Below are 144,179 nucleotides of genomic sequence, written 5' to 3' on the forward strand. Positions count from 1 at the left end.
TCTACAATAATATTTGTAATAATGTTAGAGTATTACAAATGAATCAACATACATGAGTTATTGAAACACTAGGTCAAATACTCTTTAGTATATCCATAATAGGAGGTTAAAAGCTTACTTAAAATATATAAAAATTGTTTATCTGTCTCAAAATAATTATGTCATTTACTTTATTTTCTTCTATTAATTAAAGCAAAAACTTTGGCTTCAATAAAGTTGAGTGAGAAGAGCTCTCAGGGTTCTGGATAATAATGTTCTATGTGAAGCCAAAGTATAGACAACATGCACATATATTTAAAAATCTTTTTCAAAACAAGAGTTTCATATTGAACAATCTGTAGCTGCTCCCAAGCTTAGCTGTATCCTAAATGTGCTACTGAACTTGGGCGTCCTGCTGGGAGCACAGCAAGTGCCCTCTTTGAGAATAAGGAGGCTGAGAATCTCACACCAACAGCAGTCAGTGCTTTGAAATTAAATGGTGTTTGGAAATTGATCTGGTAGGTAATAATCTTCTATATCTAACTTGTGATTTATTCTAATTTTAAGTTTTTAACGCATACTCTCTGGAACATAGATGACTTCGGAAGTTGTGTAATTCTAGACCTGACGACCAAGACTTTCTGGATTCTCGATCAGGAAAGATATATTTTGCATGTTAGCCACACAAAGTCCTGTGGCAGGCTTGTATTTCAGAGTTTATTAATGGTTGTAGATAAATAATTAATATATTCTCCAATTACATCAATAAACTCAGAGAAGAGATGTATGCTTTGATTATAATCTTAGACAAATCTGGACTGTCACAAAAATTATTAACAAGCAGAGATTTTTCAAAAGAAATAACCTACAAAAAACCAAAAAATGATTTTGACTCTTAAAAATAGATAAGCCCTTTGCTTCTTTTCCACAAATCTGTTATATTTACTTCCTAAAATCCATCTATAGTTGGCCTCGGGTTTTCAAAATAACGTGCGGGGTTTTTTTTGTTATTGTTTGTCTGTTTTCTAATTTCGACTCCTTACTTGTTCCTTTTGCGAGAAGTGGCTTTACATTGTGTCATTCTATCAAGCCATGGCATCCAAAATGTGAACGTGGTCTCTCACACAGGAATGTGTGGCTCTTGAACAGGGAAGACCTCCTTAGCATTTCCCATTGAAATGGAGTTCTGTCAATGACTCCTGTTCAGATTCTCAAGGAGAGAGACCTCAGCATTAGTATGTTCTGTCTTGATAGGAAGTGATGGTGAAGGAAAGAAACAAGTAACTCAAATTTTACACGTCCAACATATGTTCAAAGGAAAGACAGAAATGTATTATAGTTTCAGACTATATCCCACTCCTACTGCTCAGAAATGCAGCCAGGCTTGAATAAGTGAAATCTCTCTATAAAAATCACTGCCAAGATCTGGATATTTAGCACCAAGTGGCAGGTTTTTTAACAATTTCTTGACTAGCTTCAGGGTCAGCCATGATATGCCTTTAAGGTAGATCTTTAAAATTAAGAATAGATATTTAACATGCTCTCTTTTTATTCCTGGATGGTTCTAATCCTTTTTAATATATCCCCGAAATATTAGGGCCCATCATCAAGTTGAATAATGAGCAACCCTATGGCACCAGGAGGAGTATAAGTTTTCTCCCCAAATGACCAAATGCAACAATGTACTTAAGAAGTTAATCAATTAAGACAGGCTGAAAGTGAATTTATTTTCACTTAGACAAAACAAAAGCAAATATTTTTTCAACACTGTCAATGGAATAAAATTTTCATTATTCAGATGGATTATTTGATAACACAAAGCCAGATGTTTGGGATTTTGTTTCTTCAGCCACAAATGTGTACACATTTTGCTTAAATTCTTATATTTAAAATGAGAGTTAGTGAAATACAAGTTGACATTTTGAGGCAGAAATTACTATTACAATTATTATTATGGTGCTATTTGTACAAAAATATTTTTCAAGAAATCATTAGAATAATGACCATCTGTTTCAGTTATCTATTGCCATGTAACAAACCATATCAGTCAGTGGGTCAAAACAACAACCCTGTCTTCATTTATGAGTTGCATGTGGGACTGGCTCAGCTGAATGGAGTAGAGCTTCTACTTTTATCCAGTGTCGCTCACATGGACACAGTCACCTAAAGGCTCTCTGCCAGAGCTGCATGTTCTAAGACAGTCTCACCTGTGAATCTGATGGTAAACCTGGGCTTTTAGGTACAATGTGTAAAATCTCTTTCACATAAATCTTGTAGCAGGATAGCCCAAGTTTCATACCAATGTCAGAAGTGTTCTAAGAGTATGAGAACACTTTAAAGCGTTTGGAAGCTGAGGCTCAGAAGTCATGTACAGTCACTTCCTTCTAATTTAATGGGTCAAGTTTGTTTACAAGGCTGCTCCAGATCCAAAGGTGAGGAAATGGATTTACTTATTTAAGGGAACAATGGAAAAGAATTTGTGCCATGTTATATTTTCCCAACTTCTCTTTCTTTGAATTCATAAAATGTTTACATTTTTTTTGAGATTTTAAACATCATGAAAAATGGGACAAAAAAATGTTATTTGTTTTTGTGCAGCCTTTTAGGGTTTTGCAATCCTTCAAAAGTAAATGAAGATGATGCTTGAAGAGTGTATTTATTGAGAGGAGAATATTTAGGAGGAGGTCAAAACTTAGTACCTGACTTTTAATTAATTAGATGTAAATTAGTCATTATTAAATAGCTTTAATTTAAAAAAAATTAATTTTTCAAAAGAATCACCACGGAATACTGAATTTTCACGTTTTAATATGATATGAGGGTAATTCTCTATTTTTAATGTAAATACACATGAAGAACCTTGAAAAAAATGGTATAATCTTCTTTTTGGTGTCTGATGGAGTTGAAATTGGGAATATATTTTGAGAGACACTGATTTAAGAAATATGCCCATCAAAAACACAATTGTTAGAATTATATGTAATAAAAATGATTTAAAATGAACCTCTTTTGACTGGCACATGGTGTGCTGTTTAAAGGAGTTCTCAGCAAAATCTATTATGACAATTATAAAAAAATAAGTCAGACAAATTTAAATGTGATTCATAATTTTTGTAACATACTGAGATAAAAGACAAAGTTCTGACTTTAAGAATGTGAGATTCAGAGAAATGACTACAAGAAATGTCTTGTTTACAGAATATACTATTAACATTTAAACATCCCTAATTGCTTTTTGTAGGTAAATGCTAAATACATATTTGTAATATTCAGTTACAAATAATAAGAAACTGAAATTAGGTCAAGTTGTGAAAACTTAGTTTCCTATCACCTGGGTAACCTAAAACCAGGGTTTTATTTATGTTTTTATTTAATTTGCTGATAATAAACTGCTGTTAATGGGAGTAAGGGTGATGAAACAATTAGTTTGGAAGATATAAGTTACCTGATATGAAAAACTCCCCAGGTGTAAGCAGATGTTATATCCTTAAATCCTCCCAATGAGTATAGGAATCAAAGTAGTCCTAGTTCAAGTCATGTTTGTGATATGCCATCTGGGCTGTGACAAGCAAGTTCCAGAAGTACAAGTTAAGGAATGAAAAATAAAATACAAGATTTAGATTGGAAATCCTATAACCCTGGTGGTTTTCAGGTCCTTTGGCCCTCATGGACATTATTCTATACCATGTTAATTATCCCATTGTTGCTGTCAATGCTTAAATAGCAAACAGTGGTATTTCCTCCTACTTTTTAATTGTATGACAATTAATAATCACCCAAAATATCTTCACTGCCATTCTTATCGTTTTGGGGAATTAAAATGAAAAATTATCATTAATTAAAAGTTGTAAATAATTATCTTTTTTAGTCTGCTGTATTCATACCTTGTATATGTAAGTTGATTTTCAAATCAGCTTAAATTTCTATGAAACGGAAACTCTGGATCTCTGTAACCAAAACTGATAGTGTGTGCTGTTATGAGCACCAGTGTATTTAAAACCATCCTTCAATAGGTCATCATCTTCAGATCTTGTATTTGAGTGTTAGCCATTGAGCAAGGCAGTCAAGTCCTTGGGAGAGTTGGGGTTAAAAAACACACATAGCCGTTTACATGAACCTTAAACAAACTTGCAGCAGCATTTTTCTTTCAGTCGACTGACATTTTTCTTTATGTTTCGTCAGTTATATCTGAGTGATCAGACAGCCGCTACACGTGGTACACCCACCAGGATTATTATCTAGACCAAAGGCCCAAAGCTCATTGTAGCAGGCATGTAATTCTTTACAATGTATGCCACGTTAACTGTGTTGGGTTATCTATTCAACAGCTGACTGAGCTGGGCTCTCAAGCTCTTCTCAACAACCATGTAAGAAGCGATGACAATTGTACTACTTCATAACAGCTGCATGGAACTCTGACACACACTTCACAGCAACCAGTCATCTATATAAACCAATTTCAGGAGCAAAATTGCATGGTGCCTCCACTCTGTTATAAACACAATGATATCCACTCAAAGCTGATAAATGCACATTTCTCTGGAGCTTAAAAGAATAAATTCCTTGCAACTGAGATTTCTCTCCCACAAATTAAGCCTTTTTTGTCTTAGCCATTAATTTACAACTTTACAAAAAAAAGGCAATTCAGATTTTGAATTACTGTAAAGAAACTTCAGTATTAACATTTTGGTTCTCCAATTTTTTTTTTTTTTCCTTTTCTTTCCTTTCTTTTTTTTTTTTTCTTGAGTACGTGGGCAAGATTTGCTAACTGATGATCTAAAGCAGAAATCTAAAGGAAGAAGTAATTAAGTTTTAAAAAACCAATGCCATAGCAATTTGCCAATTGATTACAGTATCTTTTCATAGGATTATACACAATCTAATCCTTGTTGAATAAAATATCTTCAAGTAACCTGGAAACTATTGTTGCAACTTAAATATTCATCACTTCATGTTTAGTGAGTAATGAAGTTTCGGAAGATCCATTGATAATTCCACTAGAGTCAAGTTAAATAAAGAGATTGCTAATATTTTAAAATACATTAGCAATGCAGATTTTTAAATGGAGTTTGAAAAGAAATGGATAAAAATTATGCATGCTTCCAGAAAAAAGACAGAAACCACATTTTTTAATGTTGATAACAGTGGCATGATAATTTCAGATATCAGAAAGTATGTATACATGTATATTTTCTTTTTCTTTATGCTGACAATTTTATAGGAAGTGAGAGGAATAGAATATTTGAGCTAAGTGCATAGCAAAGATACTTAATAGGAACCATATTAATGAATTATAATTTATGAAAATGCTGAAACTTCATTACTGTATGAATTCAGTCTGTGACTAGTGGAGTTTACTGTCCAAAGAATTGGAAGGACAATGTTATTGTACTATGTGAACTATATGATCTTATGGCTCAATACTCATTATTTGTCATTGTCAATAAGTTAATATACACTTCCAGCTGACATGTAATTTCTGGTGTTACTTAATGATTCTCTTCAGTTCTGACAATGTTATAGAATAATAAATGTTAATTTTAGGAATAGGATTCCATATGTGATTTCATTGGATCTGACTATCATGATTATCCTCAATAAGTAGATATTAAGGTATTTGGAGGCCAAATGACTTTCCTAGCATGATACAAATAATTAAGTGAAAGAACAAGGAAAAAGAACCTAGTGAATTACCATTAATTCATGGTTCTATCCACTGTACCAAGCTATTATTAAGGGATGCTTAATGATGATACACTGAAAAGAAATGCATGAACTTACCCAGTATTCAAGTAGGAAAATTAGGGCACTCCTTTTGTCTCTCAAGCAGCCAGTGTGTTGTTGTTGTTGTTTTTCCCATGTGGCAAACATCTTTTCCTCTAAGAACTAATCAAATAAATAAATGAAAGGAATAAAATATTTTTTCATGAAATCCAAAGACCGGCAGATTTTTGGATTTCCCAAGAAATTGAACCCAAAATTTGTAAGATCAAGAATGGCAACTACCCAACCTGTCTTCTTTCTTTCTCTGGAAAAGGGTATTTCTGCAACAGCATATATATTGTCCACTAGTTTAATGTTTGGACTATCTAGGTTGGTGGGAAAGAATATAAGTGGGGAAGTTGATAGTATAGCTAGATGACTTGAAACTCAAACGATTGAAAATTTTACACAGGTGAATAAGCAGTTATCTAGATTTTTATCGTCTCCAAAAGGAACAATTAGGAAAATGGGATGTGTATTTTATTTCAGATGGCTACCTGGTTCCACAATTTTTTTCACCTTCATGGGTTAATCAGGCAAAAAGAATATCAACTACAGAGGTAGGTTGCTGAGAAAGTGCAGTAATTAAAAAAGAGTTGGATATTCAGTAAGGTTAAGGAAGCTAAGGAATTTTTCCTGAGAAGATTGAGAATGAAGGGAATTTTCCTATAGATAGTCTATGAATAGAAGTATCAGGAAAAGAAATGCATAGAAATATCAGAAAAAATATTGCTATTTACAAAGGTGAACATCTTGATCACATGACATAGATCTAAGGAGGGGCAGATTTATTGTCCTTGAGATTATGGGCCTGTATAGACCTAATCCCAGCAACTGTTAAAGACTTGATGTAGTAAGTGGAATGTTCAACTTTCCAACAGGACAGTGTTGAAATGATGCCCTGATTGTTTTTGAACAGAGCATTTCATCATTGTCTCCACCATGATTTTGTAGACTAGGAAAATGTAGAATAATTTGATTGAAGTGGACTTTTGAAGATTGTTATTGGTGTGTCTCTCATGCTGATTAATGATATGGATTCCTTAATTATCCCTAACACCCATATTGTTTTATAACAGCTGTTTTCAACTGTCTATTTTTTTTTAAGTATTATGTTTACAAATTGTGCTATTCAGCTTTCGATTACAGTAACAGATGTTGGAGATAAATCAATTTATAGAGAAAAGACATATTTTGGCTTCCTGTTTTAGAGGTTTCAATCCGTGACCAATGAGCCTATTGTTTTGTACCTGTGGTGGTACTTCACAGTGGGATTACATAACAGAGCAATTCATTTATGTAATGACTGAGAAGTAAGAGAGAGAGAGAGAGAGAGAGTGGAAGAGATCAGGTCCCACAATCCTCTTTGAGAACATGCCCCCAATGACCAGAAGACCTTCCACTAGGCCTCACCCCTAAAAATGTTCACCATGTACTAACACTGCTTCTCTGGGGAGGTCAAGCCTTTAATACATGTGTCTTTGGGATGTTTTAAACCTAGACTACTACAAAAATATATTGTGATATCAATGCAAAATTGAAAAGATACAAACGAATTTATAGTGAAAATAAAATCCATCTTCTTATAATTTGTCTGTGCAATAGATGTTGTGGTATTCTGAACATTCACCTCTCTCCTGCTCCCCTTGAGTGATTGAAACATTCGCCCCAGAGCTACCGGGAGTAGGCAGCGGGAGCCAGAAAGTTGCTTCTCTGTTGGACTTACTGTCAGATAAAGAGAGCCACCTTGCTCAAAGTCTCACTTTCTCCTGAAGGCAGTCTGCATCTGATGACTAGCTGAGACCAGGGCTATAAATTCCCCCTAAATCAAGTTGGGGCAATCAGAATGACCATTTCTTCTTGTTATATCATGTGAAATCCCTGTTTTTTTCTGTGCTCCACCCTATTCTATTTCCCTCGTTGTCCTGCATATTTTAACCAAAAGAGCAAGCACTTCTTGTTCACTATCTCAGTGTCTATCTCCAGGACAGCTCAATCAAAGACAGTAACTCACCTTTCTTTCAGAAACAACCATTAGCAGCCATTTTGGGGAATATGAAAGAAAGAGAAAAATGGGATTCATTAAAGGAATCTTTCTTCAGCTACTACAATATTACTTTTACTTCAGAGGAGAAGTTTAATGTAAAATGTGCAGCTATCACCTTAAGATGAAATTGCACTAACAGAATTACTTGGTTAAAGGATACATGCCCATTTGAAATTTTAAGTATAGCACTCTTTAAAGAGATTATAATCTCCCATAGGCAACATTTTCAGATTGACCAAGCTACACATTAAAAATGGTTCTTCTTGTAATTGTTTTCTTTTTTAAGTAATTTTAAACAATTTTTATGTAAGCATTCATTATCTGTTGTTGTTAACTGAGTGAAAACTAGCTTTTGTTTTGATTGTCTTTTTCTAATTGTTTTTCTGAGACTTCTTTTTAGATATAGGAAATTTAAATTCTTGTGTATAATTTGAATTACAATATTTTTCTCTGTCTTTTTATGTATCTTCCCATGGAGAATATTTCAGTTGTATATTATGTATTTATAGTTATCAATATTTTCTTGTATATCTTCTGAGATTAGTTTCATAAATATATTTTACAACTGTGAGATTATTATTAATTTTTATATATATTTTTTATAATCCTTTTATATATTTTGGCTAATTTAATAAGATATGGTACTGTTTGAGGTATATCTTGAGAAAGTGAATCTATTTCCTAATGTTTTGTTTAGGATTTTTATATAAATTTTCATATATAAATATATTTGGTGTGCTCTTTTGTTTGTTACATTCATTTTTCAATTTTATCAGTGTAATGTCCTTATGATAATATGAATTTTTCCCTATATCTGCTTCATATGATTTTGTCTTTTAAAGATCATTATAATTTTCCTGTGAAAATAACTTGATTTGCAACTCATTTGAGAATAGCTCCTTGATTGCATTCTCCATTTCTGATATTAATATTTATTTACATTTTTCTTTTTCTTCTGAGTTCACATTCATACAATGTGTATATATTAATTTCTTTCATTTTCCTTGAATATATTTTATTTCACAGATGTGTCTTTTTCCAGTTTAATTAGTACAGTTAAGTATTTAGATTTCATTGGTTCTTACTAAAAGGAAAAGCAATTAGTTTATTCCATGAATTATTTTCCATATTATATTATCATTATTTATTTTCTTCTTTATCCATTTTTCCTGTAGGAGTGTAAAGTTTATTTTGATCTCATTCTCCTAGTTTCTTTACTTGAGCTTTACATTTTATTCTTACTTGTATATTAATATAAATATTTGAGGTGTAATTTTTCTTCGAACATTGTTTGAATTGACCACAGAATTCTGATGCATAAGTTTATGTGGTCATTTTTTCTAGATATTTCTGAATCATTATTTGTATTTTGTTATTGACTCAGAGATGTTTGGGAGATGGTTGTTTTCATTTAGTGTCGGGTGTTAGGATTGAATATTGTCACTGCTTTTGACAATTTTACTAAGCATTGTTTGAGTGTTTACTGTTTTGTGTTCTTCTTAAGAAAAGATATGTCATAAGTATCATAAGATTTTAAGACATATGAAACTTAAGATTTCTCATTTGTAGATTCAGTTGTTTTTAATATTTTCTAAAAAATGTTTATAGCATTTTTCATTTCTCTCATCTTTATTCATCTTTATTAATATTATATGAATTAGTGGTTTTTCTCCTGAATGAATATATGTACATATATACACAAATATGCACATACATACTTGGATATGTATGTATATTCATTATATATTGAAGTATATATGTATGTATTTACAAAAGTAGAATATATATGTATATAAATATGTATATACATAATTTTCTCTAATCTTTTAATTTTGGAATTAATTTACATTTTATTTCAAAACACTTTTAAAAATTTTTTTATTTGTTCTAATTAGTTGTACATGACAGTAGAATTCATTTTGATAAATAATACATAAGTGGAACATAATTTCTCATTTTTCTAATTGCACATATTGTAAGATCACATTGATCATGCAGATCATGCAGTTATATATGTACATGAGGTAATAATGTGTTTCACTCTACTATCCTTCCTACCCCCATACTCCTTCCCCTCCCTTCACTCCCCTCTACCTAATATAAAGTAACTCTATTCTTCCCTGTCCCGCCCCCATTATTGTGAGTTAGCATCTGCAGAGAAAACATTTGGCCTTTGTTTTTTTGAAGTTTGGTTTATTTTGCTTAGTCTCCAATTTCATCCATTTACCAACAAAAGCCATAATTTCATTCTTCTTTCTTTAAAGCCGACTAATATTTCGAAACTCTTAACATCTCTCTACTATATCATTAATGTTTCTTATAAATGTTTTTGATTTTGTTTTTCAGAAATGAAAATCTCCTTTGAACTGCGTTCACTAGATCTTCATTATATTCCTTTATATTAATTGCATACTCTTTCTCTTTCTCTGTTTTCTTAATTACTATCAGCCCTAAAATTAAAGTTAACTTTCTCATTATTTCTGTACAGATGCTATGCTCATTTTTTTATTAATCCAGGCTTCAATGAATTCTTTCTGGACAGCCTGTTTGCTAAGTTCATATAGAGAAGACTGCAAAGATACATTGCAGGATAGCAGGGATTTTGCAGAGGGAACAAAGCATCTTTTACCTTTCACAGTCTATATAGTGGAGTTGTAACCTTCTTCCCAGTGCAGGGTTTGTTTTTTCTTATCCTACTTCACTCTCATAATGCTTCTAGAATATCATTCCCTATGATATTCAGCCCTGATACCCTGCTTCTTCTTCATGCCAAGATATGTGCTGACTGCCAATGGCAACATAAACCCTTATTCCAATATCTCAAATTGCAGTTTGTTTGATTTGTCCTTCAGTGTGAACCACCCTTTTTGGATAACTCTGCTCAGTCACTTTGCTATTTAATCACAGACTTCTGACAGTATCCTCCCCTATCTCAGACTTCCCTTCTGTACAGCAGTATTTCTTCATAAATTGTAGTTCTGGGTTCTGGTGATCGAGCTTTGCTAAAGAATATATGCATCTGTGTCTTGCTTTTGTGGTTATTTCTAAGAAAATGTGATTTATTTTTGTTCTATTTTAGAAGAAATGTTTTTTTATTTTGAAATATATTGTTGGAGTTCACTTTGTTCACATATTTAACTTTATTAGAATTTATTTCCAAGATGTTTACGTCCTGTAAGTAAAGGTTGAAAATCTCTCCTGGATGACAGGGCTGGCCTGGAATCAAAATGACTGAGATAATATACCAACTGGGCAGTTGTTACCAAGATAAAAGAAAGGTTTATTTTAGCCCTAGCATTTTCACATTGAAATATATTATACTTAGACACCTCCCCATAGACCTTCAAGGACATTGTTCTTATTTAAGTAATTTATAAGAAGCCACCACTATACGTTACTAGAAATTGAAACTTAAAGAACATATCACAAAGAATAGAGGTTTTGCAATTATGTGTACCAAATATATCAAAATATAAGCATTTGAAAATACTCTTTAACTTTTTAATCCTATTTTGAAGTGAATATTTGTGTGCTTAAGGGAAAAGAAACTTAAATTACTTCAAAATAGAGAAAGAAAGAAAATTTGCAAAAGATTTCTTTACCCCTGATAAAAAATTTCCAGTGTTATTTGTTCTGTTTATTTACAGGTGAAAATAGCCAAACTCCCCATGCATACGTTTGTTCTGTCTTAATTATTGAATCTGTACATAGCTTTTGGAATTGAGACATACATTCCATGTAATTTAGAGGTAGGGCTTTCTTCTTCTTTCATAATAAACTATGTCTTTCATTAATTGACATGAAGCACATTTATTAACCTATTTCCTCAAATACTTGGAGATACTTTTTAAGTTCTCTGAAAACTCTAAATTGATATGTCTCCATGATTATGAATAAATCCAATTATTTCCACTAAGGAAGAATACTCCAATTTGGATTAGAACCATATGGCTTGGATATTAGAGTTTTGGCCCATATATAACTCATAATCCATTCCTCTTCTACCAATGTGTACTAATTTACATTTCAAAACAGGGTGATATTTTAAAATCCTAAGATATTGCAAAAATAGGACACAACTCAACTAAACTCTATCTAAATTGAAAAAAGATGGATAATTTAAAATGAGAAACACTATAAAATGCAGGTGCAACCAAAGTAATATATTTTTTTTTCTTAGAGCAATTTATTCTTTCACACCAAAATGATTAGCATGAATCAAAATGCTAGAAATCATAATTCTGATGTGCTATAGTATTCCCATGCTAGACAATGTTTTAGCTGTTTGTGCCATTAATGGGACTTTTGCCTTAATACACATTTTATTGAAGGCATTGTCTTCTATTATTGGAAAATAAGGGAAATTGACAAGTTATTTTTTATAGAAACAGAAAACTCTTCCTAGAAAGTAAAGTTTTGAAGAATGTTTTCTCAGAACTATAACATTTATCATTAATGTCTCAACACAGTCCCTGATACTTGGACTCTGCAGCTCACATTATGCCCAAGTGTCAGCCAGAATAAACACTGACTTTGTTATAGGGCAGGCTGAAATAAAGAAACATATGTGTTCCAGTGACACAGTACAAGGAGACAGACAAAAGCCTTCACAATGAATTCCTTCTTCTTTTTTTTTTTTTTATTTAGATTGCTCCCTGAACCTACTTTTATCCCTTCTAGTTAATTTAAATCCTTCTGCTTGCCAGCCTGTACCTGCCAAATAAAACATCCCAATGAAATGTGTAGTGTACAAAGCAGAAAGGTTTGGTCTGATCCTGGCAGACTTTTGTTCTGTGCCATCTCTCTAACCATACTACCTAATTAAAGTCTAAAAAACCTTTACTAAGACAAGATAGGTCAGGTACATGAAAGGAGAAAGAAGAGAGAGTCAGTCAATTATCATAACCAAATTGGCTTTCAGTGGCACAGGACCTCATCAACCTGTTTCTCTGCCACTGTCATGTCCTCCAAGGCCTTTGGCATCTGGTACCATCAGATCAACTGCTGGTTTACTAAAGCCTGAACACATTCCTTTCCAAGGTCTTGAAATTCAGTTGTACAATGAATTTCCTGTGCCTTCCCGAATCTGTCCACTGTAACAGATTTAGTAAAGGAACAGAAACTCTTAGAGAAGGAAAGCAAGGGGAAACGAAATAAAGTGCCTCTAATAAATGATTATGTTATGCTGTAAGACACCATGTGTGTAAATAATAATAGTAATAGGTTACCTTATACATTATCAAACATAGTCCATGAATTACCTGAAACACAATCTAAATATACTTTTCTCACCTCATATTGAGTCTATTTTTCTATAAGTGCTTGAGATATTGCTTTTTACTATTGCAGTAAATAAAGACTGAAAGATGATTTCTTCTTACATGATATAGAATTAAATATGCTAAAATACTGACAAATAGAATATTTTATGACTGATCTGGTCAATGGCAAAAATATTTCTTTAGGAAGGTGATTATAGTAACAGTTTGCAGGACAGTTAATTTATTCTATACTTTTGTTTTTTATTGTAATGATTTCTCTAAATGCTATCCTCACATTTAATGGTATGATAATGGGAAGTATCTACTATGTTACTACTTGGTAAAGCATTTGCCAATAAGGCCAAAACCTTTAGGAATATTTAAAATGTTCCTTTAGGCAGAGGCAAAGGAAGAGACATAATTTGAACAAGTGTTCCATCTCTAACCCTGTTGATAATGCAGAATCTCTACTATATGTTTTCTTGTTTTAATAACATTACTAGGTAAAATATATTTACTGTTATCCAGGGCAATGGAAAAACTCATCTGCTAATAATAAATGAATAAAATCCATGTTTTATTCTGAATAAAACTTCATCACAGATATATAAAAAACATAATGGATTTCACTGATAGCTAACACACTGCCCATCAAAACTAACAGGATAGTATACAAGGTTGTTTGACTTGAAATAAAGACACCGAATTTTTATAAACAGGTATTTGGATTTTCACTGGTAAGGAGTCTGAGAAGATAGTAACAATGAAAAAGGTAGAAACTTCAAAAGGAATAACATTATCATGAACAATATTTTTTTCCTAAAGAGAGCCAAGCCTTCCCATGTAATCTGAGGATTAAATTTAGAAAGATTTTACTGGGTCCTGGGGAGAGGTGAGTTTAAAGAGAAATGGTGCACAATTGCAGTGGCTCCACTGCCATTTCTTACCTAAGTGACAGCAGTCACCCTCTAAAATCTGAAACAAACTGATGGCCTTGAATCTTCCCCTCCTCAAATTTGTCCTACATAAATGAGTATCTCTTAGATTACTTTTTGCCATTAAGACATCTGAAAGTATTTTCCATTTTTTCTCTCAATGTAGCAGGAAATTTCATGACTGCACAACTTTATCGACACTCCTTCTCCTGCTTGAACTCCATCATTTTTTAGACCAACAGACAATAGCTATCTTTTTTTCAAAGACTCAATTCAAATATTATCACTTATAATGACCATGTTCCCCAATCAGAATAATTTAACATTATTCATTTTGATATCAATTATGAGACTTCAGCTCACTTTCTCACATTTTAATTATGTGTTTTCTCTTTCTTCTTCCTTATGAGGTGGAATAAGGCAGTGGCTTTAGTCAATTTTATGGAGGTATGAATTCCAGCATTCCTACTCTTCAGTTTTGTGGCTATAGATAAGTGAATTAACCTTTCAGATCTTCAGTTTCTTCATAGTTAAAATAGGGATAGCAATATTGACCCAATATATTTCAATGGACATTAGATTAAATCAAATATGGGTATTCCTCTACAGATTATGTGGAATATTATATAGTTTATATTACAACCATTCCAAAGTCAGTCTATGATTTAGTTACCCATATGTCTTGAATGCCTAGACCAATATCTTCCATATATGCTTCACTCATTCAATTTCTTCAAAGCCTCAATATCTCTCAGAGAATATAAGAATTATTACCCATGATCATGAGTTACACCTTAACTCAGAAAAGAAGAAACATAATGATGATAACCACTAGATAGATTTTATGTAGGAAAAGACAAAGCCTAAACTACATATACCCACATCTTTAAATACCTCACTCTCCTACCATGTTATCCAACCAAATGAAGCAATCCATAGAAATAATACTAAACTGTAGTTTACATCATACTTGACTCTGATATTTTACAGTTTTGTGATGTGCTGCAATTCCCAAATCCTCTCAAAAGTTCTGTTATTTTCATCTATAAAATAGACCCTACCACATAAGTCTTGACTTAGGATATTGTTAATGAGATCAAATAAAATGATAGTTATTGTGATGGTTAATCAGGGTGGTCAACTTGGTTGGATTAAGAGAAGCCTAAGATTAAGAGACTCCATATCCATGAGGATGTTTACAGAAAATATGTGCAGGTGAGATGGTAAACTGATGGGGAGGCCCACCCTGAATGTGAGTGGCATAGTCCAAAAGGCTGGGGGTCTAAGTAGAACAACAGGTAGAAGGAGGAAGTCAATGCAGATCCAATCCAAATTCTTGAGTGGATGCTTCAGTTGCTGCTGTGATGACTTGAGGACATCAGACTTCAGCTCTTTCACTCTTTCAAAGCAAACTTCGACCAGTGATTCTGTAGGAGGATTCCGGACTTCCCTCCCAGACCGGGGTTACATCATTGGTACTTCTAAGGTTCCAGCTTCTTGGATTGAGCAGCCACTGGTTCCTCCAGTTCTCTAGCCTACAGAGGGTCATTGAGAGACTAGCCAGCTGTCAATCTAATGAAGACCCTTTGTATAATCATTCATTTATATATATATACACACACACACACACACACACACACACACACACATACACATAAACATAAAATTGGTTCTGATCCTCTGAGAACCCTGACTAACAATTACAAATGAACTTTTAGGTCACACTCTCCCAGTCTTATATGAAGTTTGCACTACTTATTAGCAAGTAACAGAAAATTTATCTATAACTATAAATCCAGATAACAGTATTTACCTTGCAAAGAAATCAAGAGTAGTAAAATGAGTACATATGAACTTTACGTTACATAGTATTTCTTCAAACATGCTAGTATGTATTATAAGGCTTTATATTATTTTAAAGAATATGCTAGGAATACCCAAATAAATACAATGACATTGACATTTTAAATGTTCCTATTGATGTGTTTTTTTTTTTTTTTGAATGTGGATTTGGTTCTTAAGATACTAAACCTATTTGGCCATGTTAACTATGAAACCTTACTTTTATAATTACTTCTGCACATAACAATTGACATACATCCCCTAAATTCATCATCAGTGACTCAACCAAAACCCTTCACTTTGTCCTTTTAAAAGAGACAATGTTTAGGATATCTTCATTTTAGCACCTAGAAATTTAGCACCTTGTCCAAAAAACTTGGCTCCTGTTGGGAACTAAACATAAGAGGGAGTCCCTGCATGCAAAGACTTAGCACCATAATGGAAGTTAGCATTTCATATTTTAATTTGATCAGGTGAGCTGTATCCCGCCAAGAGTACTTTATAACTACTTAATATTTCCCAGTCATTTGAATGCAAATAGGCTTGTCGAGAGAATTTGGATAACTTTTTTTTATTTTTATTTTTTTAAGCAAGCACGTTTGGCAGGCAGGTTTTCCCAAGATCACCTAGCTTTAATTTTAAATTTCAAAAGCCTCACATTTAATCCCTTGAGCTGGCCTGTACCTTGCACCATCTGTTCCTATGGTTTTGTTATAACAGCGAGCACCTGCAGAGTTTTGCAACATTTCAAGCTGATTGTGGACAAAAATCAAAATAATTATAATTTTCATAAAGTAGAGACTTCCATTCAGACCTTCAATCCCAACTAACGCGGATTTTGGAAAATGAATCTTGCTCATAATGTGTTTCATAAGGATAAGGGCAATTTATTTTTATTTTGTTTCTGTGGAAGATCAATCCTTTAAAACATGTAGAATCAACATGGAATTCTCATGCTCCAGCCATATCCAGCAAACTCTTGGATAATCCTAATCAATTCTTAGTTCTAAGATCTAAGATCTTGCTTTTTTGATCAAACAAGCCCATTAGATAATAGCAAAATGAAGTTAGTCTTATTTTTAGTGGTTCCCTTATTTTTATTTTACGTATGTGTTAATAGCAATGATATAGCCCAAGTATTTTGTCTCCAAATATTTTCCATTGTCAATAGATATAAAATATGTGTGTAATACCCATTAAAGACAGAACAGGGAAAGATTAAAATGAGTACCTATCTTCTTCCTACTATTTGGATAGAGAAATAATTCTTTTAAACATAGAATTCTGTATTAGCAAGCCTGAAATTTTGACAAATCAATGTCTTCTCATACTTAAATACCTCATCAGTAGTCTGCTCATCTACAGGTAACTAGAGAATTATTTATATGAGATGAAGAAAGTTCTTTTAAAATGGATAACCGAGTACTGACATTCCACTGAGTTGTCAATGAGGCCTCACTTTTAATTTTCTATTTTAGAAAGTATTATCCTTCTATTCACATTGCACTTCTAAGGTTTTTCAAAGCCCTAATTTCAGTTTAGTTGGAGTTCATTGACAAAGAGCTAAGTTTGATAAATTTGAGCTAGTTTTTCTAGATACTCAAAAGAAATGATTATGCATATAATACTATTTCTTTAATACATGACTAGATAGGCTGTAGAGTATTGTAAGAGAATGAGGAGTTGTATCTCTGTAACACTGAAATCCATTCAGTACCAGTATGGGACACCACTAAAAGAGTACAGTATATGTCACATAAGAGAGTACAGTAGGTGGCTACAGTTAAAAAACACCTTTGTCATTATAGGAATAATATAACCATCAAATGTGAATTGCCACACTGCCAGGAGCTTTAGCAATGACTCTGGGGCTCAGTCAAGAAAGTTGGATAACATTGTTATCTTGTAGATTGTACTTTGGTGACAACTTCTATGCTTGATAGAATAGAGTCAACTATTAAGAGAAAATTGACATGCTCATAGGGGCATTAGAAGAGAAGATACTGCTCAGCAGATTAGTCAAGATAAGTAGTAGTAGACTAGTAGCAGAATGTACACGAGACAAACATTAACGACATATGTAAATATTTGAAGACAGGTATTTTATTTATTTTTTTCATTTATTTTTATTGGTGCATTATGATTATACATAAAAATGGGATTCATTATGTTATATATATTTGTACATGCAGAACACATCATTTGATCAGGATCTATCCCCAGTATCTTGTCTTTCCCTTCCCTATCCATAATAAATGATAATCTTGCTATAGTCTACTAAGTTCTCTTCTACTATTATTATTTAATTAGTGTATTATAATTTATGAGTATATATATGTGTATATATATATGATTCATTTTGGTCTTCCTTTTATTTTTGTGAGATCCTTCCCTCTTTTTGTATTCCTTTTTTTTCTCTGAAAGTATTTTATCAGTGGGTCAAAGTTAATTACTTACAAAATCGAAATACTAATTTTAATACCTCTTCATTTGATCTCAATGCTTTTAAGTTTGAGGAAATTTGCATTATAGTAACACAAGAAATTTTAAATTTTAATTAGAAGTTTTATTTGGAAAATTTTCATAGACCAGCTTAGTTCAATTACTCTGCGTATGACCTAATAATCTGAGGAGTATCTTTGTTTCATTGTTCTGTTGGACATTGAAATTTGTATTTCTTACCTTCTTCATATTAAAAGAAAAATTATAGTTAAATATATTAGAATTCCATGGCCATTAGAGGACAAAAATAAATAAATATCATTTGTTTGAACAATTACATTTTTAGATATAACCTAATGAATATGTCATACACAAATGTCATTTCCAAAATATGTGTCATTGAATAGCAAACTAGAATAAGAACATAGTTCCTCTACCTCAGATGACCAGAGTATTAACAAAATCAGAAATGCTAGAAAACTGGATGTCAGAGGACTTGGGTTCCTATTCCAACTTTTCACTTAGTAATTGAGAGACCTTGAGAGACAAAGATTAAAAGAATCACTTAAACTCTTTGGGTGTCATCTTTTGAGACTGTACTCTAAGCTTCATGAGGACAGGGCTTTTATTTTGTTTACTATGCCCCTAGAAAACTCTATAATAAATAAAAATGTGGACAGATAATCTCTTCAATCTTGTCTGGTTCCAGTATCCACAAAATAATATATAATGGCATGCAATAACATGCTACACAGCACAGGACATGCTGTGTCTAAGAGTGTCAGGAATGACAGAATAATACTTGTATTCTTCTGCTTTAGAAAATAAATTATTAAGTGCATTGAGTCCATTTGTGCAAGGCATTGATAATTTGTCCTCAGTCTGATTCTGTTCTGAAATCATTAACTATATAGTTTTGCTTTCATTAGAACCCTAGTGTAATTGTATCTGTTGTGAAATGGACACCAGAGCATTACCTAAACTGTCTTTGTTTTAGTCATCATGCATCAAATTATTCTTTGATATTGTGGTTGGATCCAGATCTCCAACTGGGGAGTGATATGATTACTGGACTGTCTGGAATTGATTATGGATCCTCTTGGAAGTGACATATTTTCATGGGTCAAGATGGTGACAGTCACCTCTGTTGATATTTTTCCTCATTTAGTCCCAGGATATCCTATACTATGGAATCTCAGACTATTATTTAGGGACAGATAAACACAGTGCATTAATAAGCACAAACATACAAAAGGATATTTCAAACCACCAAGAAAAATGTCAATTTATAATTTCACTGAATATTTAATATTATAAATTCAGAATATTTTTGATTAACAAAATACTTATTTTCATTTTTTGTCATCAGTCATAAAATATACTCCCTAAAATTTAAATCAGGGAATCCTAACTTTGTGTATCATCCTACCTATAACTAAGCCCTCAAATCCCTACTCCACCAACACCCCAAATATTTTTCTGAAGCTGTTCTCATCCTTTTTGTCCAATAAGAATTCTTATCTTTTTAAAAAGACAGCAGTAAAGATAAAAATTTAGTTGTATTTTAAAGACACTGCTTTCTTATTATTCCCTATCTCCCACCCACCACTTTTTTCCAGTTCTATGGGCTTTGTACATGCTGGGTTAGCATTCTACCACTTTGCTATATGTCTCCAGCCCACCCACATCCATTTGGAAAATTTTTCATTTCTTCAATTACGTCTTACTCCTTAGATCTCGGTCTTTCACTTTCTTGAGACTTTTCTTTGAAGAGTCTATTATTCTGCCAACTGCTATCCTCATTCTCTCAAATTTATGCTGGCCATTGATCATATTGATCAATATTCCATACATTTACCATAATTTTCCCAATTTAAATTTATTCATACTGGGGAATTCTCTGGTTCTTTTCTTTGGATTGTTTCTATATATGTCTGGCTGTTTGTTATATGTTTGTGTGTTTTCTATTCCTTCCATGTTTGACTATACTGCAATCAAGTGTTTTCCTCATGTGGTATAAAGTATTGGTTTTATCTCCCTCCTGCTGATTAGCATACTCCTGATGTGCTTTCAACAATCCAGATTCAAGCAGTCATATTTGAAATGTGAAGCCTTGATGGATTTAGGATATGATATTCATGCACAGAGGAAGTAAATTTTTGCATGGATACACAGTCATTCCTGAGTTTTTTCTGAAAAAATACACCTGTACTTGCAGTCTCACTAAAACTTTGAGATTACTAACAAGACTAGTGGTACCACCATGTGAACCCATCAGGTTAGCAAGTCAAGTCCAGTGTACATTTAAGCATGGAGGAGCTGGGGTACCATTGTCCTACATTCTTTCGATCACCTGCTAATCTCTGAACACCGTGAGGCTAGGCATTGTTTACTGTTAACTTTTATATCCCAACCTCTCTACTGTGTGTTCTGAAATACAGAGAGCATACGATGAAAGTATTATATTATTACTTATCTATTTATTTATTTATTTTAAAGAACATATGTTTTAAAGTTAGGCAAAACCTAAGAAAATGGCATACTAAACGACAGCTATTTATGTAGAAAGCCAAGGAAATTTTATAGGAAGATCTAGAGATGATTTAATCACATTCTAAAGAGTTATCATGAAATGTAATTTATTGGTCATGATGAAATCATGCTTCCATTATTAGGTAAATCTTCCATTTATACATTTCTTCTGCCCTAAATAAAAATGAAAAGTTATTTTAACTTTCTACAGAGCTCAAATCATATATATATACACATATTTATTATTATATATTTGATTTCTTAGCTTTCTTTTGAGTTCCCCTGTGTCTTTAGTCACCTATTTAATTGCCACAAACATGAAACGATTACTTACTTAAGGTTTTGTAAAATAAAAATCGTATTAGAATCTTAATTTTAAATGTGTTGTCCTACTCCTTTCGGCTAGATTTTTTGTAATAATGGATTCTGAAATATATTTTAAATGTTAATTTTCATTTTGAAACCCTAAAACAGTAAAAGAAATAAAAGCTGTTTTTCAATGTTTTCTATTTATTTTATTTCATTATGTTTTTACATTTCACATATTCTATGAGTTATATTTAGGTAAAGCTTAAGAAAGAAACAATAAATAAAGGAAAATTGCATGAGTTATCTATAAAATTCTTTTAAAATAATCATTTTTAAATAAAATGGCCTATAAAAGTAAGGATATAAGACCAATATAAAGATGGTTCTTTTTTCCCTTTACTTCGCATCCTTGTTATTTTATTTTCTTTAATCTGATTTTTAAAAGTCTTTCATTAAAGATGATAACAATAATCAATTGAGGTTTAATTTTATGTATGTATCAGAATATAAAGTTAACAGTTTATATTAACCATATTAAATGGTTGAATTTTTAGGTTCTCTACTAAATTCTGAATGCTGTTAAAATATTAGCTCTAGAGAAAGAACACTTATTTCAGAATCCTACCTGTGTCACAATGACTAAAAATGTCCTGTAGATTCTCTGGTCCTCTCCTTCTTTATCTGTAAAATGAGTTAATAATCTATAGCTGTGCTATAAGGTAAAAAAGTCAAATGCACAAAAGCTTAGAACCTAAGACATCCTAAGGTTTCAGTAAATGTAATTATTTTCTAATACTCATAGTTACTTAAATTCCCTCTTCTTTGAAACATGTAACTATCCTTGATCATTTTTCTTTTGCTTCACTTTATGCATAAAGACACAGTGAGTTAACATAAAAATAGAAATAACATTAGTAGAGATAAAGTGTCCAAATCTTACGTTTAAAAATTTTGATGCTTACTGCTTATAAAAAAAAGAAAAAAAGAAAGTAAAGACACATCACATTTCTTGAACACTCAACATTTTGCCAAGCATTGTGATAGTTACCTTCTTTTTTGATCATTCTTATCACCCCCAACCTACACTGGAGTCAAAGCAACTGAAGCAACCAGAAATTAAGAACTATTCAAGTGGATGAAAGAACTTCAAATGTTTGTGCAACTCCACAGCAAGGAACTTTTTGGTAAAACATACATCAAAGGATGTTGCTCTCGATTATACTTAGAGTAACATGCAAACATCTTACCTTCTAAACACTACTTTGGCCAGAGTCTTGCCTACTTCCCTGACCTCATCTTGTCTTAGCCCTATCCTTACCACTCCATTCATTTTGAAATACCCTGTTTGTTTCTGCCATAGCAGAAACTTAGGAACTGCTGATAGAAAATCATCTGGCCCCAGATCTTGCCAGGACTGGTGACTACTCATCTTTGTTCTCAGCTTCATGTCATTAACACAGGAAGAATTTTCCTGACCACCCAGTATAAATAAGGCCCTCAAGATATGTTTTACCCTATTTTTTTCCTAGCGTATCACCTTGCTTTATTCTCTTCAAAGCACTTATTGCCATCTGAGGTTGCCTTGTTTTTTGTTGTCTGCTTTCCAGAATAGAATGCATGTTCACATAAATACAAGCCAGACCTGTGCATTTCCTAGTGACCAACATATATTCATTGAATGAATGAGCAAAGCTCTGAACCTTTGTAACTTCATAGCATTTCTAATCACATTACAATTCTTACCTGTCGGTTTGACCTCTTTTATTTATGATAGTATAAAAACTTTAATCATACACTTTAATTTGGATTAACTTTATGTTCTTTTGTTCTTTATGTTCTCTTAAAATTGTTATTTTAAGTAACTCAACTCAGTAATGAAATCAACAAATAATAAATATCCAACTCAGGATTCTATAACTTAAAACATAGTCTAATTTTCATAAAGATACAATTCTACTAAGCATACTATTTATCTGTAAAAATGTTATGTTCTATCATAGACTGAATATGTAGAGGATAACTAAATTTGAAGAAAATAAGTATTCTTAATCTTGGGTTTGAAGTATTTAGATTTTTTAAGGAAACTTGCATGATTAAAATATTTTGCATTATTATTGACCACAGTGTTAAAATTAATTTCTTTGATCGGTATGGTAAATTTTTATAATTGATCTAACAACAATTAGTGTGTAACACAGTAGAATTTGCATTATAAAAGATATAATTATTCATTTTAGTGACTAGTACTGGTGAAAACTGCTAAATAGCCATGTTAAATGTATATTATAAAATAGAAGACTTTCAAAGATCCATACCCGAATTTAATGAATTAAATAATAAACTCTAGTTCCAAATCAATTTAGAATCTAACAGATGTTATATTATTTCTCATATGCTTTTAATGCTTCTTTGTAAAGATACTGGACTAACAATCCATGCATTCTATATCTGGGAGTGAGTTATAAATTTAATTATTATAAAGACCTTAAATAAATATGATACTTATTTTGAAACAAACATAGAATTTATGTAAAGTTCCATCTGTCTCAATGAAGTGTGACTGCTTTTTTATATTGAAATTCTTATGATGACTTAATACCAAAGTATGTTTTCAAGTTAAAGTGTGCCCACAAGTGCTTCTGCTTTATCAGAATTTCTTTTTAGGATTTATTGAGAGACATTCAGAGTACCATTAAAAAAAAAAAAAATGAAAGAAAAGAAATAAAACTGGTGCTTTGTTGTTGTTGGGCTATAAACACTCCACTTTGGTTGGTTATAATGCTACCAAAATCCACTGTACTTAATTTATCTAACCTTCTGATAGTGAATGAACAAAGGTAAAAATAACAGGCTAGTTATAAACTAGTACTATGGTGATGACATTGTGAATTATTTAAAAAGGGCATATTCAATGTGACCATAGAGCCATCAATCATAATAGACATTGATGAGAAAAAGAGGTTTCAGTCACTTCCTATCTGCAAGGAGAACAATTCTATCTCACAGGTAGCTATGAAGTGCTGGGTGACCTGATGTCACTTGCATTGTTGCTCTACCCTTTGAACGGAGAGAGTAGATTCTCTCAATATTAGAATCGAATGAGTAAATAAATTCGCAGTTCACTGCCACTCTCCTTCCGAGTGCGCACTTCAATTTGTCTAACAATAGAGAGGACAGAAAAGCAGAAATCTCTTAAAGCGCGGATGAATTTTTTATGGAATGTTCAAATCCAGCTGTAAAGGATGGGGTTTTAAATGGTAGCAGACTCTCTTTTAGAGGCAGCCCCAAGAGACAAAATCTTTTGGAAATGTTTTGTTTTGAATCTATTCCCTTACATGTACACATTCGTAGCTTTTCTTCTTCTGAAGCCCTGCTTTTACTAAATTGTTACTCTGTCAAGTTCACATTGATCTTTGAGATGGTAAACAAAAACACTTTATCTTTAATATACAGAATACAGAAAAATTTCCATTTTCAGTGCATAGGATGCATAGATGCATACATGTGATCTGCTGTATTTGCTTCATGTAGTAGTAAAAGTAGGATTACAGCAGAGAAAATGAGGTGGATATTTAAGGAATTAAAAAAAAACAAATTCAACTTCTTAGATTCGTCTAGATAATCAGAATAATTTCATTTACTAAGAATCTCTTAACTGAGGGAGCTTCTTATTTGAAAGTTATTCTTGTGAGCATTAATTTATATTATCTAAAATTGAGAATATCACTTTTCCATCACCATGTAAGTCTACAAAATCCACTAGCATTTACAAAGCTACAAAATGTGAACATGTTTCCTATAGGGTAAGAACTACTACTTCATTCTAGTCCATCCACATGTATGAACTATGTCTGAGATTGGTATGTGTTTTTTCTTTACAAAGATTTTTTTTTTTTTTTTTTAATTAGGGGATGCAGACAAATAGGCTTTCCTTCTCTACCTCTATCCTTCCTTTATCATGAATTATTATCCCACCTTCTTAGAGTAGAAATATAAATGTGTTTGCCTGACATACACCACCTATGGCATAGCTTCTCAAAGCATGTACACTACTCATTTTTATTCACATTCACTCTGTAATGTATTCTAGAAGTATATTCATCTCCACATAACCTCCAAAACCACTTTAAAAATGTGTACCACCACTTAATTGTTAATAACAGGTAAATCAAAGGTAAAAGATAACTAATTAATTTTCTAGCTCAGTTTTATTTTACTGTTACTGTTTTGAGAAAATATAACAAAACCCCATTAGTGTTAAGGTAAGCCCATGAAACAACATAATATAATACATGAAAGACATTTAATAGTGTAGAGGAATGTTAAATTACTAATTAACTCCAAGTTACTGTATAAGAAAGCATAGTAATTTACAGGATTATTGCAATATGCAGCTTGGATTGCCACGAGGGTCAGCTAGGGAGCATTTCTTTCTATTTTCCCCCCTTAGTGTGGTGGTTACTGTAAAAATCTTCTCACATTAAAACGCACTGTCCTACCCACAGTTCATTGCTGCTAATTAGCAGCAGTTGAGATTTTGCTAGCAGTCATTTTTTTCTGTGTTAAACTGCCAAATGTTACCAACTGCTCAAGATTCTCCATGCACAAAGTGTCCAGCTGCCCGCCTTGCACCACTATGCTGTCTTTCAGCTGTTTCCCATCAACTTTAACACCTGTGCAAAGAAAATACTAATCAAATTATCTATACTGGCTTTTGTTATCAGAGGGAGGGGTAACAAAAGTGTTCTTGATACTTTGGCCCATGCTCATCATCCACTGGAAAATCACATTGCTTACTCACACACACACACACACACACACACACACACACACACACTCATGTGCACATGCACACACACACCACACACATATCTCTTTTCATCTAAGCATCCAGTTGAGACCAGTAGCTCTCTAAAACTTAAATCACTCCAATATCTGCCATGTCAAAGTCAAATGTTTTCACATTCTATTTAAACTTTCATTTAAGCAATAAGGCTTGGGAAACTCATCTTTTAGTTTTACCTAAATATATAAGAAGAATGCCATAACTTTGATTAATAATTGATTAAATAAACCATTCCTACATCAAAGACAGGAAGAAGAGCTGTTCACTGAAAGGCTAGACTATCAAATAGGACTTTGTTGTCTTCAACGTTGCTTTAGAACTGCAGCATTACAGAGTAAGGAGAACATTAATTTTTGAGGTCTTAAATAATCATGTAAAATAAAATTGACTCCTTTTCTCCTTAATTAAACACTAGTAGTGTTAAAACACTATAAATTTAGAAATAATCACATAGACTAATCATTTCCTGTCTGTTTCATTGGCTTTATGACTAATTTATATTTAACCTTCTTGGGAACCTATGATCGGAATGTACTTTTTTAAAAAATTCAAAGCAACTGTCATTGCTATCTAATACCTGGGCAAAAGGGAATTGGGACTTTAAAATGTTTAAAAATTGAGAGATGATATATAATGGGTCCTAATATTTTTAAGATTTAGTAACAAAATAGCCACTGTTTTCTTATAAATATGGGATATTTATCAATACACAACTCTTTTGTTCTGATTTTATATTTCTTATATTTGACATATTAAAATATTAAGTCTATCCATCCATTTTTCTATATTAGTATTATAATAAATTTAATCTCACAAACAGACTTAAAAGAGAACAGATTTGACCTGTATATATATTTTTATGGTTATTTTGTAGATCTTATTTGAAATAGTATATTATTATAGAATTTATTCTTATTCATTTGTAATTGAAAAAAGCCAAAGGATTGTAAAATTTACCTATGACATGAGTATAAAATTCATTGTGCTGACAGGAATGAATCTCTCAGACTGTGATCAAAACTGTAGCCTTAGGGTAACACAGAACGAGTGTCAACTACATTTTGCTGTTAAGTTTCACAAAATCTCCCTCTAGGAATTTCAATCACAATATTCTGAATCTCTATTTATGTAATAGTTACAAAAATAATAGGGAGGGCACATTAAAAAGTACAGGAGCTTGAATTTCAGAACTACACTTATGTTATTTAAAAACAAAATATTCTTGAATTTTAATTTTTTTTTATAAAAACAGGACAATAAAATTATTCAGTGTTTAAGAGTAGTATCCAACTATCTGAGAATTGTATAAAATTCCTGCTAATATAGCATAACTCTTCAGGAACTTTAAAACATTTATTCAATCAATTTTTTTTTTTAAATGCACAGGTAGTACAGTACCACTGTGACTACTGATCAGTTACTTTCTCGTTCTCATCTCTCCTTTACCGTAGGTACATCTACACTTGAAGAGAAACGTTTGGTAGAGGGACTTGAAAAGTTTGGTTTTAAATCGCATATGATTTACAGGTACTGTTAATCAATTATACAAAAAGAAGTTATTTGAATCCAGTAAATGATTTTACTGGTCCAAGTGTCTGATTCTTTCTTAAGCCCTTCTGACTATGAAGACTTGCTAAACCTCAGTAACTCAGTCTGTAAATTGGGGATAACGATAGCTGTTTTCGTTCTGTGTGCTGTAATTCCAACTATGAAACCGGAAAGTTTTGTGTTTCCGACAGCCTGTAGACCTAGACAAAGGAGCAGCCAGAGCCATGAGATAGAGCTGGCAAGGCTTGCACTGATTCCTTCTCTATTAAATGTTACACAAGAAAGGGTTCAGAGCATGAACTCTTTCAGGTTGTGGGATAATTGACTAACAATGATGAAATTGTAGTCTTCTAAAACACATTTACATTTTTATGTGTTCTTAGACTAATTGATCCATTGGATGGTTGAAAAATTATTCTACGAATGTAGGTTGAGTTGGGAGGTGGGTTAGTTGTTTGGTATTGATATTCTTAGGAATCAATTAAATTTTGCTGTAGAATCCTGCTAATCACATTCTCCCTTCTCACATGTATGCTTTGAAAATCTGACTTTGTTAAACACTCGTGTTAGTCAGAAGTCATTTCCTCTGAGGCACTATTAAAATGTGACTTATTTTATAGGATTTGAAGGCGAATAGAAAATAATTAAAAATGGCTGCTAAAACAAGTAAATGTGTGTGGCATGAAGGGCCTCAAGGCAGCAGATAATCTCTGGTTGGATTATGAGCAATGAGATGTGAATATGTGGTCTCTCGGGCAAAAACGCCACTGAATAAGCTTTGAATGTAGTTCCAGACTCTTGCTTCTTCAAACAATCAACTTTATGTAATCCTGAATAGTATGTGTTATAGGATATTTTTATTCAGTACCATTCATCAAGGAGTTACAAAAGATCAGAAAAAGAGAAATAATCTCAATTCAATATAAAAAGTAAATAACGAAGCCAGGGAGCCTTAAAAAGGTGCTCCACACTGATGCTGCTGCTGATGGTAGTGGCCACCATGTGTGAAGCTCTTATTAGGACCTAATTACTTATTCAGCATACAAATGGTATGGATTTTCTGCTCTGTGCCAGGTATCAGTCTAGGAGCTAAGAGAAAAAGCAACTCACCCATGAGGCAACATTTCTCCCTTCTTAAGCTTATATTCCAGTGGTAGGAGAGAGACACCAAGTAAAAAATAAAGAGCCAAGATAAATACTTCGACAAAGGTAAATATTTTCATTTCCATTTCATGGATGAGGAAATAGAGGCAGAAATGTTAAACCATTTTCTCTGCTCCAGCAGTGGATATATGACAGAGCTGGGATCCAACTATAGCTAACTGATTCTTTCTACTCTTATGCTGTCTTTCCAAAAGGATGCATCACAGGAAAAAAGGAGAAAGATGTGACTTTATGTTGAAATTAAACCATGGTTTCATGGAAAGGAAAGTCTCTGGTTCTGTTCTTAACTGAGGCAAAGTATTTAGATAGAATTCATATTGGGTATAACCAAAAGTATAGGTGCAGATATGCACTCAATTGTGTTTGGAAAATAGGAGATTAATTTGGCTATAATGGAAAATACAAATATATAAGAAGAAGAAATTAAGGTCCTTATTAGAAGTAAATTGGAGTGATAAATGAAAGAATGTTAACGAAGTATAGTATAATAGCCAGTATAGTATGGTATATTATGGTATGGCATGGTATAGAACAGTGGTATAGTTTAGCGTAGTATAGAACAGCTTAGTATAGTATAGTACAGTATATTATAGCTTAGTGTTGTATACCATAGTTTAGTAGTTTATTATATTATAGGATAGCAGTATAGTTTAACATAATACAGTACAGAATAGTATAATATTGTATAGTATAGAATAGTGTAATATGGTAGAGTTAGTGTAGTACAGTACAGTTTAGTAAAGTACAGTTTAGTACAGCACGCTATACTTTAGTACAGTACAATTTAGTATAACACAGTATAGCATAGCATAGTACAGTATACTTTAGTAAAGTACTGTACAATATACTTTAGTATAGTTTAGGGTGATGCATTTAGTACAGTACAGTATAATTTAGCTTAGTATAATATATCTTAGTATAGTTTATTATAATATAGTATAATCCATAGAAACACTGAATTATTTTAAGTTAAAGAGAAGCCTGAGAGTTGTGTTAGAAGAATATTAATCTGTTCACTGTGGATACACAAGAGAATGGAGGAATAAGAAACTGGATGTTGGGGTGCCTAGATAAAGCCATTACAATAGTATGAAACTAAGGCAATTGCCATGGAACAAACCAATGCAGAAAAATCTCAGCATGGTTCTAAATTAGGTTTAAATGAAAAGATGGATTATGTATCAGTATATCAGTGCAGGAGAGGGAGAGAGAGAAAGAGAGAGAGGGGGATGGAAATGGCAGGTGGCAAACTCAGGTTGCATTCTTGATGCAGAATTTCTTTTCTGAAAAATCTTTGTTTTACTTGTGAGTTCTTCTCACTGATTGGATAAAGCGATCCACAGTACAGAGGGTAATCTCCTTTACTTAATGTCAACTGATTGTAGACAGTAATCACAACTACAAAATACCAACACCTAGATTAGTATTTGATTAAAGTTGGATCTTATATCCTAGACAACTTGACACATAAAACTATTGCAGATGGATTTTGCAAACTGTTTTTATGACAGTTTTTGGTTTTTCAAAGAGTAATTCATTTAAAACCTCTCTCGGGTGCATTTTATGTTGCAGATACTAGTATAGATATGAACTAATAGATATGAAAAAGGCTGGGATAAAATCCTTTTCTTCTAGGAACTTATTACAATCTTAGAAGAAAGATATACAAATAAATTAACATGCTGTAGTTTGACAAATGTTAGCTTTATGCACAAGCAATCCAAGATGGGATTGTAGAAGGGTAGAAATTTCTCATGAGCACTTGTTTTAGGAATTCTTCCTGGAGAAAGTGATATCTGAACTAAATCTTTAGTGATTCTGATTTGCTGAGTAATACTCATTGAAATATGTTGTAGTAGATACAGTGTCAGGGGCTGAGATTACAAAGAAAATGTTTTAACTTTCAAAGACAATGTACTGTAGGGAGATGAGTGAGACAGATACAAAACAATTAAACAAATTATTACAATCTCTGATAGTGATTAGAACTATGTTAAGTCTATGAATTTCATGTAATACAGTCTCCTTTTTGCTGCTGTAACTTTTGAGCTGAGACACAAAAGACAAGAACTGAAGAACAGGCAGGTAAAAGGAAAGGCAGCAGCAAGCTTTGAAGACAGCAAAAGCTAAAGCATGCAACAGCCACAGTCAGAATGGGATGAAAAAACTGAAATGTGATTTTGAAAAACACTTGGTCTAATCTAATTGCCCCTTTTTATTTACACTAAATTTAAATGTAAAACAACACCTACATTTAATTTTAAATTCATTTCCCTGGTCTTAAATAGCAACTGTGCTTTTATCATTTTTCTACCATCTTCTTTCCTCTGAGTGTTGTATTTATGTGTGAATTTTCTGTAACTGAATTCCAAATTCTTAAGTTACAGAAAGACTTTTCCATTGGTGCAGTTTAAGAACTCATTCAAAGCTAAATACTCAATAAATGAAGAATGGATATGGTTGGTTGATCCTGAATATATGTAAAGTTTCTAATCCCAGGAACCTATGAATGTTGCCTGATCTGCTAATGACTTTGCAGTATTAATTAAAGATTTTGAGATAAAGAAACTAACCTGGATTATCTGGGTGGGTCCTAAACACTAACACAAATATCTTTAAAAAAGAGAAAGAGAAGGAATAGAAGAGGAGGAGGCAATGTGACTTTGAAGGTAGAGATTTAAGGAGGTGGTCACAAATCAAGAAGTACTGGTAGACACCAGAAAGCTGTAGGAGTCAGGAAGGATCTCTCCTGGAGATTGTGAAGGGAACCTGGCCCTGAATTTGGTCCAATGAAACTGATTTCTGACTTCTAGCCTGTAGAAGTTGTAATTTGTTACAGTAAACACAGGAAACTAACAATGGATTTCCAGTGAATTAGAGAATGGCAGAAATGTTATTTCAGCAACCTCTACTGATGGGAGTCTTCCTCTGAGGCAGAATATAAAATGTTGCAGCATGCTCTCAGAAGTTTGAACTGACTCTGGGAATATATGAAACAGGAAAAAATTATTAGCATATTTGATTTGAACTTACTAGGCATTCTACTCCAAAAATATTTACAATAAACTAAATATGTCTCATATTTTTAGTTAGAAATTTTTAAACAATCTAACAAATAAAATCATAAGAAATTATTCATCATTTTTGATGTAAAAGAAATGTGTTGTACACAGACATTAAAACTTAAAACTTGTTATGCATTTTTATCATGAAATGTCTGGTATGAATGATCATTAAAAAAGCATATAGGAAGTTTAGTTCTTGGAGGTTCATAGTATTACATAAGTAGTTTGTACAATATGTGCAGTTGCTGAATGAAATTCAATATTATTAAACCCATTACCCTGTTCTGAAATGTCACTGAAAATGAGTCCACATATCATAAAGAGATATTATGGTATATGACCTCATGTTTTGGCTTTATAATTTTAGTTTTACTGTCCATACCTCATCCAAATCAGGATACCATTAGAACTACAATGCTTAACTAAATTTACCATTGAGTAAGTATGGTAAGCACAAATTTATCTTAAAGACCTGCAAATTGTTTTCATTGAAGAAAGTAGTTACTTTGAAGCTGGGCATGGTGATGTCCACCTGTATTCCCAGTGACTTGAGAGGCTGTGGCAGGTGGATTGCAAATTCAAAGCCAGCCTCATCAACTTATTGAAGCCTGAAGCAACTTAGGGAGACCTTGTCTCAAAATTAAAAAAAAAAAAATTAAATTTTTAAAAAGATGGTAGTTACTTTGTTAGCATGTTGACAAATGCCCAGGAATTCTAAGATTTTATATTCAAGCAGGTATGTGTATGTAGTAATTGTAGAATTGTTACACTTTCATATTTGGATCTTTCACTGTGTCTACTTTAAGACACATTCATGATAAAATAAAACCTTACTTTAGTTTAATATAACCAATATACAAGAGAGATAAATTATAAATCAAGGACTTTGAAATAATCAAAAGACCTTACTAATCATCTGGTATCACATGTTCTCTTTGTAGAAGACTGGAGTAGATGTAAATGATTTGGTGAAAGCATATTGCAATTAGACAAGCCAGGAATAGAACCCAGGTCTCCTGACCTTTACTCCAGACATGAAACAAGCTCCAAACTGATCATTTTCATGGTAAGACATTTTGGCACCAGTTAGTTCTTAAATAGCTAAAAGCAAAATAGCAAAACAATAACCATGAGGAGAGCCAAATGAAGATGGGGTCATTGAGATTATAGATTAAAACATTCTCTGAACATATACACTTACAAAATCAATTTTAAAATACGCAATTCAGTACCCCTACCCCAAATCAGTAATAGCATTACTATATGAAACAGCAATTTCACTATTTACATATTTACAGAGGAAATCAAATCACGTATCAGAGATCTCTCCAATAAGAGATCTCTGTAGCAGTATTCGTAATAGCTAAAGTTTGAAAGTAACCAATGGGTTCATCAGTGATAGAATGGATAAATAAAATGTGGAATTTACACACAAAACCTTTAAAAAATAAGGAACTTTAAAAAATAAGGAACTCTTGTCATTTACAACAATATGAGTGAATCTGGATGGCAATATGCTAAGTGAAATAAATCAGGCACCAAAAGACAAGTAGTACATGACCTCACTTCTTGTAGAATTGATGAAGTTAAAGAAACAAAGAGTTACAATGGTGGTTACCACTGGTACCACAGACTGAGGGATACGATGATTAAGAGAGATGATGGTCAAAGAACACAGAATTTCAGTTAGGAGGAACAATTTCAAGAGGTGACTATAATTAACGAGGATATATTTTACACTTGAAAATTCCTGAGGCAATCAACTTTAAATGTTACCAAAAAAAGTTTGTGACATAATAAATATGTTGAAGAACTTGATTTAGACATTCCACGAATTCCACAATGTATATATATCAATATATAATTTTGTACATCATAAATACATGAAACTTTTACTTGTCAGTTAAAATATATATTCAGATTTAATTGGAAAATGTATTTTATCTTCAAAGCAGATTCATAATTCAAAATATTAAATTTTAACATATAAAAATATCCATTTGGATTTTCTAATGCAAAATCTATCCATTGAGGAATAGGAATAAAATTTATGTTAATGTTTATTCATATAAATATTAAAATATTTTAGTATACCATTAAATAATCTTATTTACCTTAACTATTCTTTAACCATCTATAATACATTGTATGTATACATATGGAAAGGGAAAGACCTAGCTTTGAAGGACCTTTACTTTGGAAAATCATGACTCAACTCTATCTACTCAGCTATAGAATGGACTTTTGAGAACATTCAATTAAGTTACTTGTGACTATGGTAGGAATCATATAATCTGCTGAGAGTTTTGATGTACATGTGTGCTTGTGCTTGTTTCTCTGTATTTGTGATGATAATTTTCTATTTGCTCGGCTATCACAATCTAATGTCACAAAGAGAAAGAAAACTTTCTATTAAAAAGCAAGAATGAAAAAAAATTTTAAAAAGAGAAATAAGATGTGTCATTCAATGAAAGTAGATTTAAAGTGAGGTATGATTATATTTATTTAAAACTACAATATGTCTAAGAGTTCATGTGTACAATAAATACTTCAATAAATTATTGGGGATAGATAGCTGTGTACTCTTACCAATAAGAAATGGTTGACCTTTAGAATGACTCAGTTTTCAAAAATGTATCTGTATCCTTCATTTATATAATCTGTGTTTTTTGTTCTGCACAAAACAATAATATAGTTAGGAGCAAATGAAAGAATTAATACAGCTAAGAGCAAAATTACAAATCTAAAAGAGATCAGTCAAGGGACCCAGGTTTTACTTCTTGTGTGACCTTGAACAAATCACTTAATCCTCTTGGGCTTCTGCCCTATCACTTCCAACATGAAGGGGGTCTAAGGTCCCTCCAGCTTTAACACTTGGTGACACCATGATTCCAATTCTTAGCTTCTCTCTCACAATATTTGACACTTTGTTGACATGGTGTCACAACACTTCACACATTTTCTAAAAGCCACACAGAGCATTATTGGGTCATTAATACAGAGTTTTCAGAGACACTTTAAAGTATCTTTCCCTGGATATATGTTATGGCAAAAGTTTATGCTATAGGGTTCTTCAAAGAGATAGACAGATAGATAGATAGACAGACAGATATTGGTGATATAAATATATATCTAAAAGAAAGTTCACTGTGTGTGGTTCGTAAGAGAACAGGAGTTGTAATACAGGTATGAATAACAAAAATATCTTCATGTAGAGCTTTTGCTAATTCAACTACAATAGATAAAACATTGAGCCCATTTGTGCTAAAAGATAAAAATTAATAAAATTTCTTTATTGAGTGAATGAATAAGTATGTACCATGTGTGTATACATGCACACGTAAATAGAAAAGTTCTGCAAGGATAACAAAAATATGTGTAAATTATGTTTTACTCTGTATTTCTGTATCATTTTACTCTTTCACAATGAGCTTATAATTCATTTAAAAACTAAAAAGAGGAAAAAATTAGTGTTTTAGCCTTATATAAAGTTATGCATATTTCTTTGTAGCTGTATTTCTTCTTCCTTTTCATGGTTTATGTGTGTGTGTGTGTGTGAGTGTGTGCATATGTGTGTGTCCATTGCATCTAATGTTTATTGAGCATGGATTGCATCCTATGCCTCAGCATAAGCACTTTAGTTATTGTATGCCACGTGGCACTCATGACAACCCAGAAGGGATTCTTTTCACTATGAGACACTGATGGAGCTGTGATGTGATGGCATATTTATAGCTTACTCTTTCTTCCTTCCTTTCTTTCTTTTTTTCTTCCTTTCTTTCTCTTTCTCTTTCTTTCTTTCTTTCCTTCCTTCCTTCCTTTTTCCTTCTTTTCTTTCTTTCTTTCTTTCTTTCTTTCTTTTTTTCTTTCTTTCTTTCCTTCCTTCCTTCCTTCCTTCCTTCCTTCCTTCCTTCCTTTCTCCTTCCGTCCTTCCTTCCTTTTTCCTTCTTTTCTTTCTTTTTTTCTTTCTTTCTTTCTTTCCTTCCTTCCTTCCTTTTTCCTTCCTCCTTCCTTCCTTCCTTCCTTCCTCTTTCCTTCTTTTCTTTCTTTCCTTTCTTTCTTTTTTCCTTTCTTTCTTTCTTCCTCCCTCCTTCCTTCCTTCCTTCCTTCCTTCCTTTCTTTCTTTCTTTCTTTCTTTCAACAGGAAAGAGCAACCCTTGCCTTTGGCCATTATTACAGTCGGAAGTTTCCCCACAACAGGCAAGTATGAAGTTCTCCTCTGGGCCATTGACACCCTTTTTCTTCTCCTTCTCTTAGGCAGAATCTGCATTTTCCTTTGACCTCCCCAGTCTTAATCTATCTGTTGTACATCCTTCTTGTAAGACATACGCTTCATTCATTCTAACATATTTGACAATATTTCAGATTGTGTGTGCTACTGTCAATCACAATACTTTCCAAATTGGTGCTTAAGAGTAGTTTTGTCATTCCTTCTACAGTATTTAGTTTAAAACTCAAACTCATCATTAGAATAATAATTTTTAAAGTAGAACAACTATTATACTGATGTGAAAGAGAATCAGAGTTGCTTTTTATTTCTCAATCAAGTAACACAAGTTGTCCATAAAACATTTCTTTCATAAAAATTTTAATAGAAATAGAATCCCCGTATGGGCTGTTTAGCTTGTATCCTGGATCTGAACAGAGCTGAACTTCAACCTTCAGAGTAAAAACCAGTCTGCCATTTTTTTTTAAATACCTTGAGAAAGAGGTTGCCCTATTTTCACAGATGGATTACTTTATAGCACTTTCATAAGGAAAGGAAGATGTATTATTTAACAGCTCTCCAAATCATAGCAAATGGCCTTAAGTTTATTAATTGATTTTATCCATTTTACTTTGAAAAAGTAAATAAAGTAAAGTAGAATAAATGAGCCATATAGCTCCAGCCTGCTGAGTATTTTAAGCCAAAGTGGAAATTAATGAGGTGATTAAGGAAAAAATGGTGAAAGGAGAAAAAAAAAGAGGCCTTAAAAACTTAATCTGAGTGAACACAATTGTAAACAGTTTATATTCTATTGAATGAAAGCAAGTATTTTGCTCCCATGCACACTTCTCCCTCTGAGGACTGCCACCTTGTAGGGGCTCTTTCAGTGACAGTTGTGGTCCCTGAGTGGACCTTCCCCTGACACCTTTCTCAGCAGGCCTCTGCCCACCAGTGGGCCTGCAGGACTCACTCCTGCTGAGGTGCCTCATACACACTGTCCTCCCTGATCCCACTGCTGCCATGCCGAGCTGGCATGAAGAAAAATAAGGCAGAAGAGCAGAGACATATCTCCTGTGAAGTACTAGGTCACAAATGAAGTGGCAGTGACATCATTGTCAATCAATACAATTTTCCTTTCTTTGTAGCACAGTTAGCTCAGACAATCTTTCATACCGTAGTACAAGGCAATTAGCCACAGAAATTCAAATCTAGGCAATTTGTAAATAATCCCCCAAACAAGCAGAAGACTAACGTAGTTACCTTTCCCTTCATATTTAAAAGAAATTTTCATATTCAAAAGCTCCCATACAAGAGGTAGTTCACACTGAAGAATCACTGCAGCCGCAATTAACAAAAAAGTATTATTAGTAGTAAAGTTGTTAATTTCAACTTAAAGTGTGAACATTAAAATTAAATAACAGTAAACAAACTTTTTCCAAAGGTAGTGCCAACTGTGTGTTTTATTAGGAATCATCCTTGCCTTCTTTCAAGTCGCAAGTCTCTCCACAAAATAACACATTTCCTGGCTAATGTGGACCTGATGTAGCTGTTCTAGTCAGAAGGTCAAACATACTGAACTTGCTGCCAGAGCCAACTTCAGAGAAAATGTATGAAAAACAGAAAGTAAAGCTGTACAGTGAGCTATAAATACATGAAAATTTGTAGTTCATTATGCCTCTGTTTTGTCCTTCCTGCCAAAGTCAAAATGCACAAGTAACTTCATTTTAAAAGAAATTTACTGTACATTAGGAAGCAAACTGCCTGGTGGTCCAAAACATTGGCAGTTCTCAGCAGGACAAATAGGTACTGATTGCAGATTTGAACTATGTTCATCTTATGCAGTTTTACATATGAACATTGGATTTTGAATGTAGGGTGCACACACACACGTGTGTGTGTGGTGTGTGTGTGTGTGTGCACGTGCGCACGAGTCTACGTTTAGAATAATCTCAGGTCACTATCCTCAGAAGCTATCTCATTATTCAAACAAATGAGAGCAAAATTGGTTTTCTGGTCTTATAAACAGCTTAAAAATACTTGTTCAGAAGGAACTAGCATAACTATAACTATGATAATGGTCCTAAACACAGATGCTTCATGTGGGCCTTGGAACTATCAGATGAAGTTCATTTCTAAAAAGTTCTAGCCTAAAACATTTTTATTTTTAGCATGATGCCTTACATTACTTCAAATGCGAAATGTTATTTCTTTGAGTATACATTGATCAATGAATTTATTTTTAGTTCAATTTTATTTAATGTATTTATTTAATACAAAATAAACCTCTTTTACTATGAAATTAAAAATGGTTAATCACACAGTATTTTTGAAGCAATATAATACACATATAGTATATAGTTCATTTTCTCAATGTGTGTTCTGGAGACCATCAATAGTGCCTGAGCCTAGGACCTTATAAAAATGCAGAATTTTAAACCTCTTCTAGAACTATCAAATAAGAATATGCATTACATGATTCTGCTGCAATAACTGTACACACTAAAATTTGAGAGATATGGATATAAAACAACAGCTTGATTATCAAGAATATAATATACCCACTGTGTCCTTCTCTGGAAAACAAAACTGTGCTTAAGGTCTAGCTAGTTACAATGAAGCAAATTCATTTCTGAACACAAAGGTTTAAGGTTCATGTTATTCAAAGTTATTTTGCAGAGCATTGATCAAAAATTTTTTGAATGACAGCTCACTATTTCACAAGATTTGACCCCTACAGAAAATATAATTTTATGTATTTTCAAGAAAGTTTTCATAATTATGTAAATTAAATTTAGACATAAATAATCAGTACCTGATAAGTCCCATTGATTAGAATATTTGCAAATTTCCTCTCCAGTAATATTTTATCACTGATTTAGCTCACTGTTTTTTTCTGTTTCCCTTCCTGTTTCTTTATTAATGCAACATAGCACTACTAAAAAATAAAACTTTAAAATAAGGCATTTCACTTCATTTCTTAAAAGAACCATGGCCCATGGATATGAAGGACTATCTGTAGCCAACAGAAGTTTCCTCTCTAATTCATTTTGAAATCCATTGCCACAGCCATGCATAGTCCTGCCTAGGAGGCTGCCTTGCACAAAAAAAGATCATTAATCTCCAGGCCTCCAAATCTGGCTCTTTTGAAGAGCTATAAACACACTTACTGTGTTACCCTTTCCAGAGATATTTTGAAAGAACTAAGATCTACAGTGTTCTACTTAGATCAAACAGAGTCAAATCTGAACTGAACCTAGATGTGGAGTTTGCTCTTCTGTCACTCATTAACAGTTAACATCCCACTTGAAACTTCAAACTCTTTCAAAACCCAACTTTTAAAAACATAAAACTATCAGTTTTGTGAATATACTGTATATTATATTAATCTATCAAAGCTACTTCATCTTTTATGAGATATATTTCATGGGCCACTTTGAAAATTGAAATCTGATATTTTTTTCAGATAAATGTATATATACTCTTATTCTGAAAATTGTACATGTTATTCCAAAGCTTTCATTGGCCTAAAAATATCTGTTCCAAAGAATAAGGTGGAAGGACTCTAGCTACATGTGGCTCACCAAATTCTATGCAAAGTTATAAAGATCTGGTATGAACTGACAGATATTTAACTGACATAGCCGACACACTTTGGTCCTCCCACTGAATGTGAATGTAAACAGCTTGCACAGTGCTTTCCCACCAGGGGAGGAGGAGACCTTCCTATAATCCTCACTGTGTATCTAGGACTTTGCCTCAGCAACATGAGATCTCTCAAATGGTCCTCCAAAGAAGGGGAAAACAAGGACTCAGAGAGATGGGGTATCTGTCCTAAATCCCCCTGCCGCACCAAACCAATCTTTGCCAACCCTTGGGCCAGGAGGTTGAGGATGGCAGAGTTTACTATAATGTAAACTTTGGATTTGGGGTGAAAGTGATGTTTCAATGTAGGTCCACAAACTGTAATAAATGTATCAGTTTGGTATAGTATGATATGTTGAAATAGGGAAGCCTATGAATACCTGAGGGCAAGGATAATATCAGAACTCTCTGTAATTTCAGCTCAGTTTTACTGTGAATTTATATTCTCTGAAGTAATAGTCTGTTTTAAAAAGAAATAACCATCCCACTCCACAGTACTTACAACTCCAATTGTTGTTCAGGTGACAAAGTGCCATTGCCACCTGATCTTCCAATGTTGCTCTTCAATTGCACTCTTTCCTATGTTGTCACCAATTAATTAAGGTAATAGAAAACTACCACATTTTATGGATTACCATTGTCCCATTTGACTCTGAAAAATAACATAAAGTTTTACCAAAATATACCACTTATCAATTATATCAACAGTTTTGTTTCAGGGTGTGATTTTGAGGGTCTCTCTCCTGGGGCTAGCTCAGAACTAAGACATCAGTCAAAATGTCAGTAGAGTACATTCAAAGGGGGTTAACAGATTATTTTTAGTATTGGGAATATTTACAAAATTATGGCCAGAGTTAGGATAACCAACGAGAGACAATGAAGCATCCCACAGACCACAGAAACAATGTGCTGCTTCATGGAACTTAAATTTCTAAGATCAGAACATTAAATATTCTTTGTCCCAAAGGCTCAAGTGGTAGAAATCATTTGCTTGATTCTGACCATCATCTCTGACATGTATCACTCTTTTAACAATATAGTTTCCCAGCAGCTCACTTTTCACATCCAGTGGGAAAGTGGGAATCCATTGTTAGCCATGGGAAAGAGAGAGTAATGATAAGAAAAGTACCATGTTTTCTTTCTACAAAAGCTTCAGTCAATATCGTCTCACATCTCAGTACCTAGGACTCCAGGGGGTCAATGAGTTCAAGTAAATCACCTGTGGGAAATCTTGATGATTCATTATGTACATATCTATGACTTTCTACCATAGAAACTGCTGTGTAACAAATTTCCACAAACTTGGTGACTTACTACAGCACAGTTTGATTTAGTTAATTCTCTTAGCAGTTTTACAGGTTAGAAGTCTGAAATCTATTTTCCTTGACCAAAACCTCAGTGACTATGAATCAGTGCTCCCTCTCAATTCACTTGGAGATTCTGTTGACTTTTCAGCCTCTAGAATTGCAGTCCTTACGTTGTCCCTTGGTCCTGATCTCCATATTCAAAGGTAGTTGTGTACCATTTTGCTTTATCACATTCTTTTCTGTTCATCTTAAAATCTGCTTGTTTTCCTCTTATGGCCACACTTTTGATATATTTGAGGCCCATGGTAATGATTCAGAATAATCTTCCTATATAAAATTCTTTATTTTATCTTATTTGCAAAGTTCCTTTTTCTATACAAGCTAACTTTCACAGCGTAGGGCCAACATATCTATCAGGGCCCTTAATCGGTTTACCACACTTATGTTCAGAGTCTTGCAGAGACCAAAAAAAAAAAAAAAAAAAAAAAATTGAAATAAAAATTACATAGTAATGTTGTTTCTAAAATTTAGAAACAATTTGAATTTTTTAAAACTATTAATTATAATTTTCAAAGATAGAAAGCTTAGTCATCAAGAGGAATAAAATTATGGCATTTGCTGATAAATGGATGAAGTTGGAAAACATCATACTAAGTGAAATAGGGCAAGCCCAAAAAAACCAAAGGCCAAATGTTTTCTCTGATAAGTGCATGACCATATATAATGATGCAGGCTGGCAGGGGAAAGAGAAGAATGAAGGAACTTTGGATGGTGTAGAGGAAAAAAGGGTGGGAGGGGTGGGAATGGAAAATAGTAGAATGAAACAGACAGTATTACCCTATATATATGAATGATTACATGAATGGCATGAATATACATTGTGTACAACCATAGAAATGAAAAGTTGTACCCCATTTGTGTACAATGATTCAAAATGTGTCTGTAAAATTAAAAAATATTTTAATAAAAAAATTATTTGTATAATCCTGTTGTGGTATAGAGAACTACAGAGGTAGCATGGGAGGAGAGAAATGTTAGAAACATTAGATCCAATACCCTCAATAAAAATAAATGAGTATATATTGAATACACTACTTATCCAGTGTGTTATTGATCTAAATTCCAGTGTCTTTGGTTTCATCAACTATAAAATATCAGGAATATCTGTCTCCTGTCAGATTGTCATGAACAAAACAAAATTATTACATTTCTTCAGAGAAAGGAATGGAAAATTCAGGTTATTGTGTCAATAATCTAAGGAAAATCAAGTGATAAATAAAAACATTTGAATTAGTAAACTTTTCAAGAGAACATATATTTTGTTCTCTTGAACATATATAATAGAGTTAATTCTCCACTTCATTTAATTAATGAAGAACTGGCCTAAAACCAAAATATTTCCAATTAAATGTTCCAACTAATGGAAACCTGGAGTTATAATGCTCATTCTTTTAAAAAAATCATATCCATGATACTATTATCAGACATGAATTAATGATAATGCACAAATTTAATCTCATCAAAATCAAATCAGTATTCACACTTTTAAAATGTTTAAATTTTGATTTTGAATGAAAATTTGATTATAAAATTTGAAGTACATTTCATTCAGCACAATTTGCTGATATGTTCTTCAGTTTCTTATGTAGATCTTTCACTTGCAGATCTGTCTCATTCTTTCTCCCTTTGTTGTAATTTTCCATGTTTGGATATTGTGTATTATAAGCCACAGACGAGTTTTACCTGTCCTGTCCTTCTTTAAATCATATGTAGAGGCTAATTTAGTTTTAGGTTTGGGGTTTTGGTTAGGAATACTTTACTGATGGTTTCAATATCAGCATGTCTACCTTTTGTGAGGTAATCAAACATTAATAATCATAACAAAGACCCATTAATTCATTAGACATAGGAAACACTCATATTTTGTATCTAACATTTTTCATTGGATATCTGAAATACGTTCATAAAGACAAACTGCCAGTCAGCAATTAGAATTTATATTAATGTAAAAACAGCATATATGATTGTAGGAGAAATACTTGTTTCATTTTCTTTATCAGTGCTCCTTAAATATTCCCAAAGTTAAGCAAATGTATTTTAATATAACTGACTCATGAATTTTAGCATATTTGATATAATCTATTGCACTTAAATCATCATCAATACTCAAATCCTCTCACTTTTTATCTATGGAAATTCATTTAGGTTGAATTTTGAATTATATAAATATGAACCTGGACTTTATAAAAAAATAAAGTCCTTGCTTTATGTTATAACAAGCATTTCCAGGCTTGTTATGCACATTAACTGCTCCCAACCTGGAACCTAAAATCAATCTTAAGGACTTCAGACAGACTTTTCACTACCCTATGTGCATGTATGATTACATGAATGGCATGAATCTACATCGTGTACAACCATAAAAACGAAATGATGTACCCCATTTGTGTACAATGAATCAAAATGCAGTCTGTAAAAAATAAAAAAAAAAAAAAAAAAGATTCAAGAACACTAATCAATCCACCCCGCCAAAAAAAAAAAAAAAAAAAAGAAAAAGAAAAGAAAGACAAGGACTTCAGTTCCTTTAATGAGGAGTGGATTATAGATTTGCATTCTTGGTGCTGGAAATGTTTACTGGTACTAGGTTCATCTTTTTTCCTAGCCTCTGAATGGAGAGAAACTTTGTGCATGTGTGTGTGTGTGTGTGTGTGTGTGTGCATACACACGTTTGTGTGCTTCTGAAGGAAGAGAAAGTGTGTGAATATAAGTCTGTGTGTGTGTTTCTTAAGACATATTAGATGGTTTGATTGACTAATGCTTTTAAATTTAAAGACAGGTTTTTAACTTAATGTCATTTTTTATATATTTTCCACTAATCATAGTGAAAGTTCTCATTCTCGATAATATAATTATATTTTATTTATTCAACAATACACACAAAACCATCTTAAAATAACTTTCTCATTGCAATTAATGACATGTTTATAGAACCACTTTAATAATTTATGTAGGTATTTTTGTTGTGGGTATATACAACATTAAGAATATAAAGGCAAATTATTTTATTTTATAACTTATAAAATTTTTATATTGATCCACCTTGTTAGTTATGAAGATCTATCATCTGTTTATAGAGAAGTCAGGCCTTAATTAGAATAAGCAGAATAGATAATAAATAATATTAATAGATTAATAGACTGCCCCATCCATTCTATTTCCTTTCTCCTACTTTAAATCTAACCATTTTAAAGTTTCATGTTTTATATGTCCACTTTAATATAAAAATATAATATTTAATATATAATATTATAATATATGCTATGTAGTATGTGCATATTTTATTTACACATACCATGATGTATATTTCTTCCAAATGCTTTTTCATATACTATCATACGTGGAGATCATATTCCATTTTTTTTACCATCTATATATGTTCCCTTACTTATTTGACCAATTCCATATATGGACATAATATTTTATCTTGTGCTGTAAAAATTAGTGAAATATTTTCATATTTCTATGAATTTCTATGTCACTAAAAGTACAGAAATTAAACATATGCGTTTTCTGATGAGATAAAATATAAAGGATAACAATTAAACCTGAATCTAATCCAAGTTAGTCTTATAAGTTTACAGTAAATACAGAGGACTCAGTTAAGTCCAAAATGTAGGAAGTTCTTCAGAATAAATATCCATGGTTTAAAATACAAGTCAAGGAAACAAGCAAAGAATAACAACTATATATTTTTAAAGATTAAAGAAACTTAGTTGACTTGAGTATAACATAAAACTCAATTTATTTACTTATTCAAAAACTGAAAAAAAATGACATTTGAGCATAGGTCAGATTATAAGATGATATCAGGGAAGAATATTTTAAAATTTATTTCATGCAAAAAAGCTTTAACTGCTAGGTACATACTCAAATATTTAGGGTGAAATGACATTTTTGGGAGGGGGTAAATTGCTTTAAAAAGAACATCTGAATATTGGCACATTTAAAAAGTATTATGTTGATAACTCATCCTTGAGTATTTGTGGATGAAATATTTAGGGTGTAATTTAATGTATTCCAACAAAATCCTTGAGTATGTAAGGATGAAATATTTGGGGTGTTATTTAAAGTATTCCAACAAAAAAAAAATGTAAAAATTCACCAAAGAAAATTTGCAAAATATTTATAATGGTTAGAGCTGGGATGTGAAAATACATTATAATAGTCCCTCTTCAATGAAGTTCTAAAGCATGGTGATTTGGGGCTAACATATTCATAATCTCATAGCTCTCATGAGTCCTTGACTCACTAAATACTTGACACCATGTTAGATTTGTTGCAATTTTCATTACTAATGTCAAAGAAGTCCTTGAAAATGTTCCTTCAGTTCCTTTGTTGGTGGTAGTTTTATCATTGGTGGAGAGGTTTAATAAAACTGTATTTGACTTTTTGAAAATTTGGAGACTAGTTCAAATTCCACATGCCCTGGTGAATAAATTGTGATTTGTTCATAGATCCCCCAAGCAGCTACCAACTCTTTCAGAGAGAAGGGGAAAGAGATGAGACCTTTTACAAGGTTGCACCACTATGTCATGTGCAGCAAATGGACTCCCCAAGTACTCACCTGTTTGTTTACATTTCTTTCTGAAATGTTTGCTTCCTCCTTGCTATTGTTCTTTTTTTTCCAGGTAATACTTAGCTACCCAAAGAGTTTGTAACAGTATACAGAATTACTTTTAAGGTACCCATCAGGTCATCTTAATTCATATTTCCTGTCTGGTAAATCCCATAATAAAGACTAGCTGACATATCAACTAACTAGTAAAAGGAATCAGTTTTCTAAATAACTACTAATGGATTTGCCAATTCTTAATGCCCCACCAAAATATATGTATTTTTTGCTTTTGTCTTAACAGTAATATGATGATAATGTTTTTTAGTTTTTCACATAGAGCTACATTATTTTCTGGATTACATAATATACAGATGCTGCCAAGATAAATTCCACGTGGTATCAGTTCAGCACAAATATTGTTAAACAAACCTTTGAAAAGCTGAGCATCTTGCTTTCACCAAATGTGTCAATAAATTGAAATATCAATTTCAACAGACATACATTTTGTATTTTCACAAATAATCGTGGGGTGTTCAGAATTCACACAGTTCTTACTGAAATTTAAGTAATAGTAGTTTATCATAAGTTCAAGTGAAAATTGGAAGAGAGTTTTTTTTATTTAAAAACAGTACTGGCCTTATATTATTGTCATTATTTATTTTTTAAAATAACACAGCCTTTCTTAAATTGGTATACATTTCTATTTCATCCTTTTTTCTTTGAGAGAGAGTAGAGATTTGTTACACATCAAAATATAATGCAAAATTATAACATAGTTTTTGTCTCTAGTGACCACAGTTCAAACTGAACTCCAATATAAATAATATAATCTACACACACCTCTTAGACATCAGTGTGCCTGTGTGATACTATCAAAACTCGTCTCAGCTTCTTGAAACACTGTTTATATGTGTAGTCAGTCATATGTTTATTAGTGACAATGACCATTTGCTAAAAGTAGACAATAGAATATCAGAATATGCTCAAATTTGTCCATATGTATGTTCAGGCCCCATTTATTAATTACAATGACCACTTTCTGAAAGCAGAAAGTGTTATATTTTCCTAGCATTAAGTATGCTAGGACTTCAGGTTTTCCTTATTTATTTTTCTATTTTTAAACAAATCTAAAAAAAATTATACACTTGTATAAAAGAGGTCAACCACATTTGGTAGGATCACTTGAGATAACTCTGTTCGAATATAAATGATTTGAAGACAGCAATAATTCAGATTCTTTTATAACTATGCACCTTGAAATACATAATTGTCCTTACTTCACACTTTGTTTGACATTGTAAACACTATTTCTGTTATAAATCGGTGTCTCAGCTGCACGTTGCAACTTTGAGTAGACCATTGAGCCGTCCTCTTAAATATTATGACATGGAGAAAATCACGTTGTGCTTTAACCTATCAACAAAGGAGCAAAGCAATTACAGAGCTAAACAGAGTCCAGGAAGACCCAATAAAGAAAAATCCAAGAAAATTTGGTGAAAATTCTTAAGGGGCCTTCCAATGTTTAATTTAGGCCTGAGGCATGATTAATATTCTGATTCTAATTCAAAAGACTGAACCACAAAGGTACATCTTTTGGGTATTTTTAATAAGCATAGTACAACACTCTGTGAATTAACAGCTGGTCTGACTGGTATTTTACTTCTTCTTTGCTTACTCAAGTGAAGCAGTTAATATCAGTATAATCATCAAACTAACACTAGTCCGGCAGAGGGACAGATTTTTTTTTTTCAAGTGTTGTGATGTAGAATACAAATTTTAAAATAGAAAAAAAATCCACAGTTGTATTAATATTAATCAAGTCTTATTTTAGAGCCAATACACAATATAGAGGTGATTTTGTCAAAAAAAAAAGAGAAATGAAAAATTTAAAATCATATTCCTCTATAAAAAAATAAGTGTATTTATTTATTTCACAATTGGAAAGCATAAGAAAAATATGAAACCTTAAAATGTTGAAATCAAATAGATGTTTGTGAGACATACTGGAGAATATTAAAACAAAAATAATAAGAATTTATTGTCAATATTATTACCACAAAGTAATAACTTCACAAAATCTTTCTGCATAAAACTGTATGAAAACTATAATGTGTCTCCTATAACCCCCCCAAAAGGCTATATATTCTTAGCCAATGGAGAATAATATTTAAATCATGCAGCACTAATTTTTATAGTTTCAATTGTAGCAAACAAGATCCCAAGTCCTTTTATTAGTCAGATAGTTTGATATGCTTATTGAAATTTAGAATAAGCCTTAGTTGTTAGTATTTGTTGAAAAGAACATTTTAAATTTCTTTGATTTTAATTTTTAATAATTTGCAGGGAAAATATATTTGAAACAAATTTTTCATAGCTTTTAGGCAGGCCATATTTAATTCATATTTCAAATTTATTTTAGAAATGCACATTTTCAGCATTATTTGTAAGTCAAGGACCTCTAACTATTGTGGTCAGATATGATCTTCTTCTGATATATTAAATGAAATATAATTTATACACACTTTAGACCTATAATAAATGATAATAAATTTGCTTGTAAAATCTTTAGTGTTGGTTGTTTGCTGTTATATACATGGAAAACTCAATGCAATATCTTTATAAAACTTTACTAAATATAAAGTAAAATATTATTTCTGTATCTGACTGTAAAATTATAAGAAACACTGATGTCATAATATTTAAATATATATACTAAAGTATAAATTAACTGCTTTAAAGGTGTTTTTTCAGGAATTTCTCCCACCAACCATTTAAAAATAAATTTTAAAAATATCAGCTCTATGTAAGACTACAATTTTTAAATAACCCATTCAATTACATTACTAGACATTCTGCAACTTGCTATTTCCTGAAGTAGAATTATAAAATGTTTGAATGTAATGTATAGAATATGAAACATTTCTAATGTTTTCTAAGTGCAAAAACTTTGTCTTTGAAGTGTCAGTTGCATTTTGCATCTAATAACTATTTCTACTTTCTCCTAAGGTTATCTTTGGTGAAAGAAAACATCCATGAATCCTCCTCCAAAAGTAAAAATAAATACAAAAGAATATTCATATAGATTTCAGCTCCATAATCATAATGAAAACCAAACATCAACTGTCACACAAACAAGGAGAACAAGGAGTAGGGAGTGTAGACATTGACATGCTGGTGATTCTGTCCTTGATAAAGACATCTAAATTCAATTTTTTAAAACTCTGTGGAACCAAAGAAAAATATACCTGTAATAGTGAATTCAGTCTCAAAGTCATTGATTTTGCAGTTCTCGTTAGTGAATGGTCCATGTCAAAAGTTACCCAGATTAATAACCCTTGCATGTCAAATATAAGCTTTTGACTTGACTGATAAAGGGGTGAATTAAATTACCAACTACTACAAAAGGACATTTGTGACTGGCTATTGGGGAAGTCTTGACATGTAATGTGGCTTTACTGAAAATAGGTAATTTGTTTATTGGAGGCATGTTCAAGAAAGATCGATTATGAAGTTTAGAAAAAGGGAAAGAGAAGAGAATAATAAAAGCTAAACCAAGTTTTATTTTCCCTCAAAAATACTCCATCTGGAAGTATAAAACAAATGGTTAAAGTTCTTGCAATTATGAGTACACTCCATATGCTGGTTAAGAAACTCAGATTTCAGCACCACTTTACTGAGTGCCCTAGAGTCCCTTACGTAAGAACTCAGTTTCCCTAACTATAAAGCACCAGGTTTGTTATAAACTATATAATTTCTATTATGTTTTTCAGTTTTAAATTCTATAAATGCTACTTTCCTGGCACAATATTAACCATCAAAACAGAAGCTAAATTCTCTTCCTGCATAAATATTTAAGAAAAAAAATTCAGTATTATAAGAAAAGAAATGGGGTTGGGTTCAAGGAACAAAAATAATATATCTTCTTAAATGATTCTAGCCTCTAAGGACATAACGTCTCTAGAAAGATTTTCAGACATGGAAAATTATTTTTTGTGACTTCTGAAGTCCATTTATATTTTATCCATTATCGTAACATTAAGTATCTAGACAGAATAGTTTATTGCACACTTAAATACAAATTTGATTTAATCTTTTGAGTGAAATTTTATTTTTAAAGTATTATCTCCTATTCTACTAGTAAGAACAGAGGATACTGTTATAAGAAAAGAACAGAGGATACTGTTAAAAGAAAATTTATAGGGAGGTTCACAAGAGCACATCTCTTCTGTCCCATAGATCATATTTCTATTGGCAGAAACATAGCTGGAAAAGAATCTTAGAATCTAAGATGTGGACGTTTTATCAAAGACTCTGTTTAGGAATTAGTGTGCTGTCCAAATAAAACTGACTTATTTTGATACAGCTTACTTTAGAGTCCATACCTATCTATATTTATGGAGGCCAAGTCAGTAGTATATATAGAATACAGTAACATGATAGTAGATAAATAACTAACCATGACTTAATTGTATGAGTTTAGCTCCCTTTTATAAACTAATCAGCTTCTATGCTGACTGAATAAAGTAGTTATTTATTTAAATAATTTAATTTTGTGTACCAGAATAATTATAAACTATGTAAAATCTTTTTTTTTATTGTATACAAATGGGATACATGTTGTTTCTCTATTTGTACATAGAGTCAAGGCATACCATTTGTGTAATCATACGTTTACATAGGGCAATGATATTTGATTATTATTTTTTCCTCCCCCCCACCCCTCCCACCCCTCTTTTCCCTCTATACAGTCCTTCTTTCCTTCATTCTTACCGCTCTCCTTATCCCTAACCCTAAACCTAACCCTAAACCTAATGCTAACCCCTCCCATCCCCCATTATATGTCCTCATCCGCTTATCAGCGAGATCATTTGTCCTTTAGTTTTTTGAGATTGGCTTATCTCACTTAGTATGATATTCTCCAATTTCGTCCATTTGCCTACAAATGCCATAATTTTATCATTCTTCATTGCAGAGTAATATTCCATTGTATATATATATGCCACGGTTTCTTTATACATTCATCAACTGAAGGGCATCTAGGTTGGTTCCACAATCTGGCTATGGTGAATTGAGCAGCAATGAACATTGATGTGGCTGTATCTCTGTAGTATGCTGATTTTAAGTCCTTTGGGTATAGGCCAAGGAGTGGGATAGCTGGGTCAAATGGTGTTTCCATTCCAAGCTTTCTGAGGAATCTCCACACTGCTTTCCAGAGTGGCTGCACTAATTTGCAACCCCACCAGCAATGTATGAGTGTTCTTTTTTCACCACATCCTCGCCAACACCTATTGTTGCTTGTATTCTTGATAATCGCCATTCTAATTGGGGTGAGATGAAATCTTATAGAAGAAAAAGTAGGTCCAAATCTTCAACTTCTTGGCTTAGGATCAGACTTCCTTAACAGGACTCCCATAGCACAAGAAATAAAAGCAAGAATCAACAACTGGGATAGATTCAAACTAAAAAGCTTTCTCTCAGCAAAGGAAACTATCAGCAATGTGAAGAGAGAGCCTACAGAGTGGGAGAATATCTTTGCCAACCATACCTCAGATAGAGCGCTAATTTCCAGAATCTATAAAGAACTCAAAAAACTCTACACAAAGAATACAAATAATCCAATCAACAAATGGGCTAAGGAAATGAACAGACACTTCACAGAAGAAGATGTACAAGTAATCACCAGATATATGAAAAAATGTTCAACATCCCTAGTAATAAGGGAAATGCAAATCAAAACTATGTAAAATCTTAAATACAAATGTTAAATTTTGTTGCCTTCCATTATTTAGTTAGCAAAATATTTACTAATTTTAAAACTCTATTTCATTTACTGCTATTAATTAAAGAATTTGACTTAATATACATGGGATGCTTCTCATGCTAAAGTCAAAGTCTACTTGACAACTTTCAGTATTATGGGAAGGGCATAGCCCAACAGTTGATTTGGAGAGTAACTGAGTTGATCATTAGAAATGTGAGGTGGAGGGGAGTGGTGATTCTAATCATGAAGTCAGAATGACTGGATAATGAATGAATGAGCAGTGTTTTTCTTCATTTTTTGATTCCTTTGTAATTCTGATTCTGCATATAAGAAGAGTAAATGAGGAATCTGCATATATGTGGGATGATCCTGGAGTCACAAATGAATCTGTGCATAAGTATGACAGTGATAGCAGATGCCAGGAGAGGGACAATGATGAAGGGAAGATGGCATACAGGGCCACTCAGGGAGCAAACTGGTTAAAATATGGGTTCAGAAACATTAAATCCTCAGGGAAAAAGGTTTGGAAGTGCAGTAATCAAAATAAATGCCATGCATTTAGGTGTTAATATTTGTTATTTAGTGCAAAATAAAATGTTGTTGAATAAATGAATAATCAATAAACATTCATAATACAACTGAGTTATATGCTTTGGAGGTAGAAATTAAAATACAATCCTTGTCTTCCAAGAATGGAAAAGACATTGTCTTTGCCCTTTAGAACCTTACAGTTTAATTGGTTAGAAATATTGAAGCTAAGGGCAAAATGCTCTGTCGGTCCAGGCAGGAAAGGAATAAACACTATCCAAAGGTACTGCTCTTTGAGCAAAGACTTGCAAAAAGGGATAGAATTTTAGAAGAAGAAAAGTGTGATAGAAGAAAAGCACCAGGATGGGTATCACAGAGCATGGAATATGTGAGAAACATGATCGGCCAGTGTGGTATTCAGAGACCTGAGTAGTCTCAAAGGTTGGTATTGGAATTACATGCTGATGACAGGCACCAAAGCCTGCAAATTGCATATCATATGGTTATTACCGTAGAGGATAGTGATCTCAGCTCTCTGATCCAAAGACCTATTTTTGTAATAAATATATACTATTACATACAAGAACTATTATAAAATAAATTATAAGCTCCATTTTGCTATCTAGTAACAAAAGTCAAAGATAACTTGCTAATATACTTAACAAAAATATTCTTTAATATAAAGAATAGAAAAAAATACACTTAAATAATCCAAAATTCGAGATATAAATACTCGGATATGACTAAATTAGACCCAATCAAGTAGATCATTGTGACTGTAATGCCAGTACATGCATCTGATACAAATATGTTGCAATGGCAGCTCAATTACCTATTGGATGGTTATTACAAGTGATGTAAATTTCCAAGATGGTGAAAAATTCTTTCAATTTTCCTCAATGTGCACAGTAAATGTATTTCTGGAAATTTTTTAAACACTGAGAAACAAAGATCTTCTGCTTATTTAGCAAATAAAATTCAGTGATTACTTGGTCTGTTGTTTGGTTTTTCACATACTTTCCTATCCAGTGATCCATCTGAAAGTTGGGCAATATTCAGGAAAAGATCTTCGTTAATTGGGACTGTGCCATGCAGGACATCTACTCTCCCACCTTACTTCTCTATCCACTAAATTCTAGTATTCCCCAATCATTGAAAAAAATGCCCATTCTGATTTGCAATTATGAATGATTCCTTATGGGCATTAATCCTCAATATTTTTATCACATTTACCATTTGTAAAAGACTTTTGAGTATACATCTCTGATATATGTATATTTACTTATAAATTATATGCATGTGATATTGTATTAAGCATATAAAGGTGATATCACAAGACCCATACATAAATTTATAAAAATATAAGCATATTTTAAAGAATGAATAAAATAAAAATAAATACATTCTAATATTTATGTATCAATTTTAGTTTCTATACCACTAGTCAACAACAGAGAGCCAATAAGGGTAGATAAAAGTCGATATAGAATGAAAAGATTAATGTTTAAATGAAAAATATATCTATGTCTTAACACTGTATAAGGTAGAATGAAGGAAGGACAGATCAACTGGTATAAATCTGTTACATATAATCTGGATACAATTTCTGAAGAAAAATGAACACTAAAGGAATTTGTAAGTGGCAAATAAGAGGAATATTTTGATCATATTTGAAGTGATTTCCTACTAACTGGGGAGGGTACTACTGTTAATTTCTTTGCATTAAATGTGCTTTTGTATAAAAATAAAACTTAATATTCTTTCATCTTTTCTGAAGTCCGAAGGGGAAATATATAGAAACTTACTAAATTTTATTGTCAGCCACTGATAATCTATCCCTTACCAACATTTAGCAATACATAAGCAATTATTCTGAGAAAAAAAACTACTATAGGACAACACATAATTTTTTGAAATAGCTCAGATTTTGAACTTACTTTGTCAACTGGGGCTGAAGTTGTAAGCCTATCTTTCCTTCTACTTTAAATCCCAGTCTAGAAACAAGTATCAAAATAAGCTACAGAAACCATTCTTCAACAGACTGCCATATTTCCTCCCTGGTTTTATTAGGATTATCTTATCAGTATCATGATTTATGAGAGAACTTTTTCAAAGACACTTGAATTAGCAAAACTTTTTTTAAATATATTTTTAGTTGTAGATAGACACAATACCTTTATTTTATTGATTTATTTTTATGTGGTGCTGAGGATTGAACCCAGTACCTTACACATGCTAGCAAGCACTCTACCACTGAGCTACAAGTCCAATCCTTAGCAAAAATTTTAATCACTTTGTTCTTTCTTCTAAAATCTCCATTTTTTTTTTAATGTTTGATTTTTAGGAGTTTCTTAAAAAGATATAATTCACATTCACACACGACTTGCCATTTAAAGTATATATTTCAATGTTTTTAATATATTTATAGATTCATGCAACTATCCTCACAATCAAGTTTATATCATATGCTTCGCGTAAGAAAGAAACCCTATATATATATATTAGTAATCAGTGTCTCATCATGACTAACCACAACTTCCCCTGAAGAAGGCAGTAACTAACTTACTTTCTTTCTCTATAGATTTGCTTAGTTTGGGCATTTCATATAAATGGAATTGCAACAGATGTGGCTTTTGTGACTATATCTTTCACTTAGTATAAAGTTTCTCAGGTTTATCCAAGTATCTTTTGTAGAAAGTATCAACACTTCACTGTTTCATTGTCAAGTAAAATCCATGGTATGAATACATCATATTTATTTATCAATTTATCAGTTCTTGGACACTTGGATTATTTCCATTTTTTTTTGTTCATCTTAAATAATGTTGCTATGAACATTCCTGTATAGGTTTTTATGTGGCAAATCCCCTAAGGGATGTTTTACCTCTTTGCCTACTTCTCAATGTTAAACTTCTAATTGGATGACTGTTTTCCCTGTTTTTTTTAATTTTTTTGTTTTTTTTTTAATACTGGGGATTGAATTTAGGGGCACTAGACCACTGAGCCATATCCTCAGTCCTATTTTGTATTTTAAATAGAGACAGGGTCTCGCTGAGTTGCTTAGCACCTTGCTTTTGCTGAGGCTGACTTTGAACCCACCATCCTCCTGCCTCAGCTTCCCCAGCCACTGGGATTACAGGCATGTGCCACTGTGCCCAGTTTTCCCTGGTATTTTGTGAAGCCACTGGTCTCTCCTTAATTGATGTCCATCAAATATCTCTATTGCTTTTAACAGGGTCTTGAGACTTGGTCATCCCCATATTCTGTTCCAAACAAAGTCAGTCTCATTAGAAAGAGGTATGGAGCACTCTGTTCTTATGTATTGTTTCTTTTTGTCATTCCTCACTAGATGTTGGAGATAAAGGGATTTTTCTCTTGCCTACATCCATGTGGAAAAGAATGACATGTGGAAGTTGATAGTATAGTTATATATTTTTGAAGGTTCCAGTTTCTTTTTGCCTTAACACATGTGTCTTTCTCTTCTGCAGTTGAGGTAAAGTTCTCTGAGATCCTTCAAGTTTAGAAGTGGGGGGTAAATACTGAAATGGAAAGAACCAAAAAATGTCTCAAGAATATGCAGGAACAACTCTGTATTTGGATCTTAAATATTTTCAATTTGTGGGAAACTAAAGGTATAAATAAATGAAAAAAAAATAACAGGTTCATGGATTTTGTGACATGATATTGTTAAAGACATCGATTTTATCCAAATTGATTTCTTTATCCAATGCAATATTAATAAAAACCTAGAAGACTATATTTGTTGAATTTGTTAAGATTATTATAAAATTGCAAATAACTCAGAAAAGCCAAAAAAAATTTTTGAAAGAAAACAACGTTGAAGAACTTTTAAAGATACAGTAATTCAGACAATGTGTTACTGTTAGAATAGAAGTGTGTCAATGGAATGGTCTAGAAAAAGACCACTGTTATGATGCTTTTGACAATAGAACAAGGTAATTCAATTAAAGTAGCATAGTCTTTTCAACAGATATTCTTGAAACAATTGGACAACCATATGAGCCTCAATACTTAACTCACACCACACACAAAATTTAACATTTAATATAATAGACTGAAACATGATCATATATGCATAATAGAAGGGTTTGAAATAGTCATAATTGACATAAATTCAAAATACAACATTAAAACTAGGTTTGCCTCTACTGTATGAGTCAAAGTTACATAAACATAGTACTTCAACCACTTAGGAACCATTTTTTAAAATCACTATTTTCTGGTGATATTTATTCTAACTTTAAACACCTATGGCTTCATTATTGCTCCTATTAAAATTTAGAAATCATGCTTATTTTTACCATTTTGCAGCATACAGGATTGAACCTAGTTGTGCACCACCACTGAGATACAATGCAAGACCTTTAAATTGTTTTTTATTTTTATTTTTTAATTTAATTTTGAGACAGTTTCTCACTAAGTTGCCAAAACTGGCTTCAAATTTGCAATCAAACTTGCCTCAACCTCCCAAGTCCCTGCAATTATAGGCACGTGTCATTGTGCTCTGATCATTTTTTTTTCTTTTTTTGGTAAAATTGTTACTTTTATATTTAATTATTTTTCAGAAAGCAAAACCTATGACTAACATATAATTTTCTAAGTCTTCTATGGTCATGTACCACTTTAAAATCTGGAGATTTTAATGTTCTCAATTTCCAAACCAGTAAAACAAATTGCATGTACACAAAGTTTAAGATCCAATTTCAGAAGGTCATTGGTCTCCTAAATAAACCTGCATATTTCCTAAGGATCCATGAATCTTTAAACAAAAATCCATGATGAAATTACAAGTTAGATGTATTAAAAATACGAGGGACAGGAAAACACGGTTTCAAAATGTCCTTCACCATACTACATTTATTAATGTTCTGGATCTAATTTGGTATAAAAATTTTAAACATTAATATTTCCTAAAGAAACATAATTTATATTATTATTAGAAGGAAATTTTTATGTGGGATATAAGTACTAGGTTTAGTCAACTGACCTGAGTTGAAAGTTTGGATTCACATGTATGATCGTGGGTAAAACTTAACTTATCCAAGCTTCAGTTTCCTTCTCTGGAAAATGTAACTAACAACTACCAATCTCTTAATTTGCGTATATACATCGTTCTCATTGATCATGTGAATAAATACTTAGAAGAATCAATTTCTTGTTTATTTTTAAGTAATGTTAAGTATCATCTTTTCCAAAATGCCAAATTTCCATACTTTAAGTGTTCTTTTTAAGCTATTGTTTTTCACTATTAATTTTTCATTTATGTAACAAAGGAAACTATTTTTATACTATTTTTGTTCAGGAGTACGATGTTTAATATTGTGTGCATTTTTTCCTTACATTATTATTGAACAAGAGAACTCTGATTATGCACTGTCCATACAAAGCTTCCTTGTGTAATATTAAGATAGATCGGTTGCCAAAAGAATAACCTCACTAAGAGGCCAAAGAAATGGGGCAACAAAAAGGTCTTTATGCAGTGATTGCTTCAGAGGCATCCTGTGCCTTGAGGCGTCATTCAAATTTCCTCATTGGCTTATATCTGTAGTCTCTCACGCATATCCAAATCCCTCACAAATCAACTTTCATACTTTCTATAATTCATTAAGGATCTTATCTTCTCTTTAAAATAACTGTAAACATAATTTGCCCCCTATTTATTATCAACATAGAGCAGAGAAGATCTGAATATTTAACCCCCTAGTTGTTAGTCATAATGGTAAAAAATTCAAAAAAATTAATATACACAGTACAGTGTATTCTTTTGGTTATATTAAAGTTGTCCGAGGTGTAGATTTAAACAGGTAAAATTCTAAATAGAAGAATAATTAAAGTTTAAATATGCAGAATTAGAAAAAGGAAACCTAGAAATTATTCAAAGCTCAACCTACAAAACTTGAATTATATTCAGGATTTTACCTTGGAATGATGAAGAATTCTTCTTTTAAGTTAAAGATTTAAATCAAGCTCAACAATTTTAGAAGTGCCCCTGTAGATCATAATATCACTCATAGCTTTTTTTTTTTCTCTTTATGTTCTTTTCTTTCATCATTGCTTTGCTTTCACCGACTCTCTTCTGTCCATACATAATAGACAGGCATAAGAAAAGTGGTAATTATTAAAAAACCTAGGGGCATTCAGAACTAATATCCATAACTTAGCACACAGCTTCCCAACTTCAAAGGATATCATTCTCATATACAGAAAAATAAGGAACTTTTGTATATCTTAATAACTTCTTGTTCATGAAATCAGGAATTGTGTAGTTGTCCTTGAAATTCCTGAAAATGGAAGGCAGTCTCTCCATCTGAGGATTTGGTAGAGCTTCTTGGAGGATCATTACTAAAACAGTTTATTTATTACATGATGGTCACTTTAAATGGATCTGATCCACTCAAATAAACACTTAATAGAGTGTGATTGGTCTTGGTTCTTCATTTCCATAACTTAAGTACCAGAGGTCTATTCTGAATCAATGCAAAATATTCTAGAGATGATTCCCTACTTAACAATGGTTCATCTTTGGAATTTTTTTTTTCAGTGTAACATGACACAAAAAATATACATATTCAGTCAAAACCATACTTCAAATTTTGAAAGATGATCTTTTCCCAATTTAGCAATATGCAATATGATAAACTCTATCAATGCTGGGCAGGAGCAGAAACCACCAATTCCTAGTCATCCAAATGTTCATTTCCATGACAGATATTTTACAGTGTAACATGTTGCTAAGCTGTGATGTTTGGATACATTAGCTTTCAGGACATAGCACCACTGTTGGTTGAGAAGGATGTCTTTGCCTTTGGATTCCAGGCTTTGGTAGTCTTGTTTGTATTTTCCCATTTACTTAATTTGCTTGTTCAAATATTCATCAAGTATTATCAATAGTACCTCTTAAATGTTCCTAAATATGTGCACTCTTCGCCCTCCCACCAAGCATTTGCTATTTCTTGTTTAGATAATAGTAATATTTCCCAAAATGATGTCCCATATGCATGATTTGGCACTTTTCTCTAGATTGGAGGACTCTAAATGCAGAATTGATTGTGTCACTTTTGTTTATCATACTGTAAAGGTGTTTTAATGTGGTACTGTTAATTTCTACTTTACACATGCTTTTTTTGTGTATGTCTATTTATAACAATCTCAAATCAGCATAAACATACAAAAAGCTTTCCATTGACGAAATGACAAAATTTAATCACTTCACAATAACAATCAAGGGTCATTATGATTCAGTCTCTGCTTATCTTGTCACTACTTATACATTCCATTCTTGACTATCTAGTGTAAACTTTTTGCAGTTTTTAGGATGCAATGTGCCCTTGTGAGCCTTTGTACCTTTGGCATATTGCTTCTTCTGATTAAAAAGCCATTGCTCCTTTCTTTTCTTAAATAATTGTCTTTCAACATTCTGCTCAGGTGCTACCTCCTACTATAATAAACAATATATATGTAAGCTCAAATAGCAGTGTGAATATTTCTCAAGCTCAATTTTACAACTCTGTGGCCAAGATAATGCCTTAAAATTGTCTGTGTGCACAAAATTTAGTGTTGACCGACTGCTTACTAAATATGTGCACAGGAATGAAGAAATGAATGAACACCTGCTTGGATCTCTTTCTGAGTTTTCACTTCATTCTTCAAAAACATCTTATCCACTCCTGATTGTGAATAGACACACAGCTTTACATTAATTAACACTATCAAACACATTTCTGACAGTCTGTAAAGTTGGGGGTTTACAGATTCCCATGAAGTAGGGCAGCAAAGGATGGATTTAGATTTATAATTTAGGAAACAAGTGGAAAATTTTAAGCCGTGTGCTACCGTATTTGTATATTTGTATCATCACCACTCTGATAACAGCATCCAAAACTGATTCTATAAAGGAGAACAACATGGTGTCAGGGTGATTAATTCAGAGGTCATTTTCATAGAGGAGAGGTGATAAATATGCAGAGTACAGCAGAGCAGGTTGTAAAGAAACATATTTGAGACACTTTGGATACAAAATCAAAAGCTCTTCATTGGATATGTAGGAATATATTGGAGTCCAGGAAAAATTCTGTATTTCAGACTTTTCTGATCACTTCCAAATATGAAAAAGAGGAAAAAATGGTGATGGTGTTATGTGTAGGTGGCAGTGAGGAAACAGGGGATATAATGTGTTCAGCAGGAGTAATGTCAGTATTAAGTATATGAATCTGGAAGTCTGGAAATGTCTAGGCTTATAGATAAATATTTACCCTAATGTCAAAAAAGTAGTAACTTGAAATCATGACAGTAGGTGAATCGAATTTTTCTCCAAGAAGTCCAGACCATATTTTTCCTGTACTATAAAACTAATGAGATTGAAAACTGACTTACATGGTAGCTTAAGTTAAAGTTAGCATGGGTATACCATTAATAATAATAATAATACTATTAAGTAATTTTATTGTTGTGTCTAGAAGGCTTAATTTTTCTGACTTAACTCTAGCACTTCAGTTCAATGTGCTTTAACGCAAGGCATAATTTTGCTCTGCATGTTAGAAAGCACCTTTATATCACAATCAAATAATTCCTTCATCTTTGTCTTTAATCCAGAATAAATTATCACTGTTGCCACTTCCTTATTTTATCCAAGTTCTCTCCCTTGCGATTGGTGTGTAAAAGTTGATATGGATCAAATGATGTGTGGGTTGAAAGCAGTTGCATGAATCATGAGAACTCTTAAAACTATGTAAATTTATCATTCAGGCACAATGAGTTTCTTATGAAAGCCTTCTTAATGCAGAAAGAAAAATGGAGCATTCCATGGATTTTCCATCTCAAAAAAATGCTAAGAAGTAAATGGAAAATAGTCACAGAACAGTAGCCAAATAATAAGCATATAGCTTTTTTATCATGCAAGCATTTTTTTTTCTACTGATCCCCATATGTTAACTAGTTCTCTGTTAATTCTGATAACATATTACCCAATTCCAGCCTTGTTTAAATTTGATTTGTTTTTGAAGATGTGGTCAACTATGAGCAATTTGAAGAATAATATCACGAACTTTTTTTCTAGTTTTGGTATTTATAAATTCTTTGATGTAGATTATCTCATTAAACATAAACTATATAACTGTATAGTTCATCTAGTTATATGTTTATAACTATAGGTCATACAATGGAAAAAGTGTTTTAAATTATATTTCCATTAGACTTTCATTAAATTAACTCTTCTAACCCTACAAACAAGTAGCCATTTTAAAATTCTCATTTTATACAAATATTAAACAAATTTTTTATAGATTAAATGGATTAAGATTTTTGAAGCAGATAAAAGATTGTCAGATAAAAAGTATTCTTGGATTCTGTTAAATAAACAAAAATAAAATTTAAAAGTCATCTGCGAGAACATTTTATGACTCTCACCATTTCATTTGACTGCCATTTTTACTGCCATATCCCAGGTTCTCAATTTATGTAGAAGGCTTATTTTAGCCTCTGCCTCAAATTTTCCTCTCTGTAAACCAACAAAAATATTGCCACTACATTCAATATTACTATACTCCACTAACGTAGATCGCAAGCTATGAAATGACTTCTCTCACATTCCAAATCCTTGCTAATCTGTCAGTCCTATTGGATTACCTATAGCAGTTCCTTGAGCAACGCTTTCTGGTCACTTTCATAGAGTATTCAGAACAGGAAAGAAAAGCATGCTATTCTGTCCTTTGTGACAAGTCTGTCAGTTCTTAATCAAAAGCCACATTCTTCACTGAAGACTTTATTACTACCATCAGAAAGCACGTTTTCTTCCTTTCCACTCTGATGGAACTCAGGGTTTGAGATTAAAAAAATAAAATAAAATAAAATAATCTCCCTGTACAGAGTATAACGGATGTGTTGGAGTGATTGGTCCTGCTTAGTATGGTAGAAATTCTTAAGGATAGATTCAAATTTTGCAAGATACATATTCACACTGGTTTCCTTCATGTCAAATTGGCTCCAGCTTAGTCTATGCTGGACTGGTGCTTTCTTTATCTCTTTATCTCTTCTCTTTAGCTGTAACTACCTCTGGTCCCCCATATCTTTCTGGGAGAGTTCAAACTTCTATCAATTCACTTACTGTAACTAGATTTTCTCCTAAGCCCAAGATCTGGATAATGGGTCTCTCTATTTTTCTCTCTTCTCTCCTCTTCTTTTTCTTCTCATAATTTTTTATTTCTTGCTTGCATTCTCTTTTCCCTTGTTTGAATTATAAATTATAGAGAAATTACTGAAAAAAGTAACCTAAAAAGAGGGGAAATTCATGCATTAACTTTTTAAGAACTCAAAATTAGCAAAGCATTAAAAAAAGCTAAAATTAGACAAGAAAAATATAACAATATTTACATTTTTAGGCACTTCCTTATAATCAATAAATGTCCATTGAACCATTAGTACTTATAAATCTGATATTGAACAAACAAGATAATTTAGGGGAAATGAGATTTAAGAACTGACTTCCAATGTTTTCTTTTTGCGCCTTTCATTTGTTACCTTATTAACTGTTTGATAAGCACCTGAAAGTATTAGAAAGGAGAGAACCAAAACAAAATATGTAACAGAAACAAGTCTGTGTACCTTTTGATGTTATAATTATTAAACTGGACTGGGAAAGCAGAAGACTAACATCAAATTAGTACCATTACTTTCCATGAGTATATTATAATATTAAGATTATTATCATGTATCATAACAATTAAATGATGTTAAAATTTGATTTTAAATGTAAAGGGGATTGGTAACTAATCAGTTTTAATGTCCATTTACCATACGTTCTCTAATTAAGAGCAAATACCTCCCATAAGTGTTCCAATTGTAAAAGTATATATTGCTATAACTATATATTGCTATAATTGTGTAATTTTAATTAAACAGTTGTGACTAGTTTGTAGCTTTTCCAAAGGCCAAAATGAAATAGAAAAGAAAACCAACCAACAAATAAAAAACATCCACAGTTTCTTACAGAAATTTTGATTTTGAACTGTTCATTAATTTAATTCCAGGTGGACAGGCAAGGTAAACATTTAGAAATAATAAGATATTTCAAATGAATAATACAATGAATAAAAATAAATATTAAAATGAGCCTCTTGTCTCATAGTTTCAATATTATCCAAATTGATCAAAAATAAAATTACCATTTTTATGAAATGTGCAAAACTAACTAACTCTTTAAGTCCTTATCTCTTTTGCAACTTATTCTTTACTGAAAACACTCAGTGCTAAAATACATACAAAGTATTTTTTAGCTTTATGAGGCTAACATTAAACATCACATTTTTTTTTTTAGATTTGACACTGCGCTAGCCAATTGGCATAACCATAAAACAGTATTAAACAGAAATAGGATATGACCAACCATCTAAACATTCCAATTCCATGCATTGTGTATGTGTGTGTATCAGCATAAAACCAAATTTTCAGCTTTATCTCCACAATTCCAAACACTGTGTAGTTTTTTTCCTTTTTTCTTTTCTTTTTTTTCCCTGTAGAATCATCCAAATAAATATTAAAAAATGCCAGGTACAGTGGCATGATCCCAGCTAATCAGGAAGCCAGGAAGCTGAGGCAGGAGGACTGCTTGTTCCCACAAATTAAAGACAAGCCTGGTCAATGTCAGGAAGACCCTGTCTCAAAAAACAAATAAGGCAACACTATATATACATGTAGATATACACTATATATGTATATTATACAGTATAATATATTAGTTTTACATGAACAAATTATGAATCCATAAAAATGTTTCTTAATTTCCCTACAAATTACAGAATCATAGAAGATGTAACACACACTGCTAATTTCTAAATTTAGGAAAAGAATTGGAAATTCAAATCTAATTTCAGTAAAAATAAAGTAGAAATAACCCAATTAAGAGAAAATAGCATCAATCATACAGACTAATTTTGTAATTTAAGTTTTGTAATTTAACAATTAAACTGATAGTTTTTTTAATTTGCTTAACATCATATACTTTGTAAAATCATTGATCATTCATGATCTGTCAGGCACAAAAAAAAAGAAATCATGGATTTGAAGGACAACAATTATATTATTGGATAATTAAATGCACTTGGTTAAGTTTTGAATCTTCTATATTAAGTATTTGATGAGATAATGATTTACACTTCTCTCAGAGTTAGAAAATCCTTCTGTGAGAAAGTGACACTTTGATTAAAACTGACAAAATGGGAAGAAACATTCCAGGATTTTAAAAAGTAAGTGAAAAGATTATTGCTCGTAGTAGTAAAATTATTAAATAGCATGGAGTATGCTTAGGCGTCTGCAACTTCTTGGAATGGTAAACAAGTTTGTGGAGTAAAAATGATTTATACAATTGATAGACTATCACATCTTTTTTAGTCTATATTTTAAAATGAATATATAGAATTAAACTATAGAATTGTTAACATTTTCATTACTTTGAGAATCATCTGTTGATTACTTCTGAAGTGCAGACATTGTCCTAGGTCTGATGACACCAGTGTGAATTAGACATGGCTTCATTCTTCAAGAGTGGGAAGTCAGTGGGAGAATGGTCAAAAGATTGTTTTAAATTATCTACTATCTATGTTGTTCTAGCCTCCAGAATTTTTCAGATATTATTTAAAATGATCTATGACATTGTACGAGAATAGCATATTTAAAAATTCAGAAACATACACAAAGAGATTCAAGTGAAGAAAAAAGAATACTGCTCAGAGGTTTCAAGTTTCTGGTAGAAAGACGCACATTTATAGGTCTTGACCATATTTGGTAGTTTAAGGGTTTTTGCAGCAAAATAAATAGTTAATACTTGGTCCCTACATAGTTCATAATATTCATAAGACTTGTTCTTTTAGGCTCTGTACCACTGTGCATTTTTGGTACTAAATTTAAATTGGAATTTCTCATAAAGACATAAGATAACATGTAATACCACAAGCAATATGAAATATGCAATAGTTTACGAGGATTTTTATATGAAATCACTCACATCATGTAAACATATAGATTCCAATTAAATAACATGAAACAAAACCAAAAGAATCAACATTTTAATATGGTTTGGGATAAAATAGCTTCATTGCACACCTAAAACAAAAGTTTCATATGTTGACACTGTCATGGTGGATTGAAGAACAGTGTAAAACAGAGGTCATCTGTTGAAAATAAAATAAAATCTGTTTCTCTATTTCTGGGTGAATTTCCTTGAAATGGTACAACACAAAATAGAGATATCAACTGAATGCTGAGGTTGGTGGGTATTTGTCCTCCAACATATCAGTTTTTACATTTTTCAGTGAAGTCCCTTCATTGTTCTCATTGACTTTTAAAACATTGATAGAGTATCTGTTTTATAGGCTGAAGTTCTATGCTAAATTTCATCTGAAGAAAATTTACTACTGTTGATTTAAAAAATGTATGCATGAGAATGAGTGTTTCAACTCTTTTGTGGTTGCAGTCCTCTGGGTAGAATGTTATGATTGTGCACATTCCCTTTCCTTGACGGTCCCCACTTCAGCCAGCCTTTCCTTGTGGGGCAGCCATTTCCTGTTTCCCTCACAAAAGTTTATTCAGTCAGATCACAGCTAGTATTACATCAATGCTACTTTATGTCTAATTAGGGAGCCTGAATTTGGGAAAAATATGTACTAAAAACTTGGTGATGATAGTTTCAAGGAACATATTAAATTATGAATGAGTTGTCTGGGAAAGGTGTACTTTTGATTTAAATATCGAAGAAAGATATCATTTGAGCGAAAGTCTAATACTACAAACTATTTTTGTATGAATTTAGAGATAGATGCTCAAAAAAGAAAAGAAAAAAGAAAAATACTCCTTAGCATTGTCTACCTCCTTCTACCTACTATGACTTTTATAGCATTAAGGTTCAACACTCATTTGTAAATAGAAAGTTGATTTTATCACTCAAGATTTTATTATATGAAAGCATGTTTCTGGTCATTTGAGCTACATGATAAAAAAGACTTTGCAGTTTGATTATGAGCTCTTCTCAGTTATATTTAGCCAGGATATTGTTGAACCTAGTCTGGGAACACAGTAGGAAAACCTAGAGGGCAAATTGTAAGATTTCTGTCAAGAGGTTTATGATCCTATTCTTTATTACTAAACCCTAGGTAGAAAAGATGAAAAATTTCTCTGCCTCCATGGTAATACCATTCAAAATTCATTCATTTTAAAACTTTGCTTTAACAGCAAAATGTTCCTTTCATATTGCTATAGAATCTTTCAGAATTTAACCTAGCATTTATTCAGATTTAGGAAAGAGTGAGAACAGAACACTTTGGTCTATGTAACCAAACTAAATAACTAAATTTTAAATTGACCTCAGTAGTAGACAAAAACAACCCATAATAATTAAAAATCAAATTGAACAGGTGCTAAACAATTTATGGCACAATAACCAGAACACATTGAACAAAAGAATATTCAAAACCCCTTACTGGCATAGTTACTCTTAATGTAAAGATTATTTTATTTGTGAAAAAGCATTCTTTTAAAGTAATATTCCTGTTTAGTGTAGGACAGAGCATCAATGGGTTAAAGGGAATTCACCTTATCAACAAGGACAGCAAGATATATTTTGACAACACCAAGCAATTGTTAGCCCTCCTGAGTATAGAACACTGCTTGCATAGCCTTTCTTTCCAATAAATTATTTTTAAAATGATCTAACTATGTCATATTATTTGTAATGCTATTAAGAATAATATCTAAAGTACTTAAACTAATTATTCCTATTTTGTAAGATTAATTATCATTAATAATTTAACATATTTTATCATTTAAGTCAGTATCCGTTCTGATCTTTAACTTTAGAGAGCGCACTGTATATGTACCACATAATTAGGGCTTATGTATCACATAATTAAGGCTAAATACTAGGAAATCAGACTAATGAGACCAAATCAAACTGAATTATTTAAGCTTTTTTTTTTCCTTTAATTTTAGAGGTAGGATATTTAGTAATTAAACACTGGTTTCATTTTCTTGAACTTGCATATATCTTCTTTGTTTTTAAGTTCCTTGCTACAAAAGCCTTAAAAAATGTTTTCCTGAGAATTGAAGGAAAATAAACCCTCACTTACCACAACTGGGGCCAAAATGAGTATAGGTAGAGAGGTGGGTGGCTTTGGACTTTCTCCTTTTCTCCCTCTTTTCCCAATGCTCTTTGGTTCCTGGGATCTTCATATTTTTTGCTAGGCTCCCACAGACCTTCCTTCAAACTGGTAACTATGCAGATCTCTATTGTTTTATATTCCATTCTTCCAGTGTCTGGCTGCTGTGATGGGAAATTAACAACATCAAGAACAATATTACTCAGGAATTCAGGTTCTAGGAAGAAATATTTTGGAGAAAGGGATTTCCACATTCTTCTTACCACATCATTCTTTTAATCACTTTTGAACAGGTATTTGTGAACGCACATGGCAGGCTCTTGTTATACAACACTATGGTTGAAATTTTGCATATGTCCCTCCTGATAAATAACAAATCATACTTGTGGGTGTCATTCCACAAAGACTCACAGAGTACCCCTTATATTTCTGAGGGCTTGGTTAGGTGCAAAGTATTGAGTGGCAAGCAAGAGAAAAAAAAGAGCTTTGTTCTTACCGGGTTGATGGTCTTGTTAAGAAGGCATCAATAACAATTAGATAAGATGCATCATGACAGAAGAATGGGATCATATGGGAATAAATGGATGGGAGTTAACTTCAATTAGGAGTCAAAGAAGGTTTGCTATAGAAGGTGCCATTTAAGTTAAGTCCTGAAGGATAGTTACATTTGAATTATGAGAAAATGTTCCAGAGAGAGTAAGCAATATCTGTGGAGACTGAAGAGAAGAGTATAGGACTATACAGGACTATAGTATTAAATAAGTCTGGAGAGTTAGGTGAAATAATTGTGTGAGACAGGCAAACTAGATGAGAAACAGAGGTCCTATAACTCGTTAAGAAGAAAAACTGCACCCAACTCCTAATACCAAAGTCTGCATTATATACACTGACCCTCTGCACCAAGAAAATAAAAAAGTATATTTTCAGAAAACCAACTGATGTATAAATGATCATTTCAACAGGTGATGTATTTCAAAAAAGCCCAATGGAAGAATGAAAGAGAACTGCTCTGAATGATTGTGTCAAACTTAAAAACACCTTCAGCAGTATTTTTGCTCCTCATATGTAAGCCAGGGGCCTATGTGCAGAGAGTACCATATAGTTACCACACATGATCACTATGCTTTTTTGCATATTTTTAGTGCAAAAAGTAAAAGGCAATATAAACCATTCACTTGATAAAATAACAATCGATGGATAGATGATAAATTAACGTTTTGGTGCTTTAATATATTTACCTTCTTGCCTCATCTCCAACTTGTTTCTGAATCTCACTTCCCTCTTCCTCCCACAGATCTGAATAGAAAAAAAACTGGGTGAGGCAACAGTGTTCTTTATGCAGGAAACAAGAATCAAAGTGAAGGATGACTTCAGAAAGAAATGAAGGTAGAAAAACACAAAATAAAGTTATGCCTGGAGCAAGCTACTAAGATTCTGAATTAAGATAGTAAGAATGGAAGTAGAAAAAAGCAGCTGGACTTGAGAGCTACTTGGGAAGTAGAAGTGATGGCATGGGTGACCAGCTGGGAATGACTTGTACCGAAAGAAAGAGTCAACGAAGGTTCAGACTTTGTTACCTGATGGCCAAGAATAAGCAGTGTGGGTTTAGAAGTCATAGTGACATCAACATTTTTAATGAATTTTAATTTTTTTTCTCTTGTGCTTTACCCAAAACCAAGAGTATTCACCTTCATATTGCTTTAAATGTATGTGGAAATATCAATTGGATTTGAATAACCATGTCTGTTTTTACACAATTAAATAGAGCAAATAGGACTCTTCTCATGTAGACAAACTATCTGTAAACAAGTTGTTTTTATTAATCATTTATGAAACTTCAACAGGTGTGTCTATTAGCTGGTACCTAATATTTGCTCCCTGCTTGTCAGGGTCAGGGGGTGGGGAATATTTCCTGCTGGAAGAGGAGGATGATTGCAAGCACATTCCTTATTCCCAGTCAACTAGGCAAGTTTCCAGCAGATCATGCCCTGGAGGCCTTTCTGCCTCAATACTGTATTCTCCAACTCTTTAGTGATAGCAAGGTTTTAAGGTAATTAAAAAGTAACTCCTCTTCCCAGAATGGTTAATAACCCTTATACCAGACTAGACAGGTACAGGTCTTGGCAAGTCCTGATTAGGAAATTAAAAACATTGAAAGAGTAAAGTATTATTTCTCCTTAATATCAATCCAAATTGGTATACTTCTTTTACCTCTTACATAGGAGATTTATTTAATACTGAGGAGATTTTTAAGTAATTTTTAAAATCATATTTTTGACATGAAATGGCTATTTCCAGTAGACTCAAACTGACCATTACCTGGAATTGTTTTTCTTTCAAACCAAGGGAAAAAAATAAGACCATCACTACCACAATATTCATCTTGAGTAGCACAAAATGACATACGCAATTTGGACCAGGAGACAAATATAATAATACTTTACAAATGAATCTCTCTTTTTTCTTCCAAAATAGATTTGGAAGAAATTATGAATAGAGGAGATCTTAAACCTGAGTCAAGGAAATAGAGTTCTTCATTCATCACTGAAACAAATAGTACAGTAATGACATAATTTCCCATAATGTCTCTTGATCCAGTCAACCTATTTCACTCATTTTATTATATAGCCCTTCAACGTTTTAGATCTGTCCCATCACCTGGCAGTTTATGCTTCATTTTCCTGCTTTTCAGTGTCATTCAAGGTCGACTTCCTCTCCAACAGTTATTTCTGTCCAAACAGGAATCAGGCATGCCATTTCATCTCCAATCTCAACTCCAAACATGGTTTCCTATAATTGTATATTTCAGAAATCATATGAGCTCAATTTTCTCTGTGAAAGAGAAGAAAAACTCAAAACTATCTAAGAAAAGTGAACCTTTGCCATTTTACACTTGCTGGAAGATTATGGATAAAAACATTGTTTGTCCTACTTTCCAGTTCCAGAAAACTCTAAAATGGCCCCTCTATGTAATCAGCAACCTTCTTCTGCTGTGTGTTTTAAGACTATAGTTGGTTGCAGAGCAGGATCTTTGAATTTCCAGGAGTAGAGCCATTGTGTTATTCTCCTGCAGTATTTTAGTGCATTTACAAGTCTATCCAGCACATGCAGAACAATGCTGAGCATTTAAGATTCAGAACTTCATAGTCAATTCATTTTGCTACATATGAGACAAAGGCCACTGTGACAGTTCCACAGAAGTAGCTACTACAAAGCCATATGTAGTTTTAAAATCACATCATCACGGATAATTGACATAATTTCGATCCCTTCTCTCACATTGACATTCATGTAAAGAAGTAGTCATAAAGAAGCAAACACACATTTAAGTACCTACCAGGAGTCATGAACTAATACCCTTTAATTCTAACTTCAGTTCTATTATATCAGTTTTATTATTTCAAACATAATTTTAAAAAGTTGAGGGTGTAAGAGATTGTTCCTGACAAAGCCCTATGGATAATAAGTAAAGAGTCTAAGTATTAACCCAGGTTCTTGGGGACTCGAAAACTTACACATCTTTCCCATCATAATGCTGTGCCCAATACAGAAATTTTACGTTTAAAAATGATCAGATTTAACCTTTACATTTTAGAGATTCAGAAACTGTAACATACATTAGTTCAATGATTCAGTCAAGGTCATACAAGCATTTCTGTTAGCACCAACATTCATGATTCCTTCAACCCATGATTCTCTCTACTCTCTTATGTAACATATTCAACTAAAAAGATGATAATAGATATTACAACAATCATCAGTATTATTATCAGCACTGCTAATTGAAACCATACTTCTAGTTAGCGCTGGAACTTCTATGGGAGTACCACATTATTCCCTATGGTCGCATTATCTCACGCTTCTTTGAATAACAGCATATTGATTATGGACTATGCACCGGTTCAGTGAGAGAGTAGTATCATTAGAATCAGAGCTTTGGAAACCTTTCCGTTCAGTATCTTAAGTTTTAACGTTTTCAAATATAATTATGCATTGTGTCTAAGGAGGGACAAGATGGCCAATTTGATCACTCTACTACTATAGACTTTCTGTAGAAACAAATAAAAATAGAATACCTTCATTTGACTGTCTTGATCAAATGCTTTTTTGCAGTACTTTTTCTATTTTGAAAGAGCAGAAGAGGATCTGTATCATTCATCAAGTGTTTCAAAGTTAAACTTATTGTTGGGGCAATGAATTACTTAAAATTTCATTATAATGCCATCAACCCCAAATTTATAGGACATATAGAAACTATGTAGAAATAGAGTATTCTGCATATGTTTGCTCATTTGGTACAGTAGGTATAGTGCATATTCACCTAACCTTCCTCACATAGTACTATGCAAACATTTCACTGAATTGATTTTTTTTAAACCGGCACTATTCCAACATTGAAGCTCCATAGCAAAGTGGAAATGCCAGTACAAAATTATATTTTTAATTTAACTATCTACTAACCCAAGTTTAAAATGGGAAGAAGAAACAACAGAATAGCACCATGTATTGGCAATTTTCACAATGATTGTTGCCTTATCACAGCATTCGTAGATCAGGCACAAAGATTAATTTGAGATCCATTAATGGAAGAATTTTCAGAGGAACTTGAGCTGAAATTATACCAATCTGTTACTGTTCCAAAATAAACGCATCAGGTGGCATTTAAATACAGGTGGTTAACCGCTTTATCAGTGCAGATATTTAAGCTATTAGAAATATAATTAGAAAATTAAATTAAACACACTTAAGTAGATTCTAATTCTAGCAGCACTGTCCTTTAGCATTATGCTATTTCTATTATAAATTACAAAATGTGCCTAAATTACACAGGTTTGTTTCTGAGTGATAGCTGAATGTAGATAATTAAGCTGTTAACCAGGAGCATCAGTGGTCAACATGGTTATATATCTTTGTCTTATGCCTGCTCCTCCTTCTTGTTTCCACAAATCTCAGGGGAGGCAGATGAATGGCACTTAACTCTACCAGCTACACAGTCGACTGATTAGACATAGCCCTGTACTACAGGTATACTCAATTATATGCCTTTCGGAGAGTTGAACATTTCCTGAAGCTAAAAGTGTTGAATCTGTTGATTTCACACATTTTATACTAGGAGAAAACTGTGATCAAACATATTTAAACCTTCAGTTTTATTTCATAACATACTTCCTCCTTCTGCTTAACATAGGAAGTAAGGAGTTTAGTGAAATAAAAAGGATAAATCAATTTGTTTCCAAATAATTAAGTCATTAAGCAGTGGACAATGACTTCATCTTTAGTAATCAAGTCATCTATGCTGGGGAAAATGTGACATTAGATTTAAGGTACAACTTAGTGTCCATCAAGATACAAGCCTATATTTAATTTTTAAGATGTCAAATAGAACAATGTCAAGAAAAGAATAATGCCAAAGCAATCACGTTTTCTTTCATTATCCTCATAATAGCAAAGCACTTAGTAAGCACTGTTCTTAATATTCCTTGTATAATAAAACTACTCAATGCTGGAGAGAAGCTTGTAAACATTAAATGCTAACAGGAAATACATGCTATGCATAAAACAGTCTTTCATATAGATCAAGACCCAACACATGCTTTTTTATAAATCTTTCTTAATATTCATAATGACTTAGCTATCCCTTATATTATTTTATCGATTTTGTTGCTAAATGATAAAGAGCAAAAGAATATTCAACTCCCCAATTTTATGCTTAACATAAGAGAATTATTTAAGCTTTGTTATATAATGTAACAAAACCTAAGTTGCTTTCTTTTTAAAACCTAAAACGAAATTGAATCTTAGTTTGGAATCCATTTGAATTTTTCCCCACAAATATTTCTACCCTTGACTTTAGTCAAAACTATAAGAAGCTCTTAAATATGCTTACATCTCAATTTAAAAGAGTTCTAAAAATGGCAAGATATGTTTTTAACAAGAAATAAGAAAAAAGCCTGATTAGTCAATATCCTAGAAATCAAGGTATGTTTTCTACAAGCTATCTCAAGACCAACACAGTTGGCAAGGGCTTTGACTCCTGTGCTTTATTCTAAGTTAACCACCAAACATCTTATGCCTAGTTTGGCTTTAATGAAGGTAGATGTGATTCTGAACAAATTCAGAAAAGTACTTCTTTCAAGCAGGGAACTGCTTAAATTAATTAAGCTAATTAGGTTAATGAATAATTAAGATAATTCTTTTACTCTTCCCCCACAATTCAATCTCTTCATCTCTTAGACATAAGTCTCAAATGGTGGTATTAAGATTTCTAAATACAATCACAAATTATGCTTCTATTTAACATTCTACATCACAATCAAGACCAATTTTCTTCTTTTCTCCTGGTTTATAGCTTAAATAGGAATGGTCCATCTCTCAAATATTTAGCATCTTTCTAATTAGGAAATATCAATATCATGAATTAAAATTATTCTATAAGAGGGATGATATCCAGATATAAATAATAAAACCTTTTGAAAATAACAATTTGAAATAGAATAACAAGTTCATAGCATTTCTCTTTCAACCTAGGCTATGCAAAACAGTGTTTCATTTTATTCTTTAATTACGGAAAAGAGGTCTATACTATCATATTATTGTTGATTACTAGAAGACTCAGAGATCTAATGAGACTTGCCCAAGGTCATATCACTGAACATGGAGGAGCCTGGATTTGTCTGTTTTAAGGGAAATATTGATTCTTTGTGGAACTTGGCTTATTTTTACAAGGTAAGTGTGTTATTTTTTTCTCTGAGCGTATTTCTATAATCTGCATATTTCCAATGAATTAGACAACAAATAAAATGTGGAAAATTTGTGAATACTGTAGCAAAGAAATAAATGATTCAGTCAAGTGGTAATTTGTCTTTTGTCTCCTAGATTTCTAAATACATTGTCAGTAGTTATCTAAGATTACATTTTAATTTAGATGTAAAGTCACAAAAACTGGATTTTAGAGAATAGAGATATTTTGCTATTTACTTTTTATGATCACAGATATAATTCTTGTCAGTCAGTCATCTAACTTCAACTAACCTCTGTCATCCCCCTCACCACTAAGGGGCAATACAGTAGCACACATGTCACTATAATTAGCGTGCAGCAGCAATTTTCATTAGACCAATGATCTCCAATAAGATTTTCCCAAGGGCTGCATTCAGTTATATGTAATAGTTAGGCGGGCCACACATGTATTAGCATATAATTTGCACATGATTTGCATATGCATTTAAAAATTGCATCATATTTCTCTGGATATTTCTAGTAAAAATGTAATTACTTCAACGTTGAAGGCTATGATTTCTGTTTCTCTGCACTAACCCACCACATCTGAACCAGATGGCTTATGACAGAATAGCTCAGCAGAAAAGTAGGAAAAGCCAGGTGGCGGGGGGGGGGGGGAGAAAATAGTCAGTAGAGATGGTTAGGATCAATAGAAATCTTTTGGGGGGCACTAATGATGAGTACTGAGAGAATATTGCATTAGACAATTTGTCTCTTTTATAAGGATAAATGAATAAATGCACACTGGGTGGACTTCTAAGAAATGCCTTTCTAGTTACTGCTGATATCTTGTTGAGTTTTTTTTTTTTTTTTTTTTTTTTTTTTCCAAACCTCATTACAGGCTAAATGGCAAATTATCTGTTATCACTTGGGAAATCTCAGTCACCTCTTAATTCTAATGGTGTAGTCACATAACAACTTTAACTGAGTTTTCTTCTAAACCTAATTACTCTTGTTTTGAGCACTAATTTTAAGTGGAGAGCTCTCTATTTCCCTTTAGATTTTTATTCATGTGGACCAATTCTACACCATTGGAGATCACACCCTCTCCCACATAAAGAGCTTCCTGGTGAATTAGTAGTTGGTAGGCAAGGAAAAGTTTCAAGAAAATACAGGAGACTTGTATAGGAAAAAACTGGAAAAAGATTGGGAATAGGTATAGAAACAAACACATAGAGGCATGTAGTTACTCACACATATTTTAAAACATATTTACTCTTTTATCTATGAAAGTTATCTCCCATTTTCCCTATCTCTTTTATGTAATCTCTTCAAAATACATTTGGGTAAAGGATATTTTTGTTGATTAGACAGATGCAAATAGATGATAGATATAGATAAAGAGGGAGATAGATACATGGATAGATAATAGAGAAAGATTTTTAAAATCATAGCAATTGGCCTATGACAATGGGATGATATCTAGATATAAATAATAAAACCTTTCCCACCTACTCAGGAGGCTGAGAACAAGGATTGCAAGTTTGAGGCCAGTTGAGATCCTGGCTCAAAATAAAAAATAAAACAGAGCCAGGGATATGATCAGTGGTTGAGTATCCCTATGTTGTATTCCAAGTTCTGAAAGAAAAAGTAACAATTATAGATTGAAAAAATATAACTATAGTTAAGAGAAGGTACAGTCCTAGTAATAATTTTCACCAGAGTTCCTTTTGTGCTTTTCTATTTCAGATGGTCATAGCTGTGGGGTAAAGAAACAGAACTTTCCTTATCTATTTTGGAGTCTGAATGCCTACGGACAGGTCAGGAATCACAGGATTTCAACCAAATTCACACTGCTTTGGGCTCATGGAGGACTTCGACACATATCTACATAATTCCCTATTCTAACTTAAAATCTTTATATAGTCACATCTGTCTGTAATGAATAGACATTCTCTGTTTTGTGAGCAGAACAAACTTAAGTAATGCTCTATACCTTGTTCTTGCAGTGCGATTATATAGAGAACTCATGTGTTGACTAAGTAGTTATCCTCAACACGACTAGAGAGGAGATAAGAGATATATTTCCCCTTCTGAATTTCAGCCAATTTCTTTTGACTTAAATTCTAGTATGATTTGGTACTATCAGCAACGCATATATTTGGCATATACCATTTTTCCCTAAACAATAACTGTACCCCAAATATAATGAATTCTCTATAATTATTCATTAGACAAGCAAACAAATGATGAAAGTATAAATGTTGTGTAAAGTTTTTTAAGAACATAAAAATCACGTTATAATTTATTAAGTTAAAGCATAGTTTACAAAACTTTTTTAGTGTGATTCCACTTGGGATGGGTAGGATGATAAGAAGTAAGCATTAATAAATTTATAGCTATTTACATTGTGGATTATGTTTTTTTCTTACATTTATTTTATATTTGGGAAAAATGCATGATTTATAAAAGAAACATTATCTTATATTTATTTGATCTTGTTTTATTTGAAAAGTGGCCCCTCCCATGATATTCACAGGATTTTCTGAAATGCAGTTTGAAAACCCACATTTCAATTAATGATCGTGAGTTCCATTTTGAAATGCAGGACTTCCTTTCATACTCAGCAGCTCCTGCTCCTTATTTAGTTTACTTTCCATAGCTTTTTGTTTATACACCTCTTTTCCTATAAACTAAAACTGTCTCAAAGACCAGAAGCCAAACTTTATGTGATCATCCCACCCCTACACTAACTTTACCAATATGCTTGCACATAGGCTATACACAAAATATATCTATAAATATTTAATAAATCACTTAATTAAATCATGAGTTTCACAAATCATATTGTCGTAATGAGGAATGAGGAAGATAAGCACCTTTTGGAGAATGAGTCTAAAATTAGAGAAATATTGGTAACCTAATATTTTCATAAACTCTTGCTATTGGTCATGTCACTTCATAAACATAAGTCTCTGATCACAAGGAAAATCAAATGGGAGTCCCATCAATCATGTCTGTTGGGAAAAAACAATCTCAAGTAACACTTTTAAGGCTTATTCTGACCATGACCACAAATAAATCAGAAACTCAGGAATCATGAAATTAGTCATTTCCTGAAACATAAAAACTTTCAGTTAGGCAAAAAAAAAAAAAAAAAAAAAAAGTATAATATTAAAAAATATATGAAAAAACTTAAAATCATAAAGGATTTACCAGAATGAAAAAAATCTTGCCAAGTCCAAAGATCTTTTATATATTTTAAATTTTGCTTGATGATTACCTCTTTATTTTTTTTTCAGAAAGAATGAATACTTGAGCTCAACAGCAAGCAAATTAGAATCAGTATCTTTTTATAACATAGCTAAACCCTATATTATTTTATTTCACCTAAAATTATTCTTTCCAGGATAATTCATGAACTGGGGTTTTTCCCATTCAATTTATTATTATTTTTTTCCTTTCAGGACACTGTTAAAGCTGCATAATTTGATAAGATTGTACATGTTCCTAGGCTGATGTGCAGTAACAGTTTAACCTTCCAGGTAACAATTGTGATAATGCCTGAACCCAGAGGAATATCTCTAATTATAGACATTTCAGGCAGCAAGGCAGAGAGTGGAAAAATATTCTAAGCCAGTTGGATCTATAAGTACTTTGGACTGTACTCACTAAATAGATACTTTTTTGGGAGCAAGAGCTCAATTTATAGTTTTCATGATTTGTTCTATGTTTGCTTTAGCCCTTGGGGCTTAGCACCCTTGGTGCTAAACAAATGTATAATCATAGCAGTAAGTTCAGAATTTTCCATTAGCTGCAGAGCTAGTTAAATATTCTAAATTCTTGAAATTATAGCATAGTAAAAAATAAGTAGAAAACTACTTAAATTTGAACCATAGAACAATTCTTTAAACAAGGTCAAAGCATATCATTTTTTATCCTCTTCCAATCATTATTTACATAGTATTTGTTATTGTATTCACCACAACAAGAAAATATATATATATAATATAGTACACATGCCAGAACAGTAAAGAATAAAAATGGCACTTGTAAGAATTTTTTGAGAAATAGTTTTTTTCCCCCTAAATCTATTTAAAAAATAGATTTTACACAGAAAACTTCAGAGTTCCATTTCTGCTTTTGGCAGACTCTGTTTTAATTACCTATAAGTCTAAGCAATTCATATAAATTTCTTCTCCCTTCATTAATATTGAGCACCTGAGAAAAATCATATAAGGCTTTCAGAATCCAGATTTTCACTAGATAAATAGCAAAATGAAATGATTATTATTCATGACCAGTTGGCCTCTTTAGGTACATATCTATGACTGTAGGTATGTAAATCCACCATGTTTAACTGAGTACATCAGCACTGCAGATTGAATTACCCACAACCCAGGGATAGAAATAATTATATTAGAGCTCATTTTAGACCTTGTAGTTCTCTATTAGTAATTGTATTGGGCTATTGAGACACAATCATTAGAGACATAAAATGGTCATTTTGTATATTAGTAGTAAAAGAAAAAATCGTAAACCTTTAAGGAGAATTCATAAAATATGTACTTTTGACTCATAGTTAAAACATTGATTAAATTGCACACTACAAAAGAGGGCACTAAAAAATAGGAGGCATCACCAAGGAGGCTGACTACCAACAACCACCTAAACTTTTTACAAGCATCAAGTCACCAATAAAGCAGCATGCACAGAACTTCAAAACACCTATTTGACTAAAAGCACAGAGAAAATTGAGACGTTCTCCATCAAATTCCTGAATGTTTCATCTAAAGAAATCACTGGCAGCCAAAGAGCAACTCTGAAATTGCACTGAGAGTATTGGCTAGCTTCTGAGATTCAATTTTATTTTTCAGAACTTCCAGAGATATCTAGTCAACATGCTACTTTTCTTAGCATACTAAATACTCTTATTATAATTATTCTCTATGAAAATCTTATCTTATTGAACAACTATTATTTTAATTTTAATTTTTGCAGTGCTAGAGTTCAAACCCAGGACCTTGCACAAGCTAAGCAAGTGCTCTAACACTGAGCTACACCCCCAACTCCCAGTTGGACAAATATTTTTTCAAAAAAAAAAAAAAAAAAAAAAAAAAATATATATATATATATATATATATAGAGAGAGAGAGAGAGAGAGAGAGAGAGAGAGAGAGTGTATTTTAAGTGTCTCTAACCCTTGGTTTACATTGTACTTCACCATACTGGTATAAACTTATAAATATAGGTAGATGCTTCACGTTAACCTATTTATTTCTCACAACAATGTATTGTGAGTACTGGAACTAATTTACAGTAGAGGAAACTCAAGCACAAAAAGGCATAAGAAATTGACCAAAGTCACCTGTGTAGAAAATAAGAGTTCTGGCATTCAAACCCAGATATCCTGACTCTGTTTTAACAGTGTTTACTTGCATCAGTTTCAAAGTTCACTCTGAACAGTGGTAAGAAAAATTCACCTCTTCCTACTTGTATTTATAACAGTTCAAATATTCAAATGTTTAATGTTTTTCCTTGTTCTCAAAAGAAATTTGACACCACATGAGCAGGACAGAGATGAATGGCTTTATAGAAAATTTCCCCATATCCCAACCTTTCTTCAACCTGTTAAATGAAGACTGTTGAAGCAAGTTAAGGGAATTAAACACTTCCTTTTTAAGCTAAAAAATGTCTACTGGGTAATTTTTTTTTAACATTCCCTCTGTATACTTTGAAAGAATTAAGTGTGGTCTCTATAGAATTCCCTATGGTAAAATTAATTATCCTACCCATCCTTAGGCAAATTGATTCTTAATACTGGGGAGTTCAGCTCAAGTACTACTTCCACAAACTAGAGAGATGCATATCTTGACCCACAGATTAGGCGTAGGCAGAACTCAGATGTCAAAAATTTTATCTTTTCAACTGAGGAGGTGAAACAAAAAGACTGACCTGAGAGTAAAGGGTCCCCTGACAACATGTTACATTTCTACAGTGAGTTCCAAAGTTGTCTACTGTGGAGATACATAGAATACCACCCATGTCATATGAGTTTGGAAATTCAGAAGGGAGTTTCATATCCCCTCTGATACCTCTAAAGTGAAATCACTGTGTCTCCCTCAGGTTGACTTATCCCATTCCTACTCTCATCCAGATCAGATGGAAAATCAAGTAACTTTTTTTTCAATTTTTACTATTAACTTTAATAAAAGCAGTGGACTAAGAGTATCACCTGTTATTTTCTTATTAGCCACAATTTCCCAGATGAGATGAGGAAAGAGAGGCTCAGAGAAATTGAGGAACCTGTCTGAGGTATGGCTCCCAGGAAGTAAATAGCAAAGCTGGTATTCCAACTCACAAGTATTGTCTTTATAATAAAAGAATATTTTTTTAAATACAAAATGCCCTTAATATCTGTGGGAATTTGGTTCCAAAATCTTTGGTGGATACAAAAATTTCAAGACTTTTTTATATAAAATGGAGTGGTATTTGTATATTACCTGCGCAGTCTGACGTATAATTTAAATCATCTATATTACTTACTACCTAATACAATACAAATGGAATATAGTTGTTATGCTATATTGTCTATGGAATAATTATAAAAAATTCTGTTTATGTTCAGTATAGACTTAGTATTTTTTCCAAATATCTTCCATTTGTAGTAGTTTGAATCTAAATGTGTAGGACCCATATGTATGGTGGGCTTACTGTACTCATCTATTATGATGAATGAGATTATTCATTCTTCCTAAGGATTTCCATGCTTATTCTGACCCTAATCCCAGAAAAGATGACCTTATTTTTACAGTAGGGATTTTTTTCTCAGGTTTCCTGTCAAGAATACCTTGTTTTGATACTTGGCCCACTCAGCTAGGACCCTAAGTCCTTGCTAGCTTCTACAAGCCTTCTCAGGAAGATACATATCTCTATCCCTAGATACCCCAACCCCTATTAAGTTCCTCCTGATTTTAACAACCCCTGGTCACATGGACTAATCCTCTTCAACCCCATTTCCAGAAGTCAGGGCAGGGAGGGGGTGTAAGAATGGGAAGGGTGGAACAGATTTCTAATTATAAAACTAAATAAGGAAAGAAAAATACTTGTTATCCAGGTAGAACTTTATAGTTTACAAAGCACATTTCTTTTAAGAGTTTGTCTTTATAACAGGTATCACCTTTTGATAGAAAAAGAAATTTTCTCACGGAGATCTAATGACTTATTTAAGACTCTCTTACAAAGGTAGAATTTGTGAGCTATTCTTAGTCATTGCCACCCATTCTGAAATCTTAAACCAAAGTGTACATTTTTAATAGGTTATTGTCATTTTAGTTTATTTCTAAATGTTCTTGGTGTTACTTTCTATCAGTTTATTTAATCATATTCCAAATTTTTTAAAATGATGTCTAAAGACAGGTTGGTTATATTCTCAGTGACTACTACCTGTGGAAGAATATGTCAAATACAAAAATTCTACTATTAGCCTTTTGTTTTTGAGACTATATGATGCTGAAATAGGTTGCATTTGCTATTCTGGAGGAAATTTTTAGTCAGGTTTCATCACATTTAACAAGGCTGATCTGTGCTCTCTTCTTCACCACTACAGAGGGCAGCAACAGACAGCAGAGCTCAGCATTACAGAGGAAATGTGAAAAGTTCCTAGTAAACAAGGGTTAAAGACAAAGTCATGCTTTAATCACACCAAATTTTCTTTTGTCTTTATGCCATTTAAAATTAATCACATCCATAAACTTTCATACAAGTTACCAGACACATGGATATGAAAAGTACCAGGAAAGACTGCTTATTTTCAAAAGTTGAGTCTATGACATTTTGTAATTATGCCAAAATCAGCATTAAACAATAAACATAGACTAGGTATCATGCAATATTTCAAAGAGTGAAATTAGTCTTTTTTTTAACTCTTTTTCTTATTTATTATTTTTCTCTTAAAATCTTTGTCTTAGCAAGTAAAAGCACTTTACAGAAAATGCCTATTTTTATAGAATAAATATTATCTGTAAATTGTCTTCTGTAGATAGGAACTTTAGAAGTTATGTTTTACAATAGGAAGGTTTACCTGTGAACTTTTCTAGGACAAAAATGATTGTGAATAGCTGTCAGCAAAGATGAGGATTGTACTTGCTTCTAGTTTGGTTGTATAGGCCTACAACTGATTGTACATGCAAAGGAGGGCAGCAAAGGTCTTATGATCAAAAGGGAAGAAATGACTGACAACAGAGCTAGTTCAAAGGAACTAATGGAATAATTAGTCCCAAAAAGACCAAAAAGACTGAAGAATTCATGATGTCATAAAAAGCAGAACTACTTAAATTGGATTAGAAAATAAAAATGACATGAACATTGTAAATATTCACAGATCACATCATTGACGTGTAATGTGCCGTTAAATGATGTCAAATTAAAGGGGAAATTACATGTGTTAGAACTAGGATGAATAAAAAGAAGACATTTAAAGATACATGGTCCTTCAAGTGAAAATTCCTAACATATTTTATATAGATGATCATCACACAGACAGTGAAACTGGGTGAATGAAATGTAAAATAAAATATGGAGGGGGAAGGATACTGGCTAAAAACAACTCATTTTCAAATATCATAAATGGTAGTTAACTCTGGATTTCAGAGGAGTTATTTTGGAATTTATTTCACATAAAGAAATTCCAAGAATGGTTATAGTAAATAACTGATATTGCCACACACCACACAGTCCTTAAAATATCTTAGCATTAGCCCTAAGTACTGACTTAGTATGTGAAATTGTCAGAAAAGAAAAAAAAAATTCAGGTCTATAGAATTTACATATGCCCAATTTACTCTTGTTAATTGGACATGTTGTTTGAATCATTTCAGTGATTTTTGGACTTATTTGGAACTTCTATAAGGATAAGAAATAAAAAGGAAGAACAACAAGAAACAAGTATGAGGCAGGTACAATGTCTGTCCTTTCCTGGGTCTCACTAATATTGCTTGTTCATAATCACTTACATTACTAACACATAATTAATCTGAATTTAACACACAATTCAAATACTTACAAAATGCATACTTATTTTGAATACCTGCAGGGAAAGATACAAATATTTAGCAAAGCAATATTTTGATTTCCAACACATCTCAGTTTTGACACATACTTTAGAAATTATTAAACAAAAATAATTTACCTTTTAACTAAACATTATTATTTCTATTTATCTACTTTTTTTCTTTTTACAGACTGCATTTTGATTCATTGTACACAAATAGGGCACAACTTTTTGTTTCTATGGTTGTGCATGATGTAGACTCACGCCATTTGTGTAATCATACGTGTACATAGGGTAATAATGTCTGTCTCGTTCCCCCATTTTTCATATCTATTTTTATAGGCACTGTTTTATATTACCTACGTCTCCTGTCAAATTCACTAAAGTATCTTTCTTATATTGAAGCTTATTGTTCATAGCATTGAGCATCTTGTACTTAGCCATGGTATTTCTAATTGACACAGAAGAAAAGTCCAGGTAAACAATTGATGTTATAAACCTCCAAATTGATTAATTCTAAAAATCTACTCTAAATACCAGCAGGATTTTTTTCTTCATTCTTGAAAATTCCATAGGACTCTTTCTGGTCCATAAAAAGGAAAGGGTGATAAGAAAATAAAACGTAATCCACAATGCAAGGAAATATTCAAGAGTGCTTTATCAATAGACATAATCTCTAGTTTTAAATGAGTTTAAGCATTTTACAAAGCATATGAATTTGTTCCAGCTCCTTAGATTCCCCACAAAAGAAGAACAAGCATTCACAAAATATAGCTTGGCAAGTAATGGTTGCCTTATGAAATAACAGAGTATGTTTGTCCCTCCCTCATTTGTGGTTCTAGGCAAATCTGAAGCATAAAGAACTCATTCCTCAAAGAAAGAGTAGAACAAGAGGGACAGTATCCACAGTGTTACCACTATGGTTCAGCTAATTAATTCATATAAAATAACATGTTTAAATATTGCAAATCAGTATGTAAATTTTATAGTTCTTTTTCTGCCTAGACCACAGGGTATTAATCATTTTCTCCTTCAGATTCCACCTGTATGGAATAGTAGAAAATAAAGAAAACAGAGATTTTCTTCTAATACAAAGAAAGGAAGGAACTCTACTAGGAACCAGATTCTGCACTAGTACCTTTATATGTGCATCTATTTTATTCCTCATAATAATGAAGAAATGGAATTAGGGAAATTAACAAAAATATTCAAAATTATCCATAGAACAAACTGATTGTAAAAATAAGACATCAAGTAAATTTCACCTGACATTTGTTGATCTCCCTCTAAGAGACTTATAAAAATCATATATTCTACAACTACTAGATTTAGCAATAAATTTCACAAAAAGAGTAATTGGCCTAGTGGAATAAATGTTTTTTACCCTGATCCCAGAAACTATTTTATAGAATGCTGGTAGTATCCATAGTATAGAAACCGGGAGATAGATGATTAAACATTTGTTTAGTTTACCTTGACTAACTGATTGATCTTGAGCAAGTCACTTGGTCTCTCTGTGCCACAATTTCCCATCTGTAAAAATGCAAAACAATAATAACATTACTGTATAGGGTTGTACTGAAAATTAAAGTAATTAAATACCCAGTAAACTTAAAGTAATGCTTAAGCACACAGCAGTTGTTACATTAGTTCAATGTAAGCAATGTCAATTCAAAACCAAAAGAATTTCAGACATTTTCAGGAACACATCTCAGCAATATAAGAGAATTTTAAAGTTATAACTACTGTGTGGAATTTTTTAATTTTAATTTTGGTTTGGATATTTCTGAAAAGTCCATTGATCAGAAAAGCAAAGCAGAAAAATAGACAAAATGATGAAAATGTGAGAAAATGTAAATCAAATGAAAGATTGAAATAGCTATAAATAATGTGTTTATAATCACATATTCTAAATATGCATTAAATTTCTACTAATTTAAAGAAAAATAACATCCACATTAGGTTTGTGTTTCTGAAACTAAAAGTAGGTCACATTCCTAATATTATTTTTTCTAGAACCAGCTTAACATATCTGAAAATACTAATTACATTTTTTTCTCCAAAGAGGAAGACTAAAGGATTGGATTCTCCTTCCACCCCCATCATCTAAAGGGGAAGGAAAAAAAAGGATGGGAGACTTATTCTACTAATGGTTAATTTTTACAAAGTATTCAGAGCATTTTAGATAATCAGTAAAGACTCTACTAGCATGGAGGCCTTTGAAGGATTAATAAATCTGTTCTGAAGATTCCTATTGCGAATGTGGCAGGTGGGAAGGGTATATATGGCCTAAGGTAAAACTCTTGACAAGATAGAGAGTATCTGGACTCTGAATTGGCCTAGAATATGACAAGGGATTGTAAATTTCCTTTGCAGTCTGTAATCTTGTCAGAACCTAATGCAATTCTCTCTGTTGCAATTTTCATTAATATTTAGACTAACTTGAATGTAGAAAATGGACTGAATCCTGTGTATAAACTCTTTTATTGACTCAACCATTAGATACCTGTGTAGTTTTCCAATATTTCTAAGCCAGTGGCAATGATTTCATGGCTAATAACATGCAAACTGCCTTTATACAGTTTATCTTATTTACATTCTGGGAGGGTTATTTTTTGATATATAAATTTTCAAAGAAAAATAATCCTACAGTCTATTTGAATATTTCTACTTTTTACCAAGCATTTTATTAATTGATGGATCTCATTGGTTATCAATAGAGAACGCTGTATTTGAAATAAAATTGTTTTTTAAATAAATGAATCTTTTTCTAGATATAGTGTGAAGAATGGAACTTGATGAAGAGTGTTTTCTATTTAATTAATATAGGCACTCACATAAGAGAAAATGGTCACAAAAATGTGGATTTACTTTACAAAGTTGGGAAAATTCAGAAAAACCCAGAAATCACTCACAAAAAATACTTTTGTAATCTTTTCCTGTCTTTTTCCCACTTGTTTTCTGAAAGATTACAACCCCATTCCAGGGAGAAATTCATTGATAGGAGAAAATGTCCAATCAACTTCATTGAAATGTTGAGATTAAAAATTCTAAATAATAGTAAAAGTATTTGAATATTTTCTCAAAATTTTTATTAACCTTATTCTTGATGTATTTCTCCAATGCTATACTCATGCAATATCTGCAGAAATGGTAGGATGAATTCACTAAATTGGGTAAACAAGAGTTCCCCCAAAACAATATATATATATATATATATATATATATATACATATATATACATGTATGTGCATATTATATATGTGTATTATATATATATATATATATATTTTTTTTTTTGGTACCAGGGATTGAACCCAAGGGTGCTTAAACACTAATCCACATTCCCAACCCTTTTTTATATTTTTTATTTAGATACAGGGTCTCACTAAGTTGCTTAGAGCTTCTCTAAGTTGCTGAGGCTGGATTTCAACAAACAATCCTCCTGCCTCAGCCTTGTGAGTCACTGGGCAAAATAATTTTTATATCAACACTTGTGAACAAAAATTAAGCAGTAGTAATAATTTATGGTACATTATTATTTGAACTAAGGATTATTTCTAAATATATTTGTGGTTCTCTGCAATGAAATAAGGTATAATTTTTACTCATTGATGATGAAAGAAATACAATGATTCTAGAAATTATTTTGCAGGACAAGGGATTCAGTTTGGAGTATTGAGTACATAGAAAAATGTGAAAGCTTTTGACAAGGATTCATAAGAGGGATTGGGTTTATTCTGATAGATTAGCCTCAGAGATACAGGGAAAAAAAGATTTCAGCTTCTCACAAGGGAAAAATGTAGGAAGATGTCACGGAATGTATTCAGAAGTGTTAATCTAGACACTGTCTAAAACTTCATTAAGAAACTTTATTGTCTTGTGAATGTATCTTCTGAACAACTAGAAATAGAGGAGCCAATAAGAAATTGCAACTCCACTCTATTAGTGCATTTTGCAAATATAAATACAGAAGGATTCTGCAAAACCACAGTGAGGCTCTGAGTACTTCTCAGATTCTTTAAAGAATTTTTGTGACTTCATTATTTTTTCCAATTACAACTCTGTGAAAATATTCCCTCCATCATCAGAAGAATGGTCCTGGCTCAGCCAACTCATTCTGGCAAATTGCCTTGTCTGTTTCACGAGAGATGAAGCTGATCTGCTCTGGGTACTCCATTATACTTTGACATCCCGACTTTTTCCATTGCCTTAAGTCTCTGTCTTTATTCAAGAGAGTGATGCTTTTTTGTTGTTGTTACGAGTTACCCTTTACTTCCTTAGGACCTTCAAATCTCAACCCTAAAAATAACTTCATTTTTCCTTCTCAGTACATAACTTTACCTGCTCTTTTCCCTTTATTGAATATTTACATTTATCATCATCTAGCATCACTGCTCACCACTGCCCATTTTTACTCTCCTGAAATGTGGATTTCTTTGTACTACTGTGCCAACAGTATCCTCACAAAAGTTAGTAACAATTCTGCCACAAGTTTTAAAGTTAAATGGAATCACATTTTGTTATTTACACTTATTTCAAGCACACTCTCTCTTGATTTCCTAATTCTGTTAATAACACTATCACCTTTCCAATCATTCAGAGTTTTCTTGGATTCCTCATATTCCCTTATTCCTTCTTCTTGACTAGGTCCTATGACCAACATGTAACCAAGATCAATAGGTTTCACCTCTCTTCATTGTGGAGTGAGGTAGATGTCCTGAGGAAAGCACAGAAATCTGAGAAGGAATGTGAGATAGCCCAGGGTTACTGAAACATAACTGACATTAGAAAGAAGCAGACTAAGGACAACGGTCTTGTCCCAATGGAAGTTTACCTTATCAGAAGAAAATAGCCAAAGAAGCAACATAAACCATTTCTACAAAGCAAGGAGTAATAAAAAACAAATCAGTGGTTGAAATATATTGTCTTCCAATAAGATTTGTTGTATAATCATTGCTTTGTCTAGTTCCATATTTAAGTTAGCCCTCAAACATGTCTGGAGTAATTAAAGGCACTGCTGTAAGTGAAAAAATATCCATATTTTTTATGAACATATATTTTTTATGAACATATATTTAAAGTGTATGTTACTCTTTCTAATATATTTAAAAATTTTATCACATCTTTTTTTATTTAGATTCTCAGGATTGTTTTCCGTGACGTGCATAGACACAGTCAAATTGTTAAAACAGCTCTTTGAAAAGAAATCTATCACTTCCTATTCAATAAAAGCTTGTTTTTGGACTAAGAGAAAAGACTGAGCAATCACCTGGGAATTTAGTTACTTGGGGGTGAAAGGTTAATGATTATCCCTAGCAGTATTGCCTAGATTCTCATGTATGGTCCCATTCCACATCACATTCTAATAAAATGAAAGCCTAAAGAGAGAAACACTAGAAACTCATAAACACAAACCTGGCCAGGGAAATGATGTTCTTTCAGTTACGGTTGCCCTCAGACTCTTTCCTGTAGTTGCCTTTGCTTCAGTTTGAAGTGAAATTTCTCTCCTCTTGGCCACTCTAATTGATCCTTCACAAAACTGCCAGGGTTGTCTACCTAAAAGAAAAAGAAAAAAATGAAGAAAAGAATAAAAGGTAAGGAAAAGATTTAGGGCAGATGTTGCTACCCAGCTGCTGAGCCCCACAAGGTGCTGCCCACCAGGAACCCACTTGTCTCCTCACCTCCACAGTGCTTCCCCATCCTATGATCCAGTCAAACTCAAGTTGTCTTCCTTCCAGGTGACAGACACATATCCTTTCACATTTTAATGCTTTTATTATGCTTTCCATTCCCCACAAAATGTCTGTCCACAACCTCTTTATTTATCTTTTATTTAATTAAGAACTTAGTCAACTGAAATTTCTTTCATTAAAAGTTTTCCTAATACCTCAGAGAGAATTTATCATACCTTCCAATATGTCCTGACAGAACTGGATCATTGGCTCCTTCAGAGCAGGGATGGTATCAAGGCAGAAAATAAAAAATAACATCCTGGGTTGAACTGAATTGAACTTCACCTTCATCTCAAATAAAAATTTCTTTTTAAAGCCTATTTTGATCTTCTATTTTAAAACACTTCTTCCTCCATTAAGTGATGTGGTTTTAGCTATTTTATGTCACTGACTATTCTTATAGTTAATATGCAAAAACATCAACCCCAATGTATGTCACAGAGTTCTCAATGGCAAGAAGATTATGCTTTTTTGTTTTGCCTTCTACAGACAATTGCACATCATAGGGCTTGAATATGCATTAAACAGATTTATATTTTTCAGAAATTTTCATATGTATGTATCAATATTTAAAACCTCAATCCCAAAATCACAGTCAAATTCAGCATCAAAATGCAATATTATATAATTTCTCTACAGGAACCTAGGCCTCAAAGATATAACAAAAGTTTGAAAAAGAGTATATTTTAGATGTCATTATAAAATTTATTATATCTATGCTTTATTCTTGAATTTTTAATTATATAATGCTCATAATTTTAAAAATAGACACATTTTGAAAATAAGATGCATAGTCTGCACAATATGATTGCTCTCAGCTCATTTGAGTCTCATAAAATCTCTCATCTAAACTTAGCATATTAATTATATAATTAGATCTAAAAAAACATGGCTAATTTATGACCATGAAAGATAAATTTTACCTGCCTGTGAACAATTCGAATGGTCTTTCTTTCTCAATATAAAACTATTCTCATTATTAAAGAATTAAATCTTTCTTGAGTATTTTTGAAGAAAAAAAATGGACCAATTCTATTTTACTCAACAGAGAAATAGTGCAATATGTTATTGTAACCTGACTTGTATCCCACTTGTACAGCACTGGAAATTATTATTTTAAATTATGATGTTAGATTAGATTTTCTGCTGCCTAATATATTGTAAAGTAATATAATTGCTAAATGCAAATGAGATACCGCACAGCTTTTCCATAGAGTTGTTCATGAAAGCCAAGCATTTTACATATTACAGTGAAGTGCATGTTACCAAGAAACAAATTATAATGAAGCTTAATTCAGTATGAAGACATGACACTGTAGTTTTATAATGGGTGAAAGTATAGTGTAGAATTGGTCCATTATTTTTTCTTCGAAAATCTGTCACCCAAAAAATTCCACTATCAAGAACATTAAATGGGCCAGGATTGATAGCACTGTATTTTTAAAAGATTTTCTCTTTCTCCCATTACTTAATTTCAGAGTTTCACTTGGAAGTTACTTGAGCTTCTAAACACCGACAAATGTTCTTTGCCAAATGGAGCCTCAGACTCATCCAGTAATAGCCCAGGCAGATGTGGAGAAGGTAAATTATGCCTCTTAATTTTTAGGGTAAAATGTTCCTATTTTGTTAATCTGCTAACAGGTACTAACTACTAATTACTTTTCTACATGTGAATACTTTTTCTTTTTTTCAAATGTATTTTAAATGTATTTAAAATACAAAATGCATTTAAAAGTCACAGAATACATTATTATTTCCTACCCCAGCATAGTAGAGCAGAGTGTGTTTAGAATAAACCCAAATATGTCCCAAACAAATCATGCAAGGTGGGGAATTATGAAAAGTGGAGAAATAATTTATTTCCTTAGAGATAATCCTCCTCCCCTAAAAAATAGTTTGCACAAGACAATCTCTAAAGACTTCAAAAATTAAGAGATTCAATGAAATATGATTTCATAATTGTTTAAAAAATACTGTGAACTGGTTAAATTCAGTAATAGCAAAATTAATAGAAAACAAGATTCTGTGGGGGAAGTATATGTATACACACAAAAACGAGAGAAACATGAATGCTGTCACTATTTAGGGTTATAATATTCTGGGAACTTTCAAACAGACTTCTGGTTGGTGAGGAGGATCATGTTATTGCCATCCAATCACATTGAAGCCTTTGGCCTTACCTAATACAACTCATCTGCATACATATCTGTGGGGAGAGGGTCTTTGGCAGAAGAGGTCTGTGCAACCACAGCAATTAGTACTACAAATATCAAAATGGTCTACAAATTATAAAACAAAACTCCTCAAAGCTATATTTTTCACTATTTTTAATCCTAATGCTCATTAAATAAAGCACAGTTTAAAAAGCAAGGAGCAGAGACACCAATGGGTTTGTTGCAGTGCAGAAGAAACCAGATCAAAAGCAATTCATTATTAATGCCTGAATATTCTTGCTAAACAGTTCTGATTATTTCACAAGAAAGAGGTCAAGGTAGTAGAGAAAGGGATTTAATCAAATAAACTCTCAATCTCTCTCCAAATAGCATTTTCATCCAGCTGCATGTAAATTCATCAGATGACTAGCCTCCAAAAGCACAGGCAAGGTTAATCTGCTATGACTGTTAAAACTTCTATGATATGCCTATTGAATAAAGATTTAAAGCAGGATGAACCGTGCAAGTTACTCCAAATTAGTTTTTTTTTTCTTTTTTTTGCTCATAAAATACATGAAATTCCCACTATTAAAAACAAACAAACAAGTCAAATTTCTTCCATTGCAGTTAGATTTTGATACTGATTTCTTAAAAAGAGATATTGGTGATGTACAGCTTTCATTTCCTAGGATTTTTAGGATTGCCTGTGTTCAAGTTTCAGGAGTCCAAAAGGGTCTACCCTAGTTGGGGATAGCTTAAAAACCCCAACTTGTAAAAAAAATTTTTTTTAATAGTTAAGTTTTATTATATTTTTAAAATCATGCTAATTTACTTTTACTTATATGTAAGATCATAAAATCCACCATATTTTTATCCAAAGGCAATATTGCGGATAACTCTACAAAGTGTGTCAATTTGTTGATTTATTACTAAAAATGAAAATAAGTGTAATTTTAATATCCATTTTCAAAATGAAAAACAAATGGATAGAGATACCAGTGAAAGGATATATTTGTATGCATTTTCATAAACAAGGAAAATGCACAGAATAGGCAATATTTTGATAACATATTTATCTGCTGCATTCTCCATGAAACTTTATAAATTATTATAAATATATTTCAAAATATATTTTAAAATATAGCAAGGTGTTCTAACATGTTTTGCTTTGAAGATAGGAAACTGAATTCATTTTCTCAAAAAATATAGAATTATACTATATAGATCTGTTTCTAGAAATTAAAAAAAAAGCAAAATACCTTCGACAAAAATACATAATTTACCTTCAATAATAAATAATTCCAATGGATTGTTAAATGTAGCCAGTAACACAATTGTGAACATGCAGGAAGATTCTTATATCCCTTATAGCTTCACTATTCAAAAACTCGCTGAATAGATTTTTAAATTTATAATTTCAAAATTCAAATGAGAATATACGACATCACAGTAATGTTTAATTCAGTCCATTGCTACTTTAATAATCCTTAAAATACCTATCTTTCCCATTAAATTTATAAAATTTCTTTTATATTGCATAGTTTATTTCTGTATTTAAGAAATCATACAGCAGTTAATAAATCTTCTTCATGAAAATTAAAGTGTTTTTGTATCTGCTGGCATTCTTTGCCCTCTTAGCTCTCTGCACCTTTCTTGAATCTAAGACACCATTTTACATGAGAACAATTTCAAAAAAGCAAAATATAACTGTCTAATTAAGGACTGTGTGATTGGCTAGTTCGCGGTCTCTGTGACAGTTGTGACAAATACACATATTGGCACAGCCCTAACCTCACTTCACAGTTTGCAACACAAAGATGGTATTTTCAGAAATGTGGGGAACACCCTGCTACAAAGCTTCACCTTGTCTAGTGCTATTCCATTTAATTTTTTATTAACTGCCTGAACATATGCCATTCTAGAAGAGGGTAATAGTTACAAAATGTCAGCAGAAACATTTAAACTGCTAAAATGTAAATGATTTTATAAATTTGTAATGAAAGGTAATTGTCATGTGGGAAAAGTAACAGAAAAACAGATATGTGTAAATGTAAAACTGGTAAAAAAAATACATCTTATTGGTTGTAGGTAGGAAAATCTAAGTATATTTTAATGAGTACTGTAAGTAGTATTTAAATAAAATTAGATTCATAAGCAGAAAATGTGAATTCTATAATATTTTATTTTCTAACATTAGAAAAGTTCATAATAATGACAAGAACTCATAGAACTTTAATGTGCTAAATTCAATAAACAGTAGGACATTAAGATGCTTCACCTCATTAAAAAAAACAAATAAATCAAAAAAGGATAGTATAAATAGTCTTTGGTATCAGTACAATAGCTTTAAAAGCACAATATTCAAATGTGATTCGTTTGTTTCTTTAGTTTTCACTAAGATGAAAAACAATTTAGTGATTAATCCCTTCAGCAACAAAGTGCTGGGTCAGTGCTCTCAGATATGTCAAGAACAAGAAGACTCCGGCAAGGAATTGAGTATTTCCTCAGCCACCACACAGCAACCACCTTCCAGTTAGGTTTGCGGGCAACCATCTTTAAATGCTTGAGCTGTTCTGCGTGGCCATGACAAGATTTGCAATTCTCTACGTTTATTTACACACCATCACCCCAACTAGACATCACATGGAAGTGGCATGGTCACAGCTGACCCCAGGGTAGTCCCTGTCTCTGCCGATCCAATTTCATCGTGCTCTGCAATTGAACTGCAGTCATACTGTAGAGGATGTATGCACAGGACTCCGTGCCACAATAAAATTAGCAGAAGCTTGTCAGGGGGCATTTTCTTGTTTTACAGTGACAGACCCTGGACAAATAGGTCTGCTTTCCCGAAATCCATGGAGGTCTGACTCTCTTGAAATGTATATGAGCCCAGCATGTTTATACCCCAGTATTATATATGGTAAGCCTGTTACATGATAGTTTGAGAACAATGTTAAGCCTCTACGATGTATTTTCCGGTTCCTCTTCACAGTTTTCAGGGGCTTTAATTGCATATGAATAGACTACTTATTTTTAGTTTGTTGAAAGACAGCTTCTGTTTAGTGGTAGTAATTGAGAGAAATTTATTCTTCCTTCAGAGAAAAAAAAAATACAGCACAGATCTATTATATTTTGAAAGCAAAAGTTTAAAGAAAAATTTTTTTTCTTTTTGCAATTTAAGTAGATAAATCAAGGATCAAAAGTCTTTTTTTCCTGAACTTCTTTTGTATGTGTAAAAATTAGTTACCTCTCCAGTAAAATCTGTATAAGAAGACATATTTAAAATGTACTCGCCAAAGAATTTTAAAGATCCTTTGTTTAAGATAAAATGTTAAAAGAAGAATATGGCATATAGATAAATTTTACTGGTGGTGGGTAAAACATTTAAAAATATAATGTGTTTTGTAATCTACCCTAAAGTAATTTTATTAGATATTCTGTGCAGTTCTTACATCAAACATCCTTAGAAGCCCTGGGATCATTTTATATTCACTGGAAGACAGAAAGAAATCCAAAACCTAGTTAAATAAATTGTTCATTTATTCCTTCCCTTTTATGCACCAAGATCTACATGTGGTCATTAATTATAAAGAGACTATTATAGCACCATATTTTCATTCAATACGATGTCCTGGTATATATCAAAGAAGTCCCATAATTAAAACAGAAGGGCCACAATGACAATTAAAATTACAATCTATATGGGGAAAGAAAGTACAGTTCTGCAATTTTTCACCCTGTCACTGTCAGCTCTGTGGAATATTCTGGTCACGTCTCTTGCAAAGCAGCCTAAATTCTTCTTCACCAATGCAACCTCAAAAGCATTATCAGCACCTAAGCAAAAGCCTATGCAAGTATAATTTAATACGAAGCCACAGTTTGCAAGTAATAGCGTATAAAGTGATATTTAAGTGGTGTTTTAAGCACACTTCTGATGGCTACAGCCGCTTTTCCCTGGTAAATGCGTTTTCCTTTGAGTAGTGATTATGAGTCCTGGGTGAAGAGGTCCTGTGTGCAGGTCTGTCTGTAAGCCTTACTTCCAGCTGCCAATCTTTACTTCATAGTGAAGAAAAAGCCACATAGCACCTTGTTCTTACTCTTGTATGCTGTCATCCCCTGAGCCTGATAACACAAAATCATTTCCACATAACACTTTCCTGCTTCTGCCTCTTAAACCTTGAGACCTACACATTGTGCATGCACTTGCACCCTTGGCAACAGCTCCCTGGAAGCCCCTTCCTTTGAACCATCTGAGTCTTCTAGTGGACTATTTTTAACACTTATCTTGGTAAATATCTGCATTAATGGAGTACAAAGCTTTTTGGTAGCAATATGTATTTGCTACAATTTATTGTCTATAAAAGTCACGAACAGTGAATTATTACTCTCAAAATTGTGTTTTTCTTTATAATAACTTTAAACTGAGCGCTCATATATGAAGCATGCAATGGAGATTGAGAAGGTTTTGTATAATAAAATTGTGACATGGTCATTTTTTCCAGTTTTGCATTACGGAGACACACTCATGCATGGTGCTTTTTAAATTCTTATTATGTGTGAGGTCAGGGGGTCGAATGTCAGAAAGTACTGTTAATTTCACGGGGTTAGGGGAAAGTAAATTCAGAGGGAATACAGATCACTTAGCACAGAAAACCAGCTCCTCTGAAGTTTGGTTTTACATTTGTTAACCATATCCTTCAGCTGACGAACCATTGAGACCACGGTGACATTCTGGTCCCAGATATAATGGCTTGACATGCTGCAGTGAGAGTGTGATTCCGTCGCCCTGCTCCCTGTGCCAGCTTCAGCCTTCCTCCGAATCAATGAAGCACTAAAACTCCACACAACTGGAACTGAACGAAGCATGTTGCCATTTTGGCTGTGATGTTTAAATTATAGAGAAAGCAGTCAGGATGTCTTAAAGTTCAATCTGACAAGAAATGTAAAATATATTTCTGTCTTCATTCTCTGGGAAGGTAGCCTCTTACCCTGCACGATATCACTACCCAGAGTCCTCTTAAAGCGGTTCATAACAGAACATCAAAGACCAAATCCTTGCATTTCAGGATTTTTTCTTCCAATCAAAAAGATACCTAAGCTTTGGGCAAAGTTTCTGGGGGAAAACAATTTTCTAGAAAATACTGCTTTATTCAATTGGCAGTGGAGGGATAGAGTTCCTTGATTTTGCTTTGTACTGTGACGTGCTGGCACAGATACACACGGCACACGTTACACAACTCACTACCAACAACGGTGAGAGAAACAATGGCCCACTTTATGTTGATGATAGCTGAGTAATAATCAAAATATGTTTTACTGTGAGGACTGTGAACAGGTTGAACTCTGATAAAACGTGTAATTTCATTTAAAAATAGATCACTGGGCCAGTATAGACAGATGCTGATAGGTTTGGTTGGGTGGTTTTGTTTTTATTCATTTTTTTAAACAACATTTTTCAGATTCGAAACTCCAACTGGGCTCAGCTGCCCCCTTATAATTAAATTTTAATGACTTAGGCTGAGTGTTTGTGTTTTGGCAGCATGCTTAATAGTGTTAGCATTTAAACGGTTACCACTAGAATTTGAGGGGAGCAAGTGGTAGGTGAAGTTCCATGAAAGATACTCTGGTTTACTGGGGTGCTTGTGGAATTTTGAGGGACAGCTAACTGCAAGTCCTCCAGTTACAGTAATTTTTTAAAAAATAAATTAAAATAAAACACAACAGCCTCTCAATTATAGTACCAGAGAGACAATACTTTTCAGCTTGAACTTTCTTCATCCAGAATCCTACTTCTCTGTGTATTTGTACACCAATATTTCTTCCAGTAAACAAAAGTAGGGTATAGGACTGCTCATAAAATCACTTTCTCAGTAAATGGCAAGAACAAACTAAGATACATGTTTTAATCAGTTCATTTTTTAAAAAGAATCATTATTAACTTTGCAGTGAGGTATTTCACTGGTTCTTTTTATAATTAAAAACTTTTCTCTCTCAAAGCCCCTTTCCAGCAAGCAGCCTGTTGCCTGAAGTTTTAATCCTTCATTACCAGTTAAAACAAAATCACCAATTAGGCACATGAACACGTCTGTATTAATCTCATTAAGGTGATGGCACCAAATAAATTGGAACTATTTTTGTGCTTTTACTGTGTTCCTATGGCTTTATCAGGCCCTGTGGTCATATACAAAGACCTCGCAGCTTAGTCATTTAGAGTCATTCGGTTGTGGACTGAATGTGGCATTACCATCTATGGCTGAAAATTGCTTTCAGCTTTTAAACTGCACTGACTAGTCTGTAGTTAATCTTAGATCATTCACTCGCAAAATTAAATGAGCCAGAACGATGGTCTTTTTTTTTTTTTATAAAATAATACATCACAAAACACTTATTTGCCCTGCCCAAAAGAGAGATCAAATTCATTTAAAATCCCATAAACCAGAGTTGTGAATTTTTAATTTTATTTAGTAGCAGAGAAATAGAGGGTAAGCTATCTTTCTACAGCACATCATTGCTATAAATTTACATATGGAACATGGTTTGATGCTTAACCAACCTTTAATCTACCTTTGATGTATACTTCTACTTCCCTGTGGTCATGTGACACCTTATTAATGCAAATGTAAAAAAGACTGTTTTGGATCTCTGATGTAATTAGCCATAAACCATGGTTTAAAAAAAAAAAGTACATACTTGAGTCACTAGAGTTGCCTATAAAGTTCACAATCATCATCACAGAAGAATAACCTTAAGAAACTAAGTTTAAAATTTTATTCCATTCATTTCTAGATTTTCTGCCCAAGTAACTACTGAGGACCATTTTAGCTCACCAGTGAGAGTCAACTAGAATTTGATCTCAAAATAATTACTTTCACAGGAATAAAACATTTTAATTTCTCTAGGATTTTTATCCTGCTTTTATAAAACTGAAATTACATTGAGAGCAAAATTCTAAATGAGGAAAGAAGAAAGGCACTATTTCTTACACTAATAGCCAAAAATCATTGCCATTTCAAACACATGGTTTTTAAAATGAAACCATTAGGTGTGTTGACTTGTAGTTTGTTCTCTCTCTCCCCACTGCCCTACTCCACAAGGAGAACAAAGTGTCTATTTTGATTTTGGCAGTCACTGATTTTAGGCTTCAGAAAACTTGAGCCACCACAAATGAGGTGAGGTTGCCTCATAATGCCATATGGAGGCAAAAAGTTTGGCTGTTTGAGGGGCTGACCCAGTAGGTCCCATGGTGGATGACAGGACGCTAAGGTCAGATATTGGAAAATAAGGTTCATGCTACCCTGTCAGTGGGACCTGAGCAAGCTGCCTGCTTGACAGAGAAGGCGGTGTGTGGTCTGGACCTCAAGAAAAAGGAAGTCAGCCACCCAGAGCAAAAATCACCCTGTGGGGGCCATCCAAAAATGATTCTGACATCCGCTTTGGGAGACAAGAAGAAAATAATCAAAACAATGATAATAATAATAATAATAATAACAATAAAAACAACTACCAATTAAGGTTGTATTTTATTTGGTGTTAGTCAAAGGAAATGCATGAATCTGTCTCAATATTATGAAATTCTTTTATTAAGAACATAATTGCCAAAGCCACGTTATTTTTACCATGTGTGGCAAGTATATGTGACTTAACTCAATTTGTAGAATTCTAGATGTTAGCATACATCATTTTTAAAAATTTGGTATAAGCATAAGTACAAAATCTAGTATTATGTGCATGAGTGCGATAAAAGAATGTATTTCTATTTGAATGTTAACATTTTAATTTAGCCAAAAGCAAAATTGATCAGAACTAACAAAAGCACTCACTAACCTTTATGATTATTTGGCTATCTGTGGGAAAGTATTTCTATTTCATTTGTAAAAATTTAGAATATAAAGGAATCCATGACCCAAATAGTATACCCAATTTTATTGTGCCTGTTGTCCCTGTCTGAAAAACTTTTTCGAGAGTCCTTGACCTGATTTGGAGTATAAGAGTGCTTCTTAAATCTCATCATTGCTACCTTAAATCAGATGTTAGGTTTATGTTTTTCAATAAATTTTAATAGTTTAAAGGGCCATATATTCAAGATTTGTCACTTTTCTAAGAATATGAATGAAGTAAAAGATACATAGATATTCTTAAATATTACCTAAATATAAGGTTACCCTTCTAAATTCCACACAATATTACTTTTTCCAACTCAAGAAAAAATATCTGCATATTGTTGTTTATTCTGTAAAATATTCCTTTTTTTAATAGCCTGAACCAAATAATTTCTCATTTTTACAGGCTTCACTTCACTTTTCTCACAGTGAATAAATTGCAACTTATTTCCATGAAATTCACAGATGACACAGATCTTTATTTTGCATAAAGGCATAAAGAAGTGTCTAATATCTTCAATATTCATCTGCTAAGTGGACATTTGCATTGGGTTAGAACGGAAAAAGAGCCCCAACCCTCCTGCAGTGACAGCTGTACAAAGGGATGACATCTGACAGCTGTGACAGTGCTGAAGGGAAACTCAGATGACTCGCAGCATCCATGATCCAATTACAGCACACATCCCTCTGACAGACCCAGCAGCTTGACTCCAGCGTTTGGAAGGACAGTATTGATCTCTTGTCAGAAACCAGTTGCCTGCCTGCAATTGTGCGCTGCTGAACTTTGAAAAGCTATAGTACCCTCTTAAATGATAGGGGCAGTCAGGTTATAGTATTCAGGTACAAAGAGAGGTGCAAAGGGTATCTGCTAAATGCTCTAAACTTGAACAAATCATAACAATATGACAGTCCAATCATGCTCAAGGAGCCCAGCTGATCTAGCTGGCTACTGTCTGTGCTAATGGAAAGACAGCTCTTTGTGTTTAGTGGGATGATCTTACTTGATGAAAAGGCCACTGCAATTAGTGCATGCTGGTTGGCTGTGCTGGGTGACAGCAGCATGGATGGTATAATGGCAGCTGCCAATAACCCTAACTTCAAGAAAGCAGACAATTAGGCCTTTGATCCTAACACTGCTAGTCCCTCTACTCCAGACCTCTACTTTACTGTAAACCTCACAAGGGCAATGTGGTACAACTGCCCCAAACAGAACAACTTGGCCAAGAGGTCAATTACCTTCCTCTTCTTTCCTTCTGGTCCCGCCTTCTTTGAGGGGTGGGAGAGGGAGAGAGAGAAACTCATGTAAAATGTAACAAATACATAAATATTTCCTCTCCACCTATGGTTAAAAGGGAACTAATATATGAGCAAAAATGATTTCAGACTCAAAAGTTCAAGATAGGGTTTAAAAAATAACATGGCAAAAACAAGATGGTAAACTTTAAATAGATCTGAAGGCAAATGATCTGATGTTTTAGGATATTCATAGGATTGAATGTTAAAATATTATTAAAATCCTAAGATAATTAAAGTCTGTCTCTAGTTTAGCTTTATTAATTCAGAATTGGATAAAGATAGTTGAAATATCCTGAAGACTTAGAACCTACACAAAACTTATAATGCAAATTATTTCAGCACTTTTTCATTAAGTGGAGTCCTAGAATAGGTAGAGCAATTAGGTAGGAGTAAAAGAAGTTAAACATGGGAGCATGTGAGTGCACATACACACACACACACACACACACATTGCAGCAAATCAATAATCAAAAAATTAAATCTATATTAATCTTAGATTTTTTTTAATGGAATGGGTATAATGGCAAAACTAGAAAACTGACATGATGAAAAGCAAAAATATATGCCTTCAATAAACAAAGTGCTAAAGAACAGTTCCATATTATTAAAAAACAAAATAGAGCATGGAAACCAGAATTTCATAAATAAAGAACTAGAGATCAAAAGCATGAAAACATAAACTTTGTGAAAGCTTTAGAGTAGAGAGGAACAGATATAAAATATCAAAGGTAGAAGCAGACTCAGAACCAATGTGCTTCAGAAGCACAAATCTTTAATACACATGAAAAGATGCTCATGTTCGTGCATATGTAATAAGTACTAACTAAACAGCACGTGAGACCACCAAAATGCAAGTTGGATAAAGCACAGTTGGAGTGTGGAGACACAGGCACTCTCTTCTTGATGGAGACAGAATTGCAGCAGCCCCCTTTGCAAGGTTAATTAAGAAATATGAATCCCAAATCCACACTTTCTTAATAAAAAATTTCATTTCACAAAGGTTTATATGCAAGGACATTTATTGTAGCATTGTTTTAGTCCTGAGAAGAAATGAGTATAAGCCATATATCCAATAATGGGATTAGTTAACCATATAGGGGCGCACACATAAAATATAATAATATATAGCTAACAAAAAAGAATATGGTGGATTTGTATCAGCTGATATGGGAATATCTCTAAGATACATTAATATTATCTTATTTGTATAAAAGTACACAAACATATTAAAATAGATTTTTGTGTATTTGTATATATATTAATATGTATAAGACACATGTTCATGTACACTTTATATATGTTAACACTTCTAGAAATACAAACAAGAAACTGATAATGCAATCATCTTTCATGACTTGAAGATGTGAAGGTTAATTCTTAATTTATATTATATTGTAATATTTGCATGTACATGCTACTCATTTTTTAAAGTGGTGAAGGAAGAAATTTTTGTGTTAATAAATTCAATACTACCCATGAGAGTTGTTTAGGTTGACAGAGAACACTAAGCAGAAAAGGAGACACATTTCCTTAAAGCATTGTATGTTTAAAATTTAACATGTTTAAGATAGAACCTGGGCAATTTGAATTCTTCATTCTTTTAGTAAACATTAGGCATCTATTGTAGGTCAGACTTCATGCTGGACTTGGATTATGAAGAGTAATTAATAATGTCCCTGCCCATATAAACTTGGAATCTCATTGGCGAGACCTAAAAGCAAAGAGTAGAATATGGTGAATAATGCTGAGTGCCTTTTGATAAAAGGCACAGGTATTGCTCAGTCAGTGAGCAATTCCAGGAGGAGGTGATACTAGATTTAAGTCTGGTGGAATAACTGGTCAACCAAGTGAAGACTATTCAGAGATCCCAGGATTTGAAATATAGGAAACATAGCCAAATTGGGAGGATTTAGACAACTTAACATAACCAGGCCTTAGAAAGAAAACAGGTTAGGAATAAAAGATAGATCTGGTAAGGAAAGTAGACATCTTAAGGGGAAAAAAGTTCATTAATAACTGGTTCTGGTGGCACATGTATATAACCCCAGCTATTCAGAGACTGAGGCAGGAGGATCACAAATTCAAGGCCAGTCTGAGGAAATTAGTGAGTCCTTGTATCAAAATATACTAAAAAGAACTGGGGTTGTAGTTCAGTGGTAGAGTGCTTGCCTGTGTGTGACACCCTGGGATCAATCTCCAGTAACACACATGCACACATGTAAAGGAATTTATGAACAAAAGACCTACAAATGCTCTGAATTATTACACTCATAAGATAGAATAAAGTCATGTGGTCCAGCTATGCTGAAAATGAGAATCCCCTTCACTCCATGACAAAGGAAACGGATTCTTAGAGCCTGACTTAAACCTACTGAATAGAACTGATGACTTGAATTTATAGCAAGTACTCTGAAAGATTGTTTTCTTCCAACAAGAAACATTTAAGATGGTTTATAAGCTAATATCCTTAAATGTATTATTACCTGAATAACCTGAAAAAATAAGAAGTCCAAATCAAAAACTCCATATGTAATGAATAATAAATGATATTTAGATACAAAATTTTAATTCTGCTACTTACATATTATGAGATAATAATTATTTGACTACTTTTAAAATATCCTTTGAAGGCATCTTGTAGAACAAAGTTCATAACCTCTATTCATCTGATTTTCTGCTATAATTTAATCAAATCAAAATTATAAGATACAAATTTATAAACTTTTTAAACTGAATTATTCTACTGTGAAACTAAGAAAAATAAATATAAAACTTCTTTGAGTGAAAATGTGTGTTGTTCCTTATTTTCAATCTTACTCTATTTGTTTAAATAGAATTGAATTCTATTTTCTGACTAAAAATACATTAAATTTTATTAATATTAGTTTTACTTTATGTACTAAGTAGATGAATAAATTTACCACTCATAATTGACTATGTTTTAATAGTATCTATTTCCTTATGTCTGGAAATATAGATCTTTTAAGGTGAAGAAAAAGAAAATATATTTCCAGGTTCATTACAGTCCTCAAGATGGCAAGATTGTTGGTTTGAGCATTATGCTTCTATGGTCTAATTCTAGGCATTGATCTCCTTGTGGGTCATTTAACTTTGTTCTGCTCCATTTCAAAAACTGTACCCTTAAACCTGTCCATCTCTCAAATACCTGTCATTGGTCATAAGGAAAATGAAGACAGAGTGTGGATAGTTTCATAGAAAAACATACAACTATTCAATTTAATTCAATTCAACTCAATTCAATTCAACAAAAATTTAAGGTTTTAAGGAATACAGATTTTTATGCCAGTATTGTAGAACCATGAACCATGAAGTGGAGTTCAATGACACTGCAGTTTATTATCAGAGATGTATATAGAAAGAATAATGCAGTTCAGAGTGGTAAACATTATAGCAGAAATATATACAAGACATAGATTCGTATGAAGATTATCTGATGGGAAAGTAAGAAACAAGAACTCATGTAATAAAATAATCCTAATTTAAATGAGGTTCCTTAAATTTACTGGGTATTAGGAGATGTTAATTCAGCATGCCCCAAAGTGCATGGAAATGTGCAGGTCAGAAAACTGAAGGATTTCAATAATGATAAAATGTATGGTTTGAGGAGAGGGTGAGACCCTCAATTTCACTGAGTCTTTTCTCGATTTTTGAGGTACCCTATCCTGCTGTGTTTGTGTTCAGTGAGAATCTTTTTATAATCCCTCATCTAACCATGTTATCTCAGTCTTCCAGAGAAAAACAGGCAGAGTTGTGCTCACCAAAATTGTATTATTTACAGGCATTAAAGTAACTATATGGTATCAAAACTTTCCAATTTAAAACTTACTATAAAAGCAGTCTCCTGCACAATCCTAATCTTGAATCATAATGTTTCTCCAATAAAAAATAATAAAGATGCAAGAAAGCACAATAACCAGAGAAAATCACAGCCTTTTCCCCCCAAGTCTTTGAACAGCTTGTCTAAGTCAAACACTCCATACTAATTTCCCCTAAGACCATCTTTGTTATTGTCTATCTTTTGTATCATACCCAGCCTTTAAATAAACAAAGATCCTGTGAAAATCTTCAGCAACTACTTGGCACTCTGAAAATACCACTGCTTACCAATATCACCATAACTTTGTTTTTGTAACATAGACTTCTCACTTGGGAAGCACATAAGCAGATAGAATAAATCAATAATCCCCCCCAGCTTGTTCTTCCTATTAATCTCATTGGCTTTGTAAGGCTCTGTTACCTCTGCCAAAATAAGCTGTGAACTTGCCCACCACCGCATAGGTGATACTCGACCATAGACTGATGCAAGATTTAGTAGATTGCCTTGAAATTTCTCCTGAAGCATGGAAGACATCCCAATAATGACTCCTGCATGCAGTTTCTCATCCATATTTTATGGGAGATTCCTAAAAGGCTATTTCTCAACCATATTCTTACTTTCATAAGAATGTTTACCTATGTTGTTTGATTTTAGGGTATAGCCTCAGGCTGGTATGTGAGTCTATGAAACTATTGTGCAGGTAATAAACTTTGTGAATTTATTTGGGTTTGTGGTCTCCTCATTGACTGAATCTATGGAAATGTGGCATGTAAACCCAGCAGCTGCCATTATGTGCAATTTATAGACTTCTTGTTAAGAAACAGAATTAAAGTTAGTCCTAATATCCACTAGAAATATCATTGCCCATAGCAGAGAAATTGTGTTAAGAAAGACAACAAAAATTAATTTTCAACTACTATGTATAGTATATTTTCTTATCATTGATTGTTTTAACATTCTAAATATCATTTAACTGACACCAAGTAGAATATGTGTCAGTCTCAGGCTATTTTACATGTGTAAATTATTTTAATCCTCATGTCAACTCTTTTATTAGTCCAAAACTACAAATGAGGCAACCAGGCTTTGGAGATGCTAAGTAACTTTCCCATATTAGTTCACAGGTAAATTGAGCCAGAGTCATAGTCCAAGTCCAGTGACCTGTTTATAAGTTATTTAACCATTTCCACTATTTAAACAGTTTAATACAACTCTTTTAAAACTGCATAAAACTCTTTTAAAATTGCATTTTAAGTGCATGTAGTCACTTGAACTCATCACATTTATATAAGGCAGACATACAGTTATTTTTATGAAAACTTAGGGAATGTGGCAAAGAATCATCCCCAGTAAATGATGTCCTTCTGACCAAAATTCAACATTAAATATTAACCCATGTTGCCACATATAGACACTAAAGATTGTATATTATTTACTGTGTGTTTTTACCTACTTTCAGATTTTCAGGAAAAAAAGTTTAAGGTAAACATTCACTAAGACTTCTGTATGGAAGAACAGTGATAGAAACAGCTGCCCATCTGAACTGAGCCTCATTTTACTGTTTCCAATTTGATTAGATTTAGGTCTTGCAATGGACTTCTTTTGGAATGATGTTATATTCCCTATTAACCCAGAGTCCCATGAAAATCAAGCCAAAAGTAAGTGAAGGAAAAAAGAAAAGAAAAAACATTTTCCAAGTGAATTTAATTTCTTATTTGTAATATATACTAGAGGTTTTATTCAATGCATGCTGAGTTAATTTGTAGACAAAAATCATCTTTTAATTGAAATGTTATTTTAAAAAGGGTCTTAACTAATTTTAAGACAAATTTTTCTTGGAAATCCCATTTAGAATCTTTGTTAAGCAAAATAAAACACTTGGCCCCAAAAATATATTGGCAATATTTACCAATAAGAGATTTGATAAGTAGTAGGAAATGAAGACATCAAGACAGGAAATCTAGAATTAATGTAGAAAATGTATTTTAGGTGGAACATTGTATGATGCATGTGAAACAGAGAAAGATGTTGTTCAAACTCATGAACATTAAAAAATAAAGGAAATGTTAATGAAGAGCTATCTCTCAGATTTGCATGAAAATAGTCTGTCTATAATTTTTATGACTTGTAATTCTTTGTCAATGTCATTTTTTAAAATAATATTATCTAAATATTCAGAAAAGGACACAGGCAAGGTGATTTTGTTATTTGTTCATCTCTGTTTTATAGTTAATGCATAAAATCATTCAAATTTAAATGAATATAACAAATATCTTAGTGCTTTAAAAATTGCCAGAATTAGTTTTACATATTTTTATTCATTTGTTTCAATTTATGAACTGCAACCCATGGCCTCTGAGTAAATGTGCATGATAAAATTATCAAAAAACAAATTATAAATAGTAATCAGTAACCTCTTTCTCAGCCACTGAACTTTACCAATGACCTGACCCAAGATCCCAGGCCTGAAGGCCAATCAACTTGTACTCTGTGCATAAGGCAAAGATATTTCTAAATACAATCCCTTACAAGAACAACTGCCAATCCCTAGTTTGATAGAGCTGAGATTCACTGACTGCTGTCTATGGTAGCTGTATAATAAATTTAATTGTGAAATATACGAGCAAAATTTACTACAGTGATCTTATAGAAACTAGTCCTTGAATCAGATTTATTTTTTAATTAATTTTCTCCAACATATAATTTAAAACTTAAGAATTTCTATCCTAAAAATAAGTTCAAGAACAATAGTGTATTTTAATAAAGGACTTCATGGTGACAAAATTAACCTTATGACAATTGTTCTGAATCCTATAATGAATTCTGAATTTTCCATCTATGACATGATCCATATTTCCATATAATGACTGGACTTCTGAGAAAATGCAAAGCATTTACTTAGAATTTTGAAAGGAAAGGAAATAGTTTTTACCTGTAGTGTTTGATAATTAAAGCTATCTTTTCTTCTTGCTTTCCTCCATCTGATTAAGATACTTATCACATTTTAATGTCATTTAAAAAGTATGAAGGACTTGTTTATCTAGGACCTCATTGTCAACAATTACAGAAGGAAAAAAGGATATGAGATGAGGACCAATGAGGAGAAAAGAAAAGAGGAGAAAAGCAGAAAACAGTTAGAGTCCTTTTTGAGGACAAACACAAAGCAGAATCTTCTGAATTTGATCAAAACAAACTAGTAGACAGTGAAAAAGTAGGCAAAACCCAAGGTTTAAAAGAGTACTGTAAGTATTTGGAATGTGTGCTTTGTGCAACAGAAAATTTTAACATATTAAACTCAGAAATGTTTTGGAATAGTCAATGAAAGTTAATCTATCCTAAGATAAAAATGACAAGTAGACAATGTGGAACTGAAGTGTAGTATTTGGTAATGTTGAACTAAAATGTTCAGAAGTATTTGGCTTTGAAATGGCATCAAAACTAGAAAAAATGCTAGTATTCATTAACATATGAACATATATTATGTATATATGTAACACATTACCAAGTACTACTTCAGTCCAACAGTATCTCTTTTCATGTTTATGTTAGCAGAGAGTATCTTTCTTTGTCTATTCTAAAAAAAATAGATATTAGATAGTTTAGAAATTAATACATTTAATAAGATTTTAGAGCAATTATTCTGTCTGAGAGTACCACGTAACATTGTCTCTCCACCTGGCTTCATTTTCCACTCAATTCTATTAAGTTGGATTGTTACTAATCTTCTCATCGACAGCTGAATCTGAAACAGACCATATCTGCGAGGAAGGTTAATGGTGTTTATTTATTTATCTTATTTGTATAATATTCTTTTCTTGAAATACTTTATCCCTTCCGTTTATCATTATAAATTGAAAAAATAAATAGTATAGAACTCAAATTGAAGTACTTTGAAACCTTATTAAGTTTGGTCACATTGTTTATTAATAAGAGTATAATGTATCAAAAGTTAAATTATCAATCAAGCAAATATATGTTAATAGGTCTGTTTTTAAATAAAGCAAAATAGAACAATGTTTGTTATTGCAAAAAAAAGAGTAAATTAAAAACAACAACAAAAAGCCGGCTCAAAGAATTCACTAAATTCTAAAGATAAGGAAGTTAAGATTTAATACAATGCCTCACACATTTTACTTATAGACATCATTGAATATCAATACCCTGTGATAAATTTTAATTGTTTACATTGGTAAACAAGGGAAAAAACTCTGAGGCAAACAAAGTATAACATTCTTGCTTCAGTATATACTTTTCTTCTGCAAAGGTGGACATAATAGTCATGGCAACATATTAACTTCTCTCAAGAACAGTCTTTCAGCCCCAAGTGTCATTAGAAAGGTTAAGAATTTAAATTCTTGGCAGATAGAAAAATTTGGAACCTTTGGATGTCTAGGTAATCAACCTAAAAAGTGAATTTTTAGCAAAAAGAAACATGGACCCATTTATTCAGAGGAAATGATTCCAAATACATTAATTTTTCACTAGGGAGTACTTTCATAACTGATCAGATGGCTACAACTGAAAATTATACCTACTAATATTAATCTAAGATATTTCTATACCAAAAAAACCTCAAATATTTTCCTATAATCTCCCATTGTTATAAAAGAATAGTAACCATAACACTACTGAATATAAATATAACAATTACAACAGTAAATCCATAAATTTAGATTTTCAAAAGTAATCCTAATTTAAAATGCTGCTTCTTTTTCAAATCAAGTTCTTGAACATCTCTAAAGACATAACACCAACACGATGATTACAGACACCAGTTTAAGGAGTGCGTCAGCTGTACTGACGGCTCTGGTAAAGTGCAAGCAGGAGGAACTCTCTTACAGGATTGAGACTAGAGCATGGCATAGGTAAGAACACAAAGTGAACTCTTTCACAGGAAACAAAAATCTACACAGTAACAGCCTATTTTTCCTCTTGAAGGATAAAACAAATATAAATAAATACCCTCTGAACTGAACAACCACTGTGGATTATTATTCAATTATTATTAATTTGTATCAATTAAGAACCAACAATGAATTGAGCACTGTCAGAGTTTCAATTTATTATACCAAAAAACGTTTTGCATTAATCAAAATGTGGTCAAGACTACCAACAGGGTAAAAATAAGATATCATCAAGGTGCTACAGACCCCTTGCAAATTTTATCCGTTATCTAGTGCCATTTTACAATGCATCTCAAAACTTAGAGGCTTAAAACGATAATAACATATTATTATCTTTTAAAATCTGCAAGTTGGTTGACTGGTTATGTGGGATTTGCTGCCAGTATTGGAACAACTAGGTTGGAAAGTCCAAGATAAACTCACTAATTTGAAAACTGATTCCAATTCAGATTTTCTCCATTTGGACTCTGATTCTCCTCTAGACTAGAATAGTTTTTATACATGGTAGCCAGAAGGTAATATTTCAAAAAGTGAAAGCAGAGCTTCAGGACCTCTTGAAAACTAGATTGGGGAATGTATACAAGTAATTCCCACAATTTTATGTTGGTCAAAGGCTATACCATATTCAAAGATTCCTCTTTTGAAGGGTAGTGATTTCAGTATCAGAACTTCCAAGTCACTTAAAATATCATAACTGTTTTGTACAGTTCACTGCTACAGAAGTGAAAAAAGGCTTTTTTTGTGGTACATAGTAGATAATTGTAGGTCCGAAGGACAGCTTTTGTTTTTTTTTTTCATTTTTTTATTTGTTTGTTTTTTGCTTGCTTGTTTTCTTTTTGATTATTGCATTTTGACATCACATTTTTCCAGTGGAACTCTCAACATGCATGTTTTGGAATATCTTTCACATGCTTATTAAATTAACGCAAAGGAACATATAGAGGAAAAAGTGGTAAATCTCTTAGGAAAATAATGAACACAAAATAAAGGAATAAAGAAAGAATGACTATATCTAGAAATAAAGATAATGTCTATATATTGTTTGGTCTTTTCACAGAGTATTTTCAAATATAAAACTAGTTAATCTTATTTTCTAATAACCCTGTGAAGAAGAGAAAAAAGGTATTTTTATCCCTATTTACAGATTGAGTTCAAATATTTAACTGGTTGTTCTGAGTACACATTCCTGACCAGTCGTAGATAGCAGTAGACCTCAAATTTAAGTTTTGATCTAGAATTCAGTTAAATCTATTGTATTTCAGAAGTAAATGAAGTGCAAAAAATGAAAAATTGAAATATTTATCTTTAGACTATTGTCTAAACTTTTCTTATTGTTTTAAATCTTATATTTGTCTTTTTAAAAAATCCTGTTATGAGAACAGAGTCTAATCTTTTCTTTTATTAACCATTATATTTAAGCTTAATGATGCATCCCTTGTGGAGGTTTATAGTTATCTAATATAATAATCTTGAGTAACACAGGTCTACAGACAAAACTAATCCAATTGTTTTAATTAATCCAATATTCGTAATGATAATCCTTATGATCTATGCATCATTGTTTGATTACTATAGTTTTCACAGATAAAACACAATATAATGTTAGCTGTTGGCTTATTATAAATGTTTATTGTGTTGAGGTACATTCTTTACAAGGCTTATTTTTTCAGTGTTTTAACACTTAATAGTGTTGAATTTTTTTTTTAATGCTTTTGAATGCTTTTCTATATAAATTTAGATGACCATGTGGCTTTTATCCTTTATTCTGTTGACAGGTTCTTTCCTGTCCATTTACTTGTCTATCTTGAAACACCCTTGCCTTCCTGAGATAATTCCCACTTAATTTTGGTGAATAATCTTTTAATGTCCTGTTGGATTAGGTTTGCTAGTATTTTATTGAGGATTCTTGCATCTGTACTCATCAAGGATATTCATCTGTAGTTTCTTTGTTGTTTTATGTCCATATCTGATTTTTGGCATCAAGGATATACTGGCCTTATAAAATGTATTTGGAAGAATTTCTTTTTCTCCAATTTTTTGGTATAACTTAAGGAGAATTGGTGTTATTTATTCTTTAGATGTTTGGTAGAATTCAGCAGTGGAGCCATCTGCTCCTGGGCTTTTACTTTATTGGAAGCTCTTTATTGCTGATTGCTTCTGTTACTTGTTTTTGGTCTGTTCAGATTCTTTATTTTCTCATGATTAAATGTTAGTGAATTGTAAGTGTATAGAAATTTCTCCTTTTCTTCTAGATTATCAAACTTATTGGGTCATAGTTGTTCATAATTATATCTAATGGTCTTTTGTATTTCTGTGGTGTAAGTTGTAATTTTCTGTTTTCACATTGATTTCTTTTTTATTTCAGTCTTTTGTTTAGTTATTCTAGCTAAGAGTTTGTCTGTTTTATTTATCTCTCCAAAGAACCAGCTCTTTATTTCTCTGAACTTTTATACTGCTTTACTTAGTTTCCATTTCAATTTATTTCTACTCTGACCTTCTTTATTTCTTTTCTTCTGCTAACTTGGAGTTTCATTTGTTCTTGCTTTTCTAGTTCCTTTAGGTGTAGTGTTTATCTGAGGCATTTATTTTTTTGGTATGTCATTGATTACTATAAACTTCACTGTTAGTACTGCTTTGTCTGAGTCCCATAGGTTTTAGTATGCTGTATCTCCATTTTAATTCGTTTCAAGAAATTCTTTAATTTCCTTCCTGATATCTTCCTTGATCCATTGGTTGGTCAAAAGTGAATGGTTTAATTTACATGTATTTGTATAGTTTTCAAAATTTCTCTAGTTATTAATTTCTCACTTTATTGCACTATGGTCAGAAAAATTACTTGGTATGGTTCTATATGTTTTTTTTTTATTTATTGAGATATTTTTTGGCCTATCATTTGCTCTGTCCTGGACAATGTTCCATGTGCTTATAAGAAATATGTGTGTTAAGCAGCTGTTTGATGAAATATTCTATAGATGTCTGTTAGGTTCTTGTGGTCTAGGGTGCAATTTAACTGTAATATGTCATTGTTGATTTCTGTCTGGGTGATGTATTGCTGAAAATAGTTGTTGAAGTTTTCAATTATTTTTGTATTGAAGTCTATCTCTCTTTTAGATTTAGTAATATATGCTGTATCTAAAATTGGGTCCATATATATTCAGAATTCTTTTCTTTTCCTAAAGTAGTCAAATACTCTTCCACAGAGCAACTTCTCTGACTCATAAAGTATATTTTATCTCATATTAGCATGGCTACTTCAGTTTACTTTCGGCATCTACTTGCATGGAATGCCTTATTCCATCCCTTCACTTTCACTCTATGTGTGTTCATTGATGTAAAGTGAGTATCTCTTGTGTGGTATTTTTGTTTGTTTGTTCAGTTACCAGGGATTAAACTCAGGGGCCCTGGATCACTGGAGCCACATCCCCAGCCCTATTTTGTATTTTATTTAGAGACAGGGTCTCATTGAGTTGTTTAGTGCCTAGCTTTTACTGAATCTGACTTTGAGCTTGAGATCCTCCTCCTTCAGCCTCACTCAAGCCACCAGGATTACAGGCATGCAACACCCTGCGCAAGGAGGTGTGTGTGTGTGTGTGTGTGTGTGTGTGTATGTGTGTGTGTGTGTGTGTGTGTGTGTGTGTGTGTGTGTGTTTTAATCCATGCACTCTTTCACTTGGGGAATTTAGTCCACTAACATTCAAAGCAATTATTAATAGATATGATACTAGTACAGCAATTAAGTAACTTATTTTGTATTTTGCTGCAGCAAAAATATGTGATAGCATACTTTGATTTTTTGTTCATTATTTTTGTTTTGTCTATTTTAAATTTTTGATCTGTGACTATCATGAGGCTTACAAAAATAACTTTTGATTATAATAAGCTATTTTGAAGTAACTTAAGATGATTATAAGGATAAAAACAGAAACAAATAAATGAATAAAAGAACAAGAGAAAATATACTCAAGACACTCTCGAGTTGTGTTCCATTCCTCTGTATACATTGCATCTTTTCCCATTGTATATTATTTAACATATTAATATAGTTATTATTTTTGTTTGTCTTATTTTATCATTCATACTAAAGATATGAATGATTTACATATCACACTTAAATTATTAGAGCATTCTGAATTTGCAAAGTCACTCTTACTGGTAGGTTTTATGCCATATTGTTTTCTTCTCACTTATTAATGTCTCATTCTTTAATATCTTTCAGTTAGAAAAACTTCCTTCAGCATTTCTTGTAAAATAGTTCTGGGGGTGATATATTCCCTTGAAACAAATATATTTTGTTTGTCTGGAAGAGTCTTTATTCTTCCTTCAATTGTAAAGGATAGCTTCACTGAGTATAGTGTACTTGGTTGACAATTTTTCCTTCAGAACTGCAAAAATATCAAGCCAATCTCTCCTGGTCTGTAAAGTTTCTGCTGAGGAGTAGGTTACAGGACAAATTGATACACACCTTTGTGTTTTTGCTTCTTTTTTCTTGAGTCTTGAGAATCTCTATCTTTCATCTGAAAGAACTTGATTGGAAGATTTCTTGGGATAAATTTGCTTGAGTTAAATTTGATAATTTTTAACCTTTCTGTATGTGGATACTTTTATCTTTTCTAAATTTGGGATGTTTCTATTATTATATTATTAATTATTATTATTTCAAAAAGCATGTTTCCCCTTGATATGATCAAGAACTTCTTGATTGCCAATCACCTAAATATTTGTTCTTTTAGTACCGTTCCAAAGGCCCTTTTCATTCTTTTTTCCCTTTTTCTCCTCCAATTGTATATTTTCAGATAACCTGTTTTCAATCTCACTAATGTTTTCTTGTGTTTGATTTGTCCTTCTACTATTGATGCCTTCTATCATGTTCTTAATTCAAATGAGTGTATTTTTTGACTGAAGACTTTTTGCTTCCATCTTTTTGTTAAGTTTTACTGTTAGAACAGTGAAATGTTTCTGCATTTTCTTTAATCTCATTGAGTTCCCTTAAAACAGAGATTTAATATTCTCAGAGATATTCAATACTGATTACTGCCTGGTCAGTTTATTGCACCATATTTTTAGTACGAGGTGAGGTCATGGTTTTCTGAAAGTTCTTGATTATTGTTGGTGTTAAAGTATCAAGTATGTGTTCCAGTCTTCCTAATGTGGTTGGTTTGTGTCTGTATTTCCAGGAATTATAAACAGGTCAGTTATTTTCTCTGAGTTTATAGACACTTCCACCTTTTCAACATTAGATAAGACCTACGTCCAGGTTTCCCAGGAATCTGCTATTGGTGTCTCAGTACTAGAAGACCATCCAGGACCAGGTTTGTCTCAAATATTCTATTGGTATATTGTTTAGAAATAAAGAGGAGAGTATTCAGGTACCCTCAAGCCTTGCCCTGGAACCAGCATAGACCTAGATGCCTCATGCACACTTACTGTCTGCAGTCAGCACAGCACATTCTACCAAGTTCTGGGAAGGGACACCATGAGTGGACCAGCTGCAGATTCCTGTATCACATCAAGGTCAACATCACTATCAAGCTTGCATACTCTGAGTTCACAGCACACGAAAACTGATATGACACTGGATTAGTTACAAGGCCCACACTTCTATGGGATCTCTATTACTGAAGTGGACTCAATGGTCCACCATTGCTGTAATCATGAATTGGCAGTGCTTACTGGAATAGAAGTCCAATAGACTGGAGGTGCATTTTACCCCACACAAAGCTATCCCAAAGTTCTTTTCACAAAGCAAGCCTGATTTCCTTATCCCATGTGCTCATCATACCAAGACAAACAACTTGGTGCAGCTGTGGGGAGAGGTTGTCAGAGCACCATACTCAGCTGTCATCTGGTTCTGCCTGTCTAAAATTAAAATATTCTTTTTTTTAATTGTAAACAAATGGGATAGATGTTGATTCTCTGTTTGTACATGGCGTAAAGGCATACCATTTGTGTAATCATAAATTTGCATAGGGTAATGTTGTTTGATTCATTCTGCTATTTTTTCCCTTCCCCCCCACACTTCCCACCCCTCTTTTCCCTCTATACAGTCCTTCCTTCCTCCAATCTTGCCCCCCTCCCTAACGCTAACTCTAACCCTAACACTAACCCCTCCCACCCCCCATTATGTGTCATCATCCACTTATTAGCGATATCATTCGTCCTTTGGTTTTTTGAGATTCGCTTATCTCACTTAGCATGATATTCTCCTATTTCATCCATTTGCCTGCAAATGCCATAATTTTATCATTCTTTATGGCTGAGTAATATTCCATTGTATATATATACCACAGTTTCTTTATCCATTCATCAACTGAAGGACATCTAGGTTGGTTCCACAATCTGGCTATTGTGAACTGAGCAGCAATGAACATTGATGTGGCTGTATCTCTTAAGTATGCTGATTTTATGTCCTTTGGGTATAGGCCAAGGAGTGGGATAGCTGGTTCAAATGGTGGTTCCATTACAAGTTTTCTAAGGAGTCTCCACACTGCTTTCCAGAGTGGCTGCACTAATTTGCAGCCCCACCAGTAATGTATGAGTGTACCTTTCTCCCCACATCCTCGCCAACACCTGTTGTTACTTGTATTCTTGATAATCGCCATTCAAATTGGGGTGAGATGGAATCTTAGGGTGGTTTTGATTTGCATTTCTCTTATTACTAGAGATGATAAACATTTTTCCATATGTTTGTTGATTGCTTGTAGATCTTCTTCTCTGAAGTGTCTATTCATTTCCTTAGCCCATTTGTCAATTGGATTATTTGCATTCTTGGTGTAGAGTTTTTTGAGTTCTTTATAGATTCTGGAGATTAGTGCTCTATCTGGAATTTGATTGGCAAAGATTTTCTCCCACTCTGTAGACTCTTTCTTTGCATTGCTGATAGTTTCCTTTGCTGAGAGAAAGCTTTTTAATTTGAATCTATCCCAGTTATTGATTCTTGCTTTTATTTCTTGTGCCTTGGGAGTCCTGTTGAGGAAGTCTGGTCCTAAGCTGACATGTTGAAGCTCTGGACCTACTTTTTCTTCTATAAGATGCAAGGTCTCTGGTCTGATTCCGAGGTCCTTAATCCATTTTGAGTTTAGTTTCATGCATGTGAGAGATATGGGTTTAGTTTCATTCTGTTGCATATGGATTTCCAATTCTCCCAGCACCATTTGTTGAAGAGGCTATCTTTTCTCCATTGCATATTTTTGGCCCCTTTGTCTAGTATGAGAAAATTGTATTTATTTGGGTTTGTGTCCGTGTCCTCTATTCTGTACCATTGATCCACCTTTCTATTTTGGTACCAATACCATACCATTTTTGTTACTATTGCTTTGTAGTAGAGTTGAAGATCTGGTATTGCGATACCCCCTGCTTCACTCTTTCTGCCAAGGATTGCTTTAGCTATTCTGGGTTTTTTATTCTTCCAGATGAATTTCATAATTGCTTGCTCTATTTCTGCAAGGTACATCATTGGAATTTTAATTGGAATTGCATTGAATCTGTATAGCCTTTTGGTAGTATGGCCATTTTGACAATATTAATTCTTCCTATCCAAGAACATGGGAGATCTCTCCATCTTCTAAGGTTTTCTTTAATTTCTTTCTTTAGTGTTCTGTAGTTCTCATTGTAGAGGTCTTTCACCTCTTTTGTGAGATTGATTCCCAAGTATTTTATTTTTTTCGATGCTATTGTGAATGGGGTAGTTTTCCTAATTTCTCTTTCTGAAGATTCATCACTTATGTATAAAAATGCGTTAGATTTATGTGCATTGATCTTATATCCTGCTACTTTACTGAATTCACTTATGAGTTCTAAAAGTTTTCTGGTGGAATTTCCTGGTTCCTCTAATATATAATCATATCATCAGCAAATAGGGATAGTTTGAGTTCTTCTTTTCCTATTAGTATCCCTTTAATTTCTTTGGTCTGTTTAATTGCTCTGGCTAGAGTTTCAAGGACGATCTTGAAAAGAAGTGGTGAAAGAGGGCATCCCTGCCTTGTTCCAGTTTTTAGGGGGAACGCTTTCAATTTTTCACCATTTAGAATGATATTAGCCATGGGCTTAGCATAGATGACCTTTACAATGTTAAGGAATGTTCCCACTATCCCTATTTTTTCTAGTGTTTTGAGCATGAAGGGATGCTGTATTTTATCAAATGCTTTTTCTGCATCTATTGAAATAATCATGTGATTCTTGACTTTAAGTCTATTGATATGGTGAATTACATTTATTGATTTCCTGATGTTGAACCAACCTTGCATCCCTGGGATGAAACCCACTTGATCATGGTGCACTATCTTTTTAATATGTTTTTGTACGCAATTTGCTAAAATTTTGTTGAGAATTTTTGCATTGATGTTCATTAAGGATATTGGTCTGAATAAAATTACAATATTCTTAATGTAAGTTTATATAAGCAGATCACATCAAAAGCGTATTTATAATTTCTGAAGTCAACTTTATATAGTGTTTTATATAAATCATTTAAGACTAAAATAAGCTGAATTAAGAGTAAAGAAAATTTCTATTTGTATCTTTCAATTATGAAAATTACTGAGGCGGTGGGAGGCACCTTTCAAGGCTAGCTTCTCAGAGCAGACCACCCAGTGAGAGCCTTTCTACATAGAGCCAGCCACAAGTCCCCGAGCCAACTGAGAGCTTCGATCTGCAACAGCTTCTGGGATCAGGGCAGGGCAGCCAGAGACCTCTTCAGGTGGCTCTGCCCACTCCGGCCGCACGCTCTTTCCACAGGGCGATCCAAGATGGCGGACTAGAGGGTGACTGCATCCCCAGTTGCTCCAGAACCCAGGAGTTAAGAAGGGGAGGCATTGAGAGACTCGGACTAAAATAGAGCCACGGGTGAGTCTGCCCACTGGGTAAAGCTCAGCCCGGGTGGCAGTCCCAGATAGAGGTGGCTTATCGGAGCCGGGCAGGGCAGCTAGAGTCTTCCACAGGCAGCCCTGCCCACTCCGGCGGTGGGGCCCTCCCACACAGCCAGCTTCTCCAGGTTCTCGGAGCAGGCCCCGTAGTGAGAGCCTTTCTGATCAGAAGAAGCTCCAAGTCCCGGAGCCAGCGTGGTATAAATCCTTAGCCACACTAACAAAGAGAAAGAGGGAGAAAACTCAAATTACTAAAATTCGGAATAAACAAGGAAACATCACAACAGACACGACTGAAATACAAAACATAATTAGAAGCTATTTTGAAAATCTATACTCCAACAAAACAGAAAACCTCAAAGACATCAACAAGTTTCTAGGGACATATGAATTACCTAAACTGAACGAGGAGGACATACACAACTTAAATAAATTAATTTCAAGCAATGAAATAGAAGAGGTCATCAAAAGTCTACCAACAAAGAAAAGTCCAGGACCAGATGGGTTCTCAGCCGAGTTCTGCAAAACCTTTAAAGAGATTTCATTCCAATACTCCACAAAGTATTCCATGAAATACAAGAGGAGGGAACCCTCCCAAACTCGTTCTATGAAGCCAATATCATCCTGATATCTAAACCAGACAGAGACACATCGAGGAAAGAAAATTTCAGACCAATATCCTTAATGAACATCGACACAAAAATTCTCAACAAAATTTTAGCAAATCGCATACAAATATATATTAAAAAGATAGTGCACCACGATCAAGTGGGTTTTATCCCAGGGATGCAAGGTTGGTTCAACATTCCGAAATCAATAAATGTCTTTCACCATATCAATAGATTTAAAGTTAAGAATCACATGATTATTTCAATAGATGCAGAAAAAGCATTCGATAAAATACAGCATCCTTTCATGCTCAAAACACTAGACAAAATTGGGGTAGTGGGAACATTCCTTAACATTATAAAGGCCATCTACGCTAAGCCCATGGCCAATATCATTCTAAATGGTGAAAAACTGAAAGTGTTCCCCTTAAAAACTGGAACAAGGCAGGGATGCCCTCTTTCACCACTTCTATTCAACATGGTCCTTGAGACTCTAGCCAGAGCAATTAGACAAACTAAAGAAATTAAAGGGATACAAATTGGAAAAGAAGAACTCAAACTATCCCTATTTGCTGATGATATGATTATATATTAGAGGAACCTGGAAATTCCACCAGAAAACTTTTAGAACTCATAAGTGAATTCAGTAAAGTAGCAGGTTACAAGATCAATCCTCATAAATCCAATGCATTTTTATACATAAGTGATGAATCTTCAGAAAGAGAAATTAGGAAAACTACCCCATTCACAATAGCATCGAAAAAAAATAAAATACTTGGGAATCAATCTCACAAAAGAGGTGAAAGACCTCTACAATGAGAACTACAGAACACTAAAGAAAGAAATTAAAGGAAACCTTAGAAGATGGAAAGATCTCCCATGTTCCTGGATAGGCAGAATTAATATCGTCAAAATGGCCATACTACCTAAAGTGCTATACAGATTCAATGCAATTCCAATTAAAATCCCAATGATGTACCTTGCAGAAACAGAGCAAGCAATTATGAAATTCATCTGGAAGAATAAAAACCTAGAATAGCTAAAGCAATCCTCAGTAGCAAGAGCGAAGCAGGGGGTATTGCAATAGCAGATCTTCAACTCTACTACAAAGCAATAGTAACAAAAATGGCATGGTATTGGTACCAAAATAGACAGGTGGATCAATGGTACAGAATAGAGGACATGGACACAAACCCAAATAAATACAATTTTCTCATACTAGACAAAGGGTCCAAAAATATGCAATGGAGAAAAGATAGCCTCTTCAACAAATGGTGCTGGGAAAACTGGAAAACCATATGCAACAGAATGAAATTAAACCCCTACCTCTCACCCTACACAAAACTCAACTCAAAATGGATCAAGGACCTCGGAATCAGACCAGAGACCCTGCATCTTATAGAAGAAAAAGTAAGTTCAAATCTTCAACTTGTTGGCTTAGGATCAGACTTCCTTAACAGAACTCCATAACACAAGAAATAAAACCAAGAATCAACAACTGGGATAGATTCAAACTAAAAAGCTTTCTCTCAGCAAAGGAAACTATCAGTAATGTGAAGAGAGAGCCTACAGAGTGGGAGAATATCTTTGCCAACCATACTTCAGTTAGAGTGCTAATTTCCAGAATCTATAAAGAACTCAAAAAACTCTATACCAAGAATACAAATAATCCAATCAACAAGTGGGCTAAGGAAATGAACAGACACTTCACAGAAGAAGATGTACAAGCAATCAACAGATAGATGAAAAAATGTTCAACATCCCTAGTTTTAAGAGAAATGCAAATCAAAACTACCCTAAGATTTCATCTCACCCCAATTAAAATGGCGATTATCAATAACACAAGCAACAATAGGTGTTGGCGAGGATGTGGGGAAAAAGGAACACTCATACATTGCTGGTGGGGTTGCAAATTAGTGCAGCCACTCTGGAAAGCAGTGTGGAGATTCCTCAGAAAGCTTGGAATGGAAACACCATTTGACCCAGCTATCCCACTTCTTGGCCTATACCCAAAGGACTTAAAATCAGCATACTACAGAGATATAGCCACATCAATGTTCATTGCTGCCCAATTCACCATAGCCAGATTGTGGAACCAACCTAGATGCCCTTCAGTTGATGAATGGATAAAGAAACTGTGGCATATATATACAATAGAATATTACTCTGCAATGAAAAAGATAAAATTATGGCATTTGCAGGCAAACGGATGAAATTGGAGAATATCATGCTAAGTGAGATAAGCCAATCTCAAAAAACTAAAGGACGAATGATCTCGCTGATAAGCGGATGAGGACATATAATGGGGGGTGGGAGGGGTCAGCATTAGGTTTAGGGTTAGGGATAAGGAGTGTGGTAAGAATGAAGGAAAGAAGGACTGTATAGAGGGAAAAGAGAGGTGGGAGGGGTGGGAGGGGTGGGGGGAAGGGAAAAAAATAATGAATCAAACATCATTGCCCTATGTAAATGTATGATTACACAAATGGTATGCCATGACTCCATGTACAAATAGAGAAACAACATGTATCCCATTTATATACAATAATAATAAAAAAAAAAACAAAAAAAAATGAGAAAAGTGACAAAGGATTTTTGGAAAGAAATTAAAAAAAAAAAAAGAAAATTACTGAATTATAAATTGCTACCCAGCATCTGTATCCTTGCTCATGTTAAAAAATATTACATTAGATAAAGTGACTCAGGGAATTAGACACACATCAATACATGAAACAATAAAGGCTTTTACCACAATGTAAAACATAGTGATAAAATCACTATATAAAGAATTTGTTAGTATAAAGAAAATATATTATTTTGACTTGACTTCAGAAAATTTGAATATTAAATAAAACTAACATTTTGACAAAGTTTCTAGAGGATATTACTGAATTTCCTCCTGAGTATAAAATAGTGATTAATTCAAGCTGGGGAAGGTAGGAGAAAAATGAGTTAGGGACAGATTGGACACTGGGTACTAATACACAGTAAAATAGGATTAAGTTCAAGTATTCCACAGCATAGTGAATTGACTATAGTTCACAATACCATATAATGTATTTTATGAACTAGAAGAGAGGAGCTCAATATACAGAAATGCTCAGAAGAGGGAAATGATAATTACCATGATTTGATAAATACACATTATATACATGTGTTGAAATATTGCACTGTATCCATAAGCATGTGTAATTATTACATGTAAGTCAAAATTTTTAAAAAAATACAATGAATATCACAATGTGGACATCATAATTTTATTTATGTAGACACAATTAAATTCCAATTAGAAGGCAGAAACTATCAGATTGGATTTTAAAATATCTGCTCATAAACTACCTATAAAACACTTATTTTAAATACAATGACACAGATACACTAAAAGGATGGAAAGAGATATACCATGCAAACACGAATAATAGAAAGCTCAAGTGGCTACTTTAATATTAGACAAAATAGACCACAGGTGTATTTCCTCAGGGAAAATAATTCTCAGCAACAGTGGGGACTTCTCTAAATGATAAAAGAGTAAATTAACAAAGGAGGCACAATAGGCCAGATATAAACTTATATATATAAACTTATCCTCAGAGCTCCAAAACATCAGAAGAATAAACATAGTAAAACTCATAAGATAAATATAAATTTTCAATGACACATAGAGTTGTCAATTCTCCTCCTTCATACTACTTAATAGAGTAAGTAGAGAGAAAAAGCAAAAGTACAGAAGGCCTGAAAAATGCCCGTCAACTATCTTGACCCAATTGACACTTATGAAAAATGTCACCAAAAATATCAGTTAAAAAAAAAGAGATTTTCAAGTGCACTTGGAGTGTTTACCAAGATGTACTATATATGAAGTAAACCTTAACAAAACCCAATGAAATCAAACCATACAATATATATTCTCTGACTATAATAGAATTGAATTGGAAATCAATTCTAGAAAAATAGGGGGCAAATTACCTAATATGAGAAATTAACAGCATATTTCTAAATTACTAATGTGTTAAAAAGATAGTTTCAAGAGAAATTTAAAAATATTTTGAAAAGAATGAAAAGGAAAATACAGCTAAAAAAATTGGGGGCATATAGCTCAAGAAGTACTAAAAGGGAAATTTTAAATATATGCTTAAAAAAGTCTAAAATCAAAACTAAGCTTCTACCTTTAGTAATACAAAAACAAGCAAATTATACTCAATTTAAGCAGAAATGTTAGAAAGCATGAATTGTCATTATCAGAAGTTTAAGCAGGTAATTTCCCTGCAGATATCAAAAGACATGAAAATTATAATAAGTGAATATTACAATGTTTTGTTCATAAATTTGGCAACACAGATTAAAGAGACCAATATTTTAAAAGATGTAAACAGATAAAACTCATTCAAACAAATATAGATATATACATAATCCTTTATGTAATTTAAAAAATAAATCTCTATTAAAAATTTCCCAAAATAAAAATTCTATAGGTGGTTTCATTGGCAAATTCTACCAAATAATTAAGAAAAAAATTACCAATTCCTTGCAATAAATTTCAGAAATTTGAGAAGGAATCAGTTCAAACATCTTTTTATGAAACCAGCATTGACATCAACACTAGACAAAAATTTTATAAGGAAAGAAAATCTATGTGTTCGTAAAATATTTTGTACATGAACATTATAGAAAACTTGTTCATAATATCCAATAAATAAAAATCATTCAAATGCTCCCCAGAAGAATTGCGGGTATTCCAATTGTGGCATATTCATATCTAAAATGGAAAAAAAGTAGGAAAATAACTTGGAATGAGAGGAGAACAACTAGAAATGAGCACCAAAAATGATCTGAAGTAATAAAAATATTCCCTTTAAAAAGGGATGGGGCTTACATGGGTTTTTACATTTGACAAAATTAATTGAACTGAAGGCTTAAGATTTATGTATTTCATACACTGCAAAATATACCTGAGCAAAATGAACAACAGTAAACATATTCCTTTTTTATACCAATATAAATTAGCAATTTTGAAACTGTCTTCTAGGCTTGAGCATATTAGTAAATATGTTGAAAATGAGAACCTAGTTTCTCACTTAGGAAATTAAAAATATCAATTTGAAGTTATGATTTTAAGACAGAGAAATAAACAGTGCAAAAACTATGTATGTCATATTCCCTTTACTATCCACTAAGAAGGTCCAGAAACAAAGACATAGTTAGCTTTGAAACACCTAATACCCTGATCTTGGTTTCTAAATACTATTTTTCATTAAACATTGTCAGAGGCTTTTGGAGAAAAATCTGATTTCAGGTCTGGGATATGGAAATTAATAAATGAGCCTGAAATGTCTTTCATTGCCTTCAATAATGACATATTCAAAGAATTATGGGTACCAATCAACCAGAAAGACACATGGACCAGATTAAAGAGAATCTCACTGAAAAAATCCGATATAGTTAAGTATCAAAATACATAATTTTATTAATGGAATACAATCAATTGCATGGAATAAAATCCATGAATCGCTCATATAAATAAATAGATAACTGTTTATGGTTCGTTGAGCATTCATAGTTGTTTTTGCTAGGAAATATTTATTCCTTATAATGGTAAAAGTAGAATTGTTAAAATTTTTAATTTAAACTTATTTTAACTGACATATAACAACAAAATTGTGCATATTAAAGGAATGACATGTGATTTTATACATGTATATATTGTGTAATATTCAAAGGTACACATATGTGCTGTCCTCAAATAATTGTCATTTCTTTATGATGTAAAGTTTTCTTCTAGTATTTTGAAATACACAGTACATTATCATCATCTGTAGTCATTGCACACCAGGACTTCTGTCTCCTATCTAATTGTAACTTATTACCAATTGATCAGCCTTTCCACATCCCACCCTTTCCCCACTCTGATAACCACCACTCCGTTCTCCACTTATATGAGATCAACCTTTTTAGATTCCATATATGGAATATATGAAGGAGATGATATGGTTCTTGTCTTTTTGGGCCTCATTTATTCTTTCTACAACACACAACGATCTCCAGTTCCATCTATGCTATCACAAGTGACAGGATTTTCTTTTTTTATGGCTGATTAGCATTCCATTGTATGTATGTACAACATTGTCTTTTACCCAATCATATGTTGATAGAACTTTGATCATTTCCATTTCTTGACTATTACGAATAGTTCTGCAATGAACAGGGAATGCATATTTTAGACATACTAAATTTATTTCCTTTAGATATATAACCAGCATTGGGATTTCTCAATCTATGTCAATTTTATTTTGGAATATTTTGTAGTATCTCCATACTGGTCTCCACAATGGCTATATGGAAATAGAATTTCTTCCAATCAAGTTGGACTAAATTACATACCACTGCGACTTACAAATAATCTGAACTTACTAAGTATCTGTGAAACCTAGAAATGAAATAGAGTAAGAAAAGCAAATGGTACTACCTTCATTCAATAGTCTATTTTGAACACAATATTCTGAGTTTTGCAATAAATATTGAATCAATGTATCCAATCTACATGTTTTTACCACCTTTTAAGTAAAAGATTATTTATTCAGTCATATAAAAAGAAAAAGAAGACCCCCCCCAAACAGCATCCTTCCCTTCCTGGTGCTTTCCATGATAGAGTTCCCAAATATTTCACAAGGGAATCCCATACAGAGAAAATGAGACACACACACTGTCAGAAATGGGACACCAGGGAGCTTACTAGGATATTAATATATGTGAGTTACAGTAAATTAAACTAAATGAAGCACTGTCACATAAGGTATCGTGCCTACTGATTGCATATGAACCATTCTGGATGAACTGCCAGCTAACACCATTCACTCAGCATCAAACCAGGAAATCACCATCTTTGCTTCTTGTAATTGTGGCAATGGAAAGCAAAATCAGAATGCTTTTGTAATTTGACCCCTGCTATCTTCAAAAACACTGAATATTTGTTATTTATTGTTTATTATTTTTGTCTTAAAGATCAGGTCCCCAAAATTGTATCCATTTCACAATTTTTAAAATCTGGATGCAAAAAAAAAAAGTTTGTTCTATTTTCTTGTTTTAATTTGGAATGATTTTTTAAAATAATCTTATTTCCTCATGTTTTCAAATTATCATAATTTTTCTCTTAAATAAAATGTATTAGAATTTAATATGACCTTTCAGAAAAATAAATGACAATAGACAGTCACTAAGGCAAGTTCATTAACTGGGTTATCCAATGCTAGCTAAAGCATTGTTACACTAAATCTAAGCCTTAGCTGATATTTTCTTCTCTGATAACTGACCTTTTACAATTCATTGCTAAGTGATTGGCTTCATCTGTTAACTTTCAAGTCAATATTCCATTTTTACCTTTTTGTATCAAACACCTTATACCATTCAAGATCTCTTATAATAGACATTATATTCAGGAAACAAATGTAAACAGCTCAACCAACAGGCCATATGAAACCTTACATCATCTCTCATCACATCTCTTGTTATCTTTTATTGATATGTCCTCAAAAAAGATAAGTATGGAATGATTTTATGATAAATAAAGACCAGATTCCAAGCTAAGTATGTTAGGTAAAGCAAACTCCATAGCATTGACAAATTAAGAAAGTCATGTCACTTCTGTGGGCTTGAGTTTTCTCACTTTGAGGATGAGAGTGTTAAACTAGATAATACCAAATTCATGTACATATAATGAAATACGTTCATTTAGTTAAATGAAATATGGATAAAAGTAATGAGAGTAAAATGTCTATATGTGAGAATTCCAGCTAAGATGGTCCCAAGGTCAGGTATTAACTTCCCTGAATTCCCTATTGTGTAGGACAAATATGTTGAGATTCTCCTCAAATTGACTTATTTCCTATGTCACACTGCCATAGGAGGAGTAAATATTCATTTGACCTGGAAGTGCCAAGCACATATCTTTGACTAGTGGCACACCTCAGCTAATCAGTTACACTCCTGGAGTTTTCTTCTCTAATGGCATTTCCAGAGCAAGGAGCATGATATATGACAACCTAAGCTGCTCTCAAAGGGATGGTAGAATCTTTACATATGAGGGAGGCAAAACCTCATGGAAAGAATTTAATCCTAAGGTTAAAGTGACAGAAGGGAGCATGGAAGACAAATTCCCCTTCCTTACTATATGAGTGTGCTAGGACTGATATAACAGATAGCCCAGACTGCATGGCTTAAATAACAGAAATTTTCTTTCTCACAGTTCTGGAGGCTGGAAGTCCAAGATCAAGGTGTCAACAGGTTTGGATACTCCTGAGGACTTAACACCTCAGCTTACAGAAGATCATTATATCTTCGTGAGGCCTTTCCTGTGTCCCTGCATCCCTGGTGTCTCTCTTCTTACATAGGACACCAAGTCAGTCAGATCAGGGCCCTACTTTTATGATCTTATTTAGCTTGAATTACTTCTTTAAAGTTTCTCTCTCCAAATATAGTCACATTGGGGGGTTTAGATTCCAACATGAATTTTGGGCTGCCACAATTTAGTGTACAGCCCCTTCTCTTTCATGGGCTATTCTAAGGCATGCTTATTCCAGAAGAATCTGCATATGGAGTAGACATACCTGTTAAACTACCTGCTGCTTGTCTAAAGGCCTGACTTGAAGCAATACCCACGTTGGTGATACATTAGTTGACATCGTATCGTAACTCTTACCTCAACTATCCTCTTCTTTCCCCCTTTCCATTCAGTCCTTCTATCAGACTATGTTTTCTCGAGCATCCACCACAGCATTGATACCTAAATTGTATATGTACATCTTTCTCAAGACCTTCTAGATTTGGTAGAAAAAGAAATAGCTTAAAACCTGTATATCAAATTCTAACAACATAGCTAACTTGTTTTGGGTCTTGTACCTTAGAATCAGAAAATACACATTCTTCTCAGGGTAGAACAAAACTCTTACAAAGTCGAAGATAAAATATGCCAAGTATGAATTTTCAATTTAATACCTCCAAATCAATATCACACAAACTCCATTACCATACAAAAATTTGATTGTAAATCAATAAGAAAATATAATAAATATACTATAAAATATAAATTTCAAAAATATCGGAGCTTTTCATCCATTTTTTTCCCATTCATAATACATATACCTCAGTTGTTTAGAGTAGCTGGCACATGGTAAATATCCAATATTTTGTAAACAAATGAGTAGACAGTTATAGTTTTAAAAAGTGTATATAGAGAATTAAACACATACTTAAAGCACTCATAAATTAAATGAAACACAACTGTTTTTCAAAACAGTAAAAACTTTTTGTATTAAATCTTAAGGATGAAACTAGTATTATTAAGAAGAAAATATTTATCTTAACTCTATTTTTAAAAATATCAGAAAGTCCTGGAAATTAACAAGCAAGTTCAACTCAAGATGACCAGAACAGAAACTAAATTCAAGGAAAGTGTAAAGAAAAAAAGAAAGGAATATATGTATAGTATATGTGTGTGTGTGTGTGTGTGTGTGCGTGTGTGTGTACAGATAGATATAGATAGATAAAATACAACTACTGAACAAATAAGGAGACTTACTTGTTGTAAAATTAGTAAAAAAACAAAAACAAAAAAACCCCAAAAGATCAGAAGCAAAGATTCATCAGTTGTGTCCAGCCTATCATGAGCTCATCAAAGTCATCTTTCATTCCTATTATAGTGTTTTTTTTAAATCTCTCACATTTCTTGTTGATTCCTTGAGGTGCCATCTCTCTGCTAAATTCTTTCATTTATATTTGAATGGTTTTTTACTTTTCCATCAGAGTGCATCACATATTCCTTATAATTATTTTAAATCTCTGCCTGATAAATTTCAAAATCTTTCTCTTACCTTCATGGAGTCCTGATTCTTGCTGTCTTTTTTCAGACTATGCTTTCTTTTGTCTTGGAGCATGACTTGTAATGTTTTAGACATGGTTTATTGGCAAAAGGAAATGAGGTACATAGGCTTTGATTATGAAGATGATTTTATTAATCTGACTGTGAATTAGGCTATGATTAATAGTGACTACAGGTATAGGTCATAATGTCCTTGTTTATTCCCTATCTTGTAGACTTCCCTAAGAAGTCTTTCTTAAATAGGATTTGTGCCTTGCAGTTCCTTCAGTTGTAATAAACAGTTCTTGTACTGCAAACCTGTTATTGTGCTGGTAAATGTGGGTGTTCTACATATAACCTTTCATAGTGGGCATATGTCCCTGAGTGGTAGCTCTTTCTTCTCCTCCTAGGAAGAAAAGAAAGCTAAAGTTGGTTGGAGTTAGTTAATTCTCTTCTTGCAGACTAGAAGATAAGGTGAGATAAGTTAATGAAGTGCTTTTCACTAGTGTAGGCCTTTGTTATATACAATTCACTGGACATATTTCAAAAACTGACTTTCCCTCTCCTCTGCCAACAACTGAAGTTAAGTTTTTCTGGAATCTTCATGGTGAGTATTTTGTGGAGTTCCTGGAGGTAGATATCCATGAAATTGTGGGATCCCACTAAGACTGAGCCACCTCAGCTTCTCACTCTCAAGATGCCCGCACCCCCAGCATCCAGCGATTCATCCAGTTACTATAGGAAGCTCTTTCTAATGTGGGGCTTCAGCAGCTTCTGCTGCATGATGTCTCAGCTGTGCTTCTCTCTTCTTGCCTCTGTTTAGATTTCAGGGTGATGATTTGCCTGTGTCCTCAGTTCTTGGTTAGGTCCAACAAAATATTTGATTTTTAGTTTGTTCAGCTTTGTTTTTCACATAAGAACCAGTGGATGATTTTTCTGCTCTTTACAATTAAGAATTAATATCCAAAGTCCCAAAATTTGCTTTTAAAATAAGAATGCGCATTGAACAATTCTGTCCTGATAAATTTGAAAACTTACATGTAGTAGATTTTTTTTTTCTTGGAAAATTTAAGTGAAAAAAATTGACTTACAGGACAATAGGAGGGAGGGAGGTTGGGAGTAGGAAAGACAGTAGAATGAATCAGACGTAACTTTCCTATGTTCATGTATGAATACACGACCAGTGAAACTTCTCATCATGTACAACCACAGGAATGGGAAGTTATACTCCATGTATGTATGATATGTCAAAATACATTCTACTGTCATGTATAACTATAAAGAACAAATAAAAAGCAAATAAGAAATAAAAATATTAATTAGTTTAGTTGGTGATTTAAACTTCTTCGCTAAAAAATAAAAAGTAAGAAAAGCACCAGGCATAAAGAGGTTTTCAAGCAAATTTTACAATTTGTTAAAGAAATGGAGAATTCTTAACCTATTGAACATTTTTTTCCCAGAAAATAAGGAAGAAAGGAAAATTGCATTTTAGGAATCTAAGAAAAGAAAGGAGCTTGCTCAATCGGCTAAGTTTTTTTCAACAGAAGATCACAGCAAGCATCCTAGAGAATGACCAAGCTTGGAAACATTCACTCTAAAGTCACAAATGATAAAATGAAACTGTACGTCACCACTTATGGTCAGTGTTTCATCAACGATCCTACCATCTAATAAGACAAGAAGAATATGGATAGACACATTGTTTCTTCATGGGATAGACATAAGATTCTTCACAGTACAGAAAGTAAAATTTCTACTAGAACAATATTTTCACTATTGAAAATACATTTTCATAATATTGTGACTTTATTTTAACCTATCTAGGCAATTACACTTTGAAAGATCAACACATTTCATGTATATGGTGAATAAGATTCATCTTGTTTGTTGAAAATGTGTTTTAATTTTTGTCTACCACATTGCAAAATTAATTTAAACCTGCTAGCACTACAAACAGGTATTTTAAAATTGGTTGCTATGTTACAACAAATCCCACCATTATGTACAACTATAACACACCAATAAAAATATAGAAAAGTAAAAAAAAAAAAAAAAAGTGGTTCCCATGAAAGCACCATATGTTCTGGTATTTCTACATATTTATTATTGTTAAATATTTACATTAATTTTGTAAGTATTTTTATATAAGATAGCTTATTTTAATTCAAATTTTTCAAATATGAACTAATATGTTATTATTGGTTTACTTAATTTCTAAAGTTTTCCATATTTATCTGAACCTACTGGTTTTGTATTTTCTTTCTTTCCCCATATTCTCTGTTTCTCTATGTAAGACTACTAAGGTTTTCTTATCATGACATTCATTCTAGCTCCAATATTCCTATTTTTGTTCTATTGCAAGGCAAATTTAAAAATTCAGAATTTTAATCTTTTTTATCAAATATAATCACATTATCCCAAAAATAATACTACAAAAGATGACAAAAGCTATTTGTTGTCTTTAAAATTTAGATCCAAAATTATTTAGAGTTAGTAATTTTTTTCTTATGCAAAATATGTTTCTATTTTTCATGCTTCTCAATCATGATCTTATAATTCTATACATCACATGGCTGCTTTCTCTACTCAGGACCTCACAAAGCAAAACCGAAGATATCAACCATCTCTATTTTCATCTAGAAATTAAGTTCTCTTCTGCACTTATTCTTGTTATTGGTAGGCTTCAATTCTTTATGGTTACAAGATGAAGGCTTCATCTTCTGGCTGGCTGTCAGCAGAGAACTATTCTCAGCTCTGGAAGGCCTCTCAGAGGTCCCTCCATCTTAGCAACACACAACTTCTCTCATGGCAAATCCCTCTCCTGAGTCAAATCTCTTTCTCTTCTGCTGAGAATCAGAAAAAATTCTCTGCCTTTAAAGAAAACAATTGATTGAGTCAAGTCTAGTGGAATAATCTCTCAACAGTAATGTCAACAGACTAATAATCTCAATTACACTTGTAAAATCCCTTTCATGATGTGAATCAGTCATATTAGAATTCTGACTCCCACACTACATATACCAGTGCCAACCATGTTAGACTGACCATTAGTAAAAGTGCAATGTTCATTATTTCTTCACTAAAACATTATAGTTGTAGCAATTATAAACTCATGAATGAGTTGACAACATAGTCACTCACTTTTAAGATTCCTGAAACTTAAGTCTGGTGTTGCTTACCTAACACCTTATCATATGAGCTTGGGAGACATTGTCAGTCATCATCATTATCATCTTTATTATACTCCCCTATGTTTAATAATCAGTTGCATAAAATGCATACCTATGTATAGAATATATAGAATGTGTAAATGCATTTCTACTAATAATGCTGTTTTCAAAATGTTGGTATAAAAAGGAGTAAGCTACTTACAAGTGTTTTAACATACTAAGAAGTAGAATTGATATATTGTAAAACCATCAAGGATGTGACATTATTTAAGATAGATTTTCAGGATCAGAGAAAATGCATTTTTTATACCTTCACAACTAGACATAAAGTGATAAGAAAGATTCTCAGTTACATTTCTCAATGCTGACTTTCATAGGAACCTGGTTTCTTTAGCAATATGGACTTTATGCCAGGCATGCTGATGCACACCTGGACTATGCTTATTTGCCATCTGTGTGTCTGTTTTGATGAGGTGTCTATTCAAAACTTTTGCCCATGTATTCTTTACATCAGCTTGTTCATTCTCTTATTGTCAAGATTTAAGAGTTCTTTGACTACTTTAGACAATTTTTTTTGATCAGATTTTTTTTTCTTCCAGCTCTGTCTTCTCATTTTCTTGAAAATAGTATTCACTGAGATGTTTCAATTTAAGTGAAATCCAGTTTATCAATAATTTTGGATTGTGATTTGGTGTTGTATCTAAAATGCCATTGCCATACCCAGGTCAATTAGTTTTTGTCCTGTGTAATCTTCAAGGAGTTTTATAGTTTTGAATTTTACATTTACGTATAAGATCAATTTAGAGATAGTGTGTATGAAATGTATGATTCTACATCAATTTATTTTTATCACATAGATATTTAGTTTTTTTCTAATACCATATTTTGAAAAGACTTTTTCTGTTGTGTTTTTGTCAATGGTCAGTTGATTATATTTACATTGGTCTTTTTTTTTGGGTTCTTTATTATGTTCAATTTATCTAATATTCTATCCTTTTACCAATAACATATTGTCTTGATCATTGTCATTTTATACTAAATTTCGAGGCTAAAAGGTGTCAGTATTTGAACTGAGTCTTCAAAATTTTCTTTTAAAACATAGGCTTTTTTGAGTCTTTTGTGTTTCCATATGATCATCAGAGTCAGTTTGTCAATATAAAAAAAATCTTGCTCAGACTTTGAATGGGATTATTGTAAGTCTATATGTCAAATGGGAAGAATTGACATCTTGATAACATTGGGTGATACCTTTCACTGGACTTTCATAGTGTTCTCCATATAGATCTTATATTTGTTTTGTTTATATTTTGTGAAACACCTAAACATTTAATTTTTGTGGTGATAAAATAAATGATACTATATTTTCAGTTTCTCCTTTCACCTATTCATTGTTAGTATGAATATTGAGGGTCCTTTAAACATACAGATTTTTAGTCAGTTTTTAAAAATGTAATTGCACCTGAGGAATATGTGCATATTAACTCCATTGTTCATTTTAATTCATTTTGCCTTTTTTTCCATTCCTGTTCTTGAATAATATCAAAGATAATGGTAGCCCTTCAGTTAATGGTTGGTTGTGTATAGTCACAGCCAATGTATAGGTCAGAGAAGACTAAATCTTTCTGAATGCACATCAAATTTAAAGTCTAAGTAAGAGCTGGTTTGAAATTCACAATAGTGTGAGTCTAATCATGTCATTGCCAAATGAGGCAGCTGAATCTAACAGATTTTTAGTAACTTAGTTTGGGACCCATCAACAACTTAATAACAGATAGAATTTTATATCAGAAATTTCTGACCCCATAGTCTATTCCACTTTTACAGTTCATGGCCTATAGTGACAGTAATGTGTATGACTTCAGTTTCTGAATCTATTCCAGGAACATTGTTTGATATAAAATGTTTTTGGATAACATTTTTGAAGTCTCTGTTTATTTATTCATCTGCTGGTCCAGGCAAAGAAGTCAAGTTTGAAAACCTTAAGCTTTGTACATATTCAGAAAAGAAAAACCTAGGGCCGTATTTTCCCCATCTTTTCCTCATTACAAAATATCACATAAAGCAAAACATTTGGATATTTTAGGATGGCATTGCTTTATCCAAATAGAACTTAAGTTAAGAGAACATTAAGAAATTTTCATAGATCAAACATGTTATTTTTGACAACATTACTTCATATCTGTTGTGACACTCAAAAACTATGTAACTCTGAAAATCAATGTTCTGTTGGTACACACAATAGTTAATTTATATGTGTTCCAAAGTCTTTTGTTTCTAATGTGACATGTTGTTTCTTTAGCTTAATATACTTTTATTTATATGTTAAAATATAATTATAATCTGCGATAAATACATTCACTTTAGACCAATTAAATGTAGAGATATCATCTTTTAATCTTGTTCACAATGGTATTGCAATGGTAACATCTAGGTATTCTAACTTGTCTCAAACAGTCCATCTGTTTATATAAGTGAACTTTGCATTTTACATTTTTCACTCTACTTATACTTTAGCCAGTCCATCTTTCATATCTATGGTTCAGTTATCCACTGAAGATTAGATTGTAGTTACTGGTAACTACTGTCATATATATGTCTCTAGCACAGAACTCAAATATTTCATTATGCTCTTTTTTGATTTCTTTGTCTTGGTTTTAAAATTTCTATTCACCTTTTTTTTAAATTCATTTTTATTGTAAACAAATGGGATACATCCTGTTTCTGTGTTTGTACATGAGGTAGAAGCATACCATTTGTGTAGTCATACATTTACCTAGGGTAATAGTTTTTGACTCATTCTGTTATTTTTTTTCTTCCCCCCCATCCCTCCCACCCCTCTTATCCTTCTATACAGTCCCTCCTTCCTCCATTCTTACCCCCCTCCCACCCCCCATTATGTGTCATCATTTTTCTGTTTTTCTCCCTTACATTTTATAGAACAGTAATGATTTTTACTTATGTTTCCTATGAATATTTAGTACTTCTCTTCTTGTACCTGTTCTCCCTGGGACTTAGCCCTTGCATAGATTTTTTTTTCTTTTAATCTCATCTTGTATTTACTTTTTCTCATTATTTCCTCTTGTTTAAGTCCTCAAATTTCTCCCCAATGTCATCACATGTAAGATTTATTCTCATTCAGTCTGATATCTTTCTATTGTATTTTATGCTGGAATTATTATAGGATTCTTATCCACCTCAGAAGGATACATCCACAATAGAGAATGTAGCTCGGAGAAGGTCACTGGTGAACCAGGGACAAGAGAGACAGCAGCCTAGGGGACCAAATCTTCATAACCATATGTAACAGATGTCACCCTCACTTCCTATTGATCATGTTCTCTTTCCAGAACTTTCCTTTTACTTGGTTTGAATAATATTCTGTTATCCTGGTTCACCTTACACCTTTCTCATTGATCTTTCAGTTTCTACTTATATGTTGAGAATTCCTCAAAGATTTGAGTTACTTCCTTTTCTTTAGCTTTATTGCCTTTATGGCCTAAGTTGTCTAGTCATCTAGTGTTGAAAATTTTTTAATTCAAATTTAGATCCAAGACTGACTTTTCATCCTGAACTTTCATTTGCCATTTCAAATGTCTGTTAAACGTCTCAGCAATAGATTCAATCTTTTTCAAACACTTATTTTTGTTGTATTACTTCATTGCAATCTACTTCCTTCATCACGTTATCTGACCTAAAAATATTGGTATTATTTTCCTCTTGTTTCTTTCTCTTACTTACATTTTGTCACTTATTAATTCCTCTTATTCTATCCATTCTTTGAACTGCCATGGTATGGCTTTCCTCCAAGTATATATGAATCAGCCTACTTAATTAAGTTCAAATACGCTTCATAATCTAAAACATGATGACTAAATCTCTTACTATGTTGTAAAGGTTCCAAATATCTGATTTTAACAAGTATCTAATTTTTTAACATTCATTTTCACCTCCTTTATCAGTTCTCTTCCAGTCACCAAAAAGTGTTGATTTCTCTCTATTATAGTCAACTTGGGCTTATATAACAAAATACCATAAACTGACATAACAACCATAGAAATGTATTCCTCATAGTTTTGGTGTATAGGAGTCCAGCATCAGTGTGCCATCATTATTGGGTTTTGCCAAGGACCTGCTTTTGGGTTTCATACTTTCAACTTCTATTATATTCTCACATTGAGGAAAGAAAGCTAGAAAATTCTCCAGGTCTTCTTTAAAAGGGCACTAATTCCATTCAAGAGAGCTCCATCCTTAGGATCTGTCAACTATCCACACTGTTAATACCATGATGTTGGATATTAGGATTTGGGGGGAAATATTGACTTTAAGTTCCTAATACTCTTCATGTCCATCAATGTATATGATGGTTCCTAATCTTTCCAACTAGTATTAATTTATTTCTTCTTTGATACCAAAATAAAACATTTTCTCCACTTCTAAGGTCTTTGTATTTAGCATCACAATTATCCCTCTTCTGCTTATTTGTTACTGCCATGTATATAGAAGTACTTTCCATGCACATCTTCTTCACCAAATGACAGCCCTTTATTTTCCACTTTATTACAAAATGCTTTGATGTTGTTCATTTGATGATAAGTTTTTTTATTAACATGTGAGTAAATGTATGTATGTGTGTGGATATGGGTACATATGTGTCTGTAATATTCCCCAAGTCTTCACTTCCTCTTATATCTGCTTTTCAGTGATTAGTGTTAAAATCTATCCAGTATTATAAGCATAAACATACCTATAGTTTTTTATTTCTGATTCTCCTCACTTTTGGCCAATGTTTTCATCATTTTTTTTCTTTTTCAATACTGGGTTCCAAGCCCAACACTTCACACATGCCAGTCAATTGCTCTACCACTGAGCTACATTCCCTACTTTCTCATCTTACTGAGACCTTCAGTCAAAAAGATCTGCAGAATGAACCTGAACCTTCAATCTCTCTTCAATCCAACCTGTTCTTTATATCTAAATTCAGACTTTCAACATTTTTAACCTAGATCATTTTAAGAGTTTCTTAACTGATGCAGAAATAAGCATTCTTTATATCCAACACCATCTTTAAATAGACAAGTCAAGTGTTGTAATTTACTTCATTATTTTTTGTCATAACACTTGCCTTATGTATAAAATATAAAAAAATTATATTATTTTAATTATAATTATTAATTTTAATTTTCAAAATTGCTTTCAAATAAGTTTTTTTGTGGTTTCAAATATTTAGGCACATATCATATCATTTATATTTGGATATTAAATGACAATACCATGTCTGGATTAAGCACAAGATGAAGTACTCTATCACTGTCAAAACCATCCACTACAGTCTACTTCAATTTTTCCAGTCATCTGATTTTAAAAAAATTGTATTTGAAAGAAAAATACAGCTAGTCTATTCAATGTGTATTTTATTGGAAAAAGAATTCTGGGTGTACAAGAAATGACTTGAAGAAATTGGCACTTAAATTCTGCATAAAATTTGGAATAACTTAAATAGTTATTCTTTAAAGAGGAATGAATTCTAAAAACATAGCTCAATTAATAGATTTTTTTATACTGCAATACTACATTTTTAAAATTTGCTTAGGAAATACTGAAACTTTTTTTTTACTTTCACATAGGTTTTTATCAGCTCATTATCCATTCACAAGGATTAAGAAAGCTTTACACAGATATAAATATAGGAAAACTATCTTAATTTTATAGATCTGAGTTTTAAACATTTATAGATAGTATCTCAATGGTATATCACAAAAGTTTAAATGACTCTCAATTAGGTAAGAAACTTGTCTCTATTTTTTAAGCCAAAATCATGTGATAAAAAGGGTATCAAGGAAAATAAAGGGTGAATGACCTATCTAAAATTTCCATTAATTTTGTTATCAATCAAGAATAAAACCTGAAGTCTAAGTAAAAACAGTGTTCTTGCTACACAGGCATATTTTCCAGAAAAGCATGGTGCCTCTTTCCCCTATTTGAGAGTTTACAACTCTTAAGCCGGCATCTCATATACACATCTGTGTGTTCCTGTGCACACACCACACACACACACACACACACACACACACACACATAATTGTTTAATAGGTTAATGTTCACACTTCAGAAACAAGATTATATTTTGATATTTATAAAGGTAAATGTAATATTTAAAATGAAAATGTAGTTTTTAGTTTGATTTTAATTTTTAAAGCTATTGAATGTATTTTAATATAAATAAAAAATAAGTACATTTTCTATGTTTTATTTTTAAATTCATTACTTTGTGTCTTCAAACAGCGGGCCATTGAGTAACGTTACCTAAATTCCTTTTTTGTGGTTTAAATTGATTTAGGCATTCTTGCATATTAAATAACTCTAATAGTGCTAACATAAAACATAAACATATTCCAAGAGAACAAATTCCATTCTTTTCATGTGACTTTCATTTTGTTTTTCCTTTAAAATCTCAACTTATATGGTTACATATTTTTAATAAATCTTTTTTTTATGAGGACCTACATTCTGAATTCATTATCTCTTATAAAATGTTTTAGATGACTATAATAACATATGTTAATGTTTACATAGTACTTATTATTTAATAGGAATCATTATATTGTTTTTTCTTATACATTAACTCAGTATCATAGCAACATTATGAGATTGCCTTCTTTCTCAGAAATACAGATTGATGCATAGAAGTGAATATGCAGAGGAAATATGCAATGAAAAGATTAGAAGTCATAGTTCATTCCACATATAAGTTGATTTCCAGAAAACTTTTCATGTTAGAAGTCATTCCCACTTGAATACATGAGGGGAAAATGCTATAAAATCTGAGAAAAGTCTATCACAGGTCTGCTAGAGAAGCTGAGGCCTCTCTGACTCCTTTTCCTGATTCAACTCATTTTACCTCCAGGAACACACGCTTCAAGGTTCCTCCCAAGCACTGCTGCCTGTACAACTGCAGGTGTCCTCCTCTGTCCTACCAGGACGACATACAAACCAGGTTAACATACATACACATGCACATTCACTTTGTTCACAGGGACACCTAGGAGTAGAACACTCAGTGAGACCTTAGGACTGACCTCTGCTTATTCACTGATGCCTTCCTGGCACAGCAAGGATGAGTCCCTTCTGCACAGCAGCCTTCCCAGTAGCTTGCATTGCTCCTGGGTAATGTGCTTCTTGAATTCTGCAGCTAAATCATTTGAAACTGATCCACTGCAGGCCTCAGCTGAGATCTGCCTGTCTTCCCTCACTCTGTCTTTGGTACCTTCTGTCCTGACACTTCAGAACAAACCCCATCTCAGATTCTCAACACTGGTGTAGTCTCCACACTCATACCAAGCTCTCTCTCATGCTAATACTTTAATTGGTCCTATTTATTTAAGTTTGATTGAGTATTGTGATTATTTTGATCTGCACACACATATCCTTTCTTGGACTTGGCCAGGTCTGGTGATCACAGATAATTTTAAAAATATATAAGCATAGTCTCAATTATGGTAATTAAACATTGTATTTACCTTCCCTCTAAAATATCCTTTAAATTAAAAAAAAAGAAGGAAAAGGTAAGGAAAAACCTATAAGAATGTTGAAAAACTGTTAAGGATACTATGGCAGACCAGAAGCAATGATATATTTCTGGAATATAAGCAGATAAGATTATATTCACTATAAAATTAAGCAGAAATAAATGAAGTGCCCATCAATTCACACTGGCAAAAGAAGGCACAGCTGGAAAGAATGAGTTTTCCTGCCAAACAGTTCCCACCCCATGAAACAAAACAAAGGCTGGGACATTGGGCATAATATGGTGTGCTAGTAGAATTGGAGGGAAGGGAGGCTGGATTTACTTCAGGCTATACCAGGAGATTCATTATTTTTAATTCTTTAGGTAAAAATCTATCTTATCCAGCACAAAAATGAACACTATTAGTCAATCAATGAGTACAGTTTAACCCAACTTTAACTCCATTAGAATTATAGCTATAGAGGGAAAAGACACTAATTGAGCAACCCTGATAACAAATGTGTGGTTAAATCTGGGATGCAGACTTTGAATGGAAAAAAAAAATGGCTCATATGTCATATGTCTGCTAAATGGCTTGGGCAAGGTATTATGAGGGACTCAAAGAGAGAATCTAGTGTCTAAAAGTGTAAGAGTCACCACATAACTCCAGTTTCTAAAATGGGTGCAAAGGTTTCACACTAAGTAATGGGTTTCAGTGTCCAGATATTTTGGTATAACTGCAATCACTCACTACAGAAAAAACAAAAACAAAAACAGACAAAAAAATGTGAAATGAAAATTTTCAGATATTGACCAACAATCAGGGCAGAGCAATGGTCCCAAAGAGAGGAAAAATAAATAAAATAAGGCATGATTGTCCCAGTTTACTACCTAAAGAGAATTTTCAGGTTGCAGTTTAGGAAGAAGAACCAAAGTGAAAATGAATGATCTTGCCAAGACTTAAGAAATGAAGTTGAGAATCTCCTGAAGGACAAAGTAACTAGATAATCATGGGAAGGACAAAGTAACTAGATAATCATGTCCAGAGACATTCAGAGAAGCCTGTCTTTGGTTTAGTACCATTCAGCCCATGCATGTGAAAAATCTCCCTGAAGGCAGGAGAAAAGGTACACACACACAATGTGGAGAGAGAAAGGAGAGAGAGAGAGAGGAGAGAGGGAGAGGGGAGCAGGAGGAGCAATGCCCATGTTCACATATAGTCAGTTGTATCTCATAGATCTCCATTATTCTCGAAGCAAAAGGAGATAATGATGAAAGGAAAATTAGACAAATTCTGGAAAAAAAAGCAACTCATGACCTCTGAATGGAAACTGATCTACCCATCATCTCTGCCCCTGGAGATTATGTGATCAGAGAAAACAAAAGAGGGAAACAAAGTTATAAGCTAAGGAATTAGAATAAACAAATTAAGAAGAACCAATTGAGAAATTACAAATAAACTGAGCAGTTTTCTTCTGTGGGAGGAGATTTAAGAAAAAAAACTTAGGACGTAAGAAAAGAGGAAGTAATGTGCAACAGAACAAGAAATCTAATTTGAAGAGAACATTATTCCAAAAGGGATATCACTGAAATGAGTACAGTTAAGCAACTGAGAGTACACCACCTATTTTGAACTAATTGATACTATACACAATAGCATGCAAGAAAGAAAATGATTTGAATAATACTAATAAAAACAGAAGCAAAGCAAAACACATCTTATGTATATTTTATGTATAAAATATAGGTTATATATATACATATTTCTATATAGAGAGAAACAATAAAGAAGTGATAGGAGAGAGAAAGAGCAGAGGAAACAATGAAGTCCACTCTCACTGTTCTCATGATGAAAAATACCTTTCTTTTGCAGATTTTGTGCTATAGAAAATATACTAGAAGCAGGAGCATTGTGCACTGAAAACTGATAAGAACATAAAATAAAAAGTCAACTATTGATGCAAATAACACTTAAAATGGAAAATGTGCAGGTGTAAGTCACAAAATTTTTTGAACAATCCATGATTCTTTTTTAAAAATGATATAAATACCTCTAAATGTTAAGCTAGTACCCAGACGTGATACTAGTTTTGTTCCTATATTAATGTTATAAGAAAGCCTAACAAATAAGAAATTACTAGGTGTTAAAGGGACATCATATCATAAGTAAATTCAGACTTAGAAATGTAGTCATCACAGATGTGTACCTAATTGCCTACTATTTAGAAGAGCCAGTAAATAAATGCACAAGATTATTTTATAGAACATTAAATGAAATTAAATATAAATGTAATTTACAGTAAACTATTAGAAGAGGTGAACTAACATATATTTATATCTTTTGCTTTTATTTTAATCAATGTTGCAAAACAGTCATAAAATAATTTCCCTCCCAATCCTAAGCAACAGCCTTAGGATGAAATGGAAGGAATTGTACTGCTTGGTTAAAAATTTGTACTGCTAGGCTAAAATTAAGTATTTTATATAAACTGAAAAAATATTAACCAAAAGTATAGGCCAAAACCTGATTTTGCCTTGTTCAGTATAGAAACATGATGCATAAATGTAAATTGAGCAGAGACCACTTTCTTTCAGAGAAGGATTAAGTTCACTTTAACAGGTTGTCGAAAAATCCTGACACAGCTTTCTGATCTTACTTTGCTTTCATGTGTGAAGTCCAAATTTGAAAACTCCACTAGATTATATGACATTCTCCTACACTCTTTGTAATTTAGTCATTTTAGCCTCACAATCAGCAACTACATTCCTAAGGGAAATGTAAAGTTTAAAGAGACATTAAAATCAAATAACTTCACTGCCTATCAGAGAAGTGACAGGGAAATTCTGTTACACATCATGTCATTTTATGTCACTTGTGATTAAGACCATATATATGCTGAATGCTAAAGAACTGGCAATGCATACATATTCTCAAACTTTTAGAGAAAGGATAGATAACATCAAGTATATGATGAAAATAAAGTTGTAGGAGGTACCAACCAAAAAGCTATGTTTTCAATGTTAATGGGAGAACTTAACAAACTGTAGAACATATATTTTATAAAATAATTCTATGATGAAGGATAGGATATTAGGATATCCCACAGTAGATTATTTCAATCAAAATAGAACTCATATACAAATGTGTGGTACTGATTTGAAATCTGGATATTTCAGATGGTGAGAGATTAATGAGGCAAAAAGTCTTCATTTGTTTTGATACAATTCTAAGAAAAAATTGAAATGTTAAGCATTTTTTAGTAAGCATCTACATATCCTTCCACCCAATGTCATTTTCTTTATGTTCTCACATACCAAATGTGTTCACTTTTCCCTAAATCACTTCCCAAATCCTCAATTCTCTCCCCTGGGATCTAAAATTGCCTGCCTCACTCTTCCTCTAAATTTGAAAACAACTTTTCTCAAAATAGGTGACCTCAGGTATGTGTTAAATATAATTTAATTTTACATAATTTAATTTTTTTCAAACTTGAATGATGGTGCTAATTATTTGTGTTGCATAATAAACACTAGAAAATTTAGAAACTCCCAGATTCCATCCCAGATCAATTGATTGATCTGTTTGTATTTCATAAAACCAGTTGGTATATGATGTGTTTCTGAGTGTACATGCATGTACATACCTGTATCTATTATGTTTTATGTACTACTAATAATATGCATTTAAAATCACACTCATAAGTGTCATTATATGTAATAATAGTATAGAGTATATATAAGTAGATATACACTATATTGCAGAATGTTAAATGCACCTAGTAAATAACAGAAATTCACATTATTTCTTATTTTTAGAATATAAACAATACTGAGAAATAACTTTATAATTTATCTTTTCATTTGTGACTTTTGCTTTGTCATAGTTTTCAAAATACAAGCAATAGAAAATATATGCTTTTAAATGTTTTGCAAAACTGTGACACTGTATCTGATTATTATGTTTAGAAAGCTGTACAACCTTATGTCAAATAAGTTGGCTCATTGAGAAAGAAAATTCTTTGGAGATTGATAAAAGATAAAGTTTTTGAAGGAGATGATGGAACAAAAAAGATGCCCAAGACATTCTGAATTAAAAATTTAGAGAAATTCCAAGTGTGCAACACCTAAATCTAATTTTTATACATATAAGGATATTATTTATTTATTTGCATAAGATACGTTTTATCCTCTTAATGATGCAATTTAATTTTTATTTTATTACTTTATTTTTATTTGGAAATTGTTTCCATAAAAGGTGAGATATGAAAATGCAACTCTGTAATTTTTGAAATTGCTAAATCAGCTGTCTAAATAATGTTCATTAAAAAACCCTCCTGTTCCTTATTGATTTTAAGTAACACTGATCACATAAAAGTTTTAATGTATTGTATTAGGATTGTACTATTCTTGTACAATGTTATTATTTTAACTCTTCTTTACCCAACAAAATTAAAAGATGGTGAATATAGTGGAAAAAACTTAGAAGTCATGCAAATCAAAAAAAAAATTATGTTCTGGGAAATATTAGCATATAATTTGTGGGAAGAGGGAAGTCTTTATAAGCAAAGACTTTTTTGAAAAATGCAGGAGTGTGTGCTACCTAAATCCAAAATGCCACATTGTCATTCCTGGAGAAGACAATGTAATTTATTTCCTTTAAATAATTAGTATGTTATATTGCATTAATAGATTTTTACTGATATGATGTTTTTTCATGTTCTTAAAATGAATATATTTGGTCACTGCAAATTGTTTTAAATAATCTGTTACAATAAATTGTTTAGTATCTCAATTAGAATTTTATATTAATTTCATAAGTATAAATGGCTTATAGTTTTATTTATTGTTTTCATTACCAGAAAAGTCATACTATTATATTAAAATAAATTTGAGATACTTTTATTTTTCTAGTCACAATATATAAGCACAAAAATTAATAAATTGACATTTTCAACTTACTTTTTAATCAGCTACCTTTTTATATCCTTATAAGTTTTCTTTCAGACATAGAAAATTGTATATATAGGTAATCATATTTTCATCTTTTTAAAAAAAGTCATTATGCCTTAGAGTAATAAATAGTCCAATTGAAGGTGAGGTTGACACAGGGCAGTTCTTCTTTGGTTAATGACTTAAAGGAATGACAATTCTTTAACTTTATTATTAATATATTTAGAACTTAAATTTGGAAAATAATCAAGGATACTAAATAATGCAAGAAATGTTTTAATTGATTAAAAGCTATGTCATTTAACTTCTAATTTATGAAAGACAGGTAAAGTTATTGAAAAACATGAGTACCAATGAATGTTGCAACTTCTCTGGAAGACATTTTAAGAGCAGCTCCTCTGGAGCAGAGTACCCAGGTTTAAAACCCAGCTTCCCCATTTCCCAGTTGTGTGACCTTGTGGGAGTTGCTTAACTCTTTTTGTCTTACATGATGTGTCTGTATATAATTTAAAACTACCTACTTTACAGGTTTGTTGTGAGGATTAAAGTTTTTGTGTATGTAAAGAACTTAAAACCACATCTGTCAAATAAAATGCTAACAAATCTTATTATTTTATTAAAAGATGCATTAAGATAATTGATCATATTTTTAATATTAAATTCTCATTCAATTCAATTATGTGTATGTATAGATGCATATGTAT

The sequence above is a fragment of the Sciurus carolinensis genome, chromosome 3 (genome assembly GCF_902686445.1).
Source record: "Sciurus carolinensis chromosome 3, mSciCar1.2, whole genome shotgun sequence".
In the NCBI taxonomy this organism is placed as follows: Eukaryota; Metazoa; Chordata; class Mammalia; order Rodentia; family Sciuridae; genus Sciurus; species Sciurus carolinensis.